The sequence below is a fragment of the Centropristis striata genome, chromosome 21, assembly GCF_030273125.1.
Source record: "Centropristis striata isolate RG_2023a ecotype Rhode Island chromosome 21, C.striata_1.0, whole genome shotgun sequence".
NCBI lineage: Eukaryota > Metazoa > Chordata > Actinopteri > Perciformes > Serranidae > Centropristis > Centropristis striata.
Genome location: NC_081537.1, coordinates 21,998,239 through 22,120,694, shown reverse-complemented (window position 1 = coordinate 22,120,694; position 122,456 = coordinate 21,998,239). Strand labels below are relative to the sequence as shown.

The following is a 122,456-nucleotide window of genomic DNA, read 5'->3' as shown; positions in this document are numbered from 1 at the left end:
TGTTTAAAAAAATATATTTTATATATATAGTATATTATTATTATTTATTTTATGTTATTTTTTTATATTTTATTACATTATTTTATTTTATAGATATTGTATGATTTATTATTTGCACAAAGAATCATTTTAGCTTAATTCTTATTAATAGGGTGTGTCTTATTGTTTATTTGAATTAACTTTGTCTAACTTTATGTATGTGATTTTTTAAATTTTAGGTTTTTTAAAAAATATATTATTTGGATCATCTGTACCAACTACCAAAAGTTTGATTCAGTCACTGAAATCACATGGACAGCAATATTAGATTTAAAAAAAAAGAAAAAAAAGATAAGAATATGGGAAAAAAGTTCAATCAAACTCACAGTTTTCACTATAAGAAGCAGAATATATAAGGAGTAGTAGTGAAATAAATACAATATTATCATAATAAATCATATTAAATATGGCAAACTAGACTTTGCAAATACTGGATATAAAATGTAAGTGTTGCACAACAAAATATTCATATAAGCATGACAAGGAACTCAACCACTGTCTGAAAACGACCCTATATACTCATTAGTAGGTGACACAGCAAAAGCACAAACAAAAGAGGAATTTAGAGACTTCTGTTTCGCAGCATTTTTCCTACTCAGTTTAGGTGTTACTTTTCACAGGCTAGTTGCTAATGCAGACATGGAATTAGTACGCTGTTGGCAGTTTCTCTGTATGGTCAGCATGGAGTGGTGGAAGTTGTTCTTTTGTCTGTGCAGTTACTACACACCGTCCACAGATGGAAGAAGAAGTGTGAAAACTCTCTAACCAGCATTCATGACAGGGCTGCAACTAATGCTGCACAGAATTAAAATTATGTTTGATATATATTTACAAAAAGTGCAGAGTAAATCACTCTAAAATTAGATGCACAAATGTGATTTTACAGATGCTAATTTCCCCCTCAAATGGACCCAAACACCTCATATATTGCAAAATTCTGCTAATTTGAGAGTTTAAACTGCTTACACCGCTTGTATGTGTGCAAACTAATCCACCCAAGAAGTGGCTGTTTCTGCCAAACAAACCACTCCAGAGAAACAGCAGCAGCCCAACTTGAGCACCATTACTGCCATCATTATAATGATCCAGCAGTTTTCTCTTCACTTGAAAAGAAAATCGGATAGTTCTCGGAGCTGCAGCGGGCGTGGATTTCGTGACAGGAAGACTGACAGAAATTGGGGAAGAGGAAAATTGCAGCAGTACAACACTTGCTTCAATTCAGACCCTTGCAGCGCATGACATGAAAAACACAAAGCAAGAGTTTCCAAGTTTCCACTGCATAACAACTCTTCATGAAAACAGACCTAGCCTACTTGGCGGGGCAGGCCTGGTCTCTGCTGGCAGCTCGCTGTGTGTTGGCAGTTTGTTTGTGATAGTCGGCATCATAGCAGGGGCACTAGGCCATAGGTGACTGGGGGACTGAGGCCAGCCAAGCCAGCATGATTTATTTGCGTTTTAGTGGTTTCCAAACTTTTTTGCATGACGTACCCCCACAGCATCTCACAGATGAACCCCTCTATCGACACCATGTCAGGCTGAATTGATTTAAACTGTGTGCATGTGTCATTTTAAACAGTTAATCATATGAAAGCGGATATTGAACTTCCAGTGTTCGAGTCAGCCGCTCCAATTTCAGCTGGTACTACAGGCCTACTAGCCTACATATGCCAAATGCAGGACATGTCAATCATCTACTAACCATTCATCTATTAGGGTACCTTGAGGGAACTGTTTCAAACATTCATCCATTAGATTTAGTTAACGGAAAGTAAGAACATTTATCTGTTACCTTTAGCTATTTCAGTTGTTATCCATTTAATTCAATTTCAATCTCTTTTAACTATATTTAGACATGTTACATTACTTATAGCTAACTGTTTCAACAATTTGTATGAAAGCTAACTATTTCAAACATTTATCCATTAGTTTCAGCTTATTTATCCAGTACTTCGCTAACTATCAACAATTTAACCATTTATATGTCAACAACTTATCGATTTATTTCAGCAAAGCATTTCAACTGTTATCCACTATCCATTATTTTTTGTGTGCTATATTTAGCCATTTTCAATTACTTTTAGCTAATCGTTTCAACCATTTGTATAGAAGCTTATTATTTCAAGTCTGTTAGCTTTAGTTAACTATTTTAACCATTTATCTTAGCTTTAGCTATCATAATCATTTAATACTATATCATTATTACTTTTAGCCATCACAGTTTATCCATTAGCCCACTTTAAGCTAACTATTTCAACTATTCATCCATTAGTTTTTGGCTTTCTTAGCCAATACTTAGCAAACTATCAACAATTGATGCATTTATATGCCACAACTTATCTATTTATTTCAACAAACTGGCATCCATTTAGCTATGGTTTTCCATGGTTTTCTTGATAATGATTTTGATTATTATCAAGAAAACCATGGAAAATGGCTAGATATCAGCTCTTAAATTAAACTCTTATGAGCTATTTTTGTTGTTATCATTATATTGGTCCAAACAAATGTACCTTTAGTTGTACCAGGCATTAAAATGCACAAGAAATTGAAAAAAACAATGGTCTAATATTTTTTTTCCATGACTGTATATTTTTAAATTCAAATCACAATTATTAGTATTTTTGTATTAGTTGAGCTAGGCCTACTTCCTCTGAGGTAAATGCCAAGTTGGGAAACACAGTCAGCTATTAATTATGTTACAGAAATGTTTATAAATTGACTTTTACTTGTCCTCCATTTGTTCCATTTTAATTTGCACGTATCACCCACCTTGTGTACATTACACACTAACTTGGCAGCACACATGAACATGCAGGCATTGGAAATGATGTTCCCATAGAAATATAATGACTGCAGGTATATTCCTGTCACTGTACTCGCTGCAGTTGTCTCTGTTGCTATGGAAGGTTTATCAGCCTTTTGTTTGGATAAGATAAGGAGAAGGCCACTGTGAAATTCTTTCCACTCCTTGATGTAGCTGTGTTGGCCGCGAGGTAAACACCTTGGTTCACTGGCCATATTTAGATCTGCTGCTGTTGGCCTGCTCGCCTGTAAACATGAGACTGACTGTAAAGCGAGCCTCGCTGGACATCTGCCACCCGCAGGATCTTTCATTCATCAACAAAAACAGAAGGGCATCCCTGCAGAAAATGTGCCTAGTAAATATAGCACCTCGTTAGTCAAAACTACATGAATAATATAATACAACTGTCACATTTAAAGAGTTGAAGAGGTTAAAATGATATTGAAGTTTAAACCAAACACAGTATTTTGTTAATCCTTAAAGAATCAGAATGAGAAATACTTTATTGCTTCCTCAAGGGAAACTGCTTTTGTTCAAGTTGTTGCTGTATAAGAAATAGAAATAAGCGGGTATGTAAATAAAAAATGAATTTTTAAAGATACTAAATACACAACAACAATATAAAATACAAAAGCAATAAGTCTTAAGTAAATTCAAGTATGTACAAATAGAAATAAAAATAATTGAAAAAGAAATTGCACATTATTTCTTTAGAAAGTATGTATTGCACAGATTCATTATAAATATAATAATAATTATTATTATTGCTCCTATGATAATTCCTTTTAAGTCTATCAGCTTGATGTCATCATGTCATGCTCACTATTTTTGAAGCTTTACTTTAGTGAATATTAAAAAAAAAATCACAATGAAAAATTATTGTAACATTTATACAATTTACCACATAAAAAATATGCAAATTAATGAATCTCATGTTTTTCATATATTATGAAATATACAGAATTAGGGGTTCAAATCACAATTTTCATTTCATGTTTAGTTGTCCAACATCTGCCATGATACAATTTAGATTTGACTCAATTCAATGAGAAGATATCCTGCACGTTTAACACAAGCGGTTCCATTTCCAAACTTACAAAAAGCAACTAGCATGCAACTTCCAGATATTTAAACGAAAATCAATCTATCCTTTTTATTACAATAACAATACAGCAATCAGTCTGATCATTCATAAGTCCCCCTTTATACAGTATACTATTATATTGTGAATTATTAATAAATTAAGCAGTAATTTTATGTTTTAGCTCCTTTAGGTATTATAATAATTAGTATTATTTTTCTTGCAAATTAATTGGCTTTTGGGGGGCTTTAACATTATTCAAAATCTCCGTCATGATCTGGTGACATTTACGTATTTATTTAAATTAGTTTGGAGGACTTTTCAATCAACAAACATTAAAGCGCACACACACACACACACACAAGCTCCCAAGTGTGTGATTTACAGAAAGTGGCTGACAGTATGTACGTGCATGTAGAGCAGGAAATGTTAGTACCCCAAGCAAATGTGCTGCATTACTTTTCACCCCTGCCCTTCCTAACACACTAATCTCTTTCTATTATTATATGGTGACAGATGAAGCCAACAGAAGCTCATTATCTATTATTAGATTTTCCTTCAGCTGCATGACTCTCACGTCCACGATATCACAAAACCACAAGAACGTGACCGGTCCGTTTCCACATGATGACGTCCGTCTCATTTGGCTCTGAGCCTGAAACAGAAACTTTTCGGTAACGTGATCCACCTTGTCACACTTTGTACACACATGCAGAGGAACACCAGCGTGGTGGAAACTCTTTCTGCGGTGAGGGTATTTAGCTCCTGAGGCTGGAATAGCTGCAGGTTGGAGTCACTGAACTTGATCTCATCACCAGCTTCATTACCGATCCTGTGACAGTGACTTATAAACTATATTTTCTCCTTTTTTTGTTGCACAGAGCTGCAGGAGAAGACACCACCAGGGAGCTGATATAATCAACCACCTCCGTAAAACCTAATCAACTGTTAGCAGGAGAAAATAACACACAAGATGCATTTTTTTTAACTTTAGTTGTTCTTTATTTTCTGGATTGTATTCACACTATGTACAATCATTTCAGTCGCAAAACATGTAGCTATAAAAATAACCTTTAATTTACTGTATGATTAAGATAAATGTTTATACAAAAGAAAACTGTGCATTTTTAACACATATGGACCTGGGACACTCTTTCCTCATATGGCACAGTGTGAAAAACAATGACTGGCCTTGCTTTATTGGATCACAGACTGGTAAAAACATGACCTGCACCTTCTTTTGGGGTTTAATAACCACTCGTCTCTATTGAACTCAGCTAAAAGCATTAAACCTCCAATCAAACGCATTGCAAATCCTCTAGTGGCTGGCTGTAAAACCTGCTACATCAGAGAGAACTTGGGCCCTATAGTGCTGTAGTTTCTTTCATGTCATACTTTGTCTCTGTAATGAATGCATATTAATTACATTCAGCCTGGTCCAGGAAACTGATGCTAAGATAACACTGTATCTTATCAGTGAATACTGGGATTAAACCTTTTTTTTTTTTAAAAAGGCTGAAATATCAAAAGCTCAAACAAATAATCATGCAGAAAGCAAAACAATGACTCATACATTTGTTCAACTCTACACATACATTAGTATTACAGTACTTTAAAAATTTATCAAGGTGCAACATGAGCATTATTTTAGATGCTTCAAGTATTTCAATGAAATGAGACTTTGGGTGAAGTTGCTACTATAAGGCTTGGGTGACATTTCCTACAGCTTCTCCCGAAATACCTCCGAATGCCCCTCCTCAAACATCTGCCTAGTTACCCTCCTGCATGTGTAACTGGAATATTTAACCCCATCAGTCCACTTTTTTTTTTTTTTAAACACCACACCCCTAACATGTTCTCTCGGACTCTCCCCGCACGTGCAACATAAAGTGCTGCATTGGTGACGTATTCTCTGCTAGTAGCTCTTTTTCTATTTTCCTATGACGAACCCAAAGGGACAACACAGACTGAAAGCAACATAAAAGTGCTACGGCTAAAACCAGACTGAAAGATAAGTCTGCTTTAGTCTGGAGATGACCCTCTCAGGTAGAGAAAGGTTTGCTGCCCACATCTGCCTCGACAGATGATGACATGGGAATATGGAGACAGAAATACTGAAGGCTTCATGGTATGTGGGCTTGAAGCACCGGGCCCGGAGGACATTTTCACTTGGGAACCTTATAGATGCTCAGATCTAGGGGCTCTTTGCTGGGTATGCACCAGTCGTCGGCCTCTTGGCTCACTTTGTAATTCTTCAGAGCAGTTTTGTTGTACACCGGCAGCCTCTCGATGGAGTCTGTGGACAATGCCTGCAGGGTCGAACAAGACAAGATGTAATTACAAATATTCTGCCGTACCTGGCTCCACAGGTCTGCAGAGTTTGCTCTTATGTTTAACAAAAGCTTGCCACAAGGCTTCTGTCTGTGTTGCAGACTTTCAAACTCTTGGTGTCTTGTCACGGTTTCATGCATGATCACCACGTCTGGCTCACCTTCAAGTAGATGACAGCGTCTGTGCCATGGCCCTCCATGGAGTAGAGCTGCAGGTCCCCCTGGAAGTATTTGGCGTAGAGACGTGAGATGGGCAGACCGTAGCCGAAGCCAGCCTGCACAGAGAGAGAGGGGATCAAGGGTTTAAGAAGGCTTTGTTCTCTGTCACAATGCAAGCAGCATCTACGGAACAAATGCATCTTTTGTCAAGTTTGCTTTGTGGGTTGTAGGTCACTAATTTCTGGAGAAATGATTTCAATCTCTAAATAGGAAAAGAAGTCTGATTAAAAGCTAAATGAGCATTTTGATACTTGTAGGCTGCACAAAAATGACACCAAATGCCATATGGTGCAATTAACAGCATCTTCACGCCTGCAGAAACTTTTATTTATTTAATATATACTAGCGCTCAAAAGTTTGGGGTCACCCAGAAAATGTCTGTGTTGTTTTTAATGCAAAAAAATGTTTTATGGATGAAATGAGTTACAAAATGAATCAAAAATATAGTAAAGACATTGACAAGGGCAGAAATAATCATTTTAACCTGTACAAATCTCCAACTTTACCTCAACAAGCCTGATGAAAGATCATTTTATTGCTTCTCAAATCAGCACAAAACAGTTTTTGCACAGGTTTTAATGATCATTGAGCCTATAACAACACTAGAAATGTGGATTATCACAATGTGCCACTGGAACACAGGACTGATGGTTGCTGACAATACATAATAGATATTTCATAAGAAAATCTGCCGTTTTCAGCTTTAATAGTCATTTACCACAGTAATAGTGTTTGGACTGAATGTCTGTTATTTTGTTTTTTTTAAATTGTGCTTTTCTTCAAAAAAAAAAAAAAAAAAAGCACATTTCTAAGTGACCCCAAACCTTTGAGCAGTAGTGTACATCGGAGTGAAATTAAGTTAATAAATGAAATCCCGGCCTGTATCTCTACTCACCAGTGGAGGCCGTGTGCGCTCCTCTATCTGCGGAGCTGGAGCAGTGGAGTACATGTAACTGAAAAGGTTTTCGATCCTCCGAAAGGGGACACCGCCACCCTTGTCACTCACCTGCAGACAAGAGGGAACACAGACTGATGAGACAGTGGAAAAAGGAAAAGGACAGAGAATGATGTGAGGTCCTTGAACAGTGCTGAGCCTTGAAAAGGCAGAGAGGACGCCAGCAGACGAGTGGCCGCCTGCCTGTCGTGAACACATGGCCTCAGCTCTCTGTGCAGGAGGTCACCAGGTGGAGGAGGTGCATCATATAATAAGAGGACTGTAGTACTGTTTTATCAAGAGCAGAATATAATAGACTGCAGACTAAATCAATGTCAGCTTTATTTGATTTTAACACAGGCAGGTACTGGACTTCAATACTTTGCGACACAGACCAAATTGCCTCTATAGTACTGAGTATTGAGAAGTGCCTGTAATTTAACACCAAAATCCAATATCTAAGAAGTAAATCTCTCAGGAGCTGCTGAAATTTGAGAGGCTTCACTCACTTCAGTGAGAGTCAAACAGGTCCAAAGGAGGTGAAAAATAAATATAAAGACTTGTACTGCATATGCAATGTTGTTAAATATTAATTTATTGTGGCAAAATATTGTTCAGGTAACAGTATCGATGTCAACATGGCCGAAATTCAGCCACAATTCTAACCCTTCATGAGAGCAAAAAAGGGTGTGTCACATACATAAAAAGCATATTTAGGAGTCTAAAATCAGCTTTAGATAACATACTGCTCACATGTGTTATATTGTAATTTTTTCAAAATCTGCATGTTTGCATTTGTCTCCATCTAGCACCCAAACATGCTTCCTTTTCATGCCAGAGCTCTTTTATGTTAATGATCATTTGACAGTATTTTTGAGTAAAAAAAATATGACTTATAGGTTTTAAGTTATGCTCCGTTTTCAGCTCTAGTGACTAAATATTCTGGCTTTTTGCTGCTGGAAATGAATGGTGATTATCTGAGGATCCATCACCTTTCACATTACACACTGAAACTTGATCCATTGTAAATATGCTAAATATTACTTTGTGCAGTATTCAGAGCTAAATGCCACTATCAGCAGTTTGACATTTGTTTTTTATTGAGTGTTGCATAACTGGCTGTGTCTGCATGAGTCACAACAAGCACTAGCATGTCCTGGTAACAACATGGGTGTTAAGTCAATGTTTATAAAGGCCTGTGTAGTTAATCTTATCGGAGCTTAGTAGCTTTGTTTTTGAGTAGGCGCTGTGATTAATTGAGGATGAGGTTTGTTGCATAACAGCTTTAAAGAAGGATTTGGGTCGCAACAACAACAAAAAAAGGAGGCACATTTAGCTCTGAAAGCAAAAGGTGTACCACATCTTTGTGTTCAATAAGGCTGCAAATTAATTTATTTAATACTAAACTGGTTTGAACTTAATGAAAGAGTTTTGTCTTTACAGGCTCCATTAAACTTGTTGTGCCGGTTCACACAGAGTGTACAAACATAAAAACACACCCACATTCACATTCACACCCACAGAACAGTTAAAACTTTAATCCAGCTGCTATTAATGACGTGATGTGAACATTATCGGAGGGAACTCCCGAGAGAAACCTGCACAACATGCACAAACAAAAATATTCTGTGCAGATTGTAAAAACTGGACAACGAACAAGGAGTCTGTTTCAGCTATTTCTGTATTTACCAAAAGATTATTTATCCGTTAAAAGAAGCTGCACCCACCTTGATTGACATGTCCTCGTCTCCCAGAGACACCATGACTTGAATGGGTGGAAGGTTGTTGTTGTTGTCATGAGTCTCAATGGTGGCTCTCATAGCATTCTACCAAAAGGAAAAATACAACATTATACATGTTAGAGGTGGGAGAAAAATTGATACAGCATAGTTTCGCAGTATTTTGCGTGGCAATATTATATAGATTCATGGCTGCCAAGTATCGATATTAAGCATTCTGACGGCCCACTGGTGGCCCGTCAGTATATTCGCTGTTTTTTTCCGGAGGCCATAGCGGGCTCACTTCTAAGAATATACAGGAGATACTTGTATCATATGAAACTACAAGATCTAAGGAATCTATAGTCATGTGCGTCAGGATATCGTGTCGGGAAGTTGTCAAAATAACGCTGCCAAGTTAGGCTTTCTTTTAATGTTTCATGCTGATTTTCAAAGCGGTCATGTGACCTCGGACGTCATAATATCTCAATGAAAACAGGCTCTCTGGGTTCCCACAAGTTGACTCCCATTGCGGAGAAGTAAAAAGACTGAAGATGAATAGACTGAGAATTTTCTCTTATTTGACAAAAAAATTCTTGATTTAATTTAATTTTGTGGAAACAGAATGATTAAAATCGCAATAATATCGTAATGTGACTTAATTATTGGAATAGAATAGTATAGTATGGTGAATCACACTAATACATTCACTTCATGTAATATCATTCATCGGTCTATAATTCAAAACTCAACAACATGTTGCACCTTAAAGAGCTCAAACAGCATGTGATAGAGGTGAGAGGGAACGTATACGATGGTCATCGGAAGGTTCTTCTTCTTCTTGCCTGCACAGAAAACAAACAGTGTTTCTTAATGCATTCCTCCTCATTTAAAATTCATTATCCTGACCAATCGTGGATGATTCCCATCTGTGGCAATTATTCTGCTAAGCTCTGGTTTTACGGTTTGAGAGGATGGAGAGCAAAAAGGTCCGTGAGTCAATATTGTCTAAAGCAGTCAGCTGGGCTCATTTAGCCTTTACTGGAGCTTCAGCGCTATAATTAGAGGCCCCTCAGGTCCATCTGGCTCAGTGCTAATTCACATACAAACACTCATACTGTATGTACACACAGAGGACTCGGCTCTGTTTGTCCTTTATTTAAATCTCAACTAACAGCGAGGACTTTGGCCCTGCAGGGTGTCGGCATTAAGAGTAAAACTGGGTTTATAAGGAAGCTGCCGGATTAAATTAATGTAAGCTTACTGCACATCTCCTGTAGGATGAGGTCTGGGGAGCGGAGGTAGTACTGGTCACACAGCATCTTGGCACTGTGGAAGGCATCTGATGGAAAAAAGAGGGATAATGACGTCAGAATTTAAGATCACAAAAAAACGAAGGAATTATATTCATAAAAACATGATTATGATACAGAAAAACCCTGTTTAATAATTCATATTTACCCTGGACCACATCTCCAACGTTACAGTGAGGGTCGATGCTCCCGATGGTGTTTGGGTGAACAGGGTTCAGGGTCCCGTCAAAAATAAGAGCTGCAGAGAACAAAAGCACAAAATCTGTAATTATCTGCCTATAAATATATCAAGTTTAGTAAAAAAAAATTGGGCTGCAGATCTTTTAAAACGTTCCAATATGATACAAGTTTTGGTAATGATGCGAAGATTTGACCTCTTTTTTTTTTTTTTTTTTTAAATGTCACATTGAAAAATGTTAATATGTTTTCCTTGAATTCATTTTTGTATTAGACAAACTTAAGTCAGGCTGGTGTTCCAACTTTCTGTACTTTTACAAGCACTGGGACATTGTTTAAAACATCAATGAAACAGAATGCAATAATGTATTAATCTTTTTCGAAATGCATTTCATTGAAAACTAGACAAAGACAATGTATTTTAAGTTCAAACTAATAAGCTTTAGATTTACTGAATATGATGTATTCTGCTTTTATCTACTTTTTTCTTTTAAGAGTCGGAATTATAAATGCATATTTCAGCTGGTACCCAGCAAGTATTGAAGTTTGAAAAACTACTCAAAGGAAAATGTTGGTATTTTTCAACATGGATCCTATTTTCTTGTATTTTTGTGTCTTAGTGACTGATTAAAATTGGTCCAATATTGAGCGATACAGCTGTACCCGGCAGCTGCCAAACGGTCTGCAATGGAATGAAAGTCCACTAAAAGTGCTTGTTTTTGCCACTGAAAGTTTCTATAATTGAAAATAGAGAAATAAGAAATTATTCTTTACTATTTGGTTGATATCGGTCTGTTTGTATCTCTAGGAAAAGTTTTGCTCTGATAAATCGTAAGCCAACTTGTCACTGGAAAACAGCTGAGGAAGTTGCAGAAAGTGCACCTAAAAGATTTTCAGTGTCCTGACTGAATATTTACAACAGAGTGGATCAAGCAGAAGGTAGTGAAAAGCATTTTATATCTCTGTGGGGTTCTCTCCATATTGTTGTCAGTAGCAAAAACAAACATTTTTAGTGTTCTGACGGTGCGAAATCGACCCAAAAGAAGACAGTGCAGCCTGCTGCTGCTGGCCAATTTTAAAAGCTACACGGGAGAATAAGTCCCAGGTTGAAATGATAAAAAAAAGTGAATGCAAAAAAAAGAACACCAGCCAAAACAGGCAGTCAGACAGCTATGAGCTGCGATTGTAAAGTCATTAAGACATAATAAGTTTCCCTTCATGCAACTGAAAGATTAAACTATCTCAACATGATAAGCATCAACAATCTTTGTTCCACATGACAGCTGACGATACACAAACAACTCAGAGCTGCATGTTATCGTCCTGCAGGAGCATATCTGCTGTTTAAGTGGCCTTTTATGATGATATGAATACATAAACTGCAAATTAGCTCAATAAATGACAGAAAAAGACAATAACAATTAAGTTAAAATGTTATAAAACAGTAATCCAGTGGATTAATTTCACAAGCAACTTAAATATTTTATATACACAAACACTGGGAACAATTTGGGACAACTATTTAAACTAAATTAGTGCTGACTAAAGAGAGGAAAACTAACAAGCAGTCCAGTAGTTTAAATCCCATTTGCTTCTGTTTACATCACTCAATAATTTTTATACTCCATGTTGCATATTTATGATGTTAAGCAGCTCAAACTGCTCCCCTGGCAAACACAAGCATCCCACATTAAAATCTATAATGGATGTGACAATAAAGTTTGTGAGGCGACATGTTTTGAAGGATCGTTTCAGAGTGGAGACTAATTTTTCCCTCTGGGTGTCAAGGGAGTGACAGCGAGCAGAGAGAGAAATAATGTTCGACAATATTCATTTCAGACACAATGCAAGAATAAAAAACACACGTTAGACACAGCCAGATTAAGGCTCAATGTGTTTTTATACTGCGTTCACATTCTGTTACTCACTGTGCTGGTTGATGAGCATACGGATAGAGATGCGGCTCATGTAGAAGCGGTCCAGAAAGTATTGGATGTTCTGGTTGGTTACTGGGTCCTGTGGAAAGGCCTCTTTGTATTCAATGATCCCCTGGGCCATGGTGGGGACCACGTCATTGTGTCTGTTTCTGATGGTAACTAATGCATCAACAAATCTGCAGAAAAAGGACAAAAAGATAACCAACTGTCACTAATTCTGTTAAATAAATGATATTAAGAAAACAATGCAAGTGGAATCTGTTTGAAAATGTATTTCACACAAATTAGAATAAAATTGAATCAATGTATACAAAAAAGTATTTATGTTTTTCAAATCTCTCTTGACCTCTCCTCTCTGCTCTGTGTAAACAGCCTGCAGCTCAAATTTTGCTGATTTTTTGGCACATAAACACATATTTTAATGTTTTTTAACAGTATCTAATTAGTATATATTGGTCAACAATGGTCATTTGGGCAACATTTTCAATGAGACTTGTAAAATAAAATGATGAAATATCACTATTTAATTCATTGGTCACTTGTAATTTGCTCAAAAATTTTAGGAAATTTGACAATCTATTGATAATTTCTTTTTTGTTATGATAAATTGTGTCATTTCTAAAAAGAAAACAGGCCTTTCTGTTAGGTTCAGAGCATCAAAATCCTGAGTTACATCTTCTTTTTTCAAGAATGTGACTTACACACATCGTAAAACAACTTTAACAACTTCATCAACTTCAAGAGTGAGAGTGTGTTGTTTCCAAATGTGACCAGTGGCGGTTTAGAAAGACAAACTGCCTCTGTCTCTTTGTTCAACAACAGATGTGAGTTTTTGGAGGAAAATTATGAACTTACTCTCCCAGGACTTTGTAGTCATCAGGATTCTTGTCTAAGAAGTCAAGGATTTCCATTAAACTCTGGATGTACCTGACAAAAAAATAATAAATAAATGTTAATAAAAATGTTAACACACATGCACATGTGTGGCATAAAATGCAAACAGCTGAGTCAGGCTGCAGGATATTATTTAGTGAAAGGTCATGGTTTTTAAAAGGCTGCTTTCACTCCTTGCAGGGATGTTTGGCCTGAGCTCCTCATAAAGGGAAGAAAGGCAGATCCTGAAAACAAGGTCACGTGACGCGTGCAGAGAAACTAGAGTAAAGTTCAGAGCCGAGAGCCTCTCCCCTGCACAGAGTTAGTTGGAAGGAGTTCAACTTGGCTGAGCGTCCTACTACACGGACATAAACAAGTCAACAGCTGTGACTGTAAACGGCTCACTAGTCAGGGGGTAAAATCTGCTATCAGACATCGTTTAATGAATTACCGCTGAGGCTGAGAGACGTTGTTTTTTTCTTTTAGGGTAAAGTCAGAGCCAGGGTGGAGACTTGCATAACTTTGGATCACAACAACACATAAATCCAGTTCCCCAGTTTCACTCACCAGCTCTGCACGATCTGCACAGACGGGGTTGTGAGCAGTTTGTCAGGCAACAGATTAATTTCTTTCATAATGTTTGACAGTCTAACAGGGAGCTCCTGTCTCAGGAAGACAAAGGACGTCTTCTCACACGCGTTAATGGAACCTGAAGCAACAGAGAAAATCACAATTAGAATGATTGAGCAGCTGAATTGGCACAACATGAATTCATTCATTTTGCAAGCAAAAGAACCACTTTCTTCAACTTCTAAATGTTCTGCTTTTCTTTAACTCTTGTGATAGTAAATTAGATATATTAAAGTTTTAGACTGTTTTTCCACAATATTTTGACACACTAAAGACTCAGTAAATAGATCTGCAAGAAAAACATCTGAAAAAAATTATTAAATAACACAAGCGACCACAAGTTACAGTCATGCTAGAAAGAAAAATCTGAAAATTAACCAACAACAAAAGGGATCATTAGTTCATTTGCTGCTAGTTTGATCATTTGACCTGGTGCACTCTGAGTTTTGGTCTGTTTGGTTGGACAAAACAAGCAATTTGGGAACTAAAATATGGAATATTTTTAATATTATCTGACATTTCCACCAATTGTTTAATTGAATAATTAGAAGAAAAAATATAGATAATGAAAATAAGCATATAAATTCAGCCCTAGTAACAATAATTATTATTATTATAACAATTGTTATTATCAAAACTGGATATTTGAATTGTTAATAAACATATTGCTCTGCAAATAACATTTCCTAAACATATATTACATTCACTTCCACAATTTGCATGTTATATGCAAGCTGTTTAAAGACTTTGTTAAATCTAAACTATGAGTAGTTATTAGCAGGAGCAGCTTTATGTATCCTCCTCTGGGCCCAGACTGTCTGAGCAGATCTGATGCAACACTCCGCACTATGAGCACTATGCAGCTGCAGGCAGACCATCCGCACAGCACTGAGGGGCATTTTTTACACAAATGAATTGGATTTTCTGTCACTCAATCGTGGTTAACTTCTGATGACTTTTAGAGAGCTCAGACAGTCCATTCCCACATATCTCTCCCTCCCGTTAGTGTGATCAGTAATCGAGCCATGTTAAAGCTGATCAGTACTCACCGAAATCGAGAAACTGCTTCATGGAGAGCGGTGAGGGAGAAAATTTAGAGAAATGCTCGATGTGTTTGGGCACGCTGGCCAACGCGGCGTTTTTCATTATAAACCGTACGAACTTCATTATTGCTGCTGAGTCCAGTGACCACAACGACTGATGCTAGGCTAGCTGGCTGCAACTGACTGGATCTGTTATCAGAAACAGCGCAGGTGACACTCCCATTGGCGCCAGCCAATAGGAGAGCGGGATTTCTTATTTAGCTTCCAGACTGGCCAATGGGAGCAGCCGGGGGGCGGGGCTAGTGAAGTCCTTGTGCTCACAGTATGGAACCTCTTTCAAAAAGGATTTGGTTACATAACTTGGCGATTAACTGATCAGTTATCAAACAAACGGACAGCTAAATTAACCACTTACAGGATAATAGTTTTGGGAATACAAACATACGGATACTGTACTCAAGCACAATTTTAAAGTTCTTTTCTTTAGTGTTTCCATTTTAAGTTGCTTTCTAGCTCACTGCTCTACTGTACTTTTTATGGCACTACATGCATTTGATAGTTTAAAATACTTTGCATATTTTTTAAATATTATTAACAATAATCTGCTAATAAGAAATGATGTATTACTAAGATAAGATAAGATGCGTTAAAAGTCCCACAACAGGGACATTTCCAGTGTTACAGCAGCAAAAAAAGAAAGAAGCATCAAGCAACAAGAGATATAAAAAGACCAATAACAACAATATATACAATATAGATGGACTCAAAAGTAGAAAATTGCACTATTACACAGAGAAAAAATATTTATATTGCACAGTAATGTAAATACTATAGAATCATAATACTACAGGAGATAAGTACTGCATATAAAGTAACTGAAACATGAACTGCTGCACTATTATTGTGCATGTGACAATAAAAAACATGCAACTATTGAGTATAAATAATGTAATGGATGTTATTTTTGACCCCCTCACTAGAACATAAATATACAAGTTATTAGTTTGGAACATAGATTAAAAGAAGTGAGTTTAGTCTAAATGGCCTACTTGGGTCTACTCACAGGTTAAACGTTTACTGTTTTTATCCGTAACCTTTGTGACCTTTGTGCAACCTTACTGTCACTATACTAATGATATAAGAAGCTGCCAATCATCTGTTTCTGTCCTATAATTTGTTGTTTGAGAAAACATTTCCATGTTTACTCTTTTAAAAGCTGTTTGCAATCAGTCAACAACAGCAAATAGCCAACAGCAGCATGTGCATTGATCAGGATGGCTGCAGGGGTTTAGTGCCATTCCGAAACAAAAGCATTAGTGAAGGCCAGAACTGATGCTGGGTGATCAGGTCAGGCATGTCCTGTTTCACACAAAACTGGACAAACCGTGTCCTAAGCTGGCTTTGTGCTTCGAGGCATTGTCATGTTAAAACAGGAAAGAGACTAACATAAATAGTTGACACATAGTTGACATTTTTTTCTGGGTGCCAGGCGGAAGAAAAGTAGGCAAAAGTGTGTCTGCAGGCGTGTTTGTACAGACATATTTGTACGTCATTTTCAACCACATTTGTCCAAGGGCCAGACTTTTTCTAAGCAGACACTGTGGAGGCAGAACATTCAAATGAAGAAAATATAATTATTGTGTGATATTTTAACTTTCTTACAAAATTCATGCTATTTTTTTTTACCTATATCAGTGTCAACAGACTCGTAAAAACATGGGAAATTCAAAATGATAACTAGATACTTAACTAAAACTAAGGGGGACAGAGCAGCAACTCTCTTCTTAAAAAATACATAACATATCGGAGAACCTCTCCTGAATATACCTGAACTTGAACTTTCCCTGAACTGTCTATTAATTGCACAGAATGATGTCATTTTCTAAACCCAATATTGACGTTTTTGACAGCATTGCTTTTTGGACTACTGAGGACAAGAATATTTTATAAAATTTGCTCCAGGCAGTATTGAGCAAGAGCTTTTTTGCAGTTGTGCTGATTTCAGGTTGATTTTTATTCGGTTCAGTAAAACATTCACCTTTACTAACAGATTTGCAGCAGTTTGAAGTTATAAACTCAGAGGAATTCCATTCATCTCCATCCTCATCAGCACGACGACACAGTCAGATGCCCTCCGCTGCTTGTTTACTTCCCTCTCTCCTGATGGGCAGCAGTTCACCCTGTGTGAATGATTCGCTGGAAGCTTGCCACCCCTGGTTTTGAATAGAAATGCCTTTGTCAGGGAACACAGTGTCCGGGTCAAATCTCCCATTACATAAGCGGCGGCTGTGTCAGTACAGTAGGGATTGTCCTTATAAAGCCAGTCTGTCCTGCCTCTCATCAAAACATTCATTTACACCTTTTCCACTCGCATGTGGGAGGCAATAAAAGTAATATCGTGGTGTGATGTCAGGAATCTGCACCATGAAATATCACGGCTCGGTTCAGCTTTGCCAGCTCACAGCAGATAATATGCTGATCTCTGCTAGACAATATCCAAACAAGCATTAGTCATATTGTTTTCAAATGTCAGCTGTTTACTTCTTTGTTGTTCTTTAACAGCTACAAGCGTGCTCTTACAGGATTTATTTCTTCAGCCGAGCAAGACGCCTGCGATGCTAAACATCAGCATCTTTTAAATCCAGGTGTGTTTATGTTTTGCTTGCCATATAGTCTGGATTTAAATACCTTTGAGTCGGCAACAGAACGTGTCGGTTGTCAAGCAACACTTTTAAATCTGCCACTCGCAGCAAAACATGTCCTCCTTCAGGCAGATGTGTCCTTTGAAAGAGGCTAAAATGTGTCCGTCAGCTGACGGAGCTCCTGCTGGGACAGAACACACTGCAGTCAGCAGCAGATATCACCTGTGGACATTTATTTGTGTTAGATCATAGAAAATTGAGGGTAGTAAATAAAGACAAGGTTTTTAGACATTTTTAAAAAGATATTTAGGCGATTTCTTTCCAGATTTGCTGAGAGGGCCTTCTTTCTCTCTGCAATTCACTGAACACTGAACTCGTAACCCCTTAGCCATCAGTCTGATGATCATTCAGCCTCTGGGGGCAACAAACTACATTTCTGTTGTTCTGCTGCCGCCAGCAGATATCCGGATATTGGATATCTGAGCAAAGACATCCTCTTCATTCGCCAACTATTGTTTACAGTCTGATCTGCAATTTTAAGAAACTTTTTGCAGAAGCCGGACTGCACTATGAAAGGGCAGGACATCACGCCTTCACGGGATCACTATGAATGCCCTAAGGCGAAAAGCCGTCACAGATCTAGCAATATAGCGGGACATTTGCAGGATCACACTATGAAAGGGGCTTATTGTTTCTTGTTGCTTCGTCGTGACTACTCTCTACTTCGCCGGCTTTTAAAAATGGCGCTTGTTGATGTGGCGTCAAGTACTACATCACATCCCGCTTAGCGTTCTATCCAATCGGCATCCAGGCTTTTTTCAGGGGAGACAAATGGCCCTGCTCTTTGACAAGGCGAAAAAACGACCGGTCAAACGGCCACTAGGGCCTGCACACATTCAAATTAGGGACGTTTCCACGAGGGGGACCTGCCTCACTCCGGGTATACGACTAGAGTGGAAAGGCACCTATTGCTGTGAATTGTGAGATTGGAGATTAGACCTGGAGAGAGCAAATGAGCTTAACTATTTCTTTAACCTAACCTCACCCCTCACCCCCCTGTGGTGAGCTCTTTTGACCCAAATCCCCCCCCCCCAAACACACACTATAGCAGCATTTCTCTCCCCCCACAGACACTGCAAGCTCCCACCCCTGCCTGACTGTAACCACTGGCCAGATGAGGAGAAAGCTTGCCATCACCATGAGGCTGCTGGCCCTGAGGGAATCAGCCCCAGGGTTCTGCAGACCTGTGCCAGTCTGCTGTCTGTCTGCTACTTTCCAGCATCTCTTCAACTTGAGCCTGAGTCAGGAGAGAGTGATGCTGCTGCAGAAGACGTCCTGATTGGTACATACATCACAACCATTTACACTGTGACCTCCTATTCTCTTACTGTTTATTTTTAAATGTCTTCATCTACTGTGCACTTTATTATCATCTACTTTAGTGTTAGGATAGGTTTGTCTCTATTGTTGTGCTTCTGCACTTTACTATACTTTTTACTTTAAGTTTAATAAATTCTTGTCTTGTCTTCACCGTGGGATAGTTAGAAACATAATTTTGATTCCTTTGTATGTCTGCTACATGTGAAGAATTGACGATAAAGCTGACTTTGACTTTGACTTATACTGTTGGGACTTTAAGTACGTTTTGCTGAAACCACTTTCAGAGATTGGTCCTCGTCTCTATGGTTCTAATCAGAATCAGAATCCGATTTTCCTCCATATTATGGCCATTGCTCTTAGATACATGGTTTAAGGTTGTAAATTAAAAACTTTCTTTGGTTTCAAATGGGACACAAACAGTTTCCTGGTGAGTCCTATACATGTTTGATCCATCCATCCACTCCAACCTCCTCCCTACACAGACTTTGATTAGAATTGTATTTGTGATAAAAAAATAAAAAAAACATAATCCAGAGGAAAAAAGTTTCCCTCAAAACGTAAATGACATTGCATTTTTGCTGTCTGGAAATGAAATTTTAAGGACACCAGGCTGCCTTACTCAAGCTAATACCCCTGTCACACAACCAGGCCCCAACCAGAACCTGTGACCCAGTTTTATAACCCAGATTGAGAGTTGGGTCAGACGGACAATGGTCAGTTTCAGTGTAAATGGCTCACCACCAGAGTCCTTAACAACCGGAACGGGAACTGAAAAAAGAAGGGTTGCACATGGTTCAAATAACCCAAATCCAACCCTCATCATTGCTGTGAAAGATGTATAAACCTGTCTGTGAGAGCCATTTTCTTTGTTTGCTTAAACCTCCCACCGCTTGGCAGAGAAAATCGCTCATTACACATGTAGGTTCAGAGGTAATGAGTGAATAAGGTCACCGGTGTATGCTTCATTGTCTGTGAGATGCTGGGAAGAAACACAGGGTAAATTAGAGCTTCATGATGTTATTGGAGGAAATTATTTGTGTTTGAGGTATAATAAATGGAATTAATCTTTGGAAAGTGTGGATATTTCATTTGGGATTGTTGCTTTATTAAACATCTTCTAATTATCTTCCACTTGCAGCCTTTGCTGTCCGAGTCTAGCTGTGAATCAGGTTTGTTGTTGTAACTGAACCTGCTGCTTGATGATGCACAGCTGTCCTCACAGAAGCTCATGTATGACGTCACAGCCTCTGTGTTATAATAAGTCTGTACTGTCATCCAGGCAGTATGTTCACATCCAGAGAAAAACAAGATCTCCAACCTGAACAACAGAATACTCACGTTTGTCAGCTCCATAGAGTCATATGAGCTTTTGGTGGCTCATGGTACAGAGCGGATCGTTCTAAAAATAGCACACACGTCTTTATACATACACGTATTCACGGTTGCAAAAAAGGCTAAAGTTACTGTGAAGTTAGGCTACAAAACCACTGACCTACACTACTCCTCAAAAGTTTGGGGTCACTTAGGAATGTCCTTATATTTTAAATAAAAGCACAACTTTTTGAAATAAAAATAACAGACATACAGTCCAGACATTGTTAATGTGGTAAATGACTATTAAAGCTGGAAACGGCTTATTTTTTTAATGGAATATCTAGTATATATTGTCCTCTGTTCCAGTGGCACATTGTGTTAATCCACGTTTATAGTGTTAGAGTGCTCATTGATCATTAAAACACCTGAGCATTATGTTAGCACTGAAAACTGTTTTGTGCTGATTTAAGAAGCATTAAAATGATCCTTCCTCAGGCTGGTTGAGTATCTAGAGGTAAAGTTGGAGATTTGTACAGGTTAAAATTATTATTTCTGCCCTTGTCAATGTCTTTACAATATTTTAGATTATTTTTGTAACTCATTCAATGAATAAAACAGTTTGTTTGTATGGAAAACAACACATTTTTTGGGTGACCCCAAACTTTTGAGTGCTAGTGTAGGTTTAGGTTAAAAAAAAAACCCAACAACTTTATTAAGGCTTTATAAAAACAGTTTAAACAGTAAGTTTTCTTGATAATGATTTTGGTTATGATCAAGTAAACAATGGAAAATGTCTAGATATGAGCTCTTAAACTCTTATGAGCTATTTTTTGATGTTATCATTATATTTATCCAAACAAATGTACCTTTAGTTGTACCAGGGATTTAAATGAACAAGAAAATGAAGAAAACAAGGGTGGTCTAATAATTATTCCATGACTGTACTTTAAAACTTTAGTTTTCACACAGGACATGAACCTCGTTCTCCTGGTGAAAGTCCACTGTTTAAACTCCACATCACCTCAATCGTTACTTTACTATCGTTACGTATCAGCACGATGGAGGTGGAGGACACTCTCAAATGGAAATACGAGTCGTATTTTGCTGCCTGTACAAATGCCATATATTGTAATATTTGATGGGAGACCAGTCTGTCCTGAAAACCTCCCAGTCTGAAGATCCTCCACAGAGATGTCCTCACAACATACAGTGGCGTTCAAAATAATAGCAGTCCAATGTGACTAACCAGATTAATCCAGGTTTTTACTATATTTTTAGTATATTTTTATTATTTTTTTATTATATAATTAGTTGCTATTTTTTTTAACACACCCCTTTCCACTAATTGCCCAATTGCACAGCCTTAAGAGCTGCATATCACAAATGCTGGGTCTTGTTGGTTTTCTGAGAATCTACTGCTAATCTACTGGTACCTTGTTTGCCATGTAGCAATAAAAAAATATACTAAAAACCTGGATTAATCTGGTTAGTCACATTGGACTGCTATTATTTTGAACACTACACTGCAAAAAAGCCAACTTGTATTTTTTGGCCTAAAACAGTGATTTAAGTTGGTAAAACTTCTAAATATAAATTATTGACATTTAGGGCAATAATGTAAGTTAGCACAACAAAGGAAGCCAGTTGTCTGCTCAAAAACAAGTTGGTAAGTTGTTGTTACTTATAGCTTTAAGTTGGGGTTCACAGCAAGGGACAATAGTTCTGCTAACTCTTATTTCTTTGTTGTGAAATGCGGGAAAGCGGTAAAATTCGGTCATTAGCGAAAGCTAGCAGCTAACTGATGCTAGCGGCTAACTGATGCTAGCGGCGCTGCTTGTTACAGCTACAAGAGTAGCCATTAGCGTATCAATGCTAAGGCGAAATTGTGGTTGCAACATTAGCTGACATTTCATAGCAGCGTTACAATCGTGCCTATTCAGCACATTACAGAAGTTAGCAGAAGGATTAAAAGTGATTACAATGTAAAATTATAAGTTAGTACAATTTACAGTTGAGTTGACAAAAATCTGAATTCAGAGTTGAGCAAACTCAAAAACAAAACTTAAAATATTTAGTTTAATTGTCCAACATAAAATTGTATTGAAGTTTGTTGCCTTGAAATTTTGAGTTCACCCAATTTTTCTTTTTTTGCAGTGTACTGTAGCTTTCATTTCTGCCTGGTCCTAAAGAGTAGCAGCACATACTTTTTTTTATGACTCCATGAAAGATTATATCTTTTTCCAGTCTATAAGTTTCATTTCATTCTGCTGTAGCCAGAAGCTGCAGGCAGCCTTAATAAAGCTGGCTCTGGAGACACATCTAGCGGAGAGTGCTTAACTGGTCAGGGCTGGTGGGCTGGGGGTCTGGTGGGGGGATGGAGGGGTACTTGTTTGCTGCCCCCAGTACTTTTCCGCTCTCCATCAGCCTACATTCCTGCCAGCAGTCAGCTCCTATTCCCCGCTGTCAACAAACAGCCGGCCATATCGGGCAGAAATGTTTGGGCATTCTGTCAGTGCAGCTGAGGAGAGTGGGACTGGACAACAACAAGTCCAGTGGAAATTTCCTCTCGCTGCAGGCCAGGGGGAGCTGTGGACGGCCCATTAGGCAGAACCGGGGTCACTCCTCATTTAAATGCCCATGATTCACTTCACAGGGAGCAACTTCATCATCAGAGGAAAATTCCCCTGATTAAAGTTTATATCTCTGAACTTTACTCTCACTTATTACTGCTCAAAAAAACAATTAATCAAGGCCATTGCTTTTTTTTCTACAATGTGTCTAGCCAGTGTAATCATTGACACATTCAGTGTGTTTAGTTCCTATTCACCAAACAACTGATAATGGCAGCGCAGCATAAATGCAGATTAGAGAAGACGTTCCACTAATCAAGACTATGAATTGAGCTTTTTAGAGCTTCATTATAATCATTCAGAGAGGGACTGCTGCTGACAATGACAAAAAAAACGTATAAAAGAAAGAGAGAAATGTAATTATAGGCCTGGAGTGAACAATCTTTCAAAGGTTACATAGACAAGAACTCTGTTTTATGTTCAGGATTTATTCACTGCTGAGCTTTCTGAATCAGACGGAGCTTCTGGACGCCACGAGGTAAAGATCTCAAACTAAAACATTTGGAAAAGGTCTAAATCTCTTCTTCTTTAGACACTTTTTAACAAGTTTGCAAACCATATGATGTCATATGTTGTTTGTTCCCACCCTCAAATACCCCCACAGGAGCAGAAGATCAACTCCTCCTCATATGTAAATGTAAGAATAATCATTTTAAGTGGGTTGTTACTCTTGTGAAACGGTTGCAGTTTCATGAGGTTTAAGGCATCAAAATTACTTTTCTACACTGAAATTTTTTTTTGTAAAAAGTCTGGCAGCAAAAGCTGTTAGTGTCAACAGGAAGTGTCAATAAACAGTAAACAAAAATATGTTATTTTGCAGATAATAAGTATAATAAGAACACAATATAGAAATAACATTTCTGTATTAAAAAAAACATGTAGAACACATGTAGACATGTAGAATAAATAAGGGTTTTTTTCTTTAATAAGACAGTAAGAGTTGGCAACTTTGCTTCAAGATCTACTGTCAGAAAACAGAAAGTTGCCCTAACTTTACATTTACCAATATGATTAGTGTATTAGTGTTTGAATTAGTGTATTTTTTGGTATATATGTAATTTAACACTCAAGACCATTAAACAATTTCACTATTCTGTAAAGGAAAAGAAAAAAACCTATAATGCCATATTAAAATTAATAATTAAAAATTAAAGGAATTATTAATATTTTTATGTAGGAAAAATACAACAAAAACACTAAAATAGTACAGTACATGTCTGCAAAATAAGGTTGTATGGTAAAAAAGTACAAGGTTGGGCTTCATAAAAGTAAATTAAAAAAGTAAAATAAATGCAAGTAACTGCAAGAAGTGAAGTATTTATGTATGACACAGAAAAGTTAAAACTACTTTACATATTAATGTTGACATTTGTTATCACGCCAGCCACCTGGTCCACCTCTCAAGAACATTTACTGCAGATGTTGAATATTAACATGGATGGATTTACTTTACAGTCAGTGGAAAGTCTTTATAGGCGTCAATATTTGACAAACAGGGAGTGAGAACGAGCTAAAAACACATGTTGAGGACATGAGAAGAATATTAATATATATATTTTAGTGTTGCACTGTTGCATAAAAATACACGTTTTTAAATGAACAATGCAACCGATTCAGTTGCATTAATAAACAGTTTACTTATGAAGATGTAACCTTTCATAACCTTTGAACTGACAGAAACATGGGCTTTGACTTGCATAAGATAAATTAGACTTTTCATTTGATTTAAGCTTTACCAATCACTTCCTCTTAATAAATAGTATTTCTGAGTCTAAATTTTGATTAGCCATAGGCTAAACAGCGATGCATCTTTGTTCTGCCCACTGTGTGCTGGAGAGCTTTCAGTCTCTGTGACGCAGAACGAATCAGCTCAGTGAAGAAAATGAATGAATCAGTAAATTCATCATTCAACATAAAAAATGTAGGGTATGTTATATAAGAAACACCCACCGATGTGTTACGAGGGGTGATGGTGGGGAGGTCTGTCCCTGAAAGGAAAACACTCTCATCTCCCAGTAATTTCAACCTGAAAGGTTCATATTCTGAACTCCCTGGATGCTCAAATTCAACCACGGACATTTCTTTTAATCCAGTTTTGATCTGGAAGTTTCTTGTGTTTACCTTATCTGCTTTAAGATGTCCAAGGAAGAAATTAAACCATAAAAAAAGATTCATTTTTTAAAAGGCACTGGCACATATTTAAGTTGATGCGCTGCCAGGAAAGTATTTCCTAAAAGTATTCTATTTTTAAAGATTAATTTCTGGATGTTTGCATATATTATACTCTTTTATTGGAGAGAATCTAATAACTCTCATTTTTTGACTGCTGAGATTTACATGCAATCCAATCCAAGAAGTGAAAGTAAAAACCGAGAGTAGGTTCTAGGGAAAACATTTGAATACAGATAAAAAATGTAACATTCAGTAAATACAACAGCATCGGTATCCTGTTAAATTTATATCCACAAACAGCTCCGCTCCATCAATACGATTGAACTGTTTTTGCCCTTTAGTCTTGCAGCTGAACAGGCATTTTATCAATCACTATGTTGATCAATATACATACTGTTTGAACCTTGGTATAAATATATCTTAAAAAAACATAAAAAATGCAATGTGCCTGGGTGCATTTATGCAAACTAGTCAACGGTAATGCAACAATCAATAAAACAGGTTTATAAAACCATGAGAGGCCTTCAGCGTACAGTCACAAATGTGCAAAATCAAATCTGAGAGTGATTAGTATGGTTGTATGATATGTGCCCTGGACCCACACACACACACACATTCATTCATTCATTAACCTTAACTGCACTGTAAAACAAAACAAAAACCATAAAAAAAGGAAACAATCTGGCAGCAAAAGTTACCAAACACTTACTGTCAAATCAGTAAAAAACCGTAAGCTATTTTTCAGATAATTCCTTTAAAAATACAGATCATATACAGTATATGTATTTAAAAAATAATAATAATAAAAAAATCTGTAGAATAACTAAAGTTATTTTTTTAACTTGAATATGAGAGTAAGTGTTTTTTCTCACATTAAAGTTTAGGTTTTACTATAAGAAAACAGAAAGTTGCCTTAACTTTAAATATGATGTGTATTTATCATTTATTTATTTTTACATAGAATTCACTAACTTAACATTCAAGACCATAAAGCAATTTAATAATACTGTAAAAAAAATCTATAGTATCCCATATATTAAATTACAGATTTAAACTTTTATTCTATGATTATATAATAATATAATAAAAGTAATTAAAATTGAAGTAAGGGTAATGAACTTTTTTTCAAAATGGCATTTGCAAACTAGAAAAAACAATAAACCCCATCTAAAATAATAGAGTAAAATTCTGTAAAATAACTTTTTATCACAGGGCAAACAACCATTCATGCTCTCATTCACTCCTAGGGGCAATTTAGAAATTTAGAGTCAGCAGTTAAACCTATAAGCTGCATGTCTCTGGACTGTGGGAGGAAGCTGGAGAACCCGGAGAGAACCCACGCTGACACGGGGGAACATGCAGACTTGTGCATGTTCTCCCCTTCAAAATAAATCTCCATCCTGCATGCGACCAGGGCAGAGGAGTGCAATATAAACTATTTTAAATAATAATAATATTAATAATATATCTCACACTAGTTTGCAGTTCTGTCCACATACAGACACTTTTTTCTTCACAGTCTGGAAAACAGAAGGTGTGAAGAGTGTTTATGTCCACTTGTGGATCCATGTGGTTTTTAAATGTAATGTTTTCTCTCCTCTTTAGAGATGAAATCCACACAGAAGAGTGTGTTGTGAGTGTTTTCCGTGTGGTCCTGCCTGAGCTTCATGCACGCCTGCAGAAGTATGAACCCTGATAACTGTGTCATCAAATTCCCAGATGATGCAGCTATCTCGGGTCTAACAAGAATAGCTCAGAATCAGAATAAAGGTAGAGTTGTGAAATGATGTGATAAGAATCTCCCAGAGGTAAAAGACTCCATCAGGAATCCATCACTCGTCTGTTCTTGCAGGGAACTTGGAATTTAAGATTTTGTTCCTGATTTCAGTGAAGATTTCTTACACAGACGGGGAGCAAAGAATAAACCATCTAATAATAAGTTACAAGATATAATTTAACAGATACAAAAATGAATCATCCAACATGTGCTCCATTATTTATAGTGTTTGGACAAAAAATGTTTTACTTATAAAGTTAGTAATTAAAGGTTTCATTAAGATAAATATAAATTATATAAATTATATTATATTAATTTAAATTTAAAATTTAATAAATTTTTTATTGACTAATTCTGTAATTATTTTTAATTCTTAATAGTCTACTTTTTTTTACATTCACTTTTTTAATCAATTATTGCTTTTTATGTTCTAAGTTTATTATCTATTGCTCTTGTTTTAATGTGCCACACTTTATTTGTATTATTTTTTTATGTATCTCTTGTATGAAACGTTCTCTGTAAATAAAATAAAGTTTATTATTATTGATATTATTATCATTATTGATATAATACAAATATAAATACATATACATTTTGTTAAAGGACTGTTTTTTGCGACTTATTTAAAAATTCGACATTTATTTATTTCAGAATCTATTTCAGGATTTCATAAGTATATTTATCTATTTATATCACAATTTTTTAAATGAATTATTGTTTTTTATTGTCTTAGTTTATTATCTATTTAGTTTTAATTTGTTGCATTTTCATTTTTTATTTATGTCTTTTTGAGAAGTGTTCTATAAATAAAATAAAGTTTATTATTAATAATATTATAAATATCTAAATACATATACATTTTGTTAAAGGGCTGTTTTTTTTCAGAATTTCACATATATTTACTTCAGAATCTATTTCAGGATTTTATAGATTTATTAATTTTCTAATTAAGTTATTCTTTAATTAATAATTGCTTTTTGTTGTCTTAGCTTATTATCTATTTGGTTTTAATGTGTCACACTTTTCATTTTTTATTTATGTCTTATATGAAAAGTGCTGGGTTTTTTTTCTTCAGAATGTCACATTTATTTACTTTGGGATCTATGTCATGGGTATATTTATTATGCTATCAAATATTGACTTAAATGTCATTACATAATTCTTAGCACAGGTTTTTGCAGCACAAAAGTGAAGCATTGACCCACATTACAGGGTCAGGGCATAAAATCATAGAGCATTTAAAATTGTGTTTCCAGTCTCTGACATTTTTGCCAACTGTGGCCACATACATATACTTTTTTTCTTCACAGTCTGTAAAGCAGAAGGTGTGAAGAGTGTTTAGAGTAGGGATGGGCAACTGGTGGCCCGGGGGTCACATACGGCCTGCACCCTCACTTGAAGTGGCCCTCAGTACAACTACATGCATTTGAGCATGAAATCTTAAAAGTGCAGTGCACAAAATTACTTCTTGCAATTAATGTTGGTCTGCTGTTCTTGCACTGAAAAAAAGAAAAGAAATCACAGTAAGTGGTTATTTTTTATTTGCTTCAAACCTTTTGAATTCCTGTTTATACGTATGCATTTGAGCACGGAATATGTTAAATTACTGCACTGTAAACATATTTAAAATTGCAGTTTTAATACCTACCTTCCTATATGTGGCCCTGGGGTAGTGTCAATGAAAAATTGTGGCCCCCTCCAGCATTTAAGTTGCTGATCCGTGGTTTAGAGCCATGTGGCTTTAAATTTAAGCTGTTGCAATGTTTGCATTTAGCCTGAGCTATGAATTCACTCAGTGTGCTGCTTTTATCTCACGCCCTACTGAGAAGCTTTGTATGGACTCTGTGTGTTTGCTACAGCCTCAATCCCCAGAGTGCACATATCTAAATGAGAATATTAGATAATGTGTGTGCAGGTTGCTGGGGGCTCGGTTGCCTTGGCTCTGCCTCTGAGATGCGGGGTGACTCAAGCAGGAGACATAGATGTTCTCGTTAAAAGAAGAGCCTGACGCTCCTATTCCCGCGACATCACCATCCCACACTAGTTGGGCTCCACGGTGTGCGATGTGATGCTCAGTCCTGCACAGTAGCAGCTACAGGAGGCGTGCTTGTCCCTGCCACAGGAGCACCGGAGGAGCAGCGGAGCCAGCAGGCGGTTACCGAGCGTTGGACACACCGTGAAACAGAGCGCTTTTTTGGGGGGTGGTGGTTGCTCTTCCCTCCCACACTCCCGAGCCATGGCATTTATGGATCAATCAACGGGAGCGCGTGAGTTATCCTCTTTATACAATCCGCGCAGTGTCTTTCATGTGACGGATACAATGTGTGCATGATAACAGCCATGTTGTACTCATCGCACCCATAACCTCGTTTTCAAGACGCACAAACACACACACATACACACACGGGGATGTAAAGATTAGACAAAAGATAATCATCATCTGCTGTGTTTATTTATTGTACGCGCAATTTGTTTGCAGCGGCCACAGCTGATGCATACAGCTCCTTAAAGGAGACGCGTGGCGCTCCGAGCTTTGGCAACATCAGCATCACACAGAGAGCGATGCCATGGCCGCAGGCAACCTTCAACTTCAGCTCAGTGCTGATGGAAAGCGGTCAGCAAAAGTAGCCTACATCTGTCGGCTCGCTGCTGCTCTGGCCTGGTTTCATCTCTGCATGTTAGTGTCTGAGTGGAAGAAAAACTGTCTCATGAATAAGAATCTCACATTAGCCCTCTGTGGATTTATTCTAGCTGAACTGTAAAAGCAAAAACAACCAGTTCATATCATAATCCTGTCTTTATCTTCAGTGAAACTTGGCTGTTATCTAATTCCTCCTGTAAAACAAAAGGTTAACAGTGGAATGAAAGAGGGTGCTCAGAGGGCTGTTGGAACATTTTGTCTTGGAAATACAAACACTGCTCATCAGACTAAATATAGATGCACACATTGCTCATCCTTTCTCCTTATAATAAAAAAGCTTGCAGGAATGTAGATGCACTGAACATCTCCATAATGATGTTTTTGGTGGAGGAAACAGCTCTAAGGACAACCTTTTACAAAGACATCACAGCGTGTATCACTCCCTCGGATTATCATTTCAACGTAGTAATATCACAGTGGTGATAGCACGCCTGACAGCCTCATAATATTAATATACATAAACTCTTTTTCTGCAAAGCCAAAAACCTGCTGGTGAGGATATTAAGGTATATCAAGCCATGTTTTTATATTTATAATCAGAAAATGTGTCAATATTTCATCTAAAGCACAAAAAGTAAAGCTGGACTCTTAAAGGAAAAAGATGACTGTGGCTTGTGGAAATCCAACAGTCCAAGTATAGATACATGCAAAAGGAGAAAAAGATGGAAAACTCTCATAAACGGTTTGCACAATATCTCTAGAAAAGTTATGCAGTTTTGCAAAAGTTATCTTTGGATGGGAGGGGGTGGATGATATTCTATGAATTATGACCAGTCGATTTAATGGCATAACGTTAAAGATCCACAGTTTCTGCTTTTAACTTATGATGATTTTAAACACATTGTTAACATTGTGAGATGGTACTACTTGGTTAGTTAAACCTTCTGGAGTCACCGATCATACTGGCATGATCAAACCACAGGACTTCTTCATGACGTGCCACTGTAAAACCTTCAGCAGCGCGTTTCCTGCTGTCAGCTTTCCTCTAAAGTTCTGGCTTCAAACTCCATGACAATTTTTGTCTGATGATGAGTAATACCTGTAATACCAAGTAATACCTGAGATAGGGTCAAATATATTTAGTATAAAAAATTTGGAACTAGATGTTCTCCTCATTTGACCTCTTATATGTTTGTTTTGGGATCAACATTTAACACTCTTCATTGAGCAGGATTGTGTTCTGAGAGTGAAAAATAATTATCAGGTAATTTAAAAAGATTTTTAAAGTGCTATATACAGGCCGAATTAATAGCCCAATACTTTAAGCCTAAGAGGTTAAAATAAGGGAAAATAATCAGGGGAAAGGTAAAAATGACGACATCCATTAATAAATAATGGATCATTTGTGTAGGAGACATAGACTGTGACGTATTCAGGTACAGAAGTCCATCTTTAGGGATATTTAACAACATTCTTTTAAGTCTTAGTCCTGTGTTAGTTTGATCCATCAGCCACCCCACCGACTCTAAATGGACTTTATCGATCTTTATACCTATTATGTTGCCTCACTACCTGCTGTATCCCGTCACTGCTGCCATAATTACTACACCCACTAGAGTAACCCACCTGACAACAAATAAGCAGCCTATTCAGGCTTACAATTATGTGGATTTTCTATTAATTTCAGTGTATTATTTCCGTAGATACACTTACGAGTGGACGAGAACAGCCTATTTCTCCTAAAATAGAAAAAGCATGCATGTGATTTAACTATTCTGAACATCTAGAAGCAAAGCCCTTACCAATCCAAATAAAACATCACTGTAAGGTTATTTTGGCATCTAATTGATCCCTTTATTGCAATTTAATCACAGCAAAACCGTTTTTATTTTGCTGGAGTAGTGCCACATCGGCACTCATCCAGGCACAGTTCCTGGAAAAGGTGACCTTTATAGAGCTGTGTGCACCTCCACATGATGTTATTAACTGAGACATGACAGGGTTTGTTTTCCCACAACACGTACCAAGCAGAGATTACTTCGGACAAGGGTGATGGCGGAAAGAAACGGTGCATCTTGTGAGAGTAACGCAAATAAATACAAATGATCCCACAGCCCGTGAGTAATGCAAGGTGAACATTTGCTTTGCGTTTGGTGTGAAGACATCAATATTTCTGTCTTGGGGCTATAAATGCCATACATGAGACTAAGAATAGAGAAATGCAAGCATTGCTCACCTCTTATTGGGTGAGCTTGCACATGAAATTAGCTCCCCTGAATAGATGTTTCAGATTATATTGGTGTAGCAAGTTTCAAGACACACATATGGGAGTTTTTTTTGCATGAAGTGTAGCTTTAAGGGAGCTTGTTATTGTCCTGGAGTGGATAAAGAGTGGACAGCGACGTGGTGCTGAAATGCAGCCTCACTGAGAGAAACATGCAGCGCTGATGACTTGGAGCCATGAAAGAGCGACGTCTATGCCTACTACTACTTAGTCATGCTATTGGCATTCAGATCTCTGATTCAGGTCATTATTTCACATGCTCAGACAGGCCTGATGATAATTAGCTCCATGCCAAAGTCTGTCAGTCAGTGTCTCTGCAGTGGCCTGTAAGAGGGGTCAGCAGGTTACATTAAGAACTCCTTACATTTCACTTCCCATCCATCTTCACAGCCTGATCTTTGTGGTCTTCAGACTTGATTACCACCACTTCATCTTAAGTATTCAGCCCTTCCTTCTTGTCAGTTCCCAGGGTGTCATGTCCAAAGGAGCTAATTTAAGGAAGTGAATCATGGCTTCAGCGTACCTGCTAATCACCAATCACAAAGCCACTGTGCTGCCGTACAGTCTCTCCCGGGTCTGGGCTTGTTTTTCTGCATTTTTGCCCTCGTTAATCATGCCCCCCCCCCCCCCCCCCTGCACTTTTAAATTGGATCCCAGCGAGCTCCTCCATGCTTGAAGCTGTTGTATAATATACTTTGTTATCTGCTGATGAGTGCTGTTGATGCTATTTTTCTGAAACATGATCTGCTGTAAAGTGAGGACACCAGTGATTGTATTTTCAGGAAATAGCCTTTCAGTCCGATTTTGTTTGGGCAATGATTAGATTACTACCAAGGACACTGTCCCAGTCCAATACCATACACCTTAGATCTTAGTTTGATTTTGTTTGAAGGCATCAGGACACTTTGCAGGAGAATGTGTCAAAACAGGTTGGAACTGTCATTGTGCATGATTCATATTCAGTGACACACCTGTCAACTGTTTGCTTCATTTGATCAGAGTGTTTTTTTGCAGCTGCATTGTTCCAGCTGACCTTGTGGAGGTTTGTCCTGGTGTAACCCTGTCCTGGAAGGGGGTGTGTGTGTTTGTGTGTGTGTGTGTGTATATGTTTGTGTTCAGGATGGGAGGGGTTGTTACTGACGCAATGAGACTGAGATCATTGGCACCTTTGATTAAACAGAGGAAGTGAATGAATTAACTTGCAGAAGGAAATCACAGCTGAAAAACTCGCTGTTAGCACAACTTCGGTGTTGTGGATAAAGCTGCTGAATATGGAAAACCATATCTGTACATTAAACCATGTAGATCTTATTTTAAAGGACAAAACTGCACAATAGGCACTTACAGTGACACATTACAAGGCTTCATCCAAATCAAAACAATCAAACCTAAAAAGGAAGTATTTGCAAAGTGTTGCCTCAGCATTGCAAGGTAAAGAAAAGCTGCAGATTATTAAGTCTTATTCTATTATTATATCCTGCAGATTTCTGAAAAAGAGTTCTGACAAGCAAATAAATATAAATAATTAACAGTATTCTTCCCTTAAACACATGGACAAAGACACTCATTAAAATTACATTCGATGCAAGGCTCAGTTTCTTGTTACTCTCCATATCTCCATCTTATAAATAGATAAAGTTAAATTCAAGAATCTATCAAACATACATATAAATGTTGTATTATATAAAAGCTATATGTTAGAGGTGTCCAGATGACAGCCAAGATGTGAGTCCAAGAAATCCTTAAAAAAAACCCACACATTACTTCATTTGTCAGTGCCTTCCAAAAACAGTTTTTTAATCAGCCAATGCTATAGGTTTAGTTGAAGGTACTATGACAAATTTAACAGTCTTAATTGTTTTGTGTTACCAATGTGTGAACAGACTTAATGCAGCTTAAATACAACTTACTCGATTGCTTATTAAGGACATTATATGCTTGTGGATCGATGGATTTTGCAGGAAAATCGAAAGATTTGACGATTTTATGAACAGTGTGCAACGTAAGCACACACAGGTTAAGAAAGTTTATTTTGTGAAGGCCTTCTTGCCAAAAGACAATGTGGCTCACTATTTTTTCCCCTTGGGCTCTATATTGTTTCCTTTCCTGAATCTAACCATCCGCTTTGACAGAATCTGAGAATTCGAGCTGTCAACTTGTTGAGAGCAACACAACACAACACAACACTTTTTTTTTTTTTTTTTTTTACCAAACATAATTGTATTCATCTTCTTATTCTAACAATGTCCTCACAGAGGCCACTTTGACAAAAATAATACATGGAGACATTTTAAAAATCCTCAGAAAGACTGAAGCCAATCAATCAGGCAGAGGACGGACCATAATAATATTCTCTCAGATTTGTCGTTTCAATGTTATGAAACCTTTGCCTCGGCTTCTCAGCTCTGTGAGTGAAGAGCTGCTTGAGTGAAGGGTGTATGCTTTTCAAACTGGCCTTCAGAGCAGGACGGGATTTGAATTATTAGATATTGTGCTTTATTTCCTTTCTCTGTTGAGGTTTTGCTGTAAATCAGCTGCACCAGGAAGGTACAGAGAGTGTAGAGGTTGTCTTTGTCTAGGGCAGCTTCAGCATAAAGGAATAAACTGATGAGTCCGTATTGAACTATGGAAAACTGATCTAAATGGGGATTATGGCTGAGGTACAGCAGTTAGCAGCTTTAATTTACAGCTAAAACTAAAACAGAGTCTGCGTTTAAGAGACTGTTGCAGTGGTTAAGTCTTTGGAGAGTTTACTTGCTCAGCTGAGTGCACAGAGACCAACAGCTGGCAGAGAGAGGTGAGAGGAAGCAAAGCGAGGCAGGTGATCCAGGATCCAGGATCCAGGCTAGTCTAAAGGAGTGGAACCACATGACTTTTCTTGGCTCCAAGCCCTGGCTACATGATACGGCAGATTACCGACCACGGCACAGACAGCTGTATTATGTTGATATGGGCTGCATGAAAACATTCCTGACTTAGCTTAGCTGTGGAGCTAACAGGCCCCACAGTCCATTATTAAACCTCTGGCTCTCTTAACAAGAAGGGGACGAGTCAAACAAACATAGGAGGCCGGCGTTCATGTCTCGCATGAAAACAAAAGTAAACAGTGTTATTTGAAGTAACATAACTTCTGTGCGTCACTAACCAGCAGTTTTTTGCATTTATATTACTTATTTACCTTTCTTATGTAACACCTAACTATGTACTATTTTGCCTTCAACTTAAAGAAGTAGTTTTGTTACTTAAACCCAATGAAAATGTGACCATTCTATAATTCACGTCCGTTAAGTTTAGATTTACATTTTACATTTACATTTAGTCATCTAGCAGACGCTTTTATCCAAAGCGACTTACGGAAAGAAAGGGGAACAATCAACGAATAGTGCAATAAGAGCCGTTAGTGCAGTTATAACTGCTAGTGACAATTCTTTAAGGAGTAGAATCGTCGTGTTGTGCTAGGAGAGAAGATGCTCTCTGAAGAGCTGGGTCTTCAGGAGTTTTTTTTTTTTTTTTAGATATGAAGACGTGTTAATCTCTTTAAAGCCTCCAGGGCATTTATTAAGAAAATTATTGCATTTGAGGGTGGAAACAAATGACCTGTGTGCTGGTTTTGTTTGGTGTTGCCCTCAGGATTATTACTAATGATTCCTGGGAGCCTCGACTACAAACAAAGTTGTGTGTGTTTGAACAATGTTTGGCTGCACAGCACAAGTTTGTCATTACTAACCTACCCACAGGCTGCTTGTTAAGCTTGTGTCATGTTTAAAGTTTTTAAAATTTACGGTAATAGAAGTTACAAGGTTAACAATAAACGTGACAGTAAATATTGCATTAATAACTCTGCAGCTTGATGATGCTGTAGTTTGCAGTGAGCACCTGAGAGCCGGGCTCAGACTGGAGGATATGAGGTCATTTATCTCACTCTGCAGTGTCATCACCGGTGGGCAGCATATATTAGACCAAACTAACACACACTTGCGCGCACACACACACACACACACACACACACACACACACACACACACTTGGGAAGTGTCCTGCCTAGAAACAGTGCTGACATAATTCACAGAGTGCTAATTTATGCAAAACCCATTCCATTTTCCCTCCAATGTCTTCGCCACATTTTCACCCTCATTTCCTGCTCTCAGTGTGGATACACACACTTACACTATGATTATGTTCATATACATAAATATGGACTTTTATGTAAGCTACTTACAGGCTGAATCACTAAATGAGGAGGGAGAGCAGAGGCCCTGCTGGCTGATGGAATATTCATAGACGGCTTTCAAGGGTCACCAGGGGTAGCGGAAGGGGGAGACAGCGAAAACAAAGAGGGAATGATGCTGAACTGCGGCACTTTACTGTAAATCACATCAATGTAGGCCCGGATCTTGATAAATTAAGTTATTTTAACGTGTCAGATGTTTTGTTTCATAAGTCCATGCAGCAGGATTCTGTATCCGACGTGTGCAAAATAAGAATTTCTGCAGAAAATCATCGTTCTGGGTGAAAACACGAGGCAATGACCATTTCCAAAAGATGCTAACCGGTCACGACTGGTGACTAAGTGTTAATTATTTTCAATACAGCAAGTACTGAAATCCAATTAACCATAATATGTCCTCAGGCTCGCCGGCATAAAAACAGAGATGAGAGGCTCCTTTTTGAAGTATGGCTGATAAAAGTGTTTGCATCCAGAGCGCAGAGTGTCTTTCATTTCAATTTTGTTTTCAATCCAAACAAAAAGGAGAGCAGCCGGTGACAGACAGGCCGCCTCCTGGAGCAGCGAGGTAACGTCCACGCTGCCAGATTTCACTAATCATTTATTGCAGAGTGCAAAATGCTGCCAGGACGGTTACACCTGAAGGACGTTTCTGAGCCAAATCAAAGCTTTGATAATTCCTGGAAACAATGCCTGTGAGGGGTCCTCCTTCAGGAGATAACAAGGTCGAAAACACACCCTCTTCTCCTTTCATTCCCTCTGTTTTTTGTTGCTCTTCTCTTTGATGTCCCTGCCATTCAGTGGGAATCCTGCAGCTTGAGATTACAACAATAAGACCCCTTAAAAACGTAATAAAATCATGCAGCTTCGATCATCGTTTCTGTGGGCAATAAAGTGCTCGCAAAGTTTTAACTGCTGAGACCTGAGAACCACATGCAGCCAGACAATCTGAGTTTAACAGCAAATTAAACTGGCAGGTTAAACAAATCTAAGAGAAAACTAAAGAGGATGTTAGTATCCAGTTGTGTGCAGTTCGGGATGATTGATGACAGTTTAAGAACCTCCAAATAAATTGTCTGGCAACACTCATCGTCTGACTGCTCATGTTTCAGTATTAACAATATTATAGTAACTGATAGAAATTATGGCTTGAACTACAAAAAGGACCCAAGCTGTAATATACTAGAATGTTCCATTAATGTGGTTCTTCAGGAGTAAAAATGATTTATTGACCGTGGGAAATCTGGTCAAAAATGATGCATGCATGGGCATTAATCAGAAAGAAATCACTTTTACTCGAAGATGTGATCAGACAGAATATTCACCTTGTAACATTGGGCAACATTTACCACTTATGCAGTGTTTATTGCATCTGCTATTCTGCAAGGGCACTGTCACTGCATCTGGGATTGTGATTGGTTTAAAGTAATAAAAACAAGCCAGAGCATCACCCCAGAATGAAAAAGAAGAAGAATTGAAAAGGTTGTACTGTAAAACAGCTCCTTGCAAAAACAAAATTGAAGAAAAATGTGAACTAGTTTATTTATTTCATTAAAATAAAAAATAAAAAACAAAAAATGGTGAACATGAACTACAACCCTGATTCCCAAAAGTTGGGACTCTGTGTAAAGAGTAAATAACAGAATGCATCTTTTTATTGTTATTATATTGACCTTTTTGCTGTTTAGTGAGTTTATTGCTGCTGGAAAAACACTGGAAATGTCCCCGTTGTGGGACTAATAAAGAAATGTATTATCTTATCAAATTCAGAATGAGTGCAAGGTCATGGAAAAAAAAATCGATGACCACCTTTGTTTTTTTTTCCATTTTCTTGTTCATTTTAACATAATAACAACAAAAATAGCTCATAAGAGTTGAATTTAAGAGCTGACTGGGTCCCTGCATGCAAGCTACAGTCATGGAAAAAAATATTAGACCTTTGTTTTCTTCAATTTCTTGTTCATTTTAATGCCTGGTACAACTAAAGGTGCATTTGTTTGGACAAATATAATGATAACAACAAAAATAGCTCATGAGAGTTTCATTTAAGAGATATCTAGAGACTTTCCATGGTTTTCTTGATAATAACCAAAATCATTATCAAGAAAACCATGGAAAATGTCTAGATAGGGTGGTCTAATATTTTTTTCCATGACTGTATATTGTATATATTACACAACAAAAGTTTCCCAGTTTGAGCATTAAATATGTTTTATTTGTGCTGTATTCAGCTGAATGTGGGCAAATTATTTGCACATCACTGCATTCTGTTTTATTACATTTTTTTCTACAGTGTCTCAACATTTTTGGAATCTTTTAATCTGAACTAAAATTTTAGCTTGCTCTTGTGAAATATAAACTTACACAACACTGGGTTGTCCTGACTCAGAGAGTGTGTATGTATCATATCAAGCTTTAAGTTCTGCCTGAACACTCACACAGAAAAAGAAACTGCTGTTCTCTCATGCTCATTCTTTAGAACCATCTCCCCACTCTGGCTTCACTTGCTTTGTCTTCTCACTCTGCCTTCTTTTCTCTCCATATTTTTTTTTTTTTACATAACGGTGGTGTAATATCTGTGGGCCAAGGCAGTGACCACTGATCCTCTCTTTTCTCCTGCTTCTGAAAAAGCCATGGGCGGCCCACCTGCATCAAGGCTCTCCTCTCTATCAGAGTTCTGGCTTCAGATGAGTCACTTTGCCGTATTCTTTCAGGGAAAGAAAAGCCTCACCTCTTTCCAAACTCTGCTTCGCTGCTCTCAGATGCAACAAACTCACACCTCCCACTGCCCCGTCCCGGCTGCTTCCATTGTTCCAGAGCAGCCCCGCTGACTGCAGCGTTGTGGTGACGCGAAGTGTCGTTTTTCTTTGAACATTGTGTGACAACTGTAGGATGACATAACGGCGCTGTAGCTGAGCTGCTTTTGTTGTTGGAGGACACCTGGTTGCTTAGGAGACTGAAGAAATGTGATGTAACTGCAGTGTAATGTGACCACTCACTCTCTGTGCCCACGCAAGGCACCGAGCCGACCGTGGAGGCATAATGTAGAGTAATATGCACAGTGTGTGTGTGTGTGTGTGTGTGTGTGTGTGTGTGTGTATGTGTGTGTGTGAGAGAGAGAGTGTGTGTGTGTGTGCCAAGAGCAACTAAAACGATCTGATGACAGACAGAGGGGCTCTTAAGTACCTACAGAGAGTTATAGTAAAAAGAGGAAAATAGACACTAGAAAGGACCTTCTGTGTGTGTGTGTGTGTGTGTGTGTGTGTGTAATATCCTGGTTTTTGAAGGAAGCAGAAAGTCCGTTCAGGGCCTGGAGTCTTCAGGCTCACTGGGGATTCACACGATTCTTTTTGTGTCTCAGAAAAACCAGGTTACCCACTTGCTTGTCACTCGTTACCGGACTGCCTCACGTCCCTCCAGAGCGCCTAAAAATATCCCCCTCACACTCCGAGAATGCCTTTAACCGTAAGAAAATGTTTGCTATCATAATTCGGTGACATTATTCCTCTGCTTTTTATTAAAAGGAAATACATACACAAAGAAAACCAGCAGAGTCAGACGTATCGACGCCACCGTCACATCAAACCTAACAAACAAACTGCCGTCAAATCGACTCAGAGGACACAAAGAATAATTTCATGTGTGAGATAATCTGTGTGTTTGCAGCCGGGCCTGGGCACAGCACATAGATTTCCAATAAGGATGTAGCAGAAATTCAGCTAGCATCAAAGAGAGTGACAAGTATCTGTGAGTCTCTGTTAGTGTGCTGCATCACGGAGGAGAGGTGGACTCTTTACTTCAGTGACTACAGAGGACCAGCTGCTTTGTATTTAATGTTTGGTGGTGTGTTTTTGTCGGCTAAACACAGACAAACAGGGAGAGAACTGCTTGTTAGCTTCCCAGTGTAGGTCAGGAGGACATGCAACCAGGTTTATCTTTAACTTCAGCATGTTTCAAGGAGCCCTGTGGGGTTTCCAGTCACTAGCAGCACTGTGGAGCCGACCGGGCCATTGTGTAGTTTGTATCTAAAAGTCTCCTTGCACAGGGGGACACATGAATGTGTGTGGAGTAATAATGCATGCAAGCTACATGCTAATTCCCCAGTTTCACACTATTCCACTGGTCAACAGTCGGTGGCAGGCAGCAGAACCAAGATATGTAGCAACGTGTCTGAAAAAAGCTGCGAAAAAAGAAGAGTAAAACATGGCTGCAATTTTAGGTGAATTTATGAAATTTGTGATTTAATATGTTAATATGCATTGTAAATACTAAATACACATTATTCCCATGACTATAAGATGATGGCACAAACCCATCTTATCTTTAACTTCAGCATGTTTCAAGGCATCCTGTGGGACACTAGCAGCACTGTGGAGCAATGTGTAGCTGAGGGAGAGACCCGACATAGTTTGTATCTAAAAGTCTACTAGCGCATGAGGACACATGAGTTTGTGTGGAGTAATAATGCATGCAAGCTATATGCTAATTCCCCTGTTTCACACAATGCCAGTGGTCAACAGTTGGTGACCACAGTGGCAATGTGTCTGTAAAAAGCGGCGAGGAAGAAGAGTAAACATGGCTGCAGTTTTTGTTTTATTTATGAAATTTGTGAGTAAATATGTTAATATGTGTTATAAATACTACTTTTCCAATGACTATAAGATGATGGCACAACCCCATTAAACACTAACTGTGATGAGATCAACAATGACAATAAAAGACTTAAAAAAATTAAATTATTTTCATTGCCTTGCACCTTCTCTTCCCCTCCATTTATTTCCTTGTTTCCTGTTCTTAGACAATTGTGATACTGTAATACATAAAGTTTGCAGTATGCAGTTTAATTGGTTCTGGTTTTGGTTGTTGATTAATGCATATTTCAGTATTTTGGGTGGTGGGATTGGCTCTCAGGTACGGACTTATAATGAAATGAGGACTCAGATTGTTAATCATTCAGCCTGTGGTTTTCATTAGATAATGATAAGATAAAATCTTATGTGATGTATAAGATATGATATCAGTGGCTAGACAAAATTGATTAAAAATATTTTCAATAAACTACACTGAAATAGTTTTTTAGAAATGTTTTTCTTTGACTAAGGACAGGACATGTGACAGAGGACTAAGACGTTTGAAGAGAGAGAATACTGGCTAGAAGTTGAAACTAGACTTAAACTATGAAGGATAAAAGTGAATAAAATACCACTAAAACTAAAAAGGTTTTCACCAAAAGACTGAGACTAAATCTAAAATAGCTACCAACATGAACACTTGGATGTAAACTTTGCAGGTTTACAAAAGTGTTGAGGAAGGAAATACATTAAACAGATTTATTACACCTCCAGTATCCACACAATGCGTTTGGTTGCGAAAGACTAAACGTGAATATAACAATAAAAACACTACAAAAATGTAATTATATACAAGCAGCATGACTAGCTTGAACAGTGATAATAACTTATAAAATATAATGAGAAAACAGAGCTGAATTTCATAGAGAAAATAAGAACGAATTGTGGATATGAACAAAAATAAGAGGACATTTTTTTCATATAACGCTTCCTGCATGAGGTCCAATATCATACAATATCCATCCAAAAATTAAGACAATTTCAGGCCCGAGGAACTTGGCAGGTGCAGACTAATAGACTTATCTGTCTCACTGAAACATTATCTGTTCAGGGTCCAAGAATGTGTACAAGCACATTGTGTCTCCTGCAGGAAAACCTTGGTGGTGTTGTTGGCTGCGTGGGCTGCTGTCCGCGGTGCTGAAAGCCAATAACCAGATGACCTGTGCACAAAGGACGGAGACAATGGATTCATGGTTCCCAGCACAAATCAATAAGATGATATTGATAATTCAGGAGATCCATCTCCAAACTCTCCTTTTCATTTTCCCACACTGGGACAAAAAAACGGCCTTATGTAACACTCCTCAAGAACAGTGTTTTCTCTCCAGATCTCACTTGCCTGACTTGGACTGCTATCACTACTCCTGCTACTATCATCTGTAGCATTGCAGGTTAGAAATTAGTGAATATGAGCTGAGGACAAATAATAGCACACACACAAACACACACACTCACTCACCAGAGGAGTTCACAATCCATTTCAAAACCCGCTCCTGCTTTCATGTCTCACCTTCTTTTATTGTGTGGTTGATGTTACAGTCAAAGACCTCCTCTCAACACCTCCCCGTGCATCTTTTATTTCACGCCAGACGATAGAAGATAGAGAGGTGTTACATGCGTGTACAAGCTTACTATTCACAGACAAAGAACAAGCTGGGAGCCTTCTCTCTGTGAGTGGTGTTTCTGGAGTTAATGATGAGCATGCTCTGCAGAGCAGGTCTATATGTGTGAAGTGTGCAGAGACACGTGAACTGGAACATATGGGTTCAATGCCCTAACAAGTCTGTTGTTGCGCCTGTGTCTGTGTGTAATAATTGGCTGTCGAACGCGGCACTTCTACATGTTCCTATAAACAGAAAGCACAGGCTGCAAACCTCTCATTCATCCCTCCTTCTCTTTCATCCCCTCATCTTTCCCTTCTATCTTTGTTCCTCCTGTCAGCTGGGCTGTAATCTACTGTAGTTGTTTGCTTTATTCTCCACAAGTGTTGCATGCCTCTCATTCTTCTCTCTCTCTGCATATGAATGTTGTTAGCAATCACAAAGTGTGTGGTGACTGCTGGTGCATGTGTACCTCCTTCATTAACCACTGTGAGTATATAGGTGTGTGTCTGTGTGTGTGTGTGTGTGTGTATAAGTGAGTGAGAGAGAACCCATTTATAGTTTTACTCATCAGGCTAAGATTCATTGGTCATGCACCTGCCAATTTGCAGAAGAGTTCAAACGTCTCTACAGATTGGAGTTGAACCAAAACAAATATAGCTTGCAGCCTTTTATTAGTTACTGTCATGAAAAGTCACTTGTTTGTTTGTTTTTCATGCTAAAACATTGTGGCTATAAGTGGCTCAAAACAAACACATGGACACATGGAGTGAATTGAAAGTTTTGTTCATCATTTTGCAGAGGAGAAATACAGCCAAGGGTGTCACTTTGTGTTGGGTAATGTAATGGAGAAATCACTATCAGGTCAGTAGATAATAACAGGAGATTATGATTATTATAAGGGGCATCGACAATACAAAAAAATGCACATAACAGTCATTCTCAGGAATCATGTCCACAGCTGCAACTCATTGCTCATTGGTGCATGCAACTTTTTGGGTTATTTCAGAATCAGCATGCTACAGTTGTTGTTGTTATTATTATTATTTTATTAAATTACTTTTTTGGTGCAACACACATTTGCTTTTTTCTATATTTACTTTGCATTATGTTTGTTTTTTTTTGTTTTGTTTTTTTACTGTGGAATTAAACCTTTTTTAAGTGTTCTTATTTGTTGTTTTTTTATTTTTATTTTGCAAGCTATTTTCCACAAAATCTTTAACACATGCTTTTAAGACTGATGGAGACAAAATCAGCCATTTCAAAAAGTAATGGCGACATGTCCCCAGTGTAAATTACATTTATTGTCATTGTTTTGCAAGTCACAAGTCAAGTCCAACATCAACATAAACACCACATGCTCCCTCCTTCTTTAATAGCCTGGTCGCTGTGAGAAGATGAGCATCACAGGGCTGCAGAGAGAGGAGTGTGTGTGTGTGTGTGTGTGTGTGTGTGTGTGTGTGTGTGTGTGTGCGTGCGCGAGAAGACTGGGGAAAAAGAGAGCGGCCTTCAGTGGCTGAGCGGTTGTGTCCTTTGCCAAGGACACTGACTTTCATTAAAGTAATGTGCTAACGCCTCGACAAAGAGCCACACGTGCAACTGGAGCACACACACCTCAATCAGAGTACACACACACACACACACACGTTGTTTTTTTAATGAGCAGAAGTACAGCCATTGTGTATAGTTGATGTCACACACGTGCTCACACGCTCTGCTCCCACAATGCACCGCTCATGTTTATCATATATTCTTTCTGATCCAAGCCAGTGCTCTCTTTTCCCCTCACACATCAGCTTGTCTCTGGACTCATCCAACAAGCAGCAGCAGCAGCAGCAGCATGCACCATTAATTAATCAGCACACACAGATTGTCATATCAGCACTGGGAGCCAATTAAACATTCCGTTATATTTTCTCTCTTAAGCAGATTCTCATAAATCTTAATTTCTTATAATAAGAGGCCAGAGCTGGATTAACCTCAGTTTTTTTGCAGCTCCATGGACGGTTGTTTGGATCATTTTTATTGGATCATTTTTATTGGATATGATCGGATTTGAATTAGTTATATAATTTAGATATGGAAATGTGTAATGAGTGGCTGCAGCTCTCTTTGGATAAGCTTTTGTCTGCATGTTTTGCTTTGCGTTTTTATGATGCATGTGTGTGGGTTTGTCTGTTACGTATGCTTCTCTTTGGTGTATTTTCATACATCTGGTGTCTCAAGAAAATCCCACTCGAGAGCAATTAAACAGCTTTGAAAAGGGATGAAATTGAAATCTAAAAATAAATAAATACATAATGGTTTTTTTTAAATTTCTTTGATAGTGTAACAATTAACAAGTGTAACCATCTCAACCTGCTCTACATGCATTATGTTTTCATTTCATGCATCTTTCTTATACCATAATTTTCCATTTGACTCGTTTTTAGGTGTCTGTGTGTGTGTGTATGCCAGGCGTTGTGTGTCTGACGATCAGTCTGTCTTTAGTCAGTGCATGACAGCAGAACAGACACATTGGAGGAGGATGTGATGTTCTGTGAAGCACACAAGCCTTTAGATGCCGGGGGAACAAGACAAGAGTGAGAGCCAAGTACGAGTCAGGGCCACTGGCGCTGGAATGATTCGAGCTGCTCCAGCTGTCAGGGTCTCTGGCTGGCAGTAATGTATGAATTTACCGTGAGGCGGAGATTCACAGAGGTGTGTGTGTGTGTGTGTGTGTGTGATGGGATCTGACTGATACCGCTTTCCACGTTTGAGGCTGTGGAGTCATAGCATGCTGCACCGTTTTGCATTACAACGTCTTCCTTGCCACCTGATCCTCCCTCGCAGCAGGTTATGAAAACCGACAACTGCAGAAAGTCAAAACCACAAGCACAAAAAAACAGAAACATTAAACCAGAAGCATAAAACCAGAAGCATAAATTCAGAAGCTTAAAACCAGAAGCTAAAAAGACAGAAGCTCAAAAAACAGAAAACCAGGAGCACAAAATAAGAAGCTCAAAAAGACAAGCTGAAAACCAGAAGCACAAAAAACTAGAAGCTCAAAGCAAAACCAAAAGCACAAAACAAAACCAGAAGCTCAAAACCTGAAGCATAAAAGAAAGAAAGAAGCTAAAAAAAACAGGTAACAGAGCTCTAAATTAAGGCTGCAGTATTTTGTATCTTTCACATTAATCAATTGATCTTGTAGTCAATTAAATTTTTAAAAGCATTACATGGGTCCCGAGGGAAAATCATCAGCTGGTTGTTATGTTGGATCAACAATCCAAAAGTTGTTTGATTTTTTTTTTTTTAAACACATTTGAGAAGCTGAGATGAGTGCTTGGAATAGTTGCTTGTTAAATAATTTAAAGTGAGACTATGTATAACTTTTTAAAGAACACATTCTCCTTCTTATGAATTTAAGTTTTTATTAGTGAGCAAAGACAAACTCCTGCTCAACAACAATCAACAAAACTCGGTTTTGCTTCTGCAGCCTTCACTCGATTTGGTACAACCGGTAGATCATTGTATGTAATTGTCGCTACTTTAACTGTTATACCAGCATATGTTTTAAGCATTCACCCTTGATGCGTTCATTGCTCAGTTGCTGCTGTTCCACAAAGGTTACACAGACCACGGTCCAAAGAGTACAAAATAATTATGTTGTACATCTTTAATTAATAACTTGTCCTCTATAGAAAATGGAACCTGGTCTCACAGGAATCAGTGAAATAGCCACAGATTCGCTTAACTCAAAATCCGTGGAATAGCCACGGAATAACTCAAATTTCCGTGAAACTGACACGGATTTTGCTACAATGCAAGTTAATGACAGTCATATCCCATGGCCATTCCATGGATATTTTTTCCTATTGGTTTGTTCCAAGTCACGTGACTTTCAAGGTCCTGGTGGTCAGAACAAAAAACATGGCGGACAGTTCTCTCATTTTTAGTGAAAAAATCAATATTTTGACTTAGTTTCTGCATAAAAATGGATTTTGATCACATTTCTAGCGAGAAATATATGTTTTATTTTCTAAATATTCACTCAGTGAATGTACATAATCACTTTGTATGTTGGAATAGCCACGGGATATGACTGTCATTAACTTGCATTGTAGCGAAATCCGTGTCAGTTTCACGGAAATTTGAGTGATTCCGTGGCTATTCCACGGATTTTGAGTTAAGCAAATCCGTGGCTATTTCACGGATTCCTGTGAGACCATGTTTAGAAAATGTCATGAAGTCAAGTAACGATTTGAAGGAAAAACCGTGCTGACTTTGGAAAAGAGAGAATCTGATTTCACTTACACAGTTACATGCAGCAACAGATGTTATTTTCACATGAGATCATACAAAAACTTATGCACAACGCTCTTGATTGAACAGTCACACAACAGCTTTTTTATACAAGTGATGGTAACTGTTATTAACGTGTATGTAATGTTGTGAAACAGAATACATGATTAAGATTAGGCACCAAAACTACTTGGTTAAAGAGCTACTTTGCCAGTTCTGTGTTATGTCAGTGTGGGCAGATGAACAATGTTTAGCTTCCCTCCATGTAGCTGACTCCCAGTCTAGTCTGCTGGATGACATGGTTTACATAATTGATGACGAAGAAACATAACTACTGTACGCCGTCATAGGTATTGTAGAGGGTGACATAGGATGTGAGCATCTATGCACAGAAGTTAATTCACAGGTTAACTTAAAATCACAAACTTGTTGGTTTTGTTTTCTCCTTTCTGTGTTGTTAAAAAGATGGCCACTAGAGGTCACCGTCTAGCGACTAACACCAATACGGGTCGTAATAAGCTGCACCTCCTGGCTCACAGTTCAGTGGGATATCTAAGAATTACAGTGCATTACTTTTCTAAGTATAACAGTGATGAGAACAGGCTGCTAAGAGACAACATCTGTCATACTACCACCTCATTAAGTTGATGAATGTGTTGGCAAGCTTGTTGCTTATTTACACATCCAGCAGTCACAGAGAAACATTGTTATTCAACTCGAGTCGTGCCTGTGTCCACCTGATGAATATTCACTCTCCTTTTTAGCTCTGTTTTGGTCTCAACCACCTCCTGATCTGTCTCCTGAAGCTCTATCACGTCCTCCATCTATCACACTGTGCAGCTCATCTGTCCTCAGCGACCGTCTTTCACTCCATCCTGCTGGCGCACCAACTGTGCATCGTGAGAAAGCATCTCACTCTCTTTCTTTAATGCGCTTTTAACAGCTGAGGCCAAATCACAGGCTTTGTTTCACTGAGGAGACACACTAGTGCTTGTGAGTCATGCAGTCAGCACGTATATGTGCGATGCATGTTGTGCGCATGTGTTCGTGACTGCTTGTTGCCGCGGTTCATTTGTGGCGAAGTTGGTAGAAGGAGGGTGGGCTTCTTATCTTTCTCTCTCTCTGCTCTTTTGCTTCTGGGCTGCAGCTTAGTTCGACTTTGACTCAGATTTCAGAGCGAGGGAATCCAAGTATTGGATTGGTCGTAGTAATAATGAGGAGATTAATGTCTTTTGTGGGGAAAGTTCTCATTCAAAGTCAAGATAGAGTTTTTTTCCCCTTCTGCTCAGGGGGGCTGTGATGAACTTTGCTGCTGAATACCAAGATGGATGGATGACGGAGGAAGGGGGGGTGAGGGGGTGGAAGAGGAGGTGGTGGCGGGGAAGGGATTGACGGTTCGATACAGCTCTGGTGGAAAAGAAAAATGAGGGGAGCTGTACGGAGGAAGAGAGAAAAGAGTGATGGAGCAGAGAGAAAACAGAGAGGGGAGACAAAAAAAAATACAGCAACACAGCTCATTGTCTCCATCCTGCCCCTGCCATCAATCTCCTGAACGTCAGCTGCCTTACTCACACACACACACACACACACACACACACACACACACTCTGCCTTGCTGCCTACACGGCTGATTCCCCAAGTGATGAATCACGGCGCGGTATGGTGTGGCACAGCGCGGCATTTGTTAGAGGTGGTGTTTTTCTCCTGTACTGACAGCCTTTGTATAAGTGCTTTGTATAATGTGCAAGTGTGTGTGTGTGTGTTGTAGGTATGGACAGTAGTGGCACGTGGCTCGGGTGCGGAGCGGTGTGTGTACAGTACAGTATACATGTGTTTTGAGAGCACACAGTGTCTTGTAAGTAACGCGGTCTGAGCAGCAGCAGCTTTATTAAACAGAGCAGAACAGACAGAGCTGCTGCTCAGACTTCACGTCACCAGAAAAGGAACAAATTGGATTGCTGCAAACTGATTGGATGTTCTGTATTCTGCAATTAAACATTACTGAGAGTAATGATGTTAATATAAATCACATTATGTAACACGATTCAATTCGTTTGAGTGAGTTTATTCTGCAAATGCCCCACTTTGCATTTCAGCTTCTGTTTGTGCTAAAAAAAAAACTTAATTTGGTAAAATGGGAGAAAGAAGCTGGGTCAGAACTGGAATTGGATTTAAAAAGCTGCCAGTCGTTTAACTGTTGCAACATTAAGGTGCACAAATCATGCACAAGTATGGTTCATTGATGGATACAAATCTGGGGTTTAGCTGCTGTTGAGGACACTGAGGTGATAATGTTACATTCTACAGTTTAAATCATTTTCCAAGCTGATTTCTGCATATTTAGAGTGACTTCAGGGGACCATTTTGAACCAGTTTTGCATGTCCTGTACACACACATGCAAGCCGACTAGATGATGCATTGAAGGCACATTCCTGTCAATGGTTTTATTATTCTCGAGATTGACAGGAGGCAATAATGCACCAAGAAATGTAGGCAAGGATGAGGGCAATATCATCTATAAATGACATCCCAATATTTTTATATATTCCAGCAGCCCCTGCAACATACAGTATGTGTTTATATTTAGTATTAGTTTCTATTGGAATTGTTCTCAACTAGCTTGCAAAAATTTGCACAACTAGAGCTGGGCCATATGGAGAAACTTGAGAACATTTTTGAAAATAAATTTGAATTAAATAAGAACATTTTAAATATCATAATTTTTCTCACCACACACCTCAAAGGTTTAGGGTTAGCTGTTGGTTACATAATTACATAATTCGATTTTTTATAAATGATAATCAGTAATGTGGATATGATTAAGACAAGTGATAGAACAGCTAGTCTGGAAATAATAATAATTCAGACGATATCTAGTCTTTCTCCTGAGATATTAGAGAACTGCAGAAATGCACAAAATTTGATGTTCTGTTTTAAATGGGGGGTTTTTTAAGTTAAAAAAAAATAATCAAAAATGGGCTGCAAATTTTCAGTATGAGTAAGAAACAACATTTTAAACATATCAAACTCAAATAAAAATAATAATAAAAAAAGCTTTGATTAAAAATAAAATATATTCAGAGAGGTAAGAGAAGTTTTCCTGGTTTAAATCAGGAAATATATGCTCAACACACAAGAAACTGTAGCAATCTAAGCAAAGATTCAACACCGAGTTTCAATCCGACCGCATCAAACTTTGATGCTCCAGAAACATTCAGGTCAGTTCTCAAACAAGAGCTGCACATCTTCCTCGTCTCACAGCTTCTGTGAGCAGAAAACACTCACAATAACTCCACAATAGAATAATGTGGAAGTAGTGAATAATAATTAAACAAAAAAAAGGCATTCAGTGCAGAAATCAAATATGCCAAATGTTCTGTTCTAATTCAAAGAGTGTAGGTGGTTACTCTGTATATTTGACACATGCAGGCAGGTGACAATGACAATTTCTCGAGGTACCTGACTCAAACAGTATTTGTTAATATCTCTTGGCACTGGTCTGCACCAGTCTGCAGCACCAGATGGTTGGGTTTTATTAGGTTTTATCACATCAGGTTGGAGTTATTAGGCTGCTTAGCAAAGAGGATATGGATCAACAAATCATTACTTGGTTGTATCTTTGTTTTTTTATGATTAAAGAGACAAAAAGGCACCGTAAAAATACTTTATTTAATATCTGTAGTACATTAATACGTCCACTGTATTGTCCTGTAAGTCTTCTTCCTCCTTCAGGTTGAAATGCATGCTGTTATCACCCTGTGACCTGCAGGTCTGACAGCTATCACAGGTGTTTACCCACAGTCCTGTCCCGAGGACAGCAGACTGTCTATCAGCACCAGTGATGGACAGTCTGCCATAACCCTGTGTGGCAGCTTTCAGACAGGAAGCTGTTGAGCTGAGGTGGTGAGCCAGCCAAGATCTTCACAGTTCTCACCTCATGAGTAGTAGTATCATGGCTTTTTCACGTCTGCTCTTTGTTACCTGAAGGTTCATTTGTTTTAAGATGTAAAGCAATGATAGACTACAAGTGTTGTACACTAACCTGCTAAAGAGCATGATCATTAAACTGTAAAAGGAAACTCTGCATGTTCTGCAAGGTTGTGTCACAATTCCCAGGCAGTTTGTGTTTCCTCCAACCTAAATCTGACATCAAACCTTCTCCCACAGCCCAACCACAGAGGAGGTTGCTACAAGAAACATCTTTTTAACACGACATAACACTATTCCAACTGGGGACAGACTTCGATGTGACACTTGGTTTGAAAAAACAAGTCTGAACACACACTAGTGCTCAAAAGTTTGGGTTCACCCAGAAAATGTCTGTGTTGTTTCCGTGAAAATAAACTGTTTTATTAATAAAATTAGTTATAGAATGAATTGAAAATATAGTAAAGACATTAACAAGGGTATAAATAATAATTTTAACCTGTACAAATCTCCAACTTTACCAGTCTAGATTCTCATCCAGCCTGAAGAAGGATCATTCTATTGCTTCTCAAATCAGCACAATCAGAAAGGCTAATTGATCATTAAAACACCTGAGCATTATGTTAGCACAGCTGAAAACTGTTCTGTGCTACTTGAGTATCTAGAGGTAAAGTTGGAGATTTAAACAGGTTAAAATGATTACTTCTACCCTTGTCAATATCTTTACTATATTTTCGATTCATTTTGTAACTCATTTCATGAATAAAACAGTTTGTTTGCATGGAAAACAACACAGACATTTCCTGGGTGACCCCAAACTTTTGAGCGCTAGTGTATTAAAAATAAAGAAAAACAATTGAATGAGAAGGTGTGTCCAAACTCTGGACTGGTACTGTAGATACATGTATATATTTGGTGGGGAGGTAATATACCTGATGGCATGCTCAGGTATGGTCTATATGTTGGAAGCACTTGTTGGATTAAGCGATGTGAAGTTGTTGATGTCGGCTAACGAAGCGCTGGTTCAGCCAGTTTGCATGAAATCAGACCGGTTTAGACTCGTAAACTGCGAATCAACTCAGCTCCAACCCAATTTAACCTATAAGCATCACATTTTGATTGTTTTTGTCTACACTTAGCTGTTCTAAGCTGTTAGTTTTATGGCTAAGGAACAGCATCTGACGGGGATCTGGCTAATAACTGACTAATTTAATAAGTTCTGTGCATGGGGTCAATACAGATCCACTACATTAGATTAGTGCTTCAGTACCTACTACCTGTTTCTTTGACAAACACACACACTCATACACACACAGAGCACTTGTCCTGCTTGCTCTGCTGCCACCGTGTCCTTGTCCTGACACACACACACACACACACACACACACTCTTTGCACTGACTCATTTCCACACACAGTGACATGCTCACATGTCCGCATCGGTACACACACTCCTTCCACTCACACACACAATCAAACGCTACCTGCCGGCATGTTAATAGGTTCTCAGTGTGCGTCGTAGCGTCCAGATTTGACTTCAGCAGAGGAAAGCGGTGCAGTGGAGCGGAGCGAGGCATTATGGGAGTGTTTGGCGGATGATCGCGGGGCAGACAGCCACACCACCTCTCTGCCCCGGACTCTCTCGTTCACAGACATACTGTCTGAGTCAGAGGTGCCAAACGTCCAGCCCGTGGGGATCACAGGGTGGCATTGAGAAGAGCTGGACTGGTTTACAGGGCCAGACAGAGGAAAGGAGGGGACAGATAAAGGATGGGATGAAAAGAGAGAACAGAGAGGATTGGTGAAAGAGAGAGAGGAAGACTTTGATATACAGCTGGGGGGAGGAGAAGAGGGAGATAGGGAGGAAAATGGTTGCATCTCTCTCATACAACATCCAACATTAGAATCCCACACTGCAGGGACTCGCTCCCCCGGTCTCCTCTTTGATCCTGGTTCTGTTATCACCCAGCCCTGACCCAGCTGCTCTCACATATTTACGCCCCGGGACACAACAGTGACGCAGAAACACACAGAAACCTTCTGTACACACACACACACACACACACACACAGAAGACACAAATCGCCTTTGATTGTATACATTCTTTTCTTTAGTGTCAGGACCATGCAACACGATGCATCAATTTTAACATCTGCAACCAGAGATTTGCACCATGATAGTCGACTGCAAGCTGCGATTAGCGAACACAGACAGAACAAACAGCTCTTCAATCCTCAAAGGAGCCCGAAAAACATGATTTGCAGCATTAACAGAAAGCTGCAGCTCTGGGATTTGATTGGGTTAGGAATGTTTGTAAATGGATGAGGCCTGTTCTGGAATACCCGGCTGAATACTCAAGCAGTTGTACGTCACAACTGTTAAATCTAGGATGTTTGACATATTACTTCTCTTTTTAAAAATTAGATATAATAATATTTTACAAGCTCACAGTTCTGTCGTGGCACTAGAAACATTTGTAAATAATTTATATTTGGTGTTATTACCTTTGCTGGTGACACAGGTCTGTGCTCCTGTTGTAGGACAAGTGATTAATTAATTAGCTTGTAGTCAATTTGTATCGAGCTGTGAAGCCTGGAGAACAAACTATATCTGACTGCTTTTGTGTTGCATGTTTAACGTGTTGTTCCATGTTTAATGTTGTATTTTGGAAGGGGAAAGTTAACAGGACAACATAGAGCAAGTTTTATTGTAATCATAAATCACTTGCTCGAGCTATCTTAAGGGGATATTATCAGGAAATAGACAGAGCCACAACAGGGGATGCCCACCCTGTGCTTTTGTGAGACAAAACCTCCTTAATTTCTATTAGAAAGTGGAACTAGAGCTATGAATCAAATCTGAGCTTAAGCTTCAAGTAGATTAAAGTTATAATATGAAGATACGAAGAACACATGTGATGACTTTATGAAGAACATAACGTTTTTGATTTAGACAGTTTTCTGTAGGGCTGCAGGACATATTGTTTTAGCATCAACATCGCAATGTGTGTAAGCTAATTAGCGACAATGTCAAATAATGAAAATTACCTCAAACTCAAAATGCAGCAACTTTTTTTCTGCTTGATACAAAGTGAAAACTTCTTATCAGTCTCAGTAGGCTTGCCAAAAATGTTATGCTCCTAAGTTTCACCAGTTATTTTTCTCATACTGCAATTTATAATACAGGAAAATGAAAATTCCAATGCCACTGTTTTCCCAATATTATTATGTAGTTCTAGTTTCAAGTCCAATTATTACAAGACACTTTTTTAGATTTTGGTGATTTTTAATTAGGGTTTAAAAATTCCCAGAATTTTCAAAGTTAGAAACTTTCCGTGGGAATTAATGAGAATTTCAGGTCCAGTAATAAGTAGGGATGGGTACCTTTCACATTTGAACCGATACGGTACCGATACCCGGTACCTGGGAATCGGTACCGGTACTCAACGGTACCAATTTTCGGTACTTTTGCGTTTGTTTATGTGGTAATAAATGTTAATTTGTTTAATAATAAAATCTAATTTTTTCAATTCAACATATTTATTTCTCAAAATATAAACTTTAAAAAATATATCAAAACAATATAAAATCCAGGATGAGCAGTGCTTTATTGTTGAGTGAACGTGCATTTTGTAACATGAAGGTTGCAGTGTTATCAAAGAATGCAGAGGAGCGCTCTCAGGTGGCAAGCCACGGAGGAGAAAAAAAAAAAGGTTGCAAGTGCACGTGTGATTTGTTGTGATGACGTCGTAGCTGTTCGGCGCAGCACCTAAACAAAGTTGAGTCGGGCTGCTCTGTGCACATATAGAGGATGACGCAGGAGTCTGAGGGATTTAATTTCAGCAAGGCAGTTTGGAGTAAATTGGCAGGTAATATTCCTGAGTTGAAGAGCTGAGTATTAGCGGAGGACCAGAGATGCAGCAGCTAGCTGCTAGCTGCTAATGACTGGTCTACAGAAGAATGGAGAAAGCAAACGGAGTAAGGAAGGTCCAATCTCGAGGCAGACGAAGCCCGGGTAGAGACATTGGAGAGATAGCAGCTGGCGGCTAGCAGGCCGAGAGCCAGCTGTTCGTCTCTGCGCCGGGTTGGAAGAGGGCAGCAGCTAGTGGCTAGTGGCCGCGGTGAGCAGACAGGACCAGACGAGGAGGTAAATAAAAAAATAAAAAAATTGTGCGATTGTCAGCACGCTTGTTAATCAAAGACGTCAAATGAAAACGGGTTGAAATCAATGATCAGTTTAAAGTTAACGCCGTTAAGGTACCGAAACCGAGTACCGATTTTACATGAATCGGTACTCGGTAGTACCGACGGAATTCGGTCGGTACCTATAAAAGTACCAAATTCGGTACCCATCCCTAGTAATAAGTAATATTTAACTCAACATTCACAAAGTTTTTATTGTTCAATGAAATAATTAAAACTTGATAAAGTTCTACTTAAAAACAAATATGTTGAAATGTCATGTTTTCTAAAATGTGAATATTTCCATATTTCCATAATTTGAATATTTCCATATTTCCTCAGCTTAACTTCCCATAGAAAAGTTTCTGGAAATTTACCAGAGATTTACCAGACATTTTCCACCCCTTTGCACCTCTTTCTTTAAATAACGATAAAGGTAAAAAAAAAAAAAAAAGTCACTGGATGTGTGGGACTTAAAAATTAGAGAGCTTAACAAACATTCTCGCGAACCCTCCGAGACGTCCTTTGTCCACCGAAGATCATCAGAGAAACACTGATTTTTAACGTGAAACTGCTTTATTTATTGGTTTTACTGATTTTAATCGCCTTGTGTGTTTGTTTTGGAGAGGAGGAGACTTCTGCATGTAATTCAGCTTCCAATAAAAACCTCCTGAAGGAATCCTAACCGAGAGAAGCTGACTGCAGTGACAGCAGTACTAGTGAAGAGGACAAGTCCCATGATCCCACGACATCAGTCTTTTGCTATGATTATAATTGAGAGACCCCTAGCTGCAGGAAGATTATATATTGTGTGTTTATTTCACTGTAGATTGACTGATCCATTCATAAGAAAGAGAGAGAAGCAGCACATTTAATTGCTCTCTGTGTTACTGTAGCCTCCGTTCAGACTCAAACCGTGTTGGGAAAGAAAATATCAGCAGGTTTGGCCTCGTTAGATTGCTGTTGTGACTTTTTAAGGGAAAAAATGACTCATTCACACATGATACCAACATGTGAAACTGCCATCAAATGTAGGAAATGAATATACAGTAGCTTCTAGCTGCCCACTCACAGCCTCTGCAGGTCCACTGATGACGGCAGCAGCGCTCGGCCCTTTCAGTGCTGTGACACAGAGGGAGGGGTGTGGTGCTTTAATCTCTGGAGAGAAAAGGGAAAAGAGAGAGGAAGAGGATGGGAGTCTCAGTGGAACAACATATGCCATGTGGGCCCCGGGTAATGTATGACTTCTTGTGGTAATCGCTGTAATGAAGTGGGGAGCTGGTTGGGAGCGAAGCGTACACTTTCACTTCTACAGTCTGCTGAGGCCCCGAGAGCCTCAGCAAATGAGCCCAGAGGTCCAGGAGATAGAGTGGATAGTGTGTGATTGGGAAGGAGGAGGAGGAGGAGGAGGAGGAGGGGGTCGGATGAAGCTGGATGAGGGATATTTTTGGGTAGAGGAGCAGAGAGCAAGAGAGGGATCGGGGGGAGGAAGGAAGGCTTAGGAGGAGCTGTGTGAGTGTGTGTGATAAATGCCTCATTTCTGTGCTGCCAATGAGAGGAGCACAGACAAAATGGATGTTCCCATGTCCCCGTCCTTTATCCTATCCGGTCCGAGGCCACGCTCAGCCATCTATCAGTGCACCGGCTGTACCGGAGCACGTGAGCTGGTAGCCGGTCGATGTAGTAGAGATATCGTCTATGGAAATGAGTCCAGGCCGTGCAGGCAGGCAGGGAGGTAGCTCTGTGAATAGGTACTCCAAACACAATTGAATCATAACATCCACTTGGCAATTTTATCAGATTTTTTTGGTCTACGGATAATTATGTCCTCGAGCCTGAATGTAGGCGGATGGTGTGTGCTGCTTCCGTAGGATTTTTATGGAAATGTGGTCACTACATACAGCAAGGTTGGTCTATTAATTTACATGTTCTACTGCTGTCGTTTTATCTCACCTCAGTGCACATTTACATACTCTGATTTCTCTTCAGTTGCACCTCTTGTTGTTGTTTTTAGAGGAGACTGGAATCTATTTAGCTCAGGTATGACACACGGAGTGACAGCACCGGAGAAAAGTGCACCAGACTCGACAGCACGGTGTCATAACAGCACACATCACAGGACCGTAATATCTTCCCAGTGCAAACACCAGAGTCCAGGCAGCTGGCAGGTGGCCGTGTGTGTGTGTGTGCATGTGTGTATGTGCCACCTCTTTGATCAAACAGGCATTATTGTCCACACGTGCATTCTCTCTTTGTGCAACTCTTCCTCTGTGTATATTTTTTGGCAGCATGTGCACAGACGTGTGTTTGTGTGCATGTGGGAGTGCTTTTGGATCATCCTGTTAGACCAGCTATGAAAAAGAGCTGTAGATTGGCTGAGGTTTTATCCCCCTCTCTCTTAAAACACAAGGAAAATAGCAACCGTGGAGGAAGGGAGCAGATGAAAATAGCTCAGTAGGCAATCGCTGACTCACAAGGCAATGCTGGGAGTCAGGAAGGCATCCATTCCAGTATACATCAAATCAACTAGCTGTTGTGTAACTCCCTCAGTACCCGTAAATCAAACCGTTCTCGGGTGCTTAGCTACGTCGAGTGTGACTTTTGTGCACATGTCCCCACTGTGGCTGCATAGGAACAGGGCGGTGACATCACAGGTGCCATTTATCACTTTTTGACAGATTTGCCCGGAGTCTTTAGGGCCGGGGGGGTGGAGGGGTGGAGGGCGAGGGGGAGGTGGAGGTAGGGCCGGAGCTGGTTGGCTGAGATGTAGCATGGTCAGCTAACTACCCAGCTCATTCATCATGCCACTCAAGCAGCGTAGGCTGTCACAGCTCATGTTTTTTTAAGTACTGTGAAATGGAACAAGAGCATAAACCAGATTCATATGATTCACAGGCTGATTAACATATCAGCTACCATACATGCACAGGTTACTCATGCACCTGTCCGCAACTCGCAACAAGAATTATGTTACTGCGAAGGACACATATGCAAAAAGCATCGAAACCTTATTTCCTGTCATATATATCCAAGCCAAGCCAATCCACTTTATTTATTTAGCGTTATTTATATTTAGCAAACACAAGGTTTCCAAAATGCTGCACAAAAAGATGAACACAAAAAATAGATAACACAATAAAAGTTGAAGTAGACAAAAGAATGGTAAAATAGAATAAAATAAAATAAAATGCACTGCCTGCACTAAATAAAATATGCATGTATACACATACGATCTATGTACAGCAATGTATGTTAAAGTAATTTCTGTGAGCAAATAATAAACTTAACAATAAGACTCTTTTTCTACTCTCTGCCGGAACTGACATCAGACACAACAACACTGCAGTGTTAAAATTATGATTGTGTACTTTTTTGGAGTTTTAAGCTTTTATGAAGGAGTTTTTTTCACTGACTGCAATGACAGTAGTTCAAAAACACTGTGACTCACTAATTTCCATTGCACTAGCTCAAAAAAGAGTCTCCAGATGTTGTTGTACACTCTTTTCATGCTGTTGATGTTTAGTTTATTGGCTGAGTGTTTTTTCTGCCTGTGCACAGTGCAAGAGGAGAGAGAGAAGAGCCACAGTGGACTGTGCATACTCTGAGCAGCATGGCAATTAAATTACAGCATAAAGTATTTCTTTCTTCTTCTTTTTTTTACTGATTGATGATATAATTAGCTAAATTTGTCACTACTTGCGTTTTAGAAATAAACCTGCTACGATGCCAAGAAACGTAGCTAAATGTAGTGAGAAGTTGGCAATAAAGCACACATTGGAGAGTGGATACAGATACAGAAGGCCTGGAAATACTTGGAAATGCTGAAAAATCATTGCAAAATGGGCTTTTTTTTCTCCAGGAGAGGGGCTTAAAGAGACAGGTACTACAATGGAGCATTACATACAAAAGGAGAATATAGATATATACAGAAAGACAGTATGAGAAATATGTGTTTTTGACCATTAAAGCGTGTAAACATGTACATACGGGAATAGAAAACACCTGAAAGTTGGCATAATAGGTACTGTTAAATCCTCTAGAAGCTAAAGACAATGTTCACATGCACACAAGTATCCTGGCTATAAGTTTAAACATATATGCTGGTTTCAGGAACTTGGAGAAGTGCAGGTGTGTCCTCAACTCAAACTATGAAGAGAGGAACAGAAAGAATATGAGGATAGCTGATGTAAGGTGTTTTACATGCTGAAACGAAAGAAAAGAGCGGAGACTGGTAATGCTCTCACCTTCTGTCCAATTAAGTTAAATTAAAGTCTTCAAAACAGCATACAATGTGTACAGACAGCCAAAAAACTTTCGATATCACTCCCTCGGAACAGAAATGACACATTTGCTGAATGAGTCAAAGACAGAACTGCACAACCACAGATGATCACAAACCTGGATCATCTCAAGGTGTGTTCAGACTCAAAACAACATTTCAGTCTAATTTCAACGCTCAACCTTCTGCGTAACTGCGAGTTTCAGCTCATGGTTTCGCCGTCTGGCTGCAGCTCTACTGTTCCGGTTTATCGGTCATTCTCTGGTCAGAAATATAAATTGTCAGATGGAAGTGATGGAAAGATTTGCCACTGTAAATAGACTCAAAGAAACACTAATACCTCTCAGCCCTCCAGAGTGTTCTCTGAAAGCTAAGTGCCTCGAAAAAAGAATCTGTATGGAGGGGTGCAGAGGTTTAAAAATATTTGGGAACCACAGATCCACCCCTCTATTATTTCTCAGTTTGTATGCCGAAAATACAGAAACCTCCAAAATGTAAAAAGGTTTTTTAAACCAAATGGATTGTGGTTATTTTTTCTATGGAAATCCTCAAGGTCTAGGTGTCTTAGTGTGGATTTTTTTTTTTGGGGGGATTTTTTTGGAGTTTTATTTATTCCGAATACCAAAAAATAGCAAAATGTGTGTGTGAGAGACAGCTCAATCCTTTGAATAATCTCAGAACTTCTCAAAGACTCCAGTTCTTTCTTTCGTTCCTCCTTTTCTTGGTTATTCTGTCTTGAATTGGAGTCATAAAGCCTGAATGTGAAGTCCGAATACTTATCTCAGCTAGAACCATTTTCACTCTCTCCTGCATCTCTTTGTCGTCAGTTTATTCACACATTCATTTCTATACAGACCATCAAGCAACACACTATAAAACTGCCAGGTTTGTGGACATATGTCTTATGTAAAAATGTATTAAATTTATGTTGACTTTCAGTTACTGCTGATGAAACCCAACATTTCCTTATGATGCTGTTTCAAAATAAAAGCTTTTAAATAACAAAACAGCAGCAGGCTTTAAATGTGAGGACGTTAAATATATGAAATGAGTCTATCCACTGTTTTAGTGACTGCCATGGATCAGTCGTGGGTGTATTATAAGATCTGGATCCCCAACCTAAAGATGGCGCCTATTCAGTCCAATGAGAATCACTCTTTTTTTCCCTAGTTTTTGAGTTTACTCCTGCAGTAGTGTTTCTCCCTCTGATCCCACCCAGGACTTCCCTCTTGGCTAATAGACTTAACATCATGAGGACGTCACAGATTTAAGCCACTTTTTTCAGCTCAAGGAAAATTTTACAAATTTTTTAACTCAGCGAATCAACAAGGTAATGTAACGTGATACCATGAGTTGCCAGTGAAAAAAAAGGGCTGCAAGGCTGCGAGTGGCGACATATGCAGTGAGATCACACTCAAAGCCTCGTTTTGTCTTCACTTACTTTGGACACATTTATATCTATTTGTATCCACTGTGTTGCATATTTGCACTGACTTGATGTGCAATCACTGCCTCTAAAGTTTGCTTCATCTCCTGTTTGACTCTCGCTTGTAAAACTTTTTTTGTTTTGCAAGTTCGGTTGTTGTTTTTTTTACTTAATCAATTCTTATTAATTTGTATTCCTTATATTTGTTACACGCAGCCTTATAATTGTTATTGTTTATTATTTAAAATAATTCAATTTTTACTCTTAGTTTTACCAAAAATTTCGATTTTAAAAATTCTTATAAAAAATGTCTCTGTGAGCTGGCTTTTAATTCTAATTGAGCTGGAATGTGCCCCCGAATATACTACTGTAGCTATTAATGGTGACTGGTTTTGCTGTTTCTATCTTGTTTCTATTATAAAGCTTTCTTTTACTTTGTGCTTGTTGTTCATGTGTTTCTATATTTTCCAAAGTTCATTGTAAATTCATTTTGTAATTCTCAAAACTTGAACCTGAACATCTTCTGTTTGAAATAGCGAGAGATGAATAAACAGGTTTTTCTCTTCGTTCAATGTAAATATCCCAAACATGATGAAACCACGGTACATAAACATACACAATGTGATAATGTGACTCAGCGCCTTGTGTGATGTATGTACAATTATCACTGAGTCATCTTTAATTTCACAGTGTCCCTCAGTCTGCCTCCTGTCTCTCTCTGTACCCACTTTGCTTTTGAATATTTTACATTGTGTGTGCCAGAAATCCGGCTTTGTTCTTTTCTGTTTGTTGCGAGTATCTCCCCGCTTGATGTTTTTAGCACTGCTGCATAGTCTGATAGTCGACCCCTGCCGGGGATTATGAAATGATGCTGTTCTGTTTTTGGGGAGGGAACGTTTAATTGAATGGAAACAATCTGGTGATTTAATAATTAATGAGTACGTAACTGTCTGTCCTCAGGTTGAGGCTCTGAGTGATGCAGTCTCTGTTCGGCGGAGGGGAGCTGGGGCTGCTGGGAGGGGGCGGCGACGGCGGCGGCCTGAAGGAGGATGGCTGCGGCAGCGTGGCGTGGCACTCCTCGCCGCTGCCCCAGGACGACGTCTACTCGGCCTCCCACTTTGCCCTCATCACCGCCTATCAGGACATCAAGACGAGGCTGGCCTGCCTGGAGCGCGAGAACACCAGCATCAAGAGGAAGCTCAAGATCTATGAGATCAAGGTGAGCACTTTTAAAAGTCATATATTAGGAGATTTCTGAGAACTAATCATTGTTGTCCTTGTTGGAGTCAGACAGAAGGTCTGCAGCACTGACAAGGATAAGGCCAGTTAGGTTTTTGATTTATTAGTCGAGCTTTCCACTCTGAGCATCACTGAGACTTTACACAAAGATTAAAGACAGTGGCTGAGTTGGTGGGCTTTGATCCTGGAGACATAATTCTACTTTATCTAAGCAGAAGGCTGCTGAAGTTTTAACTCATGTTTAAGTAAAAAATAATTTTGAGTAACAACCATCAGGAGCAAACAGAGGGGCCATAAAGGGGTTTCACACTCACATAACCCCTTGTTGAAAGTGAATTAATAGCTCACTGGAGCTATTGCTGCTGAGTAAACATCCCTTTAAAATAACTGTGGAGCTCATTTACACCTGGTAGTGACATGCAGTTTGTAGAATCATGCAGTATTTGGACATTGAGGAGTTTGCATTTATACTTTTACTTCATTTTGCCCACAAACTGTACAGGCAGAGTGCTGGAGGATTTATCCATAAACATGGCACGTCCCAGGTCATGGGGGCTCAAGTTATTTTCCCTTAGTTGAAGAAATTCAAGTGAACAACAATCACAGAAAAGCTCTCACTGAGCAGGAGGAGCTTAGATCTCACGCTCCTCCAACAATGCTCATTAAATATGTATAAAAATGGAAATCACACAAGTGAAAAAAGGAGAATCTAAGACATGAAATAGTGCAGAAGTTCAAAGTGCTGCACACAACTTTGAGAGCAAAATTCAGTCTGGATTCAGTCTTTCCACTCAGCTGGCCGAGATCTGATCACACAGCCAGGTCTCACTTCCAACTTATCAGATACAGACACTTTATCACGACCCTCTGCATCTGATGAGCAGCTGTATGAGATCCACACCAATATCAGACTCTTAGAGCAATGCCTATAATGTGAAGAGCAAGAAGGTCCAATCTGGGTGGGTGTGAGTGGAGGTGGATGTGTCAAACAAACCCTGAACTTTGACTCAGTAGAGCAGGAAAACAACAGTCAGTGTTGTCCTTGCAAAAGTCCTTTTACCCTTCGACCTTAGTCAAGTGGTTTTATTGCCTGAAGTTTGCACAGAAGTTTATTTTGAAAAGCTTCTATGCATGCAACTAAACCGAGTTTTGCTGCATGCATGTTTAAACCCAAAGCAAAAGATTGGTTTGTGCATTGGTGTCAGATGCTGAGAATGCACTGGATCACAATGCACTACACATGCATTTACATGTTTTGTTACTGAGATAAAAACATTTTTCACCATACATCAATATTTTTTTCAGTTTTATTTTTCACAAATCTTTTAAACAACTTCAGACTTGTTCAAAACCCCCAAACATTAAATAATTTCCTGAATTTTAACCCTTTATATGCCAGTTTATATATTTGAAGTTTTCCATAATTCTTCCAAAAAAACACACAAAAAATGAAATGAATTATTTTCCATATAATAAATAGTAGGAAGCTGGAGTTTTGGTGGTGATTAGAGTCTTGGATATCTTTGGTAGTTTTGAACAAGTCTGAAGTTGTTTGCTTGTTTGTTTGTTTTTATTTAGATCCCAATTGGCTTTTGAAAAGCGGCAGCTATTCTTGGGGTCTATCATATTTCAGTGTGACAAATACAATGTAGAAATACACAGAATGATAACAGACATGACATTCATTATATGAATACATAACATGAAACAAAAAGAACACACAGACAATAATTGTTTACATGTTTTGTGTAATTACATTACACATAAAACATGATTGACATCACAAAACAATTAAAAAAACAAAAGAACACAATAAGACTGCATCAATTAAAGTTGATATTTAGATAATGAATTTGAAGTAGTTTTTTAAAAGCAAAATAGATTTGATTGAGTAATATGATAAGGGAGTGAGTTCCACTGTTGCATTGCCCTATGTATAACTGTACGTTGAATCATAGTCTTGGAGCTTGGTAAAGTGAAACAACCTCCAACTGCACGCCTTGTTGAATAATTATGTGCCTCTGAACTGAAAGACAAATTTCAAAGAGATTTAGGAAAAATAATCTGAAAAAAAAATACTGATGTATGCTAATTTAATAGCAGTTCCAGTGTGCCTGGCCTTTTTTGGCAATGAAGGTCACGAGAGGGAGTATCTGGCACTACATATAAAATACTAATGCAATAAAATCGATTTTGTTGCTAATCTTTGACATATCCAAGACTGTAATCACCACCAAAACTCCGGCTCCCTACTATTTATTTTATGGAAAAAAAAATCATCTTTTGTGTTTTTTTGGAAGACATTTTGGAAAAATTCAAATACGTAAACTGGCATATAAACAGTTAAAATACAGAAAATTATTTAATGTTTGCCAGTTTTGAACAAGTCTGAAGTTGTTTAAGAGATCTATGAAAAAAAATCAGAAAAAATATTAATGTATGGTGATTCAATAGCAGTTTTAGTGTGCATGGCCTTTTTTGGCCACAAGAGGGTAGTAAATGCATCAATGGAGTAAAAGACATGCAAGGGTTAATGAGAATGAATTTTAAAAAATGTACTAAAAAGAAAAGTTCCTGTAAAAATTCATGCCTCAAGCTGTAACACAGCCAAAATGATCAACAAATGGAAAAAAAGAGAAAAATGTACAAAAATGCCCGAGGAGGGCACAAGGGTTAATGATATCCAGTCTATGACCATGTGTTCCATAAATAAACCTGCTTTCTTACTTCTTCACTGACTTCATCTTGGGTTTAAACCTCCTGATGCTGACAGTACCAGTTTGATTAACTGAGTCAATAAGCATTAAAGGTTATTGGTGAAATTGATTGGGAATCAGCAGGGAAATATAGCGACTGTTTATTAAGAACAGCTGTGTCAAAGGGCTGCACAGAGTTCAGAAGGGTCAGTTCACATATTGGAAACAGACAGAAAATGAGCTGCACAAGTATTTTTCACGGGTTGAAAATGTTACTATGGATCTGATGTAATATAGGAGATTACCGGCTCAAAGTCTGCGACACTCTAAATGTTTCGGGCCTGCTTGGATGGTGATGGTGGGAATCAGACTTGCTTTTCGGTTGGATGAGAGAGCAGGTGAGGCAGAAATCCACCTCCTAGCAGCAGCTGGGCCAACGGACTCATATACAGTGGGGGGAAGGCAGCATCAAGGATGAGCGTGGGAGGACAGAAAGTGAGGAAAAGTGGAAAAAATAAGTGGAAAGAGGGAGCTAAATGGGCGGAAGGATGCAGAATAAGGCACTAAAACGGAAGAGAAACGAGGGACTGGGAGAAGATAATGGCACAAAGAGCAAGAGAGGAATATATGAGTGAAATTAAGAACAAAAGGAGGATTAAATAAATTAAAAATCCTGGATATTATTATAGTCTTATTCTAGGAATTATATGGAGGAATGTACCACTCAGCGTGTGTTGCCTGCTTCAGCTACATGATGATCAGTGTTTACATTAGTACAGACAGAGAGGAGAATCAGTAGCACTCGTTTCCTGTCTGAGAGCAGAGAGAACCAAATGCTTCAAATGACAAAAAGTTATCAAAGATGCTGCTGAGCTGGAAACGCTGAGGAAGACAAATCCAGAAAGATGCAAGCTGTTACTGCGTTACAGTCTACCAGGGATACTGTTGGAGGGAAACTCTTCAGTTAAACTTCACAAAGCTTTGATTCTGTCACACGTGTATCAAAAGCAGATGATTAGTGTTGATGGTGTTTTATATATTTGTTGGATTTAGAAAAGATAACTTATGATTGATCCACACACACACACCTGTCTACCCACAAATAAAGCAAAGAATGACTTCATAAGAAGTTAATAAGCATTCAACAACAATTAAAAACGAGAACTGAAGAAACGCCATCTTCAATCAAATTACAGTGAGAAAACACCAGAGGCAGAAACCTGTACCGAGAGATAAAAATAACAACAATTATTATTAAACCTAATTAGAAACTACACTGAAAAAGTAAAATGCAGTCAATTATTAGACAGATATACAAATAAAGCTCTATTAAAACCAAGACTAATTAAAACGACAGCAAGAGACAATTAAAACAAAGGAAAAGTCGAAGTTTAAAAAAAAAAAAAATTGGAATAAAATGTAATTTATATGTACAAAACTATTCCTGCCTCTCCTGTCCTCTCCTCTCTGCTCTGTGTAAACAGATTTTTAGTGAATATTTGTCACGTGACCATTGGTCTCAGCAGAATCAATCATGTCTTCACAGTGTATCTGAGGAGCAGAATTTAATGTGTTTAACAGGATCTAGTTATTACAAACGCTTTATATTTGGAAACGTTTTAAATGACACATGTAGAATAAAGTGATTCTGACAGAAATGTCACTATTTTAAGCTTAGTTTTGATTACTTTTTTCTAACTGAAACTTTCGGAACCTTTGATCCGTTCCGACTGTCGGAAAGTTAAAATTTTAACAATAATGCATGTTTTTACAGTTTCTTTCTACAATAAACGATGTATTTTTGGCGACCTTTTCAAGGAAACATGCTTCAATGATGGGGTTCAGATGGTAAAGAGTTTTTTTGAGAAGTTTTTCCTTGTCTGCTGTGAGGGTCAAAGGTCAGAGGGTGTCGTGCTCTGTACAGTCAGGCACCTTTGTGATTTGTGATTCCAGGCTCTAAAAATAAAACTGAATTGAATTGAATGTGAGTGCAGTTTGACTTTGTCTCTCCTCTCCTGACATATGTGTCAGTGCAGAAGTCCTGCGTGCTTTCAGTGAGCAGCTGCTGCTGAAGGCTGCAGGCTGCCGCAGCGCTGTTGACTTACTCACAAGCGGCAGTTTGTTCAGGGCCCGTTCCCACAGAGACAGGTGTTGATTTTGGGGAGAGCAGGTGCAGATGTTGGCTGTTTGGAGGAGGATTTGTCACACCTGTGCATCTACAAATACAGATTTAATTTTTATTTTTATTGTTTGAGATTTGGACAATCACTGACTCCTGAAATGTGGATGCACGAAAACTCTGAGTTCTCTTATTTTAAGCATTTTTTTCAATGCAAGGTGTTGCTGCAGGCTTTTTCCAAACACAACATGCCTGAATACAGCTGCTGTAATGATGCAGATGGAAGTGCTTCCTGCTCCTTTGAACATGGGTTGAAGTGAGGTTGTTCCTGCAGTTTAGAGCTCCCGATGCACAGCAGTGTGAGGATTCTTGGGGCCCCTGGGGGGTTTCACCAGCGTTGCGAACATTTACTGTTAAACTGAGCAGAGAGAGGTGTTCTGCTAAATGGAAAAGGGTTGTTTGCTCCTCAAATAGACATTGCATTGCATCAGCGGCAATGACTTCACAGAGAAAATGAAAAAAGCCCTCCCTGCACTCTAAATGTAAATGTGTTCATTTAGGTTGAACCACACGCAGTTATATAAGTCGTCCTGTGTGTTTCTACCAGACAACAGTTTAGCCCGGTAACTAGACAAAGTGCTAAAACAACAGTAACTATGGTGGAGCCCTGAGCACGTATCATATCCTACAGAGGCGTGATTACATAATCGGTCATATCTGCATAATCGCAGCTGCATATAATGCAGTTATTTATGCATAATTTAAATGTTACATGAAATGCTATTTGCATCACTTCTATATCTCTGTGTTATCATGAAGTAGTAGTCATAGTTTACTCCAAATGAATGATGTGTTGTAAATTTACTGTATTATTTTATGTCTTTCTATATTAAGTGCAGATAAAAAAGCCATAAAAAGGGAAATTATTACAAATATCAACCACAAAATGGACGTTGACATATTTAAATTAATACAATGGGACGTGTATATATATATATATATATATATATATATATATAGGGTTTTTTTACAGTAAAATTTAAGGTAAAAAAATAATTCAAAATCATAAAAAAGGTAAAAAGTCTTGTGGCAATAGTTTCCAAACAGCTACAGTCATATTAAGTTAAAATAAAATAAAATAAATTAATAATAAAAAGCAAACAAACTTTAGTTATTCTACATTAAATACATTAAATACAGGTATTTACTGTAGATGATCTGTATTTTTTTAAAGAAGATATCTGTAAAATAACTGACAGTTCTTTACTGTTATTTGATGGTCAGTGATTTAAAAAAAATCAGAGTAGTGAGGCAATGAGATTTTGAAGAATTAAATCTGTATATTTGTGATGCAGTTTTGAAAGATTTACCTCTTAAACAGAACAAAATGTCAAAACATTGACATTTTTAGCTTTTCGTACAATCAGTATCATTTAAAAAATGCCACGGTGGAGTGATCTAATCTGCAATGTCTGAGATATAGAGATTTGGAGTTGAAAAATAAACTGAAAAAGAGTGTGAAGAAGTCAAACGATGGACAAACAGCAGCCTCAGGTTTCATTGTGTGGGATGAAAGTGGAGGAGTGTGATTAAAGAACCCTGCTATGTAAATCCACAAATTAGTTTTAGGAGAAATGGAAAATAAAATCTAGTTCATGAGGAAAAAACATGACATTAGTTAAAACACCCTGATCCCCTGAGTGATATCTGGGCCAAACACAAGCTGCAGTTGATACAAGATGAATCTTTTATGATCCCAGTGTGAAATCATCAAAAAAAATGCAGAAAACAGCAGGAAAAAGAAGCAAACAAACGAAAAGTAGACATAAGCAAAAGGGCTCTCAGTCTTATTATTACAGGTCTAATTCTGCGCTTCTATAACGTGATTTATTTCTTTTTTTGTCTGCAGTTCCCTATGATCAATGAGTTCGGGGAGGACACCAACTCCTACTGCTCCTTTGAGAGCAAAGAGACAGCACTGCTGCACTCAGAAAATGGAAACCTGCAGCAGAGAGTCAACGTCCTGACCCACGAGGTAAGAGGACAGACGAGGACACGAGGGCAGACAGACAGAGGGAGGAGGGAGGGAGACGAGATATAAGAGACGACAGAAACAAGATGGGATATTTACGACATAAGAAGAAAATCCATTCCTTTACTATATTAATTTAAATAAAACCCTTATCACACCAAGAGGTTTTTCCTCCCGTGCTTCTGGATTCTGCAGAAATCCCTCCCTGCATGTGAATTAATTGAATTAAAAAGAAAAATCGAGGCCAGCCCTGGTGGACATACGCTGAAAGATGTCCAGAACTAATTAAGCACTGAAGCTGCTGTCCAAGAAGAAAATTACTGAGATGGGCTGTTTTTTAAGAAAGCGTCCAACAAGGAGCACTGTGACATGGGATTTTCACGCTGGTGTTCTATTTTGGAGACGGAGTATAATTGGGAACAAACCTGGCCAAGATTCTGCTGAATGTGTGCGCTGGGAGAGAGAAGACGTGGGATAACACATTTTAAAATTAATGGGTATTATTTATTACACATGCAGCATGATTTAAACTATACAACAAGATGTGAGCATGCAGTTTTACAACTTTACTACTCTCAACATTAGTTGAACTCCCTTCCAGTGGTGGAAAGATGTGGACTTTACTTGAATATTTCCATTTTATACTTCTACTTCACTACATTTTAGAGGCACATATTGTACTTATTACTCCGCTACATTTAGCAGACAACTTTAGCTACTTCTTCAGGTCAAGATTTAACATAAAAATCTGATTAATTTAAGTTGATTAGACATTTTTGTTTTACTTAAACCTCATCACAGTATATTAAATGAGCTCTACCTTTACATATTAAAGCGGTGCTTACATAAACACATAAAGACAGATAATTCAATAACATGTTTGTTAGACATAAAACAATCTGAGTGGTTCCATTCTGCATGACAAGTACTTTTACTTTTGATACTTTTAATTACATGCTGATGCTGATATTTTTGTACTTTTACTTCAGTAAGTTTTGAATGCAGGACTTTTACTTGTAGTGGCGTAATTCTGCAGTCTGGTATTAGTACTTTTACTTAAGTTAGGGATCTGAATACTTCTTCCACCCCTGGTAAATGAGTACTTTTACTCAAGTACTGCCCTTAAGTTCAATTTTGAGGTTCCTGTACTTAACTTGAGTATTTCCATTTTATGTAATTTTATACTTCTACTCCACTACATTTTGAGTCAAATATTCTACTTGTAACTCCACTAGATTTAGCTGACAGCTTTCGTTACTTTCCAGGATGAGAATTAACATGTAAAACATGATCCATTTAAAGTGATAAGACATTTTTGTAAAGTTAACCTCATAACAGTTGGAATAAAATATTCTTTTTTTTTTACCTCTTTCCATGAAAAAATTGTGACAATTTAATTTATTGTTGACAGATAAATCAATCTCCTCCCAATGTGAAACCACAATTAACGGTATTGTGTCTGAAAACAGAATTATTCCATCTTTATGGGCGACTGTGTAGTTAAATGAGCCTATATTGACAAAATTCAAACGCTGCTTACATAAATGCATCAATACAAATAATCTAATAATATATTTGGAATATATAAGACATTCTGCATAACGAGCAGTGATGGAAGAAGTATTACGGTCCATTACTTCAGTAAAAGTACTAATACCACACTGTGAAAATTCACAAAAGTGTACTTAAAGTGAATAAATAAAAAGTTACATAAATAAATGCAAAAGATACAGACAAATAGACAAATTTTCTAACTTTAATTAATATAATATATTATTTATTTTGCAATTTCTGTATTTATTTTTTCATTTATTTATACATTTTCATTTATTTATTTAGTTATTTCCACATTTATTTTTACATTTCCACGTGTATTTATTTATTTATTTTATTTCTACATATATTCACTTTTTTTTAAATGTATTTACTTATTTATTTATTTCTACTATTTTTCGTCCCTCATGGAATGGACCCAATCAGATTGTTTTATATATTCCAAATATAATATTGATGCATTTATGTAAGCAGAATTTTACTGGTGTTAATGTAGGGCTAATTCAAACTAATTAATATACTGTTATGAGGTTTAATTTCTAAAATTGATCATGTTTTTCCTGTTAAAATCTCGACCTGAAGTAGTGGAGTAAAAAGTACAATATTTTGCCTCAAAATCTAGTTGAGTAGACATATAAAGTCACATAAAATGGAAATAAATTGTAATTAAGTGCAGTACTTGAGTAAATGTATTTAGTTACATTTCACCACTGATAACGAGTATTTTTCCTTTTGTACTTTTACTTCAGCACAGTACTTCAGATGCAGGACTTTTACTGGAGTAATATAACCAAAGTAAGGGATGCCTTCCGGAGAGAAAGATGAGAATGGCAACATCCCTAATGTGTTTTACTGCTTAATCCCCTCGCTTGCAACTCTACGGTTTTCTATGAGTGTGTGAACGAGAGTGTGGGGAAATAGAGATGAGAAACGACTGACACAGGAAGGCAGTGGTAAAACTGGTAGTGGTAACAACAACAAAGAAAGAAAGAAAAGAGCAAGAGAGCAAGAAAGAGGAAGGAAATGGTTTATGGGAGCAGCAGCAGCGATTAGCGCGGGACACACAAGGTCACATGGTCCTGACACCGACCGCTCACACTGATGAAATGTGCCACGGCTCGCTGAGCATGCTCTGTTGGGACCAGACCCCCCACGCCACCCCGCACACGCGTGCACGCACACACACACACACACACACACACACACACACACACACACACACACACACACCTCTCCCTTCTGGTAAAACGGTGACTTGCAGTTATCAAGGAGAAGTAAAGAAAGGTGACATATTTCCTGTCAGTGGAGGCATTAGAGGAATTCAAAGGTCACAAAGCAGAAGTGTGACCCTCAATTCTGTGATAAAAATCTACAAAACACCAACTTTTATCTGCTGCACAAAGAAAAAGTTTTATTGTAAATATGTCTGGTAATGTCTCTTTAAGTTTTGTTTTCACATTTATGCATTAAAAGTAGGGTTGTCACGATACTAAGATTTTCAACTCGATACCGATACTCAGGAAAATATTCGATACTCGATACCATTTTTGATACCACAACGATAAATCAAAGATCCGAAATTTAACAGAAATGTTTTTAACAACAAGAAAAATGCAACAGTAAAAATTAACAGAACCACAGGTTAAATATTTATAATAAAAAACAGTTGTGCAAAAAGAAACTGCAACTATGACAACAAGCTTCAGGTCTGAGGTAGTGCAAAAAATAAATAAATAGCATAAACAACAACAATTAGAACAATATTTTGTACGCTGTGCACAATATTAGGCAAGCTTGATAAGTCGACTTTTCTCTGCTTCATTCTGGAGATTTCAAGAGAGAAAATAACACTTTTGAAAATGAGTATTGTATCTGGCTACAACGTTTTAGTATCGATACTTTTTTGAGTATCGATACTTTTGACAACCCTATTTAAAAGTATTATGGATTTAATATTGTAATGAAAAGTCTATGTTTATTTCATATATACACGCATATATTATGTATATAACAAGGGGTTAATGGGCTCAGATATATATGTGAAAAGCGACTTGAGTTAAGTTTAGAAAAGAGATTTTGCTTTGAGTTCACTTACAATAACTTAAATCCATAAAATTTGGTCTCACAGGAGACACAAATACTGGTCTCCTGGATGAAATCTGTGTTTTTTGTCCATCTTTATACTCAGCCAGAAGCTTTGTCAAGGCCCTCAGCATGTAATACCTACGTACACAGCATCCTTTACCACACAATGGGCTTTCCATTGCCTGTAACGTAAACCCATTTGACACGTAAATTAATATATACATTAGAATATAAGGGAATATAAATTATTGTGATATGGGGAAAAAGGGGTCAAACAAACACTGGACTGACCGAGGAGACGGATGTTTGTGTTCCATGTGAAACCAAACAAATTTAAGTGGAGATATGTTATTTTATTATTATAAATCCTCCTGTTATGTTCATTTCTCAGGAACAGCAATAATGTTCATGGGTCAATTTGACCCGGGGCATGTTTAATTGTCCAAAAGTGTCAGAACCCAAAAAATCCCAATAAACAGTGTTTATATTTCATGATTAACTCCATTAATAACCATTTCAATCTTTAGTGCAATGGTGTTCTTTATCTCTCACAGATCAGGTTCAATGAGGATAATTCACTCATTTTTCATTTAAAAAAAAAAGTACATTAAAACCTACATATAATAAATAATTTTTTTACATGACATTGCGTTATTGAAAATTTTATTTCACATTTCAAACTTTTTTCTTTTACTGAGTGAGTTGATAAATTAACACAAGTCGCCTCTTCTGTTCAGGGTCTGATTGACCATTGAACAGTATCTATATATTATAAACATGCAAATATGTGAAATGAACCATTTTCATTGTATATGTTGATTACACTTATGAAGCCAAGCAGAGAAGTTTCATCTCAAAAAAAAGTTTTAACAATTTTTTTTAGATTTCAAAACTTTGAAATGGGTCAGTTTGACCTGCAACATAACGGGAGGGTTAACTATTTACTGTGAACATGGAGGTTTATTTTGAAAAGCCACTACGCATGTAAGTCACGGAAAATGGCGCAAAGGGATTTCGTATGTGACGTCATAAATACTACAGCCACTAGAGGTCACAGTTTAAAACAAAGTCAGTACGGCGTCGAAATCTGTGGGTGTGAGGCTCACGATGATGTGCGTTATTTATGAATTATAGTGCATTACTTTTGCATGTTTTTTTCTTTCCCTTCCTCTCTGATGCATTTAAAGCGACTGCAATCACATCAACGGTTTTGTACCAACAAATCAAATTAAAAATGAAAAAAAAAGCAGACAGCTTTAAAGCTGCGATGCCATTTAAACCAACAAACCGATCCCACATACAGAAACCCAGACTGCAGTGAGAATGTAAAAAGGTGATAATGAGGACATCGTTAGGCATATTATTTTATTGAGCTGTGGAGTAATCCCTCTGTCCTCAGTCACGATGCTGTTGACAAGCCGTCCTCCAGCTTAGTGGCAGATTTCTAACAGCATATGTTACCATAGACACTGCAGCGATATACCTCTTTGTCCTCGCCGCTCTCTTTTTATCTCACTCCTTTGCTTCTGCTGCTCCCACTTTCATTCTCCTAGTGACCATGTTCCTGAACACAAATCACACTCCCTCGCCCTCCTTTCCCTGCTTTTGAAAATCTCTCCATTTCAGTCAATCTCTGCGCACATATGTCACTGCTCTCAGACCTGTCAGGGAGTGTGTGATTATGGCATCCAGCGACATTCAGCCTCTTATTATGCCGCAGCGTGATAGATCAGCAAGACATCAGGAAACACATTTCTCAAAATAGTGTCAAAGATGTCTGTAGAAACCACGATTTCTCCATATGTCGAGAAAGGGGAGGCGCACATGCTGAGGTGTCAGGATTCAAGTGTCCTAAATTTTCTTGGTTACACAACAGTTTCTTAAGAGACACATTTGATGACTCTCAGTGGTGGTTTCTGCTGTTTCTCCCCTGCTCTCTCTCTCTTTTTCTGTTTGGGAGGAAGTTTGAAAACTGGCAAAGAAGGGGGAAATAGTAAATGTATGTCAAGCCTCTTTTTCCCCTCTGTTCTTCAGCTTCTCTTTCTCTGTGTGTTGCTTCAGCTCCAGAAGAGGAAGGAGAGAGAGGAGCAGCTGGAGGATGTGATCCAAGCCTACGAGAAGATTCACATGGAGAAGAGCAACCTCCAGAGGGATCTGGACAAGATGGTCAGAGACGTTATCCAGTCGGCTGCACTGTGCATTCATTTTACAGTAGCTTTTACACAGAAGCCATATGGCTCATTAATAAATTCTGACAGTTTCACATTCGGCTGAATAGAAAATGTAAACGTTGGCACGGCAGACATCACGAACAGGCAGAGAACAAAAATGAGGATTACATTTAAATCACCAAATACACTAAGTGGACAAAAGTATGTGGAAACCTGTGCATATATGTATGCAAACTGTTTGTCTAGAGTTTTTTCTTAAAGGGACCGTGTATTTCCTACATAAAGTGACGGTCAGCACGCCCACAGTTTGGAGAACAGGCAGGAAAACCAACATGGAAGCTCAGCGATGTGCTGCTGTGGACAGAGGCAGCAGCAAAATATGTTTTAGTAACCTAAACATATCAATATCACTAAAAGTGAATGCTCTATTTACAATATTTTCACAGCTACCTATGCTCTCTTCAAAGTCACCAGACTCCTTTGGGGGAAAAAAGCCATTTTAGCTCACAGGACATGGCGGTCGTATAATATTTTTGTGTTATTGTGTGATTTCTGTGTTTGGAAATGATTCGAAATTTACACTTTAAGTTAAACTAATAGATTTTTTAGGTGAGACTTTTTTTTTAAGTTGACTAAAAGAAAGTTTACTGTTGCCCCCGTCCACAGCAGTACATTTTTAAGTTTCTGTTCTGGTACTCCTGCCTGCATCCCCATTTACTGTAAGTAATAGACTTTGTGGATACATACCTCATACAACCATACTTCAAACTAAATCTGAACTATTCCTTGGGTCTAATTTAAGGAAAATGTTAATGCTACAACATAATAATAATATTCTACACAATTGTGCTTGTATTTGTCCTGTACCTCAACTCCATACAATATTTTTGATCATTTTTACAAACTGGAGACATGGAGTTTGTAAAATGCAGGTGTGGAGGGTAAATGGTAAATTGGCTGCATTGTATAGTGCTTTTCTAGTCATAGCGATCAAGTCAGCAATCACCCATTCACATACACATTCATGCACTGGTGGCCAAAGCAACAAAGCATATCGTCACCTGCTCATCACTAAATTAAACACTCACACTAATGGAACAGCCAAAAGGAGCAGTTTGGGGTTCAGTATCTCGCCCAAGGATACTTTGACATGTAGACTGCCATGACAAGGGGACAAACCACTGGCTGAAGATGCAATCATGATGGGAAATGTTAGAATATCTCCACATCAGCTGCTGCAATAGCTCGACCAACCCTTACAACGTACAAATATGTGACTCAAAACTACCAAATCATCATGTAATAGTCAAAGAGTGTAACAGTAACGTATATAGTCTGACTAAGAAAAAGAAACAGACACATTTTAGGAAGTGCATTGGATCACTTTGACTGGGCCCTTTAGAGTACACAGCTCATTTTGAAGTAATTGCCCTCTGAGCAAACTTTTTCATTACTTATACTGAGCCAACAGTCCTTCAGAGAGCAGAGTCCTTTTATAGTGAATCTGTGAAACAAAACAAACTCTTATTCGACTGTAAAGGATTTCATTTAGAAAAGTATTGTTTGTTTTCCAAGATCCTGCACCATCCTACCATTTAAAAACACTAGTTTTTAGCTTTATTCTCTGGCTCATTTTACCTTATACATGTGCACTTCTTCAGATTGTGATTTTTTTTTTGTAACACATTTCTGTAACCGAGTTGCAAATCAGAGTCGATCCAGACCAGGTAGACGTTTCCAACTGAACAGATTGGCTGGCTGCTCCTCCCCAGATCCCCTCTGTGATAATAAACCCTCTCATATGAGAGTGAAGTCCATCGAGCAGCTCATGCCGAGCAGCCTCAGCAGTTTTTATGTGGGCAGAGTGATTACGGGATGGAGTGCGCCAGCGATGTTGGAACTGCCGCCTGCCGAGGAGCGACACAGTGTCAATGTCACCTGAAGTCTGTTATTACGGCTCCAACAACCGACTGGGCCTCATTGACCTCTAACCTTCCAGCAGTTCACTCACTCACTAATCTACATAATACATACATGATTGTTTTTTAAGTCTTCTTTGCTCAAGGACGGACTCAAAAAATTCAACCCCCCACACTCGAAAAAAAGGAAACTGGGTGTCTGTTACCTTATCCTTAGTCTAACATGTAGCTTCTACTAAATAAAATGATGTTTTGTGGTTGAACAGTTTTAAAACATGTAGTTTTAGCATAAAATGCAACACTTTAAAGTTTACTAGAATACTTTATGTTAAAACAACCTAATTAAATTGCTGAATATAATACTCTGTTTAAAAATGATTTATTTCCCTGAATAATTACTATTATGTTCATTTTCATATGATAAGGTAATCTTTTAGGCTAAACCACTTCAACCTAACTTTGTTTTGTTGGCTCAGCACAATTAATTCATGTACTTCACTATTTTAAAAAGTAGTTGTAACTACCCTATTAAATAAAGTAACTCTTAATAATGTCATACGTGTTTAAATGGCCCAAGAAAATGATGTTAGTATGTTACAATTACCCTTACTAGTTGGACTGACCCCTGGTAATTAAGTAACACTAACGCAAATACATCATGTTGACCCAACATATTTACATTTTGCTCACTCAACAAAAATGCCACTATTACACCTGACTTCATCCTCTCCTTATCATGGCTGACCACGACAAAATAACTCAACTTTCAACTAAACAATTAGTTGATTTAATCAATTTAAGACTCAAATTGACTCTTTCTCCACAAAAATAATTCAAAAGCGCCTCATGTATCTGGTGTTTACCAGAGTTGTGCTCATAAGTTCCAGGCATAAAGTCATTCAGGATAAAAAAAAAAACTACTAATGAAGTCATAAAATCTTTGTTGACCAAGACTGAAACCACAAATGAGTCATTAATAAGAAAAAGAAGCATGCATGACATATAATCTGTCTAAATCTTGGCATTTACACAGTGGATGATAAAGTACAGTTTGACAAATCACCATGAGATGCTTGGATGGTTTATATCTCTCTGATGGGCTGTTTTGCATAGTTTTTCACATGTGCATAGAATAAACTTTCTGTTTGGATAAAATAATGAAGTAAAATAATGCTTCATGGTTGCAAATATTAGTATTATAACACCAGTGCCTGGATATGAATGTATATGTATATATTTAGCAGTCTTAGACATGTTCCTAAACTGGCTTTTAGCAGGTATTAAAGAGGCAAAGAACACACTGTATATAACTTCTGTAAATATTTATGTTGCATACATGTGGTGGGTTAAAACAAAGCATGCACCGTGTGTGTTCCAGACCAGCCTGGTGGAGAAGCATGTGGAGCGGATCCTGGGCCTGGAGTCTGCTCTGAGGCAGAGAGAAAACTCTCTGCAGAAACTCAACATGCAGCTGCACAGCAAAGACATGCAGTACCTGCAGCTGCACGCCAGCCCGGACACACACAGTGAGTGACTGTTATCTCTCTCCCAGGATGTGCATCTATAGCTCAGATGTGCTCTTGAACGTATTTCAAAACAACTGAAAAGTAGTTTTAATCTGTTGTGGAAAGGACATCTGTTGTGATCTCAACCAGCCAAGGCTGCACACTTGATTTAAAGTTTTATTGAAATCGCAATAAGTGCAAAATCCAAAATTAAAGGAAAACTTTTGTCAGAATACCAAGATGTCTCAGTGTAGAAACTGTATTCTACAGACTTCTTTGTTTTGGTACAAAAAAAAAAAATGTGTAAAAATCATCATGGCAATTATCTATATTTTTAATGAAACATTTAATTGTATATAAAAAAAGAAAAACCACCCAATCTAATAGAACAGGTGATGCATTTTAAGGTCATTAAGAAAAGTAAAGCTTTTATTTAAATTTTTCATGCATTTGATTTCAGTTGATTTGCAAAATGCCACAAACCTGCAGCTTCCAGTTCACTGCTTATTTCTCATTAAATCCGAGGCAATCATGATGTTAAGTACTTACTATATTTAGCTCTGGAATGCTTGATAATTATAGTGATAATCCCATTTCTGTTGATGTTTATGATCATTTAATAACAGTACATCTTCATTTCTAAATAAATATATATGCAATAAAGATGTAAAATGCAGGTCAGTTTAGGTCTGTATTGTGGTTAATGTACTGCTCAATTCTGACACTTTATAGTAAAGTGAGTACAGTGAGAAGATACACTTCTGTATCAACCAGCCTAGAATCTCTGTTAATCACTGCTCATCTTTTCTCTGCATCTTTAATCAAATCCAACAGTCTGGCTGGAAAAGCATTTTAATTGAGGTCGGGTTAATCCTCGGCCTGTTGGAGAGAACCAGCTTGGACATTTTGTTCCAGCTCCCCGGTCACAAGAAAAGAGACCTTGAAATCAACATGAAATTCAAAACATTTGGAGCGAAAGCGCTTATTATGGTAAATTGGAGGATTTTTCTCTATTATTCAGCCTGTTGCTTCCATCTGCAGCGCCACATAATCTCCACTGTCATTAGTCTGGATCACCAAATGTTTGAAAACCTGTGAGATAATTTCACTTATTACGATGCAAATGCACGCCTGAATCAGATGCTCAGGTCACTTGCTGCTTTATTGCATTTATTAGGGAAAAAAAAGAATGCAAATATAACCTCCCCCGAGTCAGCAGATTCCCTCATCCTGGACTCAAGATAAAATATGCAGTCTAGTGCTGCTGCAAAGGAGATTTTGTTCAACTTGAGCTGTTCAGAGTCATTAGATGCTGAGCTCTGAACTCTTCAGTGGGTGGCTGATGAAAAAAATGTGTCACCACCACCTCAACGGATGCCTCTACTGATGCTATATGTTGATGAAGAGGATAATCATAGGCATGCAATTATATTTAATAACATATATACATATTCAGTGGTAAAGGGGTGTAGACAGTTTTCTTCCCTTACAGGGGACCTATTGTGCCTTTTCTCTTTTCTTTCATATACAGTCTACAGTCAAACGTTTGGACACACCTTCAATGTTTTTTTCTTTATTTTTTATTATTTTCAACATTGTACATTAATACTGAAGACATCAAAACTATGAAAGAACCAGTGGTGGCAGAAGGATTCAGATCCCTTACTTAAGTAAAAGTGTTAATACCACACTGTGAAATTACTCCACTACAAGTAAAAGTCCTGCATTCAAAACTACAAAAGTATCAGTATCAAATTGTACTTAAAGTATCAAAAGTAAAAGTACTCGTTATGCAGAATAGCCCCACTCAGATTGTTTTATATATTCTAAATATATTGTTAGATTATTTGTATTGATGCATTTATGTAAGCAGCGTTTTAATTTAGTAAAGATAGGTCTCATTTTAATTATGTAAAATAGGCCTACTGTTATTATGTATTATGTTTTTATGTTAAAACTCGACCTGAGAAGTAACTAAAGCTGTCAGTTAAATGTAGTGCAGTAAAAAGTACAATATTTGCCTCAAAAAGTAGTGAAGTATAAAGTTACATAAAATGGAAATACTCAAGTAAAGTACAAGTACTTCAAAACTGTACCTATAGATGGTCATCTGTTAAATGCACTTTTCTACACTTCTGGTTTCATTGGAAGTAAACAATGTTATTAAACTTCATTAATTTCAGTGCAAGTATCATACATGTTTGTTGTTTGACACAGAGCTTATTTTACGGAAAAATCCTGTTGGCTTTTTGTCGAGGGGAACAACGTGATGTTAACTTCCAGGGTGGATTACATTTATATATATTCATATTTCTTTTATTTATACACTGAGAATGACAGTAAACAGTCCCCTTTTAATTGTATGTGAGAAGTCAGAGTTTGCAAGATAGTATTGTAGAATAATGTGTGAAAATATGCGTACAGTATGTGAGTGCACACACACACACATACACAGGAGTGCCTGGGTGAGGAGGCAGGAGGAGCTGGGATATAGAAGATGATGCACTGTTACAGTGTCTTCTGGCTCAAGGACTGAGTCTGTGTGAGCGGAGCTGAATCACTAACATGCCCACGCAGATCACATCACCCAGGTACAAACTGAAAGATGCTGCCCTTGGAAGAAGTCAGCTCTTCTGCTCTTTCATACTCATCTATTGTACAACAACCATGGACTGAAGAAGGCTGCGTTAATCAGCGTGAAAAAGCAGCAACATTAAAGTGTTTCACATCTACATTTTTCTCTCCCTTTCCTCCTTTCCAGTGCTGGACTGTCCAGCCTTGACTCTGCAGAGCTCCCGCAGCCTGGACACCCTGTCCGACCTGAAGCTGCAGCGGCTGGAGGCCGAGCTGGAGGGGGCGCGGCACGAGGCCCAGGGGGCATGTCAGAGGGAAGAGGAGCTGAAGGGGGAGTGCGAGAGGCTGAAGGAGGAGATGAGGATGCTGCAGAACAGCCAGAGGGACAGGGTCAGTTTGCTTTAGTGTCCTTTGGGTGCCATATGGGTGTTTACTGCAACTGGACATTTGAAATGATGTCAAGAACACTGTCAGAGACACAGTTCATTGTGTGCATGCTGCAGAATTTTCAACATTTTCTGGAGATTCTGCATGCACACATCCATCCATCGGGGTCATCATATAACAAAACATATCCGAGATGACGAGCAGAGTCATTCAAGCACCAGAGGGGGACATATATTTCTGGCTCCAGTGGGACGCAGAACCCTGACCTTGCCAGTGTAGTGTCAAGCTGTCGGCACTCAGCTGTGGAGGGACTAAAGATCCCAACACAGCAGAGTCAGAGTCCGGCTCTGCCCAGGACCTGACGGACGACTGCATGGACAGTGTTTTTCCATTAGTGCTGCACTCAATGTGGTACAGAAAAGGAGTAGTTCGTGAGTTAGATGGGAAGATCATAACCACTTATGTCTGTACATTAAATATGGAGTTACAGCCAGCAAGCGGTTGCTAAGCACAAAGACAGGGAAACAGTATTTATAAAACCACCACTACCAGTGTTACACGGCGTTAGAGCATACACCGATTATATAAGCTGCCGTAACAGTAGTTTTCAATAGAAAAAAAACCCTTTTAGTTTATTTTCTGCCCATTTTGTAATACTTAGTTGGACGACGGATACTAATTATAATCTGAGAGTGTCTGCGTCATACAGCAGCAGCAGAGTCGCAGCACAGAGCTCTGCCAGAAGCAAGAAGTCAGGACCTTGTGCACAAGGCAACATTGGCGTGTGTCAACGACCCGGATGTTGAGGAAACCAAGAGGATGACCACAGTGCAGAGTCACAATGACAGAAGGGGAGACGAAAAGGAGGAGGGAGTCGGCACAGAACTGGAGCAGCAGACCATGAAGAAGAGAAAAAGAATTATTCTGTTTTGCTCAGTAATTGTCCAGAATAATCATTCATTCATTATCTTTAACCGTTATCTTTTATCCAAACTTGGGTCGCTGGGGGCTGGAGACGATCCCAGCTGACATCGGCCGAGAGGCGGAGTACACCCTGGACAGGTCACCAGACACATAGACCCTGTTTCCATTTAGCAGTAACATACGGTCTGGGTGATCCGAACACAAGTGGACAGCTCTAAATACAGGTGAAAACACTGTCAGGACGCTTTGAGGACTGAGATCGGATGTCAAAAACCACATTTAGAGGTGGTTCAGGCCGCTTGTGTCCACATTCAGATAGTAGTGAGAACTGGTATGTGACTTGTCCACATTAGGGACCGCCTACTCAGCTGCCGCTCCCTGCCCAGGCGAAAGTACGTACTCAGACAAAAAGTGCTTCTAACATCTTCGGTGATGTGGAACAATCAAAGAATGTATTGTTTCTTCTTCTTCTTCTTCTTCTACTTCTCCTCCTCCTTCTTCTTCTTCTTCTTCTTCTGTCCGACTAGACATAGGAGGGGCACTGCTGCCCCCCACCGGTTAAAAACAGCAACGCATTTGGTGTTTCGCAAACGAGTGGTTGTGTTCAGATCATTCAGACCACATGTTACTGCTAAATGGAAACAGGGTCATAGAGACAGACAACACGCACGCTTTTATTCACACCTACGGACAATTTAGAGTCACCAATTAAACCTAAGCTGCATGTTTTTGAACTGTGGGAGGAAGTCGGAGAACCTCGAGAGAACCCACGCTGACACAGGGAGAACAAACAAGCAAACTCCACACAGAAGAGGCCGGAGTCGAACCGACGACCTTCTTGCTGTAAGGCGAGAGTGCTAACACCAGAATCTTTCCTTGCAGCATGTCAGGTGTAGTCAGTGACACCAAGCGTCTCAAGTTCGTTGGTTGAAGGAAAAAGTTCCTCACTGTGGCATCCCTCACCACAACATGATGTTTTTACCCCTCAGCTTTCTGTTTGGATAAAACAAACAAGATATAACAGAAAAATTAACCATGCATTCATCATACAGGCATGAGAGCGCTATTGATCTTTTCATCTCACTCACAACAACTCAACATGTCAAACTCTTCCTTTAGATCTTCTTTACAGCAGATTTGCTGCCCTTACATGTCATATCACAGCATCTTATTCAACTCTAAAAAGAGAACAAAAACTTTCCAAACACAGTTCACATCTCTCTACAGGCCAACAGTTGCACATAACACACACGCAGTGCATGAATAATAATCATCAATGAGTACCTGTTTCATCAAAATCCACTGTGTTTCTGACCATGTTGCCTCGACGGGCTCTTGCTGTCAGATTTTGTCCAATATTTTACCAGCACCTGCATGCTAATCTAATTTCACGCTCTACTTCGGCAGGAAATGACTTCTCCGTGCAAGCAGTGTGATGTGGAGTGGATAAAGAAGGTGGGAGATGAGCAGTAAGTGACCACGGCCGATCTCTGGGCAGAGGGATGGGGGGGAAGAAATACAACTGGGAGTGATGGCAGGAAAAGTGGTTAGGAGACATATCTGTTAAGGAGCATCGTCTACGGCAGAAAGAGCAAAAGGAGAAATGTTGTACTAAAAGCTGCTGCTCATCTGTATCTTTATCCTCCTGCTATGATGAGCTCAGGCCGACCTCCAGGGGCCTCATTAGACAGCAGACAAGCTCTCCGATGCTGGGGTTCAAAAGCAGCATTAATAAAGGAGTGTTATTCTTTGTGCACAAAAGCTGCATTTACTAGATACTCCACTATATGTGCAGCAAGCTGTAACACCATTGTGTTGGTAAGAAATGATTGTGAGCAGTAGGGGGCAGTGTAAGCACAGTGTGATACACTTCCCTGTCCATTTCCTCATCGCTGTAAGGCATTCGGTCCAGTCTCGTCAGCCTGAGCTCTTCCTCTTCACTGAAACCACACAAAAAGAGCTGCAGTGAGCGTTCACGCTGCTGTGTTTCCACTCATCCCTCAGTCACTTACAGCCAATGAGAGAAACTAGTGCTGAGAGGAAAGGAAGTCACTTATTTGCGTGCCTTTGTCAAATTACCCCTCGGGCTGTTTACAAAGGTGTAACAGGTAAAAAAAAGAAAAAACCACAGCAGGTTGGGCAGATGACTCCCACACAGTGAAACCCCAGAAGTGTTTCGAAGGGGAGCAAACTGAAAGTAAAAAATGGTGCGGCAGCACAGAGAGGATGTGCTGAGTAGGAAGCCTACTGTGTTTTTCCAGACCTTGGTCAACTTTTGGTTTTACTCAACAATATCACTTACTCCCACTAAAAAAACCTACAATGCCTATACTCTGTTTCCTGCTGCTTTTTCTTGTAATTGGGCTCATTTAGTGTAAACTGCACAGATTGATACGGGTGCTGTGGAGCATATTAGCACACTGCTTTCATCAGCACTTTATAATCTGAAGGAGAGTCTGTGGGGGGGAATTAGTATTTAAAAATGGAGCTATTGCCAGTAAATAATTTTCACTTTAGTGCTATTAACCCTCTGAGACCAGCTGACATTACTGTCTTTATGAGGCCATAGCAGGTTAAATTAATTTGTACCAACCAGGTCGTTATATCTTGTCTAAGCAACGCTCAAAAGGAAAAAACTCACATTTTTAAAAGTGTCCCTTGACCTACCAACTAAAGATATCCTCCCGTTTACAGGTATGCCCACTTTATGCTAATCACATGCAGTTTTGGGAAGAAAACATGGAGTTTTTCCTCATGCAGTACAATTATGTTAATTTCCCCTCTTCTAGATGAGCCTTCTTGGTGTCTTAATGTGATAATTTGGAGGGACTTTTAGATCATTTTCATCAATTCTTGAGTGTAAAAAAGTGGTCAAATTCAACGTCAAATCTATATGTAACAAATGTTATAAACCTGAAAAATGCTGAAACAAATTACAATAACTGAGCCTGGGGAGGGCCTTCATTTAGTTCCATCATAATGTTATCAGCACTAAACACTCTAAACTTTTGAATATTTTACCTTATTAAAGATTCAGGGCTTATTTAGTGCTCAGCTGTATCTCAAAATTAATCTCCAGGTTCCAGCTCTCAGATGATGTATAACATTTCTGTGACCTCCTATCTCCCCAAAAGATCCTCTCATTAAAGGTTAAAGTTGAATTGGTGGATTCATGAAATAAATTGAATTTTCACCTTCCTACCTACCTTAGTCATAAAATGTTCTTGTTTTTGTCATGTTTCAGTTGTTTCCGTGTGTGTAATAAGAGTTGGCGCAGTTTGTGGCTTTTTCAACCACCACTCACAGTGTTCGTGACTGCATTTGTGGATTTTCGTGTTTCACTCATAACTAGTAATACGTAAACAGGCTGCCCTCACCAACCACAAGCCACACTGCTGAAGACACCGGCAGAATATCCCCTCACTCCTCAGCTTTCAGCAAGTGAGAGCTGTTTCCAATAAATCACGACATGATTTTAAGCTGAAGTCCCAAATCAGAAAAACACATTTAGAACATGTTATTCCGCCTGGCTTTCTGAAAAACAAAGCGTTGCTTTTTGGAAGTACATTTTTTCACATTTTAATTAATAAGTAGCCCCAAAAAACACTTAAAGGTCCAACATTGTTAAAAACTGAGATTTTCTTGTCTTATCTAAATATAAAGCAGATCTTGGCGCTACATAAACGCTGTTAAAGTATAAAAACACTCACAGCTCGTATTCAGAAATTGTCCCTTTAAATAAACTGTCAGACAGTTTGAGAAAAATAAAGTGTTTTTTAAACATAAAAGCACGTAAACATGTTCTAGTAGAAAAGCCAAAATAACTCTCTATCTCTTTAAAGCTAGCAGGTAGTAAAGCTGAGCACTGAGTGACTCTGTGTGAGGACTGTTTGACACCTCTCTCTGTGAAAGTGTGAAAAGCCCCCTCCGTTTAACACCTGTCCCTCCACGAGGCCAGCAGCGCGCAGCCAACTCCAAAAATTCAGCTTGTTCATTTCTTTTAAGCACTGTGAATATCCCTCTTACAGTTGTGGAAGGAAAATCAAAGTCCATCCTGTAAAAAGATGATTGTAGAATTGACCAAGCATTTTGGTTTGGTTCTAAGTGAAGGAAAAAGAAACCGAATCGGCTCACGACAGCAGACGACCACACTGTGGCAAAGTTTCACGACTGACGGGAACGACACGCCACGCTGACCGCTGACAGTTGAATGCACAGACGTCAGCAAGATGAAAACATGTATTTCTAGAAAAAGGACTTGAGTTAGCAATGTTACCTCTGCAATTTCAGTAGCTATCTATGAGTAGGTGTCAGCATGGATTCACACTCCCAAAACGACGACTTAAAACGCCATAAAAATCCATAAAAAATGATTCAGGTTAACAATAGGACAGAAACTGCTGCTACTATAAGCACCAATAACTTTGTTTCCAAAAGTTTAAACACATTTACATAGGCAACCTCGACATGCATCTTACTGGTTGGACATGGATTTTTTGTTGGCAGTGCAAGGTCGACAGAGCAGATATAAAAAATGATAAGAAAAAATCTTAAACAAGGATTTCGGAATTTGTCTTGCACCAAGAGCATAAAACTTTACTGTGCACCTTATGCATGGAATATGCGCCAGAAAGAATGGAAATTTACTGACTTTGTTTCTTTGAGCACTTTTAAATCCAAACAAAGAGTTATTGAGGCCAATTCCACAACATGCACTTGTTTCTCATGACGTGTTTAAGGTCTGTATGTTATGTACTTACTTGATTCCTATGGTCTATGTCTAGTACCATCAGGTTGAATGCACTTATTGTAAGTTGCTTTGGACAAAAGCGTCTGCTAAATGACATGTAATGTAATGTAATGTAAATATGTAACTGTATTTTGTGTTTGCTGCCTCTTGGCCAGGGCTCCCTTGAAAAAGAAGTTCTTAATTCTTAAGTTCTCAATTGGATATTCCCTGGTTAAATAAAGGTTAAATAAAAAAAATAAAAAATAAAAAAGCATACAGGCATAAACAAAAAAAAACACGAAAGGACAGTACATCATCAACCATACTACACAAGAACAAAGCATCGTTAAAAACGCTGCATGATTGTATTTATGAGTAAGTAAGCCATCATCTCTACCAGCAACTTTAAACTGAATCGACCAATACAATGCAGCAAACACTTTGAACCGGACTGACAGATGCAGGAGGAGTTTAAGATAAAATAAGATAAGATATGACTATTTATCCCGCAGTGGGGAAATTTAGTCATCACAGCAGCTAAAGATACAGACACATTGATATAAAAAACAGAATAAGACATATACATACATTCTATACACTTTATACTTCATACATAAATAACTAATATGGCTGCTATTTGGCATTTATTATTAATATATAATATTAATATTATTAATATTTTTGTGTCTGTTTGTTTTCCTGAGAGTACTTTGCATTTTTCAGATATTGCACAATAGAGATAATATATAGAAAAAATATATATACAGGTTGTTGCATGTAGTAGTATGAACATCAATTAATAAATATATTTAAATATTTGCATATTTATTGTGACGATTAACAGGATCCTTTAGAGTGATACTAGTAACTAAAGTTTAATATTAAACTTTAAAAAAAATCTCAGCTTTCACCCCAAAATGGTCAACATAAAAAATACAGTACTCAAGTAAATAAACTTTGTTACTTTGTGCTTCATCACGGCCCCTCAGTGTCTGATTGCAACATTTTATTCTCTGAGCGAGTGCTTGAGAAGTCAGGTGATGTTGTATCAAGAGCGAGAAAGTCCGCCAAGGGAGTAGAGATTGGTTGGTTGGATGGGTCAAACAAATTTAAATGACTTTCAACCAAGAGACAGCTGTTAATGTCTCATATGAAACCAGAAGTCAATGCTTTGTGAGTTAATTACGTTGACCAGGTAAAAGAAAACCTACACTGTAAAAAAAGATAAACAATATAGCTACTCAATAAAATTGAGGCAACATATTGCACGCAATATTATTAATTAAATCTAACTACGTTACAAGTTCAGTTAATAACAACTTAACAGGAAGTGCCTGTCATTTAAAAACAGACTAATTCTATTTTGCTGGATTCATTCAAAATTCTCTTGATTTAGGATTACATACACATAAAGATTATATTTAATGTGATCAAAATAAGTAGATTCTATCTCAAACATTTTTATATTAAAGTTACTTAAACAACTGCCTCAAAATCAAGGACGCATTTGTATTTAATAAATTTTATCAAACATAATAAGTAAAATTAAATGACTACAGAATCATTTATTACAGTGTACTTATTTGAACCCAAACCATGATTTTTTTCAAACCTTAACCAAGTAGTTTTGTTGCCTCAAGTTTTGTTTGAATTCTCAAGGTTAACCACATGTCTAGAATTTCCAGTCCATTAAAAAAATGGTGCAAAAGTGTTCTGGTCAGGCGTCTGAATGTGATTACAATAGAGTGAGAAGAGGTTTTAAAAAGTGTTCAGACAGGGGGTGAATTCAGGTGTATTATATTTTATTTTATATTATATTATATATAAACAGACAGTAGGAGTAATAAAAAAGTTATTTTTTACATTTACATTTAAATTAATTTAAATTAATTTACATTTAAACCCAAAATAGAATTATGGCCCTTGAAATTAGCGTAATAGTTCCCCCTTAATGTGAGGTTTGACAAAGATAATTTATTATCACTGAGAGTATCAGCGAACAAAGAAGAGCTCAGATCTCACAGGCAGCTGCAGTGACGGCTCTTTCTTTGAAATGTCTGATCAGATCAGAGGTCAGATTTCTGCCCACACTCTCTTCACTTAGTCTCCCACACACACACACAGACACACACATACACACACACGCTCTTGTATATGATCGATTCAGATCTTTCATCAATGCTGCATCGGCATTATCACACCCCTCCTACACACTGTACCGTACATTATACAGTATGTCCGTGCAGCTGCACACTCGCACGCACAAAAGCAAAGAAAATGAAAACAAAAACAAATGCAAAAGAACTGACGCATGCTATGTGCAGATATGAACAGGGGAGCCGATTTCAAAGACTTCAGAAAGCCTGTTCAGTTCATGCACACGTGCAGGTGTTCACACGTCTGCTTCACATCACGGGACCCTGAGGGAGAGGTGTTGCAGCCGGGCCCGGGCCCTTTGACACACACACACTGTCAAAACATGACAGCAAAATTGCAAAGTGACAATACAAGTGTGAAAAGGAAGAGGTGCATGAACATAAAGTGTAGAGAAATTTAGCATACCCATTGTGTTTAGTTCAAAGAAGTCAAAGCAGAGCTCAGAGTCGCCTCAGAGTAGAGAGGAAAGGAAGTGGATAAATTACATTAAATAGGCTCTTTAGCATCAATATTACACCGCATGCTCCACCCACCATGCCAGTAAGTAACTTAATGATTGTTATTTTCCAACTGATGCGTTAAATGTGTTTGTATGCGGCATTGGAGAGTAATATGAATTTAAAGTACATTCATATCTGCATAGTGATTCAAGTAGTTAAATTACCATTTTTTTGTGATATTAACTTCTAACATTGACCGGCCCGGCCACCACCACTCGCATGCAAAACTTGAGCTGACATTCCCTGTTCTTTCCCATGAATAGTGGGTATTATACTTATTTTTTTGGTTTAGGTATGACTTTTGAACAAGTGGGAATGTCACACGTGGCATTTTGTTATAAGCCATAGGAAAAACAAGTTGCTCATGTGTCTCTTGAGATCTGTTTGAGCGTCTCATATTCGTATCATTCTGTGATCATTCGTTTCTGAATTACTTCTCTTAGGAGCAAGAGATAAGCAAAAAAGAGACAAGACATCACTAAGACAAAGGCGGTTGAATTGAGAAAACCATTTGAGGAATACTTGAGAAGTGGGATAAACAGAGGAGATCTCATAGTTGTATGCCCCTGATCTCAATTATGTCTCAATTCAATTCTCCTTCGAAATAACCGAGACATGATGACACGAATATTAGAAGCTCAAACTGATCTCAAGAGACAAGATTGAGCAACATATGAGCAACTTTTTCCCCCTATGGGAATCTTATATCACATTGTCGATTTGATCCTTTTTTTTTTAAGTATTTTGAGCTATACCCAACCAAATTAGATTTTGCTGTAGTTAAACTTTTTCCAGTGTGATTGGTAGCTTACTTTTAAAGTAGCTCCCCCAACACTGTTTGCACAAGATTTCAGACAACCTTGAATCATTTTAATGTCAGCATCAAGTGTTGCCACACTAAAAGGATGTTGTTTGTGCTCAGATTGTGGTTGAAGGGGGCTTGGATACCCCACTCTGTCTGAGTCATAGCACAGTTGGTGGAAAAGTAGGTGGGCAAGTCGCAAAAGCCAACTAGGAGGTGGAAGTTATGACTTATTTTCAGCTTCCCTGAAACAGGGTCCCTGACTTTATTTTAAATTATTTTCAGTGTTGATGAAATAGAAGCGGTGTGTGAAGAAACAACACAGCGAGCATGTTTTTCAGTGCAGATAAAATATAAAGAGGTGCAGAATTAGATTATAGCTCAGAGGTATATAAAAAAAAATCTGCTGTTATTAGTAGGAAATATGCAGCGTTCCTCTAATACATACCCAAGCAGCAGGCACACAAAAGTGGGAAGACTCGATGAAGTCAGTGCGTGGGAGTGCCGGGGAACATACTTTTAATTTGACAGTGTGTTTTATTTGCTGTGTAGGCAGGATGCTAAAGTGTTTTCTTTTCTTTTTTTGGTGTTGGTGCTGCAGTGGAAGTTCATATCTATTCCTATTTCTGCAGCAGAAATCCCCAGGATATGCAGAAGTGTTGTTTGTATTTCTTTTTATCTGTCACGATCTTTATGGAGAAATGAACCGAGACAAATTCGCATCAACAAAGAGACGGAGAAAATGGTTATCAGATCAGATATGCGTGCATCGATCGGGCAAAACGTTACATACTCGCCTGTGCGTTTCCGTTCACACGGTGGCAGATGTTTGTGTAACACTGTGCCAACAAATGATCTTTCGAAAAACTTTGGGGTAGAGGTGATACGAGAGCAAGTGCACTTTATTTGTCTGGTGCACACACAGAGGGATCCTTGTGATTTAAAGGGCCTTATGTAATTGATTAAAACATTTTAAACTAGAAAGGAATTCTAGAAGAGCACAGACCTCCAACAAGACCTGTCCTATCTCGCAATAATAAAGAAAAAGTGAAGTTTTGATTCAGATCCACTCCTTTGTCAATGTTACACCTTTCCACCAAGTTTGATGAAAATTGGACCACAAGCAAAATGCCACATACCCATTATATTCAAGAGAAGTTAAACATCTCTACAGCCATCAGCTGATATCTGCAACACTGTGCAACTCACACGAAAAATAATCTAGACTGGTAGAAAGTGCCACAGATAAAAGGGAAATATGTAGTTCTCATTTAGGGATGAACTGTCCCTTTAAATACTCAACATGAAAACCACCGTGCCCTCCTATCCTGCATCCTGTATTAAAGTCTCTCTTCATGAAGTTTAAAAAAAAGTTTAGATTCTTTAAATCTTCATTACATTTTTTTTTTTTTAGGTATTTTCCGCCAAATAGATTATAATTTTGGCTTTCTCCAGCAGGATTACGGAAAAACTACTGGCATGATTCCTTTCATTTAGCCCATTCAGTTTTGGAGTGGATCACATGTAAATTACTTTAATTATTTTTTATACTTTTCGAGATATGGCATGGCCTCTCTGAGTGCCCTACAAATTAAAAATGTTTAGCCGATCACATAAAGCCCTCTGAGTTGCCTGTGTACATCTAAAATTGCCTCACTCTTGCATCACGTCAAGCCCAGAGTTAATAAAGAAAATTAAGATAATTTAAGTGTTGAACTTAACACCTGCCACTCATGATGCACAGAAACATACAGACATCCACACATGCTATGCAGATAAAGTTGTCTCACCTCCACCTCCATATAGGGTTCAGTCTAAGGCCGTATGGAACAGATAATTTGCAATTAAACATGCATACTAAAAGGTGATACACGTCAAATATTCTGTTGAAGTCTGTTGCTCTAACAGCAACGTGTTGTTATTGCATTCATGAAACTAATCATACCTTTCAAATGCTGGTCTTGAAACAAGAAAGTGAGTCACACTGTCAGGATGAAGTGATTATCTTAACAGATTTCAAGTGAGATTTCAGGGTTTCACGTCTCGCCAATCTTGCAATTAACATTCTAATCTACCGCTGTCAGCGCTGGAATGAGTGAATTTCAGGTCAAGACGAGGAGTTTATAAAAATTGGTTAGACATTTGAGATAAGCTGTGCGTTATCAGATTTGAGGGGAGCGGGCACCAGCAGTGACTAACTACTATAGTTGCTTTTTTTTCCTCTATCTGAACAAAATCCTCCTCCTCAAACTACAAGTCTCTGCAGTAAACATGACTTTTTATCCAGCCTAAGCTATCGAATACACGCTGAAAGATGTACACAGATTATGCTTTATATGTAGTCGTTTAAGGCTCGCCTGATTAATTTATATTGTGGGATTCAGAGCTCAGTTTGGAGCTAATGATTTCACTCAATGTCAGCTCACTGCCACGGCTGAAAGACACAGAAGCATGTAAGCCATCCGTCCTTGTTTACGCTTCTTGAAATAGAGTTGCTCCGTCAGAAAAGGCCCCTGAGAGAGTCATGACACATCTTGCATGAAATGGTGTGATTTTATGCACTTCAAATTATGCGCTGTGACTTGCACTCTAAAAATATAAGCCTATAAGCTTCTCAATTAGCCAGGCTGATTTGTGAGGCTGTGTCAGAGCTGCAGAAGGAGAAGATGGAAATCACTGTTGTGGATTTGTTTCATACATCTTACAACATTTTTCATTAACTTCCTTCCGTGATACACATTCTGATGAGTAAACAGAGATTGTAGTTGTGATGCATTAACATTCCTTCAACAATGTAATATTCTGTAATGAGAATTATTTTGATAATGATAATGATCTTCCTGCAGGGTGAACTTGGCTCTGGCCTACACGGAGTTAACGGAGGAGCTGGGACGCCTCCAATCGCTGAGCTCCAAGCAGACGGAGATCCTGAGGAAAGCGTCGCAAGAGCAAGCGAGTCCAGGTGAGCATCAGAACAAAAATGTGCAAATCCTGGGTCACTATCACCAGTCGCTCAGCAGTGCAGGAAATATTTAGCTCCTTGTAGAACCTGATAATGTAATAAATACCCGATAATGTAATGACCCCGATAATGTAATACAAATCTGCACTTGAGTCCATTGAAAATGTAATAAAACCTGATAATGTAATAACTTCCCGATAATGTAATAAAGTGCATTTCCCAATAATGTAATACACTTTTTACCAATAATAAATGATAATAAAGTATAACATTAATGGGAGGTTATTACATTATCAGGTTAGCCTTCATTTCGCAAGCCCTGATAATGTAATAATTCCCCCAATATTGCCTACACAGTATCACCACTTGAACCCAAGTAATGGGTGGTCTGCTGTTAAATTATTACAATATTGGGGGAATTATTACATTATCAGGACTTGAAGGCTAACCTGATAATGTAATAACCTCCCATTAATGTAATACTTTATGACATTATTGGTAAGAAGTGTTTTACATTATCGGGAAGTTATTACATTACCAGGTTTTATTACATTTTCAATGGACTCAAGTGCAGATTTTTATTACATTATCGGGGTTATTACATTATCGGGAATTTATTACATTATCAGGTTCTACACTCCTGTACTTGAGTAAAAGCAGCTAAACCACACTGTTAAATACTTTAAGCCCCCCTCCACTCGAAAAATGTATTTTTCTTATGTTTATGTCTTTAGTAGCACATCTGACCTTGACCTTTCTGACTTGTGTCTGTGCAAAGTTCGTTACTAGAAATGTGTTTTCACTTCCCTCAACTGAAGGGAGAGATGATTGTACACTTTTCCTATATCTAAGATAAAATCTAGATTCGCCATATAAGATAGATTTGCTACATCACAACAAAGAAACCTGCCACCTCCAGTGGAGAACAGATATTTCAGTACAGTTTCTGCCACCAATAAAGCCAAAAGATGCAAACTGCTCTTAATGTTCTGATACGTCTGCTTGTTGACTCCTCCTCAGTCGAGTTTTGGAGGCTCAAACATGTGCGTGTAAAACTGTCCGAGGTTTGCTCTGACGAAGAAAAAAGACCAGATGCCAAATCACACCGATTCAAAGTTTTCAATGAGGGAGAAAGAGTAGAATATACAATAAGTTCTCAATAGAGAACAATACTTTATATCATTGAGTTATTGTTAATGTCAAAATACAGTTCTTTTGCTTTATAATAGTTTAACATGTTTAGAAGATCAAAAGTTTCATGTGTGAAATGCTCATTTTGCTAATTTTAACTACTTAATATACTGTTATGAGGTTTAATACAATTTTAAAAAAGTATAAAGTTACATAGTTTTAAAGTTAAACTTATAGCCACTGAGATACTTGCTGGAGGAGGAAAGCACCAATTTACAACAAAATGTATACATCATTTTATAAATCTAGCAAAAATAATGCTGTTATTTTGTTAAATAAAATATAATTTAAATAAAATAATATTACTATTACCAATACCGAAAGTACTATAAAAACAAAGAAGAAGTAGTTCTGATTGTGATTTGTTGCTTCTGTTTTCTCACACTAAAGCAAAGATAGAATCTAACACAGAGACTGTGGAGTAGAACTCACAAGTGTTAAACAGTACCAACACCTTTCCCTTCCTGCACACACAGTCACGCACAGAGCCAATGTCTCACTGTGCACGTACGACCTGACACACACCAGAAAGCAGCACATGCTCAGACTCCAACGAGCTGTAGATTGTGCAAACTGCAAAATTATGTTCAATAAATAATACTTTAACACAGCTAACAGTGTGGAAAACACACACACACAAAAAAAACTGCATCTGATTTTTCTCTTGGGTCGTATTTCGTCACATTAATCTAGAAAATGCGCGTTGAACAGCACTTCTGCTTAATTAGTTACAGGATAGTGCGAGTGATGTGCCTGTCCTTTGGCTATTTTTACCAACAAAACAAATACTTTCACGAATTGTTGAGATAATCAGAGAAGTGGGAATTTGTGTGGAGCCCAAAACGCTCTCCTGGGCGTTATACTGTAATAGTAAGCGTGAAGAGAAGAGTCCCGTTTGACTGTTTCCACCTCGTTCGGAGGCTTTGAGAGTGCTGCAGAGCACAAACACCCCCTCCCTTTTAACACCTCAACCAACCGGCCATAAATGAAGTTTCCTCTTTGATATGGGAAGCCGAGCTCAAGTGGGGACTACAGGGCTGACTCACTCATCAGTGTGTCTTGTAATTACACGAAATTGTACCACTGTACAGATCTTTATCTTTTTATGAATGCATAGAGGAATACAATGTACATTTCTAATAACTCATGCAGCATCTTTAGGAAGGTTTATTATATAAATACACCATTAGGATAATAAAAGTGGTTCTTCTGCTTCTATTGGAGATTTATTAAACTCATTTTGGTGTTTTTAGATGTATACCCTAAACAACTATGGCCAAAAGTTTCTGGACACCTGAATATTATTTCCCATTTCAGCACAATGGGCATACATTTGTGGCTGCAGGGATACACTCCCATTCAGCCACAGGAGCATCAGGCTTTTTATTCCAAAGGTGCTGGGTGTGGTTGAGGTCAGTCAAGTTCTTTAGCACGAAACTGGGAAAAACTGTTTCTTTATAATGCTCACTTTGTGCTCAGAGGCTCTGCCATGCTGCAACAGGAAAGGGACAAACAGAAACTGTTGCCACAACACAGGAAGAACTGCTGTCTGAAATATAATTTCATGCTGCTGCTGTAAGATTTAATTGAAAGTAAGGACGAACAGCCCCAGACCAAACCTAGACAAAAATATATGTACAAGAATGTCCATATACTATTAGACATAGTGAAGTAAGAGGACGTGTTGGGCAGTGATGTTTAATCAGTGACCCAGAGTGAAACAGATTACTGCTAGGTCTATAACTAAAGTAACTTACAACCTTATTTCCCATTTGTGTTCACGCCACATCTGAAGAACCTTGAAGGCAAATTAGACAATAACATATTTTTAAAAAACACGGCAGCATTTGAAAAGCATTTTCGCACAAAAGGAAACAACAGGCTAAACAACACTCCAGACTGTCCATCTCTAAAGAGACAATGTGCTGACTGTTTGATGGCAATGTTGCTTTGATTTAGTTTGTAACTCCCACAAAACAATCAGCATTGTTTTATTTCTCTCGCTAAATTTCCCAAACGCTGCACATTAAATAAAGTTTTTTTATGTTCATAGATACAAGAAATTCTCACCTCTTCTACTGGTATTAGTACTACAGGTGCATCTCAATACATTAGAATATGATGGAAAAGTCCATTTCCAGTAGTTCAAGTCAAATAGCCCCAACCAAGTATCGTGTGCATATAGATGGACATACTTTTCAGAGGCCAACATTTCCATATTAAACATACTTTTTAAAATTGGTCTTTTGTAATATTAAATTTTTTTGAGACACTGAATTAAATGTAAGCCACAATCATTATAATTAGAATTAATTAAATAAATTAAGACATGAAATGTTATATTCTGCGTGTAATGGATCTATATAATGTGTTATTTACTGACATAAAAAACTTTTCTCTGATATTCTAATTTATTGAGATGCACCTGTAGTGGCACCACATCACTCCCTATTTTGTGAATAAAACTGCTTTCAAGTGCTCCACAAGTTGTAGATGCCATGGCGCCTGTATTTGACATGAACAACTGTAAAGTTCTATCTCCTGAGCTGGGAACACCATCACAAAACATATTAGTAGTGTGATGACTTGCTCTTGGCAGGGAGTAATAAGTAAATGAATAATATTGCCTTTTAAGTTACATTCTCTGCGTAATGTCCCAACACTGGTAACAAGTTGCCAAACATCTTTTTGTTTTTCTTCCTCAGTCCAGCGTCACTCTCCCATCCACCACCAGCGCCACTCTCCAGTGTCCCAGCGCCACTCGCCCATCTCACAGCGCCACTCTCCAGTCCCGCCTCCTCCACAACACTCCCCGATCCAGCAGAGACGCTCCCCGGTGCTGCAGCGCCTCTCCCCGGACATGCACCGCCGCTCGCCCCTGCTGGACGTCAACAACGGGCCGGCCTCTTACTCCTGCCGGCCCCCCAGTCAGCACCTGAGGGCCAGCTTCCAGGGCCGCCGCAGCTACTCCGAGGTGGCCGACCCCTCTGCTTACCAGTGCCCGCCCCGCTTCTCCCTGGACCCCGTCTCCACCCTGCCCAAGCCTCGGCCCTACATCGATGGCTACGCCAAACAGCAACAACACGTGGGCTCCCCTCACGGTGGACTGCAGCACAGAGGCTCCCCGTCCCACCATCAAGGTGGTGCAGGAGGAGATGGAGGCCTCGGGGAGACCTCCATGCGCCACTCAAGAGAGATGCCATTCCCACTGTCCGAGGTGGCCCACTTGCATTTTGAGCCTCCTCCTCCTTCCACGCCAGCCCCCCAGCCCCCACAGTCCTCTGAAGACGAGGAGGAGTGGAACTGCCCGCACCCCATCAGCCCCCCGCGGACGCTGGGCGTGCTCTCCTCTGCAGTGCCTAGCGGCGTCATGAGAGGCCCGGCGTCCTGCTCAGTCTTCCCCATCCCTCAGAGGTCCAACACCCTCAGCTGCCACCCCCAGTCGGGGTACATGTCAGCAGAGCACGCTCAGTCCTGGCCTTCAATCAATGTGAGTTCAAACAAAGTGTAAAACTCGATTACATCTGATGGCACGGCTTCATCTTTAGAGATTATGAAACCACGTAGTTGAAGCAGTGAAACACATTTAAAAAGAGTGCTGAGCTGGTTCACAGAAAATGATCTGTTTTGAACAGGGGCAGATTGTCAGCAAACCTCACACGAGGCGTACATTTGGTTTTAGATGAGAGATGAGATGTGATAAGGCTGGTTGGAAGTTGAGAGACAGGTGATGCCGTTTTTAGGTTTGCACCAATGTTTGCAGCCTGCAGGCCATTCTGTAAAATGTCAAAGGTGCATTTATACATTTTTGTGTTCAATTATTTATGCACTTTTCTGTCTTTTGCACATACACACAGTTTCCAGAGTCTTACTCATCAGGTCCAACAAGTTTTTGTCAAACTGAATGTGACAATCATCTGAAGGCCTCATCATGTCTTTCTGGCTCTGTCCAAAGGCAACTTAATCCTAATAACTAAAATCCATCGCCCAAGCCAAAGTTCATTAGTAGCAAAGGACGAAGCAGTGTGATGTTGTTATAGAGGCCCACGGTCTGCAGGCAGAAGGGGTTGGAAGATGTACCAGATCTTTAACTTATTGTAGGGATGATATCTACAACCAATAATTACCTGATTCATTAAGTTCAGTACCAAGTGTGTTTTTTTTTTTTGTATTTTAAAAAGAAGCCTGTATTTGATGCACACCTGAGGGTCAGGAAGGTTTAGATTTAAAGCTAAAATGGAAAATGTATATTCCATAGCTCTGACCTAACTAAATCTAACTGTCATTACTATTTTTAACCCCCAAAAAACTCAAAATATATTTTTTTTCTAGCAATGTACAGCAAAAAACTTGGAGCATTTGACAAAGAATTCAAATTAAATGCTTTCACATCGTCAGTAACATCAGACGTGCACATAGACTCAACACTTCCACCTACTGCATCAGAGCATCAGAGCATCAGAGCGTGGAAATTCTGCAGACAGAAAGCAAATTATTTCCCACAAGCACAAAGATGAAGCAGTGACGTTGGAAGTTTCCGTATTCTTAATGAAGTTGTTGTGGTAACCAAAACCAGATCTTCAACTTTCATTTTAGGGATGCACAATATGGCTCTATTTGACACGATAAATCACCTGCTTCTCACTGCAGTACCAATAGTTACATTTTAAAAAGAAGCCTGCAGTTGATGCACACCTGAGGGTCCAGAGAGTATTAGCTGTAAAGCTCAAACAGAAAATTAACTGTCATCACTATTTTCATCACAACAAAACTCTTCAAATGTTCTTTTTTTCTAGCAATGGTCAGCAAAAACTTGGCGTGTTTGCCAAATAATTCAAATTAAATGCTTTCACGTCGTCAGTAACATCAGACACATGCACATATACTCAACACATGTTTATCGGCAAATCGTAAACCAAGTGGTTCATACTTCCACCTACAGCATCAGACCACAGAGTGTGGAGATGCTGCAGACGGAAGGCAATTTATTTCCCACAAGCACGAAGCTGAAACAGTGACGAAGGAACTGCTGTTTTTTCTGTATCCTTAATGAAGTTCTTGTGGTAACCCAAACCCAATCTTCAACTTTCATTCCAATGATAGTGGAAATAGATCTTTTTTACACTATCATCACCTGCTTCTCACTGCAATACCAAAAGTTACTTTTTAAAAAGAAGCCTGCAGTTGATGCACACCTGAGGGTCAGAGAGGATCAGGTGTAGTGAGCTAATGATTTCAAATCTAAATGGTATTACTGTTGTTAACACACACAAATGTTCTTTTGTTTTCTGTTAAAGTACGTCAAAAACACTTTCATGGAGCATTTTCTGTCTGAGAATTCAAATAAAATGCTTTCACATCATCAGTAACATCAGACATGTGAACATATGGTCAGTACATATTTAAATGCAGATTGAAACCATGAAGGTGCATTTATACCTCCGCCTACTGCATCAGAGCGTCAGAGCAGAGGAGATGCTGCACTCGTTAAGTCGGTGTAAGCAGTTTGGCTTGCTATTATCTAATTCTTGGAAAGAAAGCAAATTATTTCCCGTGATTCATCTAATTAGTTTTCTTCTCTATAAACTAATTACACAATGAATCAGTGCTCGGATGAGAGTTTCCACCTGGATTTTACTACGAGCCGGCTCCATTTCATGGCAAAAAACCTTGTTGTGTAAGTGTGAAGTGATCGCTCACACAAGTAGTAATGTGATTTTGTTGCCTCCCACAGAATGACTAATACAATCCAGTGAAGATGGAGCCTGCATGTGATTTATCCTGGTTTCTAATGTGTGTGTGTGTGTGTGTGTGTGTGTGTGTGTGTGTGTGTGTGTGTGTGTGTGTGTGTGTATGTGTGTTGCCCTGCAGCTCTGGATGGAGACCGAGGAGAGTGACATGCGGAGCTGCCCTCTCTGCCAGCTGATATTCCCCGTCGGATACCCTGACGATGCCCTCATCAAGCACATTGACTCCCACCTGGAGAACAGCAAGATATGATCGCCCGCACACACCTGTGCTCTCCTCTTATAGACCCTGTAAGGGGACCGGCAGACCTGGCCACATGGAGAGTCAAACATAGAACCACCAGTTAGCTATGTGCGATAATCTGTAGGTAGAGATGCAGAGCGGGCGCAGGGGGCAGCTTGCCGGATTTGGGAAGTACTTAAACACGGGTCTGTCTCGGATCTGATGGAGTCCACATGCAGAGTCCTTTCCCTGATCGCCCTTCAGACGGCTCCGCCTGTATAATCACCGGCTCTGGTTGCTGCTGTTTTGTTATGAGTGTTGTTGTGTGGTTTCAGACAGTTTCAGGTATCGTGTTGTTTTTGCGCTTCACAGTGTTAGTTCACTTTGATTTAGCAAAGTAAGCCAAAGACGAGGAGGGACGAGAGGCACGCTGGCAGCTTCAGGGGGCTCTGCATGTCACACACTTAGTTTCAGTATTCATCAGTTAATGATCAGGGAGATCTGAGGCGTCAGACTTTTCTCACCTCTTAGCTTTAAAATACTCTACACCTGCTTGGTAATTTTCTACCACACACACACACACACACACTACGATATGTTTTTGCAGAGAAGCTGGCTGATTGAAATGATCCGACAGGTGAGTTGTAAGAGAGAAGTTTATTTTTTAAGTGAAGAGGAGAGAGAGGGCGACACTGTGAAGGAAATTCTGTCTTTCGATCTGGGTTTGATGCCGGTTCACTTTCACTTCTTTAAAAAAAAAAAAGAGGGAAAAAAAGTTTTTCACGGAAGTTCAGAGAGTTTAAAACATTCCAGTCTCACATTTCATCTACTGACAAAAATCAAGCTCGGGAATTTGAATGTTTTATGATGATGCCCTGCAGGGCGGGGCACCGATGCGTCTTCTCTACGAGTGGAGGGAAAGTTTTTAGTCAGAATATACCTTTATGCTTGCAGCTTGTTCAAAAGAAAATCTAAGTATCTTAGCACTTTAAGTTGGCATAGCCTATACAATGTATCCGTTTTCAGTCCCCATATATATTTTCCATGTATAATTTACTATTTATATCTTTAAGGCAAAAAATATGAAGATATATTTTTGCAAATGATAACGCACCACATGTCTCATGTTGGTGTGTCTCCCATGTGCTCGCACACTGCTGTATATACAAAAAAAAACAGGAGGAGTCGAAGGTCAAAATCCCAACACACGGGATACTTTTCTGTACAAAGACTTTGAAAATATCAACTGGGATTCTCCTCGGTCTTCCTAAAGATCTGACCTTCAGAACAGTTTGATGTCACGACTGCCCAGACCACCCAACAAAAAAAAAAGAAGAAGGAGAAGAAGAAGAAGAAGAAGAAGAAGAAGACACAGCCGGCTGCATGAGATCAAGACTTCTGAGCTGCTTTGAGGAGAGAGTGGCAGACTTTTTAAGTGTACTGTATTTCTATCTTGGAGATCTGATACCAGAAACTTCATCTCCACTCAGCAAAGTTATCTCTGCAGGGTTTCAGCAATGACAATACTCTCCTTTTGATACATGGGTTTTATTTTTATCAAGTGGAATCTTATTGAGATCCGCTTGTGGGACTTCTTTTTTGACAGAAAAAGGAAAAAAAAACACAACAAAGTTACACTGATGTCAGCTAATCTGAGGCTTTCAGTTCCATGTGCAGTTTCTAATGTGGGGGATGTCCCTACACACACACACACTCATGCATTTTAACTGGTCGGAAGTTACTGAAGAGATGAGACGCGGTAGATTAGAGCACATAGGGCAGTGATTGTGCCAGCAGGAAGACGTAGGACAAAAGTTTCCGGTCCTACCCCACTAAAGTACTCTTGAGCAAAACACTGAATCCCAATGAGCTCTGGAGGTTTTGCTCCAGGCTCAGACTTCCCCTTGAAGTTTAGAGACATGATGGTTTTCCTATGGGGGTCAAAGAATAGCAGATTAAATGAGCAGTGTCTAGGATTTAGTGGCATCTAGTGGTGAAACCCTCTCTGCTGTGGTGGTCTTCCACTCTGGGTATGTAGATATAAAGGGCTCTTTCTTAGCCAACAAATTCTTAATTTAAGGTAATTATACACTAATGAAAACATAACTGTGAATATTATATTCTATTTCTGCCAATTGATGCCCCTAAAGCCCACACACTGGACCTTTAAAAGGATAATTCTGGTTTATAACCACTTGGGCCCCATTTTAGTTCAGACACTGGTTCTGTTGGTTACAATCATCTTGTTGATAACTGAATCTAGGAGAACACTAACACTGAAAAAATAAAATAAAACCTGTCAGATGAGTTGCTAAGATGCTAACAGCTGGCCTGTTTACCCCAGTGGCATTTCTTTCACCATTTTATCCAATAAAAAGGTACTGGAAATTGAAATTATATCACTCTGAGCTGTTTGCAAACTTTTGGAATGTTACAAAAAGAGGAGATTAGGTTCCACCAAGTGTTTTTATCACAAAATGATGATATAGGCTAAACATGACTGTAAGCAGGCAGTAAAAAGAGTAGAGGAAGTAGAGGTTGCAAACCCATTAAGGAGTCTGCTAGATAAAGACAAATTATAATTATTATTATTAAAAATCTGATCAAGTGTAAATACTTTTCTTGTGCACTTAAGGATATTTTTTCCATGCAACTTTTCTAATGTGATCATTTAAAATGTACATAAAAATACCTGAATGCAAACACAACTTCTGTCTGCAAGCCACATTAAGTTTGTGCAACAGTTTTTTCTCTGACAGGCCAGTTAAATAAAAGTAATTGGTGCAAAATACAGCTAATAAGCTGTGATGACTTTCTCCAGTTTTAATTATCTGGTTTTCTGCTCCCTTAAAGGTCAGCACTGCTAAAATAGCTTGCTGTTGGATAATTGTGCAAATTTGTGGGTCAGATTCACCAAATTTGAATTTGATTTAAAAAGGTGTTGTCATTTTAAATGCTGGTGTGAGCAGGTCTTTAGACTGTTTCCATCTAGTCATTTAAAAAGGTCTAAAATCATGTTTTCTTTTTGCAGAAGTGAAGACTAACATCAAAGGAAATGCTTGCACACGCAATTTAGGCCTCATATTTAAGGAGAGAGCCAGGAAACTAAATTGATGCGCTAAGATCTGCTGGCTTCAGCTCGGCGCTGACATTGATTGATTGAGCCCATCATACTTTCATGTTGCAGCAATCAATCAGAAAAAGCATGCAGCAATGTTGTGAATTAAAAGAAACCTTCTGAGTTTTTTACAAATGGGAAATGCACCTCCCACCTCCTCTAACCACGTCCTGGGGGAAACCCTAAAAACTATACAGAATTTCACAAGAAGAAAGGTGAACTTCAAAATACTCTGAAAAACAAAAACAAATGTGTGAAGCAGAGTTTTCTAATTTCCTGCTCCGTTTAATTATCATGTCCGGGTTCTGATCTTGATAAACACTTTACAATCTGTCTGAGCATCAGCTGCTTGTGTTTTTTGTCCCGTCAGACTTGTTTTTTAGCTGAAAGACTGATGCATTTCTTGTTGATCATTGTAACCGACAGAACCAAACTGACTGATCCTTTAAAGAAAGACATCCTGGCGTGTAGAATAAAAACTTCAAGGAGAGATACTTGACTACTAAATCGAAGAGGGCTTTAATGACTCCCAATTATTCTATACTGTATGTATGTTCCTATATCACTCTGTGTAAAAAAAAAATATTTAAAGTTGTGTACAGACAGGTATTTTGCAAGTGTGTAAGGCTAATGCAACGTGTACTCTATTATTCAACAACTTCAAATTGGAGTGTCTGTAAATCAGTATATATAATCCTAGCCACCACCACACTACGTATGAATTGTATGCAAGTTATATACAAGTACTACCCTCCACCTTTACTCTTTTACTCACTTGGTAGTGTTACGTCCTCTAGTCGACTAATATCCAACTACAGCCTGCAGAGAGAAATCTTTCTGCACTTTCAGACTCCGTCACATCAAATGATCCAAGTACACTAAAAGAAAAATCCAAAATGAATGTTTGTCTGAAGGTTTCAGCTGTTAAGAGTAAAAAGTCTCCGATACATATTTTTCTAGTCTGATTTATCATGCAGCAAAGAAAGGACCAAGCACAACGATGAAACTGTGCATCCCTCTACGCTGATGATGATGTAATGTTGCATCATAAAGCACTTAAACTGCATTTGGACACTTTAAATGTCATTTGATTTGAAGTCAGACTGCAGCTTTTTTTCTCCCCCCATCGAGGAAATGTTTAAGAGCAGCGGTTAAAGATGTAACAAAGATATGTAGAATATTTTTCTCCCCCTATCAGAGGACCTATGTTGGCTCACAACCAAAGACAAGAAATTTATTTCCTGTTTTTTAAAGAGCAGAGGACATGGTTAGTGTGCGAGTGTGGTGGAAGATGCTGCTTGTGGTCAGCGGTGCAGGGATGTTTGCAAACCACAACCTGTTGGCCAGCAGCAGCAGCGATGCAGAGAGATCACGCTCCTGTACGAGTTCACAATGTGATGCACACTGGTGTTCATGCTACAACACATCTGCACATACAGAAGCTGTGCTGAGGTCCATCACATAAACAGTAGAATCTCTAGTTCAGGTGGAAGGTTTTTCCTTTTGTCTCATCTGTTTTTCTCCTTTATTTCTGTACTAACAGCAACCTGTCTCCTTGGTTTACTCAGGAGAGAGAGAAAATGAAAAAACCTAGCAGAGGAAAGATCAGATCTGTCAGATAAAAATGTTCTTTATCATGAAATTCCACTGAAGATTTCCCTCAGATTCACTCAGGAGGCAAACGGCTAGGTCCAACAAAGAGAAACAGTTTTTAAAAAGTCACATTTTTCATTCTTGTACAGCTCCTCTCTCCTAACAGTAACTATGTGAGTCAGGTTGTTCTCCGGGGTAACACTAAGCGCACATGAAGACCTCAGCACTAATGAACTCTCCACAACACTAATGAGAAGTAATGTGTGCGGTGGAACAGCACTGCTGGCATTCAACCACTTTTACGAGTGTGATAAAAAAGAACGCAGCAACAGAGGTATATAAAGAGTCACTTTTTCTTTCTCTCTGTAAATATTCTAATAAATAAACTGGAACATGCACTGAAACAACAGATGAACTGGAGTCTTTATGCACAAATGATGATGTTTTCTCTCGGCTGCATTTCACATCCTCTTTTTTTTTATTGGTGTTAAATTTAGAGCTTGTGATGCACATGAATACAGTTATTTTAGAAGTTGTGCAGAGAGTTTAAAGCACAGTTGTGGGGGGGGGATTTGGCAAGATATTTTAGATACTGGGGGACTTTCTTCAATTTTTAGAAGCAGAATTATTGCTTGGAATCACCTTAACTACAAAATACTTAGAAGAAGACGAAGATTACTTTATTAATCCCACAATAGGGAAATTCAACCTCTGCATTTAACCCATCCTTTTTTTACACAGTGAACACACCATGCAAGGAGCAGTGGGCAGCACATTACTGCACATTACTTGACATTTGTTATTTTAAATATATTAAAGAGATCATAAAGCATATTCAGTCAATGTGCTGCAGACTTAAAGTTGCTTCTCTCTGCAGTAATATAATGCACACGAGAGTAAAGGAAGTTTATCTTGGCAGCAGGTGTGCAAACATGTGTCACGTTCCAAAAATGTTCTTGATATTTACAGTTGGTTATTTAAATATTGCATCTGTTAACTTGCATTCAAACTAGCAGCAGAATAGAAAACTACACTTTTACATTTTTTAAATCCAAATTAAAACAAAGTCCTGCAGAAAACGTCTATTTTTATTTTTATTTTTTTGCACATAAAATCACCTGAAGTGAAATATATTCACACTAATCTCAGTTTTAGAATTGCATGTGTTTTTAAAAAACACCATGCATCATCTGACAGATGATACTGTCGAGCGGGAGACATGTAAATTAGGGTTTGACAGCAATATTTAACACACACACACACACACACACACACACACACACACACACATTAATTACATCAATTTATTATGTTAAAATCTGCAACTAAAGTACAGCAGAGATGGTTCTGTAATCTCTACTTTGCTTCATTGTTCGATGATTTGTATTTATTATATAAAAGATTATTTTTAAGTTTCACCTGTGTCACCAAACTATGTAAAATAGTTAGATTATGACTTTAATAATGAAAAGTAGTATTTAAATGACTTCTTAAGCCTGTTTTATAAAAAAAAATCAACAACAAAAATCCCCATAACTTCTTATTGATGACTTTGTGTAATTAATAAATGAAACTTAACAGATCTGGTAAATGAAACTTTGCCGGCTCCTTTAGTTACAAGCTAAAAATCCCCCACATTTAAACAAAAAATTTCTCTTTATAACAGAGTATTGTTAACCTGGAAAACATGAATACGTATCTTATAACTTTAGATATTTTAGAATAATAATTTAAAATAAATAAAAACAGGTACAATGATCTTTTATTTTTATTTGTTTGATGTTCTGCACACATTGCCTCTAAGGCAACATTACTGCAGAAGACATAAACACAAAGAAAAAAAATCAACATTTTTTGAGTTTTGAACTTTGCCACATATACAGTAATCAAAGAGCAGACCAAAAAAAACCCACCCTGAACCTCTTTGTGTGAAGTGAAGATCATTTTGTTTACCTCAGATCTGCCTCCCTACCTCAGCCGCCAAGCTTCTAGATAGTTTCCTCCATCTTTAGCTCTGTGCCGCTAACCTCAATGCATAGCCTACCTCAGGAAAAAGAAAAATGCACCCACCCATCCGGGGCCACAAAACCACAAACCCTGGTAGACTTCTATATACGAGGAGCTACGCAGGCTGCACAGAGTATGCAGTAACTAACAACTATAAGAGAGAAAACCACACAAACTCTGTCAATAAGTGATGGAAAGCAACAAGTCCTGCTAACATACTGTTAGTACACACCAGGCTTGCATCATCTCAATGCACGCACACACACACACACACACACACACACACACAGTTCTTAGAAGTCTCTGTTTTTGGTAATTTCTGCATTTCCACTAACCCTCACCACATCACATGCTGCCTGTTGCTTTTCAATAAGGTTACTGTTTAAAACATCAACAATTACAATCACAATTTATTCTAGTTTTATCAATATTTTTTTTTTTGCAGATAGAAGAATGCAAAACTACAAATTGTTTGCTTCACATGCAATAACTCATTAATACCATAAAATGATGAGAAAAAAGCTAATTTTATTAAAACTTGCTCAATGTTTTACAATAAGCTTTTCTTATATATTGTGTTTTTGTTGTTGTTTTGTATTGGTTTACTGATTTACTGACATTCTGAGAAAAACATCTCACACCGATTGATATTTTTTGTATATGGTACAAAAACACACAAGAGATTAACATCGGTGAGTTTTCTTTCTGTGTTGTGGTCCGTTCATGTTGACACACTGATAACACTAAAGCACTGAAGGACCACTAACACACTTTCTGTCTTTTTTTTCTAAATCTGTTTTATCATGTTGAATGCAGCATTTTTTATCAGTGTTTCGGTTCTCAAAGGTTTTTTTGTCTGAAATTAAACCACATTTTGTTTGAGCAGTATCAGAGAATCATGGTACAGATGTGGGAGAAAGACAGAAAATCAGGGCAGGAAAAGATAAAAATGAAAGGCTTGTTCTTTACAAATTATCACATAAGCAACACATACTGGCTCCTCACTGACTACATTAATGTAAATATAGCAGAAAGTATAGTATAAGGGTTCAAAGAGCCTAAAGCAACGAGTTCTGCATTTAGTCATTTAATTAAAATATGCTGACAGACACTTAAGTAATTTCTCTCTGCTGCTTTTTTTTTTTTTTTGCATATTTGTTCTCAGCAGAAACTTCACTAGAAACCTGCACTAATAACGCAGCAGTTTACAGTAAATACACAGTAACTTTCACTTTTATCTATAGCTATGTGGTGACTAATTGTATTTAGGTGTTTGGAAACTGTATATTTGTGTGACTAATCTATCTGTTTGGACTTGTATAAGTACCGAGGTTTTTCCTTTTTGCAGGCGAGGAAACAACAATTTCCATCCCTGCTCAGTTTCCATGTGGGAAGTGTCTGAGCAGCCCACTAGATGGCCACATAAACCACATAAACCACAGAACTTTACCCGACTTCACTGCACACAACAGCAGCAGACTCAGGTCACATTTACATACTGTTTGTCTCCACATTTATATGAAATGAAAGAGGAGGAACAAACTATTCTCATCACATTCATGTTGGAGCTCATGAAATACTTTAACAGGTTTAAAGACACAAGTTTAAAGTCCACTGAACTCAATGAAAGACAGAGACACGTGGGGGAAAACAAAACACAACACTTCAGTTTCACTTTCTGTAAGACAACCTCAGCTTCAAAAAGTGTCCTCACAGTCCTAAAGGGTCTTTACTTTAGAAAATATGTCCTCAATTTTGTAAATATGCCCATTTTCCAAAATGATGCCTCTTTCCAAACAATTCCAAAAGATTCCCTTTAGCCTACAAAATGCAAGTCCTTTCCAAACATGTTCTCATCTTTCAAATGTGTCTTTGAAAAGATGTCTACTTTTGCAGTGTCCAAAAATGTCCTCACTGTCCAAAAGTGTCTTTTAAAAGATGTCTACGTTGAAAAGATAACTATCCAAAAATGTCCTGACTTCTAAAATGTCTTTACTTTCCAAAAATGTCCTCACTTAGCTAGTTTTTCTAGCTTCTTCACCTCCTCCTAGTAGTCTGGCTACTAATTTTAAAACAAATGCTTTTCTGCATTTTTGACACCCAATAATTTGACTTAAAAAACAAAACAAAAAAACAAACTTGCAGAATGAATAAATCTGAAAATAACAGCTTTCTGTTGTATTGTGCATGATGAAAACACGGCTGGGTCGCCTCTATGCCATGTGATTATTATTTTAACCACAGCAGTCGTCATCATCCTAACCCTGTTTTGTCAGATAATATTATGAACATAAAACCGTGATTAGATTTCGTATTACAACGGACAAATTCACAAAGAATGGTCCAAAAACTGTGCATCATCTGCATGTGTTACCTGCCCGGTCACAAGGTCTCCTTCACAAAAAATGTGATGCCAATGATATCACAGTGCAAACACAGGTTTTGCACAAAAGTCCACTTTGACCATCTGTCCCACTGTTTACCAAAGTTTGGCTGCAAAGCGAAGAGATTCAGCCTTTAACCTGTTGTTTAGACATCTTAGTGTGGATGGTGATCTTTATGTAAATTATTTATGTAATTGACATTTTCAGAATCAGCCAGGTTAGTGGAAGAAGTCTTTAAGTGTCACATGGATGTGCAGAAAGACACTCAGTAAAAGATCAAGAAGGATGACGACTACCACCACAGTATTGATCGTTCCGTGACTTTTTCCTTTCAGTGAGTGAGCGGTGATACAGCTGATCCTACACACACACACACACACACACACACACAAACACCTGCTGTTGGAGTAGGAATCAGAGCTGATTGTCCCACATGCCCCACTGACAACATGTTCATTATGTCGCCTGGCACAAGTCCCAGGCCAGAGATCGAAACCCTCAGTGCCGAGGCTGAGTGAGTGAACACGCAAGCCAAAAAATACATACAGTTGGATGACACACACACACACACACACATTTGCACGCTGTGACACTCCCAACACACGTAATCTGCACGGGTAGAGGCGCAGCTAGCGTCGGCGTGAAGCGGTGAACTGCGTTTGAACCGCCGACCTCTGTAACTCACCCATATTGATGGCGAGCAGTGCACTCGCTCACAACACAGCGCTTCAGCAGGCACAGCGTGGCCCCAGGGACCGCGTCACAGGGGGGAGGGGGGGATGGATGGATGGATGGATGGATGAATGGAGAGGTTGACAGGCAAGATAAAAATATCGCCAGTCAGTTTATGTGTCAAGGTGTTAGAGACAGACAAAAGAGACATTAACTTGCAGTCTGTTATTACCAGCGAGTTTTGTGAATGGTGCTGAAGACACAACAGTGATTTATGCTTCATTTTATGCTCAGAGAAGAAAATGAGACTAAGTGTCATTCAGTTTTGTGTGCTTGGGGATTAACTGGAGTGTTTCTATCCAATGAACCTGTATTTTCTCTCAGATTGCAGTTTTAAACATGTAGTTAATGTTTTGGAACTGTTGCAGGGTTTTTTTTAAGTTTAGGCACCCTAACTACTTGGTTCAGTTTAGTAAAGTCAATCATGGTTTGTGGGAAATATATTAGTTTGTTTGCTGCGTAAATAACTCAGTGTTGGTGTTTGGGATGCACTTGTGTGTTATGCATGGACATCCCTGGATTTGTGTAACATTAAGAACAAGCATGATCAAGAAAACACAATTGACACGCAGTTTAGTTGCATGGGAACATATTGATGACACTTATTTGTGATTGTGAGCATCTCAATCCAAAAAACAGGCTGAAATTTGTAGCATTAGCAGCCTTCACTCTTCTGGTTTCAGTCTTTCCACCAGATGTGGAACCTGCTGCAGAGATAAGTGAGGTCCAGCTCGGATGTTGGGTGATCAGGTTTGGCTCAGAGTCCAGTTCATCCCAGAGGTTTAAGGTCTGGGCTCTGTGCAGACCAACAGCCCTACTTCTATCTGAAACAGCTGTTCCCAACTAGGGCTACCCCCTCTCAAATAATAAGTCAACTCATTTTGTTCTTAGTCGCCCTAGATTTCTTAAGCTGATTCGTTTTTTAATGCTTCTTTCATGCTGAACTTCATGCTGAGCACACCTCTGAAGATTTAAAGTGGAGCTTTTGCAGGATTCATTGTGGAGAATTTCAGTTTTATCATCTGTTAATTAAATCAACTCATTCATTAAACAAGGAAATAGTTTCCGTGTTCGTCGGCAAAGAATTTCTTAATCCAACATGGAGGTACAGACCCCACAAAGGTGTCTAACCTTAAATCTGAAGGCTCGGAATAGCAAGGAATTCTTATATTTCTGTTTAACAAAATTACATTTATTCTCTTTGATTTCTTTCAAATTCTTAACAGAAAAAACTATACTAAATAATGTTGCCAAAGTCATTCAAAGTTCAGATGCTTGTCAAAAAGGCTACCAAGAGTCTTCATGGCGGGCTTGTTGTTGGTGGCGAGGAGACAGATACAGTTCTGAACTTCTGTCAGAATTCAAATGGAAGAAATTTCGAGAGATCCAATCTGTAGCAGAAGCGAGGCAGTCATGAAAAATCTTAATCAGATTTGTTGTATGTACTCAGCGATTAGCAACGTTTTTAATCACATTGCATTTGTGTATTTAAGGTCCTGTTGATGGAATAGGTGGTGGTAAATCATGGTTTAATGAAACAAAATCAGTTACGCAGACTCAGCAAAACTACAGAACTAAGTATGTAAGCGTAAATTCATGCATGGCACAAGAAGTTTATAGAGACAGGAACAGTGTTGGATAAAGAGAGGAGTGGACAACCTGAAACGCAAAAACGTCAATATCTTCTCTTTATTTTGTAATAATTTCCACATATGTGTCCGTTCTTTTGCTTTTGTTATACATTTTTTAAGCTGTTAAGAGACTTTGTGGACACTCTGTAGTGTACTTTTGAGATATCGTGCAATATATTGAAAAATAAGCTCTTGCATTAATAAAACATCATTTGTTTATGTATCTGTTTGCAAAGTAAACTGCATACACACTTACAGCCATTGGTCCCCAGTTGCTGGATATGATACAAAAGAGCAAAATCTTGTTTTCCTGCAGTCATGTGTCCTCTCCAGGACCTCAGCAGCATTAGGGGTGACACAGAGGTGAGCCACTGTCACCATAAATCATTAACTTAATTCTCATGTCTACTTGTCTAGTCTTGCATTAGTGTTGCACTGTAAAGCTGAGGGCATCTTTTACAATCAAATATTTAGCTTCATGCAGCATCTCAATGAAGCGCAAACATTCATACGTTCTAATCCATAACACACGATCCATTATGGATGGAAGAAGGTTACTACAGCCAGTATTAGGGTGGAGGTGCCAGTTTTTACTGTCAGCACTGCCTTCTACGTTAATATTTGATCAAGAACAGGCAGCCACTGACATAGCACCAGGGTCTTCAGCAGGGTATCCTCCTACATGAAATCGCTCTCAGATGCCTGACACAGAAGCAGTGAGTTCATCTTCGTCCCACTGACATGGAAGAAATGACCTTTTGAAGGCTGGCCGGGTTACTATCATACCCGCTGAGATCAGACTGAGGACGTTATCAGAGCCTAAAATGATTGTAAAGATAGATTTTCAAGGCGGACACTAAAGATATTGTGGTATAAAGAAAATATAACACTAAAAGTATGAGGAAACCAAGAATATTACACTCATATGTGATTATGTAATGTGTCATTCCAAAACTAGGGTTCAGGACCGAACAAAAAGTGCATGGACTTCATCACACCACGGACTTTATGGGCTGTAGCTGCTGCAGGAGTGGGTCCATCACAAGTTGCATTAAAGTGAACAACGCTTGCTGCAATTGGCTGCAAGCAATACATATAAGTGGGCTAAAAATGCAGGTATTGTTTGAGAGGATTCTGAATATTCTCCAGTCCTCTGTGTCAGTACTTCTAAGTTATTCTAAAGGCCTGAAATAGTTAATTGCATAGGCCGATTAATTCATTTCCCAGTATTCTTCGTGCCAAACTTCCATCACTAGAAATATTGAGCTCACATCACTGGCAGACGTGTTCTCTGTACTGCCATTAATGGTTATTAAAAATAGAAACTCAGAGAACAATATACACATTTCTGTGGAGCAGTAAACTGGACTCGCTTCACTCGTTCTGCTACTCAACCAAACACTTCAAAATAATCTTTGAGGCAAACAAATGGAGGCAGGTGCTTGAGAACCTGCCAAATCAACCATATGGCCCCTGAGGTGGAAGTAACAAGAGTGAGTGCACAGAAGCTCTCATTTCCTCTCCACAGTGAAACATTCAGCTCAGCAGACTTACATCCAAGCTGTGGGTTCTGGTAACAGATGTGACAAAAGGTGTTGCAGCCCCGGAGCAGCCCACTTGACCTCGGCTGCTTTGGGTGAGACCGCTTCTTCGAAAAAGTGTTGATCCTGTTTCAACACTTGTAGCTTTATTGTCAGATACAATATGGAGTTGAGCATCACTTCAGTGAAGAGTGAGGCCGCGCCGGTCTCCACTCTGTGACAAGAGAGATGGAGATACGTCCGTCTGTGCACATATCAGCTCAGTGATTGGTGGGCATATTGCTCGACTGGGAGTTTTCATCATTAGCCTTCACTGCGTGGCAAACGGGTGGTGTGGCCCCTTTTTTTCCCCTTACAGGCGGCAGTATCACAGCTCTGATCTGTCACCCTTCGCTTGCCTTAATGTGTGAAAGCAAGACGTGTTGCGCCTATTAGCACTTCTTGGCAAGGCTGGCATGCTGATCCCTCATCCCCGGGGAGCCCGGCAATATGGTGCCGCATGGTGACCGCCCGCCAGCCCCGGCTCCCGCTGTCACAACACATCACACATCCCCAACAACCAGCGCCACCACCTCCTCTTCAACCACACCTCCATCACTGTGGCGGGATGAGTGACAGCAGCGCCAAACAGCCAGAGCCAGGGGTCCGCCGGGTGGAATAACAACAAAAACTTTTAGAGAGAGAGGACGGGGGCGGGCAGCTCAACTGGACTGGTTTTCAATTACTAATATGACGTGTGTGGCTCAAATTAACTCACACAGCAGCTCAGAGCATACCAGTCGGCCCGTTGTGATGACTATTTTTGTTAGACCATATAGTGTCACAAAATTATTGCGATAAAAGATTATATTGTAATTTTAAGACCAATTAATGCCACTGATATAATGATAATATATAATGCAGATACACCCTTTCAAAAAATATTAAACTATCCTGAATAAATTAATTAAAAGAGCTGAAATAATTGTATAACAGTGGATAAAACCTGCTGTTTGGTAAATTAAGTAAACTAACCAGCAGGAAACACAACGGGAGACATTGAGGTCAGACAAAATTATCGTGGTCATTTCTATTTATCATACGATAAGTCCATATTGTATTTATCGTGACAGGCTGACATACCAGATATGTTTATATATAATAATCATCCAAATACTTCTTCTTACTTTACAGATAAAATTTAAACAGCGAGTTTAGAAATCAAGCTGTCACCCAAATACTCAAACTCCTAGTCTGGTAAAGATAACAAATTGAACATGTGATGGAGGAATGCACAGTGCATGTAGGGGGCGTGGCCGCTGTAGGGGGCGTGGCATAGTCCTGCCTACTGCAGGACTATGGAGGCAATGTGCTATGTGCATGTGATTGTGTACCTGCATGAAATCTGGTTGTATTAGTCAAGATTTTGTTCAAGAAACATATTTTCCCAACTATATTTAAGTTCCCTGTTAAGGGCCAACCTTCAATTTTGTAAATTCCCTCTTTATTCCCATTTATTTCCATAAATTCTCGTTAATTCACATGGAAAGTGTCCAGCTTTAAAAATTCCTGCAATTTTGCAGCCCTAAGTATCATTAGTTTCACTTTGTCTGGACTAAAGTATGAAATTGTGCTTTTACTGGGCATCCACATATCAGGTCTGTGTTTTATGCAGCTTTTCCTCTGATCTAAGAACATTTTCTCTTTTGGGGACAATTAACGTGACCTCTGACCTTTGAACTGCAGCACACATTGTGATTTGTTCAATAAATAAATGCAGTAAAATTAAAAATGTAGTCATATTTATTTATCATACTACCTACCATCAGCACACACTCATACACAAAAAACAACTAACTGCAGCAACCACAGACACCTCCTCACATGATTAAACCATTCATATCTAAAACAGCGCAGAGGAGGACACCTACAATGGCTTGCTAGTGGGATGATGGAAAAACAGCATCTTTGGAGGATTAAATATAGAAACTGCAAGTTAATACACAAATGGCCAGATAGGAAACTCAGACGACACAACAGGGGTTAATAATGATGTGTATATCTAATAGTTTCCAGTTATCACTCAGAGCTGATGACTGTGCTGCCTGGATCTGGATCTGATGATGAGTGGTCTCTGCCTCTCAGTTAGTGTGGATAGCGTCAAGCCTGTGAGTCATGAGGCTTCCACTGACTAACTTAGAGTATCGCAGACCACAAGTAAACATATCAGCCGTGTGTGTGTGTTCCACCCACAATGTCTGCGTTTTTGTGGTGAGCAGATACTTTACAGTAAGAGGAAATGAGCCCCCCTATTTAGTTTGAACTCAGGTAGCTCTAATTCTGGAGTTTTACGCTACATTTTACTTGAATATAACCATTTTTGACCAGATTACTACATGTCAGTGTGTGCTCTCAGTGTGGAAATGCATGCACAATATACATTACTCCTGCATTATGAAAGTAGATATCATTAAGATACACACGCTCTCGCTCACTACGCCCTTTCTGTGAAAGTCTCCCATTCTGCAGGCAAAAGTGACCCAAATCTGAACAAAATAATCACATGGAATCCAATTTTCCAAATCAGCCTGGGCCTCTTTTATATGTGTTCCTAAATCAGAAACAGGTCTGATGTTTTCCACTGCAACCTCATACTGAACAGTTACTTTTAGGTCACACTAGAGCGATACCACCACTCTTGGCTCCGCCTCCTCATCCCAACGCACCTCCGTACAAGAAACAGAAAGCCTCTTTCTCCGCATCCTTCTTCTCATTATGATCTGCTCAGAACTTATCCGGCTTCCACCATAAACGCTGCCTTCAGCCGGCTTCATGTTTACTTCTGCACACAGCGCATTTGTTATTTTTCTTCTGCGGGTCATGCAGGTCAGTACAGCAACGTAAGCAGGTCACACTGGAGTCTGATATAGGCCACATTTAAAAAATAATGTGGACAGCCAAAAAAATCTGAATTGAGCATTAAGTCACTGCAGGGCCCTGCTCTGTAGATCCCCTGTGGTGAAACAAGTTACCAACTCCATCCGATCTGCTGAGTACCTCTCAATGTTGTCGAAGAGACTAAAGACTTTCTGCTCTTTCTGCAACAGCTTCACACTGCACTGCCTGTTGGCATCTATCGGCCACAAACATGCCATTTAATCACGTTTTCATCTTCTAACTAAATCCTTGTTTGTGTTGCATGAACTCTCAGATGTGTGTCACATTGGATAAATTAAATTGTAACATTGTAAAAGAGAGAAAAACACTTGAATATATTTAAATTATGACTGTGTGTTAATGAAGAAAGCCTCAACATTACTAATTAAGGACGTTGGCAGTTTTCACTTGTAGACAAGCACCATGTGATCATCAGACAAGCTTTGATTCAGTTTTATCCAGATATAAGTTGAACAAACATGTTTAATATGGCGTGACAGCTCCGACTGGTCTGAGGCCCAAACAAGAGGTGGGAGTGTTGCACCCTTTACCTCCTGCACACTAAATACTACAGGACTGCTGATGTTCACGGTGCCATATTTAGATCATTACAATCTTTAAAATCTGTTATCAAAATCTGTGGTCTGCATCTGCTCTGGCTTTCAAACATGTTCACATTTCAGCATCACACGCAGCACTACCGAGCCTCAGCCACAAAGCCACCGTGTTTACTCTGTACGTGGTGCTCTGCACACAGCTGCGTAATGAAAAGGTCAGCTCAGTGGAGGGGCCCTGCTGCACGGCGTGACAGTGTCGGCCCACTTTACCTGCCTGTCACAACCATGCATACCCACACTGAATCTATGCTCGCCATATATGTGCTGTTGGAAGAGTTTAAAAGCTGCAGAGCTGCTGTGACACGATGGCTCTCAGCCTGTGAGGTTCCTGTTGTACACGCTGATCCTCTCTGCCAGCGCGGCGGAGCCCACTGGGCATCTTCTGGTGGCGTGTTGCATCGTAGCTCAAGCACCAGTGACGGACAGGTTCTGACCTGAAATTAAATAAAATTTCCATATGCCAGAGGTGATGCCTGGACAGTAAAGGATATTTAATCCATGTGCTGAAGGCAGGGAGTGGAGGGGGGGGCGAGCAGAGGGGTGAGGGGAGGTGGGAGCGGGTGGGGTTGCAGGGGTTCGTCTGCTGATATGTCACAGCTCCACGCCTGGCTGGCCATGCTCACATTAACACTGACAAGACAAAGAGGTGACACATCCCGGCCTGCAGGGCGCTCAGTGTGCGGACACGTTCATGCACATGCACATGCAGACATTTACTCACGTTCATATGTGCACACATGTATTTACAGTAAGTCACAGTGTGCAGCGGCACAAACAGCAAAACTGTGCAAACCTTTTTAATATCAAATCATGAATGCATGTGTCTGTTGTTTGAAGTTTTAAGTCTTTGTCTCACCCATCTTTGTTTGTTCTTCATAACAAAATTGCTGCCGTCACCATGATTCAGATCAATGTATTTTTTGAACACACCCATTAAAAAACAGTATTATGCAAACAGCACCACAAAAGAAAACACCCATATTTACAAGAACGCAATTCTTGAGAAACAACAACCAAAAATAACAATACACACACACACACACACACACACACACACACACACGCATGTGTAAAGCACAGATCACACATGCCGTACAGAGGAACACATTATGGTTCACAAACGGTTTGGCTGACAGATGAGGGGTGGCAGAAAGCGATGCCAAAGCAGATTGAACTTTGGGACATCTCCGCTTTGGACAGCTTCAACAAGCAGAGGGCACGCGGCGGTCACTGGGGGCAAGGCTCCGGTCAATGGGGGCTGGCACAACATCCTGAGGAGGGTGTTGGGCAGGGAGCGGAGAGGCTGGAGAGGGGGGTTGGGGTGCATGAGGCGTTGTGGTGTCACCGTAATGTCAGCCCGTGTCAAGTGCAATCATCGTTAGCTGTAATTTTCTGAGCAATTAGAGTGCTTATATTGAGAACGCTCGCCAGCTGACAAACATGAGGAGTAGCTGAAGGAGTTCCTCACAGCTACGCTGGGGACACACACACACACACACACACACACACACCATTGAACTACAGCCAGCAATCAACACTTTCCTGCTCTCCTGTTTTACCAGTTTATTTGACTGCTTTAGCATCAGCTTACATGAATGTATTTACATTTATATAAAGAATATGTATATATACATATATATAACTAGACACTGAATAACTCTTTCCATGACATCCTCTCATTCATGTATACCATAATGTTTGTGTAAATTTTTGTTGTAGTGAATATTAACTTGACAACACCATTTATGACCTTTTTAATGTAGCAAGACCACTTCAAGTTTACACAATTTTAATACAAGTTAATGCAAGAAAACAAAAGCACAATGTAGAATATGTAATGTGCAATGATGCAAATCAAAATAAATCAATCATGCATTACTTAAAAGTAGACAGTGTCCTTGTAAAAAAATAGTTTTGAAAAAAAATGGAGGTGTATAGGTTGCAGTGCCGCTGGTGTGTGTGTGTGTGTGTGTGTGTGTGTGTGTGTGTGTGTGTGTGTGTGTGTGTGACAGAGACATGATTTGGAGAGGCCACCTCGAACTGACACAGTTAAAATAGGGGCATGTGGTCCCAGTCCTCTCACTCACAAAATGGGTGATGACTGACTGACCCCCCCCATCATCACCCCCAAACACACACACACACACACACACACACACACACACACACACACACACACACACCTACAGTGTGTGTGAACAGACAGATGTTCACACAAAAGCATGGGCAGAACTTGCACTACTCTGTCACAAAAAATGTACACCACTGTCACATGACAGTTTCTGTTCTCTGACCAGACATTAGAGTGAAGAATTAATGGCACAAATCAGCATTTTATTCTGTTTTTTGAAATTCTAATTTATGTTTTTAATCATAATGCAGCACATTAACCTATAAAATAGAACATAAATCTCACTCAACACTTGTGATGATATTTTTAAAAACATATTGGATGTATAAGATTCATTTGTAAGTGATGATTAGCAAAAATTAACTTAATTTTTATTAAGGGTTAACTGGGTTAACTGTAAAGTGGAAGTGAAAGTGGGCTGTAATGATCAATGCTGATTGTCCTTTCCATACGAGTCATTGGAAACACTAAAAGTCATCTGGAGATAGTATTTTCCATCAACTTGGAGCTAAACGGCTCGGTAGCTACTGCTGATAAAATCTGCAAGCAACTGTTATTTAGACCAATTTTTGAAAAAAATAGATCATTAAAGTTGTAGATTTACCTCTCAGATGTCTCATTAGACTAAAAAACACCACAACACAACTTCTGTCTGGTACCATGCTTTATTCACCATGTTTTGGGCTGTTTTTATTAGTTTTTATGGAGTCTGTCAGTCACTGATTTGCTCCAAACGAAGTAATGCTCATATGTATCTGCAGCCACTGTTTGATGAATGCAAAGATGGAGAGTCAGGTAACCATCCTAGTGAACTATGTGTGGAGCTAAATATATATACACACACTAGTGAAACCTGCAACCAAATATGTTATTCAGGAAAGTACAATTAAAAACCAATAATACATGTCTGCGCATCAGATTCAGGCCACAAGATAAAGATTCCCGTATTTCACAAACTACTCCTTTAATTTACTCCACATGATGAAAAGTAATCACTATATATTCCACAGCTGCAGATAGATTTCAGTCTCACTTTCTCCTGGTCTCACCCTCTCCTTCTGAGACTTTCAGAAAGCTTTAATGTCTCCCACCACATGGACGTCCTCCCGTGTCACCCACTGTTTCACTGACACGCGTCTATCTGGAAAGAGTCGCTGCCCACATCCTGTCTGCTCACGTTGGCAGCTCCCTCGTCACCAGCAGCCACCCAAACACCAGCATCTGTCTCCCCCGACCTCGCAGAGTGAGGGGACTCACGATATGACACCAGGCTGGAGCCCGGGCCGCTCCACACAGTCCAGGGGACGTGTTGTGGTTCACACAGAGACGGGCAGTGGTCCAAGCACAGACAGAGACTCTGGGTCAAACATCTGTCAGAGTGTGTGTGAGCCTCATACACTCTATTTCAGTTCAGCTGGGCTGGGAACTAGGGTTGAAAAGGGGTGGAACATGTCCAGTACATTTCCAGAAATGTTCAATGGGAAGTTAAGCTGGGGAGTTCTGGAAATATTGAAAAATGGGAATTATTAGAATTTATGGGAATTAACTGAAAATTGGAGGGAATTTATAAACAAACTGCATCATATCCTCAAAGAAATACAAACATTTTGTTTTGTCATAGGCAGAAATTTTAATAATTTATTTTATATATTATTTCTTTTTTAACAATCAATTCTTTCATTGAACAACAAAAAACATGAATGTTGAGGTAAATATTACTAATCCGGGGCGTCCTGGTGGCTCACACTGGTAAAGCGCTGCGACGGAGGCGGGTTCGAATCCGGCCTGAGCTCCCTTTGCCGCATGTCTTCCCCTCTATCACCCCCTTTCACTCTATCACTTTCAATTAAAAAAAAAATGCCAAAAAAAAAAAAAATTACTAATCCACCTGACGCAACCCATTCAAAAATTAAGTAAAATGACCCCCCAATGGCAAGTGTACTTGCATGAAATTTGGTTGTTTTAGTCAAAGTTATGCTAAAATATATTTCCCCAACTATATTTAAGTTCCCTGTTGAGGTCCAACCTTCAATTTTGTAAATTCACGGTTTATTCCCATTAAATTCCTGTTTATTCCCATAAATGCCCGTTAATTCCCATAGAAATTCCTGGAATTTTGCAACTGGGTACACAGATGAGTCTGTTAAAATGGCTTTGGCCTTCAAAATACAGTTATGGACAGATTCATAATATTGTTTATTTCATGTTATATATTGTTTTCATAAGATATTTACTGAAAACAAACAATTTGCCAACTTGTGTTTAAACATTTAAAATCATTTCTGTGGAGAAAAAAAATACTTTTTCAGCTTTTTATTTTATTTTAAAGAAGCTGTTTTGGTAGCACAGCTTAGGTATTGTATTGTTATTGGAAAACAAATCCATTTTGTGTTGAGCACCTCAACACACCTCAATATCGCAGATTGCGAGTCCCAAAACAACATCATTGTTTCAACTGTGAGATTTTTGTATTTGCTCTATGATTTGATTTGAAAAAGTGTGTTTTGCTTGAAAAGAAAGTCCTAAATATGTTATATTATCCTAACATCTTAACCTGATAAAATATGGCCATAAAGATTTCATTCAAATGTGCAAAAAATATTTAAAATATTTGCAAGAATTTCTTGCATTGCTCTGTAATCTTTGTCTGATTCTGTGTTTCTTAATGTGACAATGAGACGGAGGCAGAGAGACACGAACAGAGCGACGAACCGGACAAAGACAGACGGAGGTAAACAGAGGGACAGGATGTACAACAGACAGAGAGAGAGAGATTCAGGGCTGCTCCTCTCCTCCGCCTCCCCCTCCATCATGTTTAGGTGCCGGGTGTATAAATACCCCATTCCCCCCTCAGGGCCGGCTCAGCCCAGCAGGACCCTCTCTGCTCAGACCACCACCCCCTCCCCTCCTCTCCTCCTTGTCCAGCTCCCCCCGACTCTCCTCCTTCTTACATCTTCTAATTAGGATCTTGGGCCTCGTTAGGGCCTGCAGCCCCGGGGGCCCGCTGATACAAAAGCTGATTCTTTCTGACGTAACAAGTCAATGCCAAGGGGACAGATGCTAATTTTAATTAATTAAATGGAAGGGTCAGCTCATGACAAACGAGGGCCAGAGGGAGGGTCGCTCGCCGGTGTTTGCTCGGACCGACCAGACTCTGTTCCTCTGCAGGGGAAGATCAGCCCGGCTGATGTTCATCTCACAACACGAGCCCCAGATGAGAACTTTACAGGCGAGTCAGGGCTAGTAGGCAGGAGGTGATTGGAGCAGGAGGAAAGGAGTTGGCAGTGCACCTTGTTAGCTAACAAAAGAACATGCAGAAGCCTCATTCAGTGGTGGAATATCTGAGAAAACAAAGCTTTACCTGCTACAATCTCCTCTCACTCATTTCTATTAAAATGGCGATTGTGGACACATTTATTTTGGGAATATTTATGAACAGTTCAGTGATTCAACACAAGGAGAAATATTTGTTGAACACTACAAAGTAGAGAGTATTTATCATTTTTTATTATCATGTTTTTGATTGATCAGTCAGGAAATCCAATATGCAAAACCAAAGTGAAACCCGAAGAAACGTCATGTACAGTAGGGAAGTTTTCCAAAAACATAATTTGCTCACCCTTTTATAAATAAATAAATAAATAAATAGATATATAGATATATATATACATACATACATATGAGAACTGCACAATGACAATATATTTAATGTTCACATAAACCTTTTGTTTTTGTAAATAAACACACAGCGTCCCAACTTTTATGGAGTCGTGGTTTCA

General features: G+C 38.8%; 2 protein-coding genes across 2 annotated transcripts; one reads left to right on the top strand and one right to left on the bottom strand.

The window, feature by feature from the left end:
* Positions 1-5,354: 5,354 nt before the first annotated feature.
* On the bottom strand, positions 5,355-15,262 carry pdk2a (pyruvate dehydrogenase kinase 2a). Its single transcript, XM_059325231.1, has 11 exons — positions 15,104-15,262; positions 13,992-14,133; positions 13,407-13,478; positions 12,543-12,727; positions 10,586-10,675; positions 10,389-10,466; positions 9,890-9,969; positions 9,134-9,232; positions 7,368-7,478; positions 6,415-6,528; positions 5,355-6,232 (listed from the first exon to the last, which is right to left on the bottom strand). Exons 1-11 carry the CDS (start codon positions 15,219-15,221, stop codon positions 6,089-6,091), a joined length of 1,233 nt encoding a protein of 410 aa, XP_059181214.1. The 5' UTR covers positions 15,222-15,262; the 3' UTR covers positions 5,355-6,088.
* Positions 15,263-29,153: 13,891 nt separating this feature from the next.
* tbkbp1 (TBK1 binding protein 1) lies at positions 29,154-104,297 on the top strand. Its single transcript, XM_059324708.1, has 10 exons — positions 29,154-29,279; positions 61,452-61,710; positions 68,455-68,580; positions 74,278-74,382; positions 77,685-77,832; positions 80,573-80,775; positions 83,104-83,165; positions 92,731-92,846; positions 96,743-97,527; positions 99,909-104,297. The coding sequence occupies exons 2-10, from the start codon at positions 61,468-61,470 to the stop codon at positions 100,035-100,037; spliced, it is 1,917 nt and encodes a 638-aa protein (XP_059180691.1). The 5' UTR covers positions 29,154-29,279; positions 61,452-61,467; the 3' UTR covers positions 100,038-104,297.
* The last annotated feature ends 18,159 nt before the right edge of the window (positions 104,298-122,456 follow it).

Coding starts and splice junctions, on each gene's coding strand:
- pdk2a (XM_059325231.1), bottom strand. CDS start 15,221: ATGAAGTTCGTACGGTTTATAATGAAAAACGCCGCGTTGGCCAGCGTG. Junction 12,728..13,406: donor GACTACAAAGTCCTGGGAGA/GTAAGTTCATAA, acceptor CTTTTTCTGCAG/ATTTGTTGATGCATTAGTTA. Junction 10,676..12,542: donor TATGCTCATCAACCAGCACA/GTGAGTAACAGA, acceptor TGTTCTCTGCAG/CTCTTATTTTTGACGGGACC.
- tbkbp1 (XM_059324708.1), top strand. CDS start 61,468: ATGCAGTCTCTGTTCGGCGGAGGGGAGCTGGGGCTGCTGGGAGGGGGC. Junction 68,581..74,277: donor TCAACGTCCTGACCCACGAG/GTAAGAGGACAG, acceptor GTGTTGCTTCAG/CTCCAGAAGAGGAAGGAGAG. Junction 80,776..83,103: donor AGAACAGCCAGAGGGACAGG/GTCAGTTTGCTT, acceptor CTACTTCGGCAG/GAAATGACTTCTCCGTGCAA.